At 40.4% G+C, this 133548-nt stretch overlaps 1 protein-coding gene and 1 pseudogene across 2 annotated transcripts; both read right to left on the bottom strand.

Moving 5' to 3' along the window:
- Positions 1–15587: 15587 nt before the first annotated feature.
- On the bottom strand, positions 15588–97116 carry PPP2R2A (protein phosphatase 2 regulatory subunit Balpha). Its single transcript, XM_084884836.1, has 10 exons — positions 96791–97116; positions 94894–94968; positions 46922–47019; positions 35681–35846; positions 25791–25903; positions 24554–24731; positions 22995–23159; positions 21545–21714; positions 19279–19370; positions 15588–18411 (listed from the first exon to the last, which is right to left on the bottom strand). The coding sequence occupies exons 1-10, from the start codon at positions 96795–96797 to the stop codon at positions 18132–18134; spliced, it is 1344 nt and encodes a 447-aa protein (XP_084740962.1). The 5' UTR covers positions 96798–97116; the 3' UTR covers positions 15588–18131.
- On the bottom strand, positions 75321–77799 carry LOC311623093 (D-3-phosphoglycerate dehydrogenase-like; annotated as a pseudogene). Its single transcript has one exon. The product of its transcript is annotated as a D-3-phosphoglycerate dehydrogenase-like (transcript).
- Positions 97117–133548: the final 36432 nt, after the last annotated feature.

The raw sequence follows: 133548 nt of genomic DNA, 5'->3' as shown, positions 1-133548 counted from the left end.
GAGAGACACATCGACTGGTTGCCTCCTGCAAGGGATGGAGGATAGTATTCCTAAGATAATACATAAGATAATAACCACAATCAGGGATGGAGCCTACGACCTAGGTACATGCCCTTTACTGGAATTGAACCTGGGACCCTTCAGTCCCCAGGCCAACGCTTTAGCCACTGAGCCAAACTGGCTAGGGCTAACCTCTATTTCTTTAGACAGCTTCTTTTCATGCCCAGAAAGAAGCAATAATGAAATTAGTATAAGTCCTCTTCTTTTACCTTTCCCTCAGCCACCTACCTTGTTTTAGTTGATCATACTCTCTTAATATTTACTTTTGTACTTTTAGATAGAGTTGTATATCTGTCACTTGATTCATCAACTTAATAAAAATTTGATGACTTTACATAAGATAGCATATCCTGTTGGTTTTTTGTTTTTGTTTTGTTTTGATCGATAGCATATCTTGCCCGGTCTCTTTCTTTTCTCCCTTTCCCCCACCACAAGCAACTTTTTAAAAAATATATATTTTATTGATTTTTTACAGAGAGGAAGAGAGAGGGATAGAGAATTAGAAACATCGATGAGAAAGAATCATCCATCAGCTGCCTCTCGCACACCCCCTACTGGGGATGTGCCCACAACCAAGATACATGCCCTTGACCGGAATCAAACCGGGGACCTCTCAGTCCGCCGGCTGACTCTCTATCCACTGAGCCAAACCAGCCACGGCAGCCAACTTTTGCCAATTATTATTATTTTTTTAAACCGAGAGACCTAATTTATTTATTTATTTATTTATTTATTAATATATTTTATTGCTTTTGTACAGAGAGGAAGGGAGAGAGATAGAGAGTTAGAAATATCGATGAGAGACGCTCTATCCATTGAGCCAAACCAGTTTTGGCAACTTTTGCTAATTATTAATTTCAACATTATTAGAGTTTATATATCATAATGTGTGCATCCTATTACAGTCACTACAATCATGCCACATACCAGACCACCCCAACTCATTGCCTTAAACATTAATTCTCTCTCATGTATCTGAAGGATATTAATATAAACTTTGCTCAAATCTATTTAGTTTCAAAGTGAAAGGTGGTCCAGTTCTGCTCCCGTCGGCCATCCTCTTTGGACCATGGGTTGGTCAAGGCATGTTCCTCTCACTGTGATGAAAGAAGCTCAAAAAGAACGAGTAAATGCAGTTCTGGACTATCATTTCATGCACATTCTATTGGCCAAAGCAAGTCAGATAGCCACCTGCAAAGTGAATTTGCAAAAGGAATAGATTCTGAGAGAATAAAGAATTGGGAACAGAAAACTTCCAGGGAGAATCCAAGATGGCTGCTCGGGTAGGCACCTAGCCGCAGCCGCACGCAACAATTTCAATAAAATAAACTAAAATATAAAATGGACATTACCCAGAACTACAGGAAAGTCGACTGACTGGAAATTCTACAACAAGAAGCAAGGAGATAACCTACAACAAGGAAGCGTGGAGGAGCTGTAAAAGCCTAAGGTACCGAGACACGCGTCGCGCTCGGAGAGGTCGGAGCCGGAGAGGAGGGAGGCTGAGTGCCTGGCTGGCATTCCCTCCGGGAAGGAGATAAACGCTCCGACTGTGCTGGGCCCAGCTCCAACCGCTCTGAACCCCAGTCCTAGGCCAGACCCCTGGGACTCAGGCTCATCCATAGGGAGCTGGGCTGTAAGGCAAAACCTGGGGGAGCGGGAAAGGTGGTCCCGGAGGCGCGTACATTGCGTGCAGAGAAGGGACGGCCAGCTGTACTGCTGGATTGCCCTGGTGGGAAGGAGACAGGGGCTCCAGACTGCTCTGAACGCCACCTCCAACTCCACTTCCAACTGAACTGAACCCCAGTTTCGGGCCCATTGGGGGAGAGACTAGACTGTTTGGTAGCAGGCGATCACGGGCACCTTTCTCTCAGAGGCGCTTGCAATGAGTACTGAAGGACCCGCATAGGGCGGGCCTGATGGAAGCCAAGGCTATAGGCTCCACCCTGAAGGAAAGCTGCCTGCGAAAATGCCTAAACCAAATAATAGATCACAAACGAAAGAAATGGAGGACAAAAAGCGACTGGATATAGAGTTCAAAACCACACTTATAAGGTTTTTCAAGAGTTTCCTAGAAAAGGCCGATAAAATAAATGAGACTTATGAGGATATGAAAAGGGATCAACAAGAAATAAAGAATACATTGTCTGAAATAAAAAATATTATACATAGAGGACAATGGGGGGTGGGGAAAGGGCAGAGGGTGGGTGGGAAGGGGGGGGAAGGAACATTTGTAATAATATGAATAATAAAAATACAGAGTCTTAAAAACAGAATGGAGGATCGCAAGAATCAGTCAAAGATCTGGAACATAAAGAGCCAGAAGACACTCCTCTGCAGAAGCTAGAAGGCAAGAGAATCCAGAAAATTGAAGATGATGTAAGAAACCTCTGGGACAACTTCAAACGATCCAACATCAGAATTATGGGGGTCCCAGAAGATGAGAGAGAGCAAGATATCGAAAACATACTGAAAGAAATAGTGACAGAAAACTTCCCCCACCTGGTGAAAGAATTGGACTTACAAGTCCAGGAAGCACACAGAACTCCAAATAAAAGGAATCCAAAGAGGACCACACCAAGACAAATCATAATTAAGATTCCAAGAGCAAAAGACAAAGAGAGAATATTAAAAGCAGCAAGAGCTAAGCAGGTAGTTACCTATAAAGGAGCACCTATACGATTGTCAGCTGATTTCTCAACAGAAACCATGCAGGCCAGACGGGAATGGCAAGAAATATTCAAGGTGATGAATAGTAAGAACCTACAGCCAAAGATAATCTATCCAGCAAAGCTATCACTCAGATTCAAAGGTCAGATAAAGAGCTTCACTAATAAAAAAAAAGCTAAAGGAGTTCATCACCACCAAACCAGAATTATATGAATTGCTGAAGGGGGTTCTTTCAGAAGAGAAAGTAAATAAAGATAAAAATTATGAACAACAAATACGTATCTATCAACAAGTGAATCTAAAAACCAAGGGAATTAAAAAATCTGATGAACAATATTAACTGTTGAATATAATAGAATCAGAGGTATGGAAGGGGAGTGAACTGATGATTCTTGGGGAAAAGGGGAGAGGGGGGTGTGGGAAGAGACTGAACATAAACTGTGCACCTATGGATGAGGACAATGGGGGGTGGGGAAAGGGCAGAGGGTGGGTGGGAAGGGGGGGGAAGGAACATTTGTAATAATATGAATAATAAAAATTTATTTAAGAAAAAAAAAGAATTGGGAACAATAATGTAATCTACAAGAGCACCCTCATTTTGTTTTAGTTTCAATTCTGTAGTTATATATTCACTGCTCATTATGGGTTCCATTGCCACAATTTATGCAATTACTTCTGGCTAGCTGAACTTTTCTGTGGATAGCATTCCTAAGATAATACATTTCTAAAAGGTTGGCCTGTGGGAAGGTTGGCCTGTTGGCTGTGGAATTTTTATTTGAGACATCTTCCCGCCCTCCCCCCACAATAACTGACATACCACATATTTCTAAATACACAGTTTGACAACTTTGGACTATACATGTACATTGTGAAACCACCACCACAATCAAGATAGTGAACATATCCATCACCACCAACATTTCCCTAGTGCCCTTTTTAATTTCTCCCTCCTGCCCCTACCCTGTCTTTCCCAGATGATCAATGATTTTATTTCATCGTTGTGAAATCTGGAGGAGAGAAACCAGCCAAGACCACTGGACTTCTGACCTACAGAACTGTGAAATAATAAGTTTCTGTTGTTTTAATCCTCTCTAAGTTTGTGGTGATTTGCTTGGAAGCAATAGATGAATTTATTATATATAGTATATCCTGCTTTAATATAATTTCTTTTTAAATGAAGAGATCAAAATGTTACATTGATTAGATATAAGAAATGAATGAGTTTACAACTTTTGACTTAATGCCTTTTACTAGGTATTTCTTCCTTTACATTCTGTTGTTAACATACTACAGATTTTATTGTCATTGCCCAGAATTTCCACCAAAATATGTAGTCATTTCTTGTTTGGGAATTTTTTTTTAACATCTAAATTGTTGAAAGTACTACATATACTTTTCTCCCCATCAACCTCCATAAGCCGGCCCCTGCCCTCTCCCCTAGGTCTGCCTGCCCTCTCCTCCAGGTCTTTACCACCCCATTGTCTGTGTCTATGGGTTATGAATATATGTACACACACACACACACACACACACACACACACACGTTCTTTGGTTGATCACTTCTCACCCACCCAATCTCCCCCACCTTCTGTCTGAGATTCCACACTGTGTCCCATGCTTCCATGACTCTGGATCCACTCTGTTCATCAGTTTATTTTGTTACTTAGCTTCCATATATGAGTGAGATCATGTGATACTTGTCTTTCTCTGACTGGCTTATTTTGTTCATCATAATACTCTCCAAGTCCCTCCATGCTGGCTCAAAGGGTAAGAGATTCTTCTTTTCTACTGCTGCATAGTATTCCATGGTGTAAATGTACCGTTTTTTTATCCACTCATGTATGGATGGGCACTTGGGCTGTTTCCAGATCTTAGCTATCTTATATAATAAAAGGCTAATATGCAAATGGTCATCATGCCCTCCTGCCCTCGCACAGGGGCCAGGGGACCTAAAGCTGCACCCATCACCTGGCGGGGCTTGACAAGGGACCAGAGGCTGTGCCCTCCCACCCCAGCACTGGGCTGGAGGACTTGAGGCTACGCCCCCTACCCTGTGGGCTTGGGCTCTATGGGGATGGGCCTGGCCCGGTCTGGTTCTCCCACAACTTCGAGGCGTAGGACTTGATTCTGGGTCCTGCAGCGCGCCCCAGATTCTGACAGGAGGGGGATTTTCATATACATTTATTCATCTCTAACACTTCTATTATAGAAAAAGGGCAAATATCAATATTAAAATATTCCTCTAATTAATTCCCTTTTAATGTGCATGAATTTCGTACACCAGGCCACAAGTTGTAAATAATGCTGCTATGAACATAGGGGTGCATATATTCCTAGAAGTATGATCACTGGGTCAAATGACAGTTCCATATATTGGCTGCACCAGTCTGCATTCTCATCAGCAGTGTACGAGGGTTCCCTTTTCTCCACATCCTCACCAGCACTTGTTTGTCATTTGTTGATTGGTTGATGGTAGCCATTCTGACAGGTGTGAGGTGATACCTCATTGTCATTTTAATATGCATCTCTCTGATGATCAGTGACTTTGAGCATTTTTTTCATATGCCTCTATGTCCACTTTGGAGAAGTGTCTATTTAGGTCCTTTGCTCATTTTTTGATTGGATTGTGTTCATTTTGTTAAGTCCTATGAGTTCCTTATATAGTTTGTATATTAACCTTTTATCAGATGAATCCTTCATTGCCAAAAGTATTCTCCCACACAGTGGGCTCTTGTCTGGGGAGTTTTGATTTTATTTATGAATAAGGTCTTATATTTAGGTGTCTAAATATGAAAGAAATATGCAGTAAAAACTGTGTAAATATGGAAGAAATGATGACTGTATCACTGATTTAAAAGGTATATTAATATCCTAAACAAAATTAGTCAGAACATGGATATAACTATTTAAGTAAAATATGTTGCAAAAATTACTCTACAGTGTATAATTTCATCATCTAAAATAGTGGTAGAAATATTAATTCATTAAATCTATGATATTTTGGATAAGTCACTAGAACAGGAAATAAAATGTAAAAAGAGAAACAGCCCTAGCAGTTTGTCTCAGTGGATAGAGTGTCAGTTTGTGAACTGAAAGGTCTTGGGTTCAGTTCTGATCAATGGCACATGCCCGGGAGTAGGGAGGCATGCAGGAGGCAGCCAGTCAATGATTCTCTCTCATCATTGATGTTTCTATCTCTCTCCCCCTTCTTCTCTGAAATCAATAAAAAATATATTTAAAAATAAAAAAAAAGAGAAACAAAAGCAGAGTTTGGCAGACTTGATTAGAAGAAGAGACAGAGGTTTCAGTCCAGGGATGTAAGATGACCAGAAGCTGTTGAACAGAGAAGCGACAAGTGCATGAAAAATAAATCTGTATATTGATCCATTTTATTCTTTGCTTAATACTAAGCCATGCAAGCATAGAATGAAACTTCATAAGCAAGTAATACATGAGAAATGCAAGATGAACAATTTCCAGGGATAGAAATTACTCAGAAATGGTATATGTTACGTTAAGATAAATTGGAGTGTCAATGAAAACCCCAATAAAGACCCCAGAAAAGTCATGGCTTCATGTAGGTCTAACCTATTTCTTTAGTAAAAGATATTTGAAAATAGTGATTTCCAACAGAGTTTCTGCTAGCCACCTGTAGTTGTTGAGTACTGGATAGCTGTCTAGTGTGGTTGAGGAACTGAGTGGGTATAGCAGAAGAAAAGTTTTGTGCACTTGAAGACAAAGCAATAGAATCAATTCTAAAAGAAGAAAATGGAAAAATGATGGGGGAAAATGAACAGACCCTCAGTAACCTATAGGATGTTATCAAAAAGTAAAACATACGTATAATTGGAAGTCCTTGAAGGAAAGCAAAGGAAACTGCAGAGGAAACCATTAAAGAAATAATTCCTTTGAAGAATAATCTCTCAAATGGATGAAATTTATGATCCCATGCTTACCAAATACTCAAAAAACTCCAAGTAGGAAAGACATGAATAAAACCATGCTAAGGCACATTGTACTCAAATGTAGGGGAGTGAGGAGTGGGGGAAGAGATGATGATAAAGAGAAAAATTTAAAAGCAACAACAAAAAACATATAATTTATAGACAAAGATAAGAATACAGCAGACTTCTTATTGGAAATGATGGGAGGCAGAAAATGCTGCTATCTCTTTCAATTGCTAAAAGTATAGCTCTAGCTCTAGCAGGTTTGGCTAGAGCATCAGCTATGGACTGAAGGGTCCCATGTTCAGTTCTGGTCAAGGGCACATGCCCAGGTTGTGGGCTCGATTCCCCAGAGGGAACGTGCAGGAGGCAGCCAATCAATGATTCTCTCTCATCATTTATATTTCTCTCTCTCTCTCTTCCTTCCTCTCTGAAATCAATAATATATATATATATATATATATATATATATATATATATATATATATATATATATATATATATATTTTTTAAGTCAACCTAGACTTTACATGTAGTGAAAACTTCCTTCAATGAATACATTATAAAATATCACATCATCATTAAAAATGCCAACATCAGCCTGGCCAGCGTGGCTCAGTGGTTGAGTGTTGACCTGTGAACCAGGAGATCACGGTTCAATTCCTGGTCGGGACATATGCCTGGGTTGCAGCCTCAGTACCCAGAGTGGAGTGTGCAGGAGGCAGCCAATCACTAATTCTCTCTCATCATTGACATTTCTATCTATCCCTCTTTCTTCCTCTCTAAAATCAATAAAAAATATATTTTAAATGCCAACATCATAACAGCTACTGTTTAGTGCCAGGGACTCAGTTAGGTATTTACCTCAATTGACGATCCCATTACAACCTCATAAGTTAAGTATTATTATTAGTGCCATTTTACCAATAGGGAATTGTATCTTGGACAAGGTTACTGAGGACTGATAAAAAATCCAGGATGTATTTATTCAGTCAGTCAATAAAATATTCTTTGTGCATTTATTAAGTGCCAGCATGTTTTGGAATCCAGACCACTGCAGTTAAGAAAGTTAAGAAGTCAGACAAGGCCTCTTTCTTGTTTCATTCATGATACAGATAATTTTGAAATGAATGATTGACATAATGTCAGCTAGTAACAAGTGCCATGAAGAAAATATAAGGCCTGGGGGTTGGAGATTGAGATTTAGGGGGAGTGGACTAGGTTTAGTCTCAGAAAGCCTCTGAGGAGCAGACATTTGAGCTAAGACTTAAAGGAGACAGCCTACGGGAATCAGGAATTTGGCATGCTCAGAGTTCAGAGCGCACTTACACAAACCCGGTGGTATAGCCTAGGCTAGGTGGTACAGCCTATTGCTTCTGGGCACCACACCTGCACAGCATGTTACTTAGTGGATAGTGTAGGCAGCTATAACAATGAGTAGTATTTGTGTGTCTAAACATAGAAATAGTAGTGCAATTATGGTATAAAAGATAAAAAATGGTACACCTATTAGGGCACTTATCATGAACGAAACCTGCAGGACGGAAAGCTCTGGGTGCTTGGTGAGTGAGGGGAGAGGTGGGTGAATGTGTCAGCCTAGAACGTTACTGTACACTACTGTAGACTTTATATACCATCCACAAGTCTTTCCCCTGCTTCCTTCCAACAGAGTCACAAGTAGAGTATCAAAGCTGTCGATGCCACTCCATGAATAGGGATGTGGGTTGAATTGGAAATATTGAGAAATGAGGGGGGGGGAGGAATAAGGTGTAGATCACCATAATAACTGACTGTCAGGAAGGAGTGAAAGGTGGCCAGAGGATCAGTAGGAGTAGAAATCAAGGTGAAGAGAAAAAGGAACATGGGTAATAGTCATGGCAATGTGACTTGAGATATTGGATATTGGAATAGTGGTCAGATTAAAAAACTTTGTGGTATTCACCCAAAAACATGGGAGGGTGGAAAACTGAAGCTTCAAAATTGTAACTTTGGGAATTTATTTTTGGGTCCAATGACACTGTCTGGCATAAAGTGCTCTCTCTAGCATTGAATTGATAGAAATAAAACTTATCTATGTTTTTACATCATTACAACCTGTAAGTATTTTCAAACTACAGGGCCAGGCTGGCTCCACCCTACCTCAGGCAGCTTTTGGTGAAGCAGCAATGGCACCTCATACTTAAGGTCGCTCCTGTGGACCTGTGTTCTTGCACTGGATTTGGAGGCTGTCCAGAAAATGACAGCAGTGTGCTCTGGAGACCTCAGGCTGGAATGGAAGGGCTGCAGCGCCCTCTGAATGTGTGGTGCTGGGGGACAGGCTTTTATGGGCTGACCCAGGCAGTGGTGACTGCTGGGATGCAGTCTGCACTCAAAATTGACCTGCTGTGAGGGGGACTCTACTGCCAAGCCCCACAGATACTGCTCCCATTAAAGAAAAGAAATTCTCCTGAACTACATATCCTTGCACTTCTTACAGGAAGTCCAGTTTCATTGTCTATAATAATAAAAGCATAATATGCTAATTAGACCGGACAGCTGAACGACCTTCTGGACATCCTTTCTGGATGACCTTCCAGACAAAGCAGGGGCTGCAAGGACCAAGGCAGCCAGGACTGGGAGGGCCGAGCCCCTTGAACGAATTTCGTGCATCGGGCCTCGAGTTCAAATAAAAGCATTATATGTAAAAAGTGAACATAAAGTCCCTTTTTCTCATTTTAGGTTGGAGGATTTCTTAACCATAAGTGAAATTGACTCTTTGGCTTGATCACAAAACAAACAAAAAGTCTATGGTATTTTGTTATAGCAGCCTAACCAGACTAAGACAAAAGTTTATAAAAGAATGTTCCTAAATCTGAAAACTTAGATGAAATGGATAATTTATTTGAAAGTCAAACTGGCAAACCTCATTTAGGAAGAAATGGATAATCTGCATATTCTATGTCTATTTAAAAACTGAATTAAGATAAAAATTTTCCAATAAAGGCCAAATGCCATCACTGGCGAATTCTACGCACTATTTAAGGAGGAAATGATATAAATTCTACTCACATTTTTCCAAAATAGAGAAGGGAAACTCATTTTATAAAGTCAATATTACAATGACCAGACAATGACTTTAAGAGATAAAATAGAACCATATCTGGTTTGGCTCAGTGGGTACAGCATCAGCCTGTGGACTGAAGGGTCCTGGGTTCCATTCCAGTCAAGGTCACATGCCGGAGTTGTGGGCTAGATCCCCAGTTTGGGGCATACAGGAGGCAGTCTCTCTCTTTCCCTTCCCTCTGAAATCCATAAAAATATAGTTCAGTTTGGCTCAGTGGCTAGAATGCCAGCCTGAAGACCAAAAAGTCTGGGTTCAATTCCGATCAAGGGCATGTACCTTGGTTGCAGGCTCCTCCTGGCCAGGTCATAGCCAGGGCTCATGCAGGAGGCAACCAATTGATGTGTTTCTCTCACATAGATGTTTCTGTCTTTCCCTCTCTCTTCAACTCTCCCTAAAAATCAATGGAAAAATATCCTCAGATGAGGATTAACAACAAAATAATATAATAAAAATATGGAAAATAGAACATTTCACATTAAAAAAAAAAGAGATAAACTGGAGATTAGTATCATTCATGAACACTGATGCAAAATAATAAAATACTAGTGAAAGAATCCAGTGATATTCTGGGAATGTAAGCCTGATCCCACAATTCAATGTAATTAGCCATATCCACATTATAAAAGAAAAACTACACGATCATTTCAATAGATACAGAAAAAAGCTGACAAAACCCAACATTTGTTCATGATTAATAACTCCTAAAAAGATAGGATTAAAATAATTTAAACAACCTGACAAAGACCATCTACAAAAATCCTGCAACCAACGTATTTAATGGTAAAATACTGACTGTTACCCCGTAACGTGGGTGACGAGGGAAGGCTCTGTCTCATCTTATAGCTCCTTTCACCATCATTGGGAGGTCTCACCAGTGCAGCAGGACAAGAAAAAAGAAATACATGAAAGGCACCTGAAAATGAAATTGGAAAGACTAGAAATAAAACATTATTTTAACTAGAGTCCCGGTGCATGAAATTTGTGCACCTGTGCCCCCCTCAATCCTCCCAGTATTCATGTATTTATGTTTATGTGTGTATGTATGCTTTTTTGTTGTTGTTAATCCTCACCTGAGGACATTTTTCATTGGTTTTTAGAGTAGAAAGGAAGGCGAGAGACAGAGAGAAACATGGACGTGAGAAAGACACATCAATGGGTTGCCTCCTGCACATGCCCTGACTGGATGGGCCGAAACAGCACGGCTGAGACATTGAGCATGTGGTGATTTTCTGTTTCTGCTTCCACCTCTGGTAGAGGTCCCGCTTGTAGGAGCTGCTGATGTAGCAACCACTTTCTGTCTTGATCTTCTTGTCCTCCTGTCCTGATTGTCCCACAAACCACTTCTTCTGGTCCCACTTGAGCCACTGCCGGTCCCTGGTCAGGTCTGGGTCTCGTCCCCCATCAGGTCCAGATAGCACCAGCCACCCGCTGCTCAAAGGCACCCCTGTCCCCACTGACGCTCAGGCCCCGTTCACTGTCGAACTCCTTGGGCTGGTAGGGAACATGGAAATCCTGGTCCAGCAGTCAGGCCTCCTCCTTCTGCCTATTGGCTCCTGGCTCAGGTCCTGGGTGCTGCCATTTCCAGCCCATGATCTTTGTGAACATGTCCTCTCCACTCTTTCCCTTCCTCCTCCTCCTCCTCTTCTTCCTCTTTCCCAGGCTGCTCCGCCTGTCATACTGGGCAGCTTGGCCCTGCTGAAAACTGGCGATGGCCGTGCAGGCCTTCTGCTGCTTGGCCCGCATCACCTGGCTGCTCAGGACCCGGCTGAAGGTGTTGATCTCAAAGATGGTCACCCACGAGTGGTACTGATTAATGCTGTCCACCAGCTCCTCCTCAAAGCTCGAGCTGAAAAGGGGGTGCAGGCCCAGCCCCGTGAGGTCTAGCAATGCCTCCAGGGTCCCCGTAGGCCACAGTCCTCATTGTCCACGATGCTCTGTGGCACGAGGCCCAGCACGCTGTCCACGCTGACCGCACCAGAGGGCTTTTTGGGGTAGGGGCAGATAAGGGCACAGCCCAGGGACAGGTGCAGGTTCAGCAGGTTAGGGATCTCATATGTGGTCACCAAGGAGTAGGCTGTGCCACTTCTGCCAGCCCAGGCCACACGACCCACGCGGTGCAGGAAGAGCTTGCCCTTGGCCGGGAAGCTGAAGTTGACCACATTGTCCAGCAGCGGGATGTTCAGGCCCGGCTGCCAGGCCAGTCACGATGAGGGTGCAGCACTTGCCGTGGGTGAACTTGGCCAGGTTGACCTTGCAGGCCGTCTGGTCCAGGGCGCTGTGGATGTGGGCGCAGCTCACCACCGGAACGGCCTCGCCCTGTAGAGACCAAGTGGCCCCGGGGTAGGCAGATGCTCAATGCCTGAGTCCGGGATGGGGGTGGGAGGGCAATTGGGGGCATGGCCAGCTGTGGAGAGGGGACACTGGTGGTTGGGGGTGGGCATCAGGGCAGATCGGGCTGCCGCAGTGTGAATCATAGGGACCAGTGATTTGGCTGTTCAGTCAATTTGCATATTAGCCTTTTATTATATAGGATAATAATCTGATAACATGACTAAGCAAAAAACTTTTTAAAGATCTATGTAAGTTAATTTGGCAAGGAGTCGATACAAGGTTAATAAACAAAAAAAGTTGCTGAGCGTCAGCCTATGACCCAGGAGGTCATAGATCAATTCCTAGTCAGGGCACATGCCTAGGTTGTGGGCTCAATCCCTATAGAGGGCATGCAGGAGGCAGCTGTTAGATTATTCTCATCATTGATGGTTCTATCTCTCCCTTTCTCTCTGAAATCAATAAAAATATACTTAAAAAATAAAATATTATGCATGAACTGGAAATTGAAATTTTAAAATAACACATTAATAGCAATACATAAACTTCGAGATACTAACAGTTTTGTGCAAGATCTGAATGCTAGGAAAAACAAAACACTGATAAAAGAAATCAAAGACCTGCATCAGTGCACTCGTGGATTGCAGGACAAATATTAAGATGTCCACTCTCCCTGAACTGGTTTATGGATTCAATGCAATCATCACCAAAATTGAAGTGGGTGTTTGTTTTCTTGTTAACAGGCTGATTCTAAAACGCCGATGAAAAGGCCAAGGAACTGAAATAGCAAGACAATTTTGAAGAAAAAAAGGTTGGATTACTTTTGTAAAGCTAATCGAGGCAATGCAGGATGGCTGAAAGCACAAACTCATGGAATAGTTCAGAGACTTAAGTGTCAACTGATGCTTTGACGAAGGTGCATAGGAAAATGATGCAAAATTTTATATGATATATTCAAGTGGATCCCAGACCTAAATCTAACAACTGAATACCATTAAACTTTTACTATCACTTTAAGCTAGGCAGATTTCTTAGATAAGCATAACGCATTAAAGAAGAAGTTGGTAAAGTGGACTTTAAGAATTTAGAATTTCTGCTTTTCTAAAAGCTTTTAAGAGAATGAAGGACAAACCTCAGACTGGGAGGAGATACTTACAAAGCACATGTCTGGTAAAGGTCTGTATCCAGATCATACATATTAACATCTGGTTAGAAATAGGAGAAAACAAACTAGGTTATTTTCAAATTCACAAAGACAAAACATGGGATCTTGTCCATTAGTGAGTGTGAATATATGGGTAACACCATATATAAGTGTTGGTAGGTTCTTGGTCCCACAATGAAACGACATATAACAAAACCAGTTTTATCATAGGCTAATTTCCCATGGCATCTCATCAATCTTACAATGAAAAGACATCATTCAAAACCCCATTGCACTTGTAATGGAACTTCCATATTTGTAAGGGAAACCTGACTTTGCTTCTAGGAATGTCACCTAAAAATCTAACACATCAAAACTGGCATGAATGTTTACTACTCCAATACTTAAAACTTGCAAAAATGAAAAAATCTTTCTTGACAACAGGAACTGATTAAATAACAATAATCCATAAATGTGAGGCTAGAAGACAAGAAAATCTTGCTTAAAGAAAATATTTGATATAGGAAACTGCTTACAATACAGTTGTAGAGCAACAGGACATTAAACTATATGCACAATTCCATTTTCCATTAAAAATGTATACTCAGAATAAAAAAGTATGCAATCATGAATGGGTTTCTGAATTAAATTACTGATGGATTTTTAAAAATATATTTTATTGATTTTTTTGCAGAGAGGAAGGGAGAGGGATAGCTAGAAACATAGATGAGAAACATCAACCAGCTGCGTCCTGCACATCCCCCACCGATGATGTGCCCGCAACCAAGGTACATGCCCTTGACCAGAATTGAACCTGGGACCTTTCAGTCTGCAGGCCAAAGCTCTATCCACCAATCCAAACCGGTTTCAGCAATGATTTTTTTTTTTTTTGTACTTTATGAACATATATTCAGACATTGTTTTAAATCAACACTCTTAAGTTATAAATAAGGAACATGAAATTCTTGTTCTTATAAGGAGAAAGCTAATAAGGATCTGATTTTGCAAAGGCAGACTGAGTAACCTCTGATTGAAAGGGCAGCCCCAAACTCTTCCAATTTTTTTGCTGCTTCTGCATTAAAATATGACATCATATTGACATTTGGGTTCTCCCTCCATTACTGGGCCTTCAAGTTCTCACTCTAGGGTCGTTATTGGGGCATAAATGTTTTTGATTTTTTTATTTGGCTCCCAATTTTGTTTTTAATTATTAAGTTCTTCCAGGAAACAACACGTTTTTTTTTCAGTATCTGGTAAAAGCTGTTGAAAACTTGACTGTTGCCCCCTGGTGGGCAAGTCTTCAAATAACTTGTTGCTGTTCACAATGGTAATTAACAGGTGTAAAACATAAAAACTACAAACATTAGCTTTTCCCCTTATGTCAGTTTAGCTCACCAAATTCCTTTCGGAGGAAACTAATCTTTGTAGTGCCTTTTTGTTAGGGACTCGTTAGGAGGACCTTTAATGTTACCAGTAGCCCTGCGTACGAATCCATGCGCCAGTAGCTCTCTGCAGGGTCTGGCTGCTCCATGCCCACTTCCCAGAGGCTCTCCGTGGCCCAAAGGCCCATCCCCAGCTGGGGGCAGAACGCTTGCCTTGTCTCAGCACCCCCTACGCCCCCAATTGGGGGACTCTGGGCGGGGCTGAGGACTGGGTACCACCATTTTTGCGATGGAGTGATAGCTAATTCGCATATTACCCTTTTATTAGATAGGATTACTCATTTAAGCCAGTAAAGTGGGTGTATCTTAATTTTCATAGGTCACAAAGTCTAATACCACTATGCAATGAAATGTCAAGTAGAGAAAATTCAATTGATCATTACACTTAAAATATCTCCAGCATCTGAGAACACCCCAAAACTTTGTAAATGCATCAAACATTTGAGTTATACTAAACTGAGTTTACAATGTCTTGACTTCATATGCATAATTACAGAATGAGGCAGGGTCAGTTTCCAAAGCTTTGGGGGTGGGGCGTGTAAAAAACATTTTTAACCATGGTAACATACACACAATTAAATCATCAACCTTCTGAACAGATACCTACAATAGTATGCTCCCAAATACTAAAGAAAAAGGAGTTGAATCTGGATTGCCTTACATGCATCTTTTCTTTGGGGGGAGAGGGAAAACTTGATTTTGTTCTTTCTAAAGTGCACATTACTATCTCCTCTTGAATTTATACGGTAGAATAAAGCACACTGAAGCAATGTTTCCTAAAAATATTTCACTAAAAACACCTTTATCAGTATTTTCTTTCACATTTAATTTCCTATGAAAAACATTACTTATTTCTAGTTTTCTTTAGAAATAACTGTAAACAGAAAAATCCTCACTTAATTTGAAAGGAAAAGTGTATTTCTTTTATTCCAAGACTGACAGCTTCACAAAAAAAGATTAATATCCAGTAATTATATAAAAATGTATTGATATACAGACTTATAAAGTAACTAATGCCCAGCCACTAATTAAAAGATTAAAGGAGATTAACAGAATGAGCTTTTTTCATATTATAATTTTTAAAAAAGGTTACGACAAAAGTAGAATATGTATGTTTGTAGGTATCAAGAGAATAGAATACAAGCAAGTTGACAAGACTAAGTTTATTCTATGTATATAATTTTTATTAATAAAAAGATTAACCATGACCAGGAGTGGCTGGGCTTATAGTTTGCTACACCAAAGAAATTAAAAATTGATAGTTAAGAATATTGTTACAATAATTTATAATATAGCATTCCTTTATAGAGGCATTTTAATTTTAGCAATGTTTCCCTTAAATATAAAAAAACTAACCTTTAGTGTCATGAATGAGAATCATTAGAACTACTGCTAAATTTAAAAAATTCCAAGAGCTGTTTTGACGTTTTATCTCAAGATCTACACCCAAACTTTAGGGAAACAATCTTCCAAAGAGATCTGGAAAATTGCATGCTCAGAGACAGAGTATCAGTGTTTGATACTGGTGGCAGAACAGCCCACTTCCAAGTGTGAAAAACCAGCAACACAAATTACGAATGCACCCAAGATCCCCAAATAAATTAGTAAAAGTGCCATTATTTTAAGAATGATCAGACATATAATCAATGTATTTAAATACACATTCAAATTTGTTAAGTCCAAAAGATACAGTAACTTTATTACATAAAATTCCTCCTGTGTGCTAAAAATGTTAACTTACAAGACATAATATTTAAATAAGTGTAGAGGGAGTTATGGTCAAATTGCTTAATCGTTTTTCATTGATGAGAATAGAACAATAGGTAGTGGACATATATAGAAGCACTGAGTCCTCCAAAATTCAAGGTTATATTACTGCTCAAGCAAAGCATACTACTATTCTTTAATAATATAAATGCCTACTCAATTTATCTTTTTAAAAATAAAGTCCATTTGTTCTCCATTAAAGCTTCTGCAAGATCGACAAAGGTACATTCTACCTATATAAAATAGGGGTACTCTTCATCTTTGGATAGGTATCACCACTTAGGGAAATGTAGTCATATACAGATTACTAAACTTTTGAGGCAGCTGTTGGAGACCATTAAGCACTTTTCGAACACTGTAACTTTAAAGTTTGTCTTTAATATTAATAGCTTTGGAAAACCAAAAATAGAGAAAAAAACATCTGTGACAAAGTACATTTCATTCAGATTTGATATCAGTAAGACACAAAAAAAATATTTAGTGCAATGTCAATTTTATCTACGATAATCACTTGATAGTTTTGTGTTGTTTTATGATTGAATGTCAAAAAAGGTTTTTACTTGTTAAGTCTTTGTCTTAGTATTTATATTTATAAGGCAAAAATGAAATTAAGTACTGTAAAAAGTCTTTTAAAATGAAGCTACAAATTTGGTTCCTATTTACAATTTCATTAACAGATAAGTGTAGATACAACAGATCTAATACCCTTAAAACCACAGTAAAAAAAAAAAAAAATTTCTAATAGCATTTATAGGCTGTGAAATCCTTAGTAATACCAATATATATCCAAAACATGTTCATACAGAACAAATACCTCGCCGACTCCTTGTAAAAGAACACTTGTTAAAAAAATAATTAACAAAAATACCAAAACAATGAAAAGTCATTTCATTTCGCCCAAAAGTTATGACACAAAATACTGGCTTAAAGAGGTAGATTAAAAAGAAAAAGAAAACCAGATTCACCATTCTTTGTCACTTTTATTCAGTAGTAGTTTTTTTTCCCTTATTTTCAGTGCCAGACACGGCAAGGAGTGATTACAGCCAACTGTCATTAAAACATTTGTTCGCAATATATACCCCCCTTTACCACTGACCCCAAACTGACTCATTTTGTGTGCTTGCGTTCTTTCTTTTTTTAATATACCACCACCAAGACTGGGTGGAGGGGCAAGGTAAGAGACATGAAGGGAGAGTCCAGGAGGCCAGAAGAGGAGGAATGCTACAAGCCACAGTAAGAATGAGCTGTATTTAATTTAAAAAAGGGTGGCGGGGTGTACCCCACAAATGATACAGTAATGAGGATACACAATTAAATCCCATAAGCATGACTGAGGCTTTCACTGTGTTTGAAGTCATCACAATGGAAGGCATAAAAAGTGGAGTAAATCAATGTTGACACAGTCCAATCTAGTCCATTAGGCAAGATGGTGCAAGAAGTCATTTAAATTAAAAGTGCCCTATCCTTACCTAAATGGCTAGCAGACATGGAGAACACCACAGTGATGAACCCACAGAGCTTTCTCCATGTAGCTATAAAAAAGTGTTGTCGAATGGCACATTGTCAAACACTGGAAGGGGGCGCCACAATGGACCTCTCTTTCTTAGGTACAAATGCTAGATTCAACTACCTCAACTAAGCAGGAAGTGGGCTCTTCTCTAGGAATGCCAGCCCTAATTCACTTTGTCTTGAAATATGTACAGATTGTTTGTGGTCGCCACAGCAATGATATTTTCCTTGGGGTGCCAGGCTGTGTGAAGTATTTTCTTGTTGAAGTCTAGACTGTCAACACTTATTTCATCCTTCTTTCTCTTGCCACTTGCACAGACCTTGCGTGGCTTCAGAACCGTGCGAGGTTTATTGTTTTCTCGTGATGCTTCGAGGGTTATGTCTCGCTTTGTGTTCCTATCAAACATTCTGAAGAAATTATTGTAAGATCCAGTCATGACAACACTGTAAAAGGAGACGGAATATTCAGTCAAATATTCAGTGCGTAAGAGTTGGTTTTCGGGGGTAGAGGGGGTGTTAATTGAGGAATGAGGACACGTATGTAATACCTTATCAATAAAGAAAAGAAAAAAAGTTTGCCATATTTTTAGTAAACCTGGCAACCATGCTAGGAGGAGTGATGAAATAGCACATCTCTTTCCTCTAATACAGCAATTTTCAACCTATGTGCCACAAGAGTTTTTAAAATATACAATACCTGACTAAATAGTCAGGGTCACTGCCCTCTTTTTCCTTAGACTATCAAATAAAAAAATGATAGCAGCCAGCTGGTGTGAATAAGTATTTTTTTAAAAATCAGATTGGCAATATATATATATATATATTTTTGGTGTGCCACAGAATTTTGGTAATTAGTTTGTGTGCCAGGAGATGAAAAAGGCTGAAAATTGCTGCTCTTATCAAATTACACTTGGCCCAGCCGACATGGCTCAGTGGTTGAGTGCCGACCCATCAATCAGAGGTCATGGTTCCTCGTGGTCAGGGCACATGCCAGGGTTGCTGTATCAATCCCCAGTGGGAGGCGTGGAGGAGGCAGCCAATTAATGATTCTCATCATTGATGTTTCTCTCTCTTCCTCTCTGAAATAAATAAAAAATACATATTTAAAAAAAGAAAAGAAAAGGCATTTGGAACATTTCCCAAAGTATTAAAAAAATAATTAAACAAAACTTTCACGTAAATAGCCAAAAGTTAAAAATGACCCAAATGTCCTTCAACTGATGAATGAATAAACAAAACTATATTCATATAGTGAATTATTTTTTAAAAAATAAAACCACATTTGAATAAATTCAAATAAAAATCAATTACCTATCAGAACCATTCCAACAACATTCAAATTTGTCAAATATGCAGTCATTTTCATACAAAGAACAAAGTTTACTTCTGAGGTATTCATGCACCTGGGGAAAAACATAAATATATTTATTCTTAGTTTACACCTCAAGATTTACTGGTTAAATTTAGAAAACTGATTTAATAAGTCAGTATTATTAAAAAAAAAAAAAAAGGCATATTGCAGACATATAACATACCTGTCAATCTTATTAAAATTTGATCCCCTTAGTAACAATAAAAGCATTTATTTAATACATTTACAAACATACCAGTCCCCTTCAATGAACATACATTTTCTTTTGAACAATAGAGAAACTATTCTCCCTGGGCATGGCACATGCAATCTATAAGCTCAACTAAAATATTTAGACCAGAAAACATTTGAAAATGGCACAGATAAGAGATTAAAGAATATTACAGCAATATTTGAGTATGCTAACACTTGTCTTTCAGTCTACTAATTGCTGTTTTGATAACACTCAATGCTGTGCTTTACTTCCTTTTTAAATACAATTTTCTGGGCATAAATAACTAAAGCCTACATTATAATTAAGTGTGTATGCTATGCACAGCATGATCATCCGTCAGTTTGGTGATAAATTATATGGATATTGTACGTATGCATCATTGAAAAATTTGGTTCTACTTGACATTACTTATGTGATATTAACAGCTAGTGAAAATATACTTTTAAAAAATATATAATTCTAAATAAATGGATCTAGTATTTAAAATATATCCTGATAAATCATACATTTAATTAACATTGTTAAATTACAAAGGAAAATTTCAAATAATTCTTTCGATCAGAAAGAAAAAAAGAACCTTAAACACTAGTGATGATAGAAAGGAGTCATCACTAAATATTTAGAAGTCATCACCTTCTAAATATTAGAATTCTCTACAATTTATGAAGTAACATAAAGTCATCTTAACTTTAAGTACAGTGAAATGATTGAGGCCACATCAGTAAGTAAAATTTGTTAACCTGGAGGAACTGCAATTCATGTAGGGTAGGATTAAAAGTGAAAAATGAACAAAAATCACAATTGCCCTTCAATAACACACAGCTCAGCAAGATGCCAAATTTACCACTCACCAACAGCTTGCTCTGCATATGCTATGTTTGAGTATGATGTGACACTATTCTCAATCACTAATCTAACTCACAATAGGCAGGAAAACTGACATTCAGGTAAAATTAGGTAAATCATAACAATTCAGCAAAGTTTTAGAATGCACACACAGAGTTTCTCAAAAACAATGTATGAGTATGAAGTTAAGGTTCAAATCAATTATCCTCAAAGGGATTGGGGAGTAGTAGATGGATCACTAGGAGACAAATCAGAATCTTGACAGTTATACAGATGTAATTTGAAACTGTGACAAAATTGTATCCCTTTGCTTTTGCTTAAAAGGTAACATGTATTTGGAAATTTCAAATACCATGAAGGATACCTAAGTGGCTTAGGTTTGTTAAACAGATTAAAAAGTTTGAGAAATACCATTCCAATTTTACTGGTCATATACAACGTAAGGCAAATTTATCAAGACTGCATTCCTAAAACAGCGTTAAGTGTTTTCTACAATCTAGAGACCTAGGACCTAACATTGGCACCTGATGCCGGCCCTGTTCCCGGCTCTTCCCGGCTCTACACATCTTCCTTCTCTTTTCTAGAAGAGCAGCAGGCCAGGATCAATGCTAGTGGCCCGCTGACAATAAGTGAACCCAGAACGAACACCCCACAAGAGACAGAAACTCCTAAAGCTGCCTGCTGGGCTTTCACGCCTTTTCTTCTATTCTAAAGACAATAGTTACCAAGCCAAAGGTCAAATGTCATGTCAGTCCCTTTTACCTGGTATGCCAGCTCTAGTTCAGCTATTCCTGCACATACTTCACCCGGGACAACTCTACTAAGACTGACCACTCTTCCCAATCCTCCCTCCTCCCACCTTAACAGAGTGCTCTTCCCTCCTCATTTTAAACAGACAAAAGCAGGGAAAACTATTATCACCACTGAACCAAAACAATAACATAATCACACTTTAACTGCAGAACTACTATAATGCCTATAAAAGCATATATAAATTTAACATAAGAAAAAGCATAATACTTGTGGATCAAAAGCCTCACTGTGAACAAGCACTGTTAGGCTTAACACAAAGTAAAAAATCCTTCTCTATAAAAACTTCAAAGTAAATAGGGTGTATGATCATTGAAAGAAAAAACTGCAAATACCTGATATGTTTCCACAGGCCTGTTTTCCATATTTAAGTCCCAAATTTTGACTGACAAGTAGTCTCTAGTCATCATATATCGACCACTATGGCTGAATTTTACATCAGAAATAGAGGAGATGATTTCAGAAAAGAAAGACCTATTACTGGGATCTTCAGGTTCTTCAAACACTAAAAACAAGAACACAAAAAAAGGGCAATTTGTATAATCATCTGGCTTACACAAAACACTTGAAACAATTCACAAATTTCCTAAGAGGCAGCTAAAAATGGCAGCCTAGTAAAAAACTGACAACTCTCTGGCTATAAGATAATTTCCCTGAAAATTTCTTAGGAGATAAACACTACAACAAAACACGTGAGAGATTTACACTTCCAGGGTCCCCCGCTAACTTAGCAAACCAGACGTACCCAGGACTTCAGACCGCAGTGCCCAGGTTTGTAGGCTCTGCATATACCTCACTGACTTTGACTGTGATGTCAGCACAAAAACACACCCTCCTCACCATTCAAATTCATACCAGCCTTTTATTTTTTTACTGGCCAGGTAAAATTACTGCAACCTATTATTTAAAACGAAGTTTGTGGGTTTTTTTTTTTTTTGTGTGTGTGTGTGTGTTTTTAAAGCAAAGGAAACCTCTTCTTAGAATAGGAAGCTCAAAATAGGAAGAAAAGGGAGGTGTGGGGAAGGAAGGAATTGCTCTATCTGAATACAGGGTTGGAGAACATCACCCCAAGTTCTCAAATATTAACAGTCCACTAAAAATATATTCACTGGGCCCTGGCTGGTTTGGCTCAGTGAACAGAGGTTCAGCCAGTGGACTGAAGGGTCCCGGGTTTGATCCCCAGTGGGGAGGGGCATGCAGGAGGCAGCTCTCACCATTGATGTTTCTCTCTCTCTCTCCCTCTATGAAATCAATTACACACACACACACAGGCTCAGTGCATGAATTTGTGCACAAAGTGGGGTCCCTTGGCCTGGCTGGCAGGCCATACAGAGGGACTGTGGGAGGTTGGCTGGCCAGTGGAGTGGGAGAGGGGGGAGGGAGGAAGGAGGAAGGAGAAAGTTGGGGGATCAGCTAGAGGGAGGGGCTATGGGAGATCAGCTGTGGGATCACACTGAACCAGGGGGCAGCTCCTGCTTTAAGTGTCTGCCCCCTTTTGATCAGTGCATGTCATAGCAACTGGTCCACCAGTTGTTTGGTCATTTAGGCATATATCTCCACTGAAATATCAACAGACATGCCCTGATAAAGCCTTCTTTGTTTTTCTAGTAGAATAACCTATGATGCCTCATGTAGAATCAATTTTCCAAAGGGTACAGGCAGCCCTGGGCATACAGGTTTAACTAAGACTTGTAAACATATGTACATGTGATCACCATGTCTGAGGCTAAAGATTTTAGACAAACAGAAAATGATATATTTTTTAAAAAGACACAAATAACTTACGTTTAGAATGCCTATCACAGAGGGCAGACGCCCTCATGTCACATAACCGAATAGTGCCTTTACTGCTGCTGTACACAAACGTGTTACAGCTGTTTGGATGGAACTCTGCTGCTGTAATCACCTCTGTTAGCTCTTCCATGTTGGCAGGCTTGATATCCACAATATCTAGACAGCATTTTATTAAGGAATTTCCACTTAGAAAAAGGGGCAAACATAATTTTACATTTTTCAAAGCACAAATATTCTGAATTGCATTCTAGACCTTATCTGATCCCTTTAATACCCACAAAAAAATTCTTAGAAGAAAACCCGGGCAAATCTTAAATCATTTTAGAATGCAGAGGTCTGTTTTTCTGAATGTGATACGAATCCCAGAAGCCATAAAGAATAGACTGATGTAAGTTTATCTTCCTAAATATTAAGAAATTTAGTGTATATTCCAAACACAACATAACAAAACTCTTCAAGGGGAGCAAAAAAGGGAAAACTATTTGCACCACAAAGGATGGAGCTGATTTACTTAACATAAAAGTGCTTTAAAAACAGCCCGAAGATGGTTCAGTGGTCAAGGTTCAATTTCTGGTCAGGGTACATGCCTGGGTTTTGGGCTCGATCCCACTGTGAGGTGTGTAGGAGGCAGCTGATCAATGATTCTCTCTTATCATTGATGTTTCTATCTCTCTCTCCCTCTCCCTTCCTCTCTGAAATAAATAAAAATTATATTAATAACAAAACAAAGAAAAACAACAAAAGATACAAATCTAATGAAAAAAATTAGAAAAGAAAAATAAAAAGTAAAAAAAATGTTCATGCTAAAACTGGTTTGGCTCAGTGAATAGAGTATTGGCCTGTGGACTGAAAGGTCCCAGGTTCGCTTCCGGTCAAGGGCATGTACCTTTGTTGCGGGCACATCCCCAGTAGGGGGTGTGCAGGAGGCAGCTGGTCGATGTCTCTCATCCATGTTTCTAACTTTTTATCTCTCTCCCTTCCTCTCTGTAAAAAAATCAATAATAAAAAAAATGTTCATTTACTCATGATGAAAGAAATGCTAATCAAAACAACAAAAGAAGACTTTCACTAGCTAGACTGGTAAAGGTATAAGTACACTGGTTGTTTCATACACTATTAACAGATTATGAATTCTAATTAAAGTGTCAATTTTTTCAAATGATATGTACTTGGAAATATATAAGTAGTAGTAAAAGTTGCTAGCATTTTACCTTAAAAAAGAAAAACAAAAAATCAGCTTTATGGAAATCTAATTCACATACATACAATTCACCCATTTCAAATGCGTAATTCCATATAGCTAACATTTTATTTTTAAAACATACTTAAAAATGAGTATATTTATATATACCTCTTTCTCATTCTCTCTCTATATACCTATAGTATATGTGTATGCCAGGCATATATATTTATATATCACATACTTGTATGTGCACAGAAAATATTCAGGATAATATAAACAATAAAAGTGGGATTTGAAGAAACATTTATATTGATTTAATACCACCCCCCCCCAAAAAAAAACCAGAAGAGAGAAACCAAATGGATACTAAAACTCCTATCTGTAATTTCCAGATGCCAAAGATTAATCCTCAAATCATCTGCAGATAAATACGTTTCATAATCACTATTAATGGAAATTGAGTTGATGTGATATGTATGAGCATTGGCAAATATTCTTCGTGGACTGGCCTCAACCATTAGATCCATGGGCCTAAAGACTGGCACCTGTTAATAAGACACATGAAAAAGTCATTACAAATGTTCATTGTATACAATAGCACCTAAGATTCAGAGCACTTCATTTCTACAGTTTCTGAGGAACTATAAAACAGTACAACATTACACAAATTTAGTTTTAAAAAGTAACTGATATTCATCTTATAAAGTATTGAAATGGGAAAAAAACTGAACAATCTGAATAACTTATCTTCTTTTACAGGTAGCAATACTATAAAGATTTGCCATTCTTCCTAGTTCCAATCTTTGCTTAAAAGACTTGCAGCCCAGTGGGTTTGGCTCAGTGGATAGAGCTTGCAGATCAAAGGGTTCCAGTCAAGGGCACATACCTTGGTTGCAGGCTACCTGGCCCAGGGCCTTGTGCAGGAGGCAACCAATCTATGTGTGTTTCTCTCTTTTTTCTATTCTCCCTAAAAAAATCAATGGAAAAATATCCTCGGGTGAAGATTAACAAAAAAAAGACTTGCAAAGCTAATAAAATGTTTATGGATTAAATTAAAGTGGTTAAAAAAGAAATTAGCCCAGTGTGTCTAATTCTTGGTGTGTTTTTTTGTTTTTGTTTGTTTTTAAGTTGCAACGAGATTTGGTCCATTTCTACTTTTTTCATCTCCAAGAAAAAGTAATCTTGAAATTTAAGTTTGTAATAGTTGATATTCAAACCATAAGAGCGATGGAGAATATGGTATAGAACCTATCAGTCTTGTCTAGAATCCTGGTTCTGCCCTTGGCCACAGTGCAACCTCTATGTTTGAAATGAGAGTTTTTAGTGTCTTATCTAGTTATGGAATTGCTGGGACGGGGCAAATTGCAATTATTCCTATTTAAGTTCTGCTCAGGATCTAAAATATATAATATGAGTACAAAACGCCGGTTTGGCTCAGTTGGCTGGGTGTTGTCCCATGCACCAAAGGGCACATGCCCGGGTTGCAGGCTTGATCCCCTCGATCAATGGTCCCCTTTCATTTTGATGTTTCTCTCTCTCTCTACCCCTCTCTTTAAAAATCAATAAAAATATTTAAAACTCACCCACATACATTATGTACTTACTCGTAGTGTAGTGACTGTAGTAGGATCTCTATACCTTCCATCTTCCTCTTTCAAGTTATACCCTTCTGGTCTTTTGTCCCTTTCACTGATTTTCCAAAGTTTTATAGTTTTATCTGGGGAGACAAAGAATAAAGTCCTCAAAAAAGGAGTAATACTTATAAGAAAAAAACAACACCACCACTTTTAAGGTATATTTAAACATGCCCTTTCATATTTCATCTAAAAGATCCCAAGAATTCCCCGGCCAGGTGGCTCAGTTGGCTGGAGCATCACCCTGTACACCAAAAGGCTGTGGATTCCACCCCAAGGTGGCATATACAGGAGGCAACCAATTGAGATCGCTGTCTGTCTCTTCCTTCCTTGCTCTCTAAAATTAATAAAAGCATAACCTCAGGTAAGGATTTTTTTTTTTAAAAAAAGGAAAGAAAATATCCCAAGAATAAAATCCCCTATCTTATCACCTGGGAAAAACAGTATAGATATCGCACTTTTATGTTAATCAAATTCATAAAATTGCATTTGCTATTAGAATCAAGTCATAGCCAGGTCCTTACTGTTTAAAACTAAATAAAGCCAGAGGGGGAAAAGTTATATGGGTATATAAATACATATATGTCTATACATACATGAAAAAATATATCTTTATATGCTCAATACTTAATTTTCCAACAGAGAACAAACAACAAAAATGGTTAATATAGCCTAACTATTACCGCAGTAGCAGATCCCGCAATTCCTTTACAGGCCTGGCCGCCTGTTTAAATCTGTATTTCCCCATTGGATTAGCAATCCATAAGGAGTCAGATTTGACTGATTCAAGTCCTTCAAGTCAAGATTCTTATGTATCAAGAATATATAAAATAATCTTCTATTCTGGAATTAAGTTGATTTCCAGAGAAGTTACAAAGACAGCACATGTTTCCATACACTATTCACACAGTTTCTTCAGTTAACATTTTAGGCAACCTGGTGCATTCCTTAAAACTAAGAAATTAACGTTGTACTGGTACATTCCCACTAACCAAACTCCAGACTTCACTCAGATTCCACCAGGTTTCCTATTAACTTCCCTTCTGTTTCAGGATCTCACCCAGGATCCAAACAACACTTTAGTCATCAAGTCTCAGACTCTGTGACTTAACAATTCCTCAGACTTTATTTTTATACAGTTCTGAGCAGTGGTGAGACATTTTGTAGGATGTCCCTCAAAAAGGTAGGTTAGCTGTTGTTTTATGATCAAAATAATCATGGATTTTTAGGAAGAGCACTAAAGTGAAGGCATACATACTGTCAACAGGACATTTCTGCTTTAATTACTTGGTTAAGGCAGATGTGCCAAGTTTCTCCACTGCAGTTACAATTCTTCATTCACCTTCCCATACTCTATTTTTTGGAAGTGAGTCACTAAGTCCAGTCCACACTTAAAGGGAGAACTAAGTTACACTTCTTGTAGGAAGAAGTATCCACCCACATACTATTTCTAATCCCATCTAATCTAATAATAGAGAAATATGCAAATTTGTTCATTACAGTGTCACGGGTCACGACTGGATCACCAGGCTGCATCCCTGCCCTCTGCTCAGGCAGCTGCAAGGACCAGGGTGGGATAGAATACAATAGGAGGGGAAGAAAACTGCGCGGAAGGGGTGGCAACCAGGGGTGGGGGTGTGCCAGAGCAGGTGCACCCTGCAAGGGGTGGGTGCAGATGTGGGAGGAGGGCAGTGGCGGCCATAGGCTGGGAGGTGCCCATGGGTCCAGGACAGAGTGGAGGACGATCCGAGGCCTTCTGGGTAGAGGCGCTCCTGTTTCACAGCAGCACTGCCCGGGCCTTGTGGGCCTCGGCCACCCTTGCTGGACCTGGCATCCCGGGCAGAGAATGGGAGCAGGATAGTGGCAGGAGGGCTGGAGGAGGGGGTTGGGGTTGACAAATACCTGGCCGCGGCTGAGCCCTGGGCTGGGGGGTTAACGCCCCCTCTCGCAATGGAAGCTTTAAGAAGGAAAGGAGGGAGGGAAGAACTTTATAAAGGAGTCAGTAGAGAGCAGAGTTAAAGAAGAGGATGTGTGAGTGAATTGTAGGTGCTATAATGAAAATCAAGTATAGTATGTACTGGGGACTGATTTTAAAAATAGGAGTCAGAAAAAAAAAATGATAGTGATTAGGCAAGTAGATATATATTAAAACAGTGGAAGTAAGTAGAGAGGAATGTGAATGAGAGAAAGATAGATGGAAGAAAAATTTAAAAGGGAGCTGGTAGAGCTTAAAGGAGAATATGAAGGAGGAAGAAATGGGGAAGGGGGCAAAGCAGATCTGAGGGAAGAAGTGAAGAAAAAAATCAAGGAGGGAAGGAAGGAAAAGGGGAGGGAAAATAGGAGTAAAGATAGAAGAAAAAAGGAATGTGGAGAGGGAGGGAGGGTAGAATAAAGATGGGAAGAAGAATGATGGAAAAGAAGTAGGAAATAAAGAGGAAAGAAAAGTTTATAAATGATGAGTCAGTAGGAAAAAGTGTTACATAAAGGAGAGAGAAAATTTGTGTGACAGGGAGAAACCAATAAGAAAATCAAATACAATGTGTGTGAAGGGGATAAGTTTGAAAAAAAAAAAAAAAATAGGGGTGACCAGGCCAGCAGGGGAAGGCAGTTAGGGGTGACCAGGCTGTCAGGGGAGGGGAGTTAGAGGAATCAGGCCAACAGGCAGAGTGGTTAGGGCAGGCAGGCAGGTGAGCGGTTAGAAGCCAGAGGTCCCGAATTGCGAGAGGAATGTCCAACTGAAAGTTTAGGCCTATCCTGCTTGGACACCCTCCAAGGGCTCCCAGATTGGAGAGGGTGCAGGTCAGGCTGAGGGACCCGCCCCTGCGCACAAATTTTGTACAACAGGCCTCTAGTCCTATATAATAAAAGGAAAATATGCAAATTGACCCCAACGGCGGAATGACCAGAACCTGGAACGACTGCTCAACCAGTCACTATGAGGCACACTGACCATCTCTTGGTTTTTTTCTCTGGCTGGCAGACTCTGATTGCTTGATGGCTAATGGAGAACCGGGGATGGGTGTGGGGGGATGTGAGTGGCACCAGGCCAAGGCCCCTGCCCCACCAGTTGCCTCACACACAGAAGGCAACCTGTGGGAGGGGCGGGAATGACCAACCTCTCAGTTCCTCCCCCTGGCCAGCAGGCTCCAATAACCCGATGGCAAAAGGGATGGGTGGCAGCTGGGGGTGGGGCTGGCTTTGGCAGCCAGGGAAGATGGCCCTGAACCCAGGCCAGGCCTAGGGACCATAACCATGCACGCATTTCATGTGCCAGGCCTCTACTCCTCCTATAAGAAGCGACCCTTTTCTCCCACTTATTTAATATTTTTTCTAAAATTGCATTCATATAACACTATCACATTCTTAATGGTCTTTCAAAAGCAAATGAGCATAATATAATTTTTAAAAATAATGTATAAAGACACTTTATAAAACTCTGTCATACAGAGGGGTAGCAGGGACTCCTCTAGCCTGGCCACCTCTCTGCCCGGTGGAGAAAAGCATGCCAGCTGCCTCCTGTGGATGCCCTCTGCAAAGATGAAGTCTAAATAGGAAAACAACAACAACAAAAAACCCACCCAGCTAACTCTAATTTGTAATCTAGTTTCATCTAAACCCTATGTTAGGGGTGTCGAACTCAATCAGAGAAGGGGCCAAAATCTAAAATCCAGCCTAAATCGCGGGCCGAATGGTTTACTGAACAGTCATAAACTGACAATGTCATAAACTGACAGCGGAGTGCAGTGATGACAGCGCGGTGCGGGCCACATTGCAAGGCCTGGCGGGCTGGATTTGGCCCGCGGGCCTTGTGTTTGACACATGTGCCCTATGTAATCCTGTTTCTAGTTATTTGCAATTCAGTTATGTGTTTTCTATGTGCTATTTATGTAATTTATATACATTATTATATTCTCTAGAATACTTAATTTCCAAATATGTAATATAAATGAATCAAGCCTAAATTCTATTATTTTGGGAGAAATTATCATCTGAAGATGATGAGGATGGCCCAACTGGCATGGCTCAGTGGCTGAGCATCAAACTCTGAATTAGGAGATCGTGATTCAATTCCTGGTCAAGACACATGCCTAGGTTGTGGGCTCAATCCCCAGTGTGAGGCATGCAGGGGGCAGCAGACCAATGATTCTCTCTCATCATTAATATGTCTATCTCTACCCCTCTTCTTCAGCTCTGAAATAAATTAAAAAAAAAAAAATTTAAAAAATGATGAGGATGCCTGCCATGACTGTCTTATGGCCTGTTGAAATTCATCTACCTTAGAGGTCCAGATAAAGAAATTACAATATACTTATTAAACTTTCAAATGAGATGAAATTCATCTGTGGTTCCCAATATGCTATCAGAAGAAAATACTAAAAATTATAAAAAATCAGGTATCTTGAAAAACAAATTAAACTTCAAAAATTTTAAAGTGATAAAATTTGTGATATGAGGATAAAACATTTTTTTAAATAGCATAAACAAGGACAGGATACAGAAGTACTATAAAATTTTAGTGCAGTGCTTGGGAATAAGGCAGGCTGGATATAAAATAATATTTTAACAAGTATGATTTAAAATTAAAAATATTTTTTCATTTATATATTCTTTGGAAGTGACTTAATCTGGAGTCCTTGGCTTATAGATGGAGATACTGATCAACTTCATAAAAGTGCATGCAAGATTACATTTTTTAAAAAAATATATATTTTATTGATTTTTTACAGAGAGGAAGAGAGAGGGATAGTGAGTTAGAAACATCAATGAGAGAGAATCATCGATCAGCCGCCTCTTGCACACCCCCTACTGGGGATGTGCCAGCAACCAAGGTATATGCCCTTGACCAGAATCGAACCCAGGACCCTTCAGTCCACAGGCCGACGCTCTATCCACTGAGCCAAACTGGTTTCGGCAAGATTATGTTCTTTTATACACAACTGTTTTGTGAAGGGACTGGAGATTCTCAAAGATATGTTACTTTCAAAAATTTAAGAGCTACTGCTCTATGGTGAGTCCCTAATTGTCAACCCTAAGAGCACAAAAAGTCCAAAGGTCTTCAAAGTCAAGGAGTCCAAAGGTCCATGTGTATCTCTTGATAAACAGAGGGTCGGGGCAGGTAAAACCAGGCTACTAAGCTTCCTCTTGTGGGAATGCAGCTTTAAACAAGATAAAAAATCTTATTAACAACCTGTTAAGAGGCAACTCATTTATGAGTGAACTATCACTCTTATATTCAAGACCCATCCATCCATGGTCAACAGATTACAAGTGGACCTTTTTGTAATGTGGAGGAATCTAGGAAAATTCTAAGAAAGGGGAAAAAAGGTAAAAAAAGAAAAGAATAAAATAACTTGAGGAAACATCAAGTGAATTAAAGTTATGAGATGACTATAAAGTAAAAATGATCTGGGAAAAAACAGTTTATGATCATAGAAAGTCAATGCAAGAATGGAAGTAAGATTAATTATGGTGAATCAAAACGAAAATGTTGGGTCATATTTTCTATCATTCTCCCACAGGAATTCCTAATCTATAATAACAAAGCATAATATGCTAATTAGACCAGATGCCCTCTGGACAACCTTCCGGATAAACCCGGGGCTTCAAAGGAAGCCCGGTGTCCTGGGAAAGCAACTGGGAAAAGGAAGGCCTATTCTTGCTCGAATTTTGTGCATCGGGCCTCTAGTCTATAATAATAAAAACATAATATGCTAATTAGACCAGACGAATCTGGGCTGCGAGGGAAACCCAGGTCCTGGGTGCCAGACGGGAAGCCGGTGCTGGCACCAGAGGAAGGAAGGCCTGCTCTTGTATGGATTTTGTGCGTTGGGCCTCTAGTTTTTATGAGTATCAAGACCCTTTTATTGCACATTTGGTGGAAGAGGTATTATTATTCTATATTTCAGAGAAAACTAAACAAAACCTTGTAAAGATTTAATAGATAGACATTTACCCTTAATAGCTTTCTTTCTTTTTAAATAACAACACTTCAGATATAGCTCACGTCCTACTCCTCCCATCCTTCCTTTTATCTCACCATTCCCAGACAAAGCAATTTGTAAAATTCCCATTCCTGTTCAATCCTTCCACTTGGACTCTACTTTTATAGCATACAAAAATAAAAAATAAAGGCAGCCCTAAAATACCTGTATTTTATTTAATATTCATTACCACCACCACTTACAACAAACAGATAAAAACCCATGATTCACTGTGTAGTGCCCTTTAAAATAATTCACTAGGTGTACAGGTTAATAATAGTGGATTTTGTAATAAAAGAGAACACAATAATTTCAAGAGAAACATCAAAAGTACTTTATTCAAAGTAATGTCCATTGCTAGCTACATATTTCTCTTATCTTTCAGGTAATTTGTGGATACCACCCCAATAGAACTTTTCTCGTTTTGAGGCAGACCATTCAGAGACCCAATTTTCCACTTCTTTGTATGTTTTGAAGTGCTCTTCAGAAAGTGTATGTGCCATCAATCAGAACAAGTGGTAATCCGAAGGAGCAAGGTCTAGTGAATACAGTGGGTGGGTTAATACTTCCCAGGCAACATCTTTTAACGTGTGTGATGGTGCGCCATCATGAAGCAAAATTACTTTGCCGTGTTTTCTGGAACATTCTGGTCATTTCACAATCAAAGCATGGTTCAAACTAATTATTTGTTCTCGGTAGCGATCAGTATTAATGGTTTCACCTTGTTTTAGAAGCTCATAATACACACCTTCCTGATCCCACCAAACATTATTGTCTTCTTCCTGTAGCAATTTGGCATTGCAGTTGATATTGAGGGTTGACCTGGATCAACCAATGATTTTGTGCATTTGGGATTCTCAAAATAAATCCACTTTTCACCGCCAGACACAATTTGATGCAAAAAAGACTTTCTTTTGTGCCATTAAAGCAACATTTTCTTATGACTTTTCAATTTTTCATTTGTGTTTTGTTCATTTGATATGGCACTCATTTTCCTTCCCTAAAAATCTTTCCCATTGTTTGTAAATGATCAGAAATTGTTTGCTTAGCAACATTTAATCTTTTTGCAAGTTGTTTTTGAGTTTGACACACATCTTCATCCAATAATGCTTGTAATTGTTGGTCTTTAAACTTTCTCAGTTGACCTGGACATTGTCTTTCACATTGAAATCACCGCTTTTTTTTTTTTTTTTTTTTTAATATATATTTTATTGATTTTGTACAGAGAGGAAGGGAGAGAGAGAGTTAGAAACATCAATGAGAGAGAGTCATCGATCAGCTGCCTCTTGCACACCCCCTACTGGGGATATGCCCGCAACCAAGGTACATGCCCTTGACCGGAATCGAACCCGGGTCCCTTCAGTCCCCAAGCCGACGCTCTATCTATTGAGCCAAACCGGTTTCGGCTGAAATCACCACTTTTAAAGTGTTTAAACAGTGTTCACAAGTATCTTGAGATGGAGCATGTTTACCATAAGCTTCCCGAAGTACTCAGCAGCACTTTTCTTCAAATTAATGAATTATAACTTCCCGCAAAAAAAAATTTTTTTGGCACAGAATTTCAACATGTTTAAGTGTAAAAATATTTATGATGCTAACACCTTCAGCAAATTTGACATATGATGTTTTAAAGCTTGTCAATACAACAAAAGAGCATACATATCAAATTGCATATATATCGACATATGTGTAACTCCATCTATTGAAAAAAATCCTCATTATTATCAGTACACCTAGTATCAATCAATCATTTTTCAAATTTACATAAGTAAACCTATTTGGGAGACACTTTGATTTATCTACAGGGAAGTACTACATAGATTCACATACCCTGACCTAACCATTGGAATTCCCAGTCTCTTTTCTTGTATTGAGCCTTTGTAAAGTTTAGTATCTAGAAAGGCTCATCTGGTTATACACTGCCTTGTTATTTCAAGCCACAGGAGTACAAGAAAGCCTGCAAGGAAGACACACGAGCATAAGCTGGGAATTGAAAGCTATTTAAGATTTAATTCATAAATAAATAAATCAAAATGGAATCTGCTTTCAAATAACACTGAAAGGGGAAGAAAGATCTGAAAAACAGAATTAGCTATGAACTAAGAATTACTGAAGCTGGGTGGGGGGTATGTAGGTCTTCATTACACTATTCTACCTCAGCTTATATGTCAAAAATTCCCCTTTAAAAATAAAAACAAACTATATAGCTACTAAGAAGTGAACTGGTAAATTATTAAGAATAAATATTCTAGCCTGGTCAGTGTTGCTCAGTGGCTGACCATCGACCTATGAACCAGGAGTTTCTTTCTCTCTCCTTCTCTGAAATCAATAAAAATATATTTAAAAACACCCCCCACCCCCTCCACACATGAAATGTTTAACAATACACTTCCCTGGAACATTTACTTCCAAAAGTAGAAACTATATAATGGTAAAATTATGCACTACTTGATGTCAAAAGAAAAAAGCAGTATCTGAAAGCTATTTGAAATAATTTAGTTTACCACATAAATTAAAACGGAACCAAATTAGAAACCAATATATGACACGAGTATACACAGTACCTCAATCTATGATGCTGTAAGTTATAAGCTTTAGATCATTATTTCTATTTATTTTTCTTTTAATAATCAGAGAGAGGAATGCAGTTTATGTAAAAAGAGAGGGGGAGAGGGTACAAACGTTAAGGGCTGCTTAGGGAACAGCTTGATGATTTAAAAAAAAATTGGGCTATAGGAAGCACACATCTATTGTGTCAGAGTGGCAAATGCATTTCAAAGAACTAGATACAGAGGGTGATGAGACCTAAACTGGATGAAGGGGGAACTCAGTATTTCCCACTGTGTCACCCTAGAAATCATCTGAGTATACATTCTGTGAATGGCAAAGAATGATAAGGTCTAGCTGCTAAATATCTGCTTTTATTCAATAGTGAAGATATGAGAAAATATGAGGTTTTCCCCAATCCTTGTGCCTCAAATAAGATGTAATCTAAATTTTTACAGACTATGGCCACCCAGACTATTTTTACAGACTATGGCCACTCTTAGTCACTTTAATGTCTTTTCAGACCCCGATCCCAAAAGCTAAACAAAGTATATGAGAAAAAAAAAAAAAAAAATTAGAACAACAACAAAAAGACCCAATTCTTAACTTGTCATAAAGGAGTTTAAATTCTGGTAGAGTCACCACACAATTCTAACCATGACTTAAAAAAAGCAGATCAATGAGATTAAGAAAACAACTTCTTCAAGCCATCAGGATTGTGCGGAAGAAGACAGTGTGTCAATTCCAGTTTGTGTCCTTCCTGGACTAGATCGATTATGAAGAATGCCCTCCTAGAGAGTATCCTTGAATGAGACCATTCTTTGACAGGGCATTTTGAATTTACTGTTTGAAATCCTCTTTGGAGAGTTTGAGCACACTTAAAAAGGAGGAAGGGAAGAAAGGAAATTAACATTTACTGAGCATGTATTATGTATATTAGGGGTTCACATTTACTATTCATAACAATACGATAATATAGATATTATCATCTCCACTTTGCAGGTTAGAAAAATTTGACTCGGCATTAATAACTTGCTCAAGTCTAAGCCACAAAGTGGCATAAAGAAAATCAGTCCATTCTTTTCATGACAAAGTGTGCGCGCGTGTAAAAAGAAACTTGACACCTAAAAATTTATTTCATAGAATTTAAAAACTAAATGCCAATAAAAAAAGGAAAGACATAAAAGAAGAGTTTAAATTCTAAGTGGGGAAAAAATATTTCCAAAGGTCTATTTGTAAATATCTCTAAACACCTACCCCTCTTTGAAAAGGGGAACATATCCTACAGAGTATGTGTACATACAAAGCACATGAAATAAAATTTACACTTACCATTGGTAGACAACAAAAACTGAGCAGCATTTTTCTGGGGTAACCACCTAATTTTGTTGATCTTTTCTTCTATTTCTAAACTTTTCAAGTAGTCAAACTCTGGTTCATGGCTCTGAAAGGTGCTGTAAACATTATATTCTCCTCTGCTATGAGACTGGATTTTGTTCTAAAATGGAAACAAAAATATTCGGACCACTGTTGAGAAAGATTTCAAACTAGTAAAATGTTATCAGTTCCAACAGATCTTGCAGGTTCTGGTTAATTCATTACCTGTATCTCATATACAATTATGTTGCTAAAAAAAAAAATTTAAAGGCTTTCAAGGAAAAGAAAAAAAAATAAAATGAAAAGCTAAATAAAGTATAATGATTAAGCTGAATTTACAAGGAAAAGTGACTCTGAATTATGGATCAATTTGATTATTAATTTATTATTATATTTTAAACTAGAGGCCCGGTGCACAAAGGGGGGTGTCCCTCAGCCCAGCCTGCACCCTCTCCAATCTGGGACCCCTTGAGAGATGTTCAACTGCCTAAACGGGCAGTCTGACATCCCTTTCACAATCCAGGACTGCTGGCTCCCAACTGCTCGCCTGCCTGCCTTCCTGATTGCCCCTAATCACTTCTGCCTGCCTGATCACCCCCTAACCACTCCTATGCTAGCCTGATCGATGTCTAACTGCTCCCCTGCCAGCCTGTTTGCCCCCAACTTCCCTTCTCTGCTGGCTTGGTCACCCCTAACTGCCCTCCCTTGCAGACCTGGTCCCCCAAGTGCCCGCCCCTGCTGACCATCTTGTGGTGACCATCTTGTGTCCACATAGGGGCAGGATGTTTGACCACATGGGGGCAGCCATCTTGTGTGCTGGAGTGATGGTCAATCTGTATATTACTCTTTTAATAAATAGGATAGAGGCCTGGTGCATGGGTGGGGCCCAGCTGGTTTGCCCTGAAGGGTGTCCCGGATCAGGGTGGGGTGTAAGGTGACCTGGGCGAGGGGCCTTTGGTGGTTGGCAGGCCAGCGATGGCCCCTGGCGACCCAAACAGAGCCCCAGGTATCTGGAATTTATTTACCATCAACAATTGAAACTTTGTAGCCTGGAGCGGAGCCAAGCCTCCTGCCCGCTCGGAGGTGGGCAGCCATTTTTGTTGGGGTTTATGTATCTTATATAATTGAAACTTTGTATCCTTGAGTGGAGGCCTAGGCCAGCCAGGGCAGGTGGAAAGCTTGGCTTCCTCTGTTGCAGGGAAACCCTAGCCGGCTTTCTCCAGCTCTGTGGCTGCTGCCATTTTTCTTGGGATTTATCTTCTATAATTGAAACCTTGTATCCTTGAGTGGAGGCCTAGCCCGCCAGGGTGTGTGCAAAGCTTGGCTTTCTCTATTGCCGGGGAAACCCAAGCCTCTCAACTGCTCTTTGTGGCTGCAGCCATTCGGGATTAATTTGCATACGCACTCTGGCTGGTGTGCGTGGCTTGAGCGGAATGATGGTTAATTTGCATATCACTCTTTTATTAGGTAGGATAGTACCAACTCAAACTGATAAAAAACACCTGAGCATCCTTAATAAGGGGGCTCATCTAAAAAGTAAAGATTAGCCGAAACCGGTTTGGCTCAATGGATAGAGCATCGGCTTGGGGACTGAAAGGTCCCGGGTTCGATTCCGGTCAAGGGCATGTACCTTGGTTGCGGGCATATCCCTAGTAGGGGGTGTGCAAGAGGCAGCTGATCGATGACTCTCTCATCGTCATCGATGTTTTTAACTATCTCTCTCCCTTCCTCTCTGTACAAAATCAATAAAATATATTTTAAAAAAATTAAAAATAAAAAGTGAAGATTAAATGAGAAAAGTTTGCCAGAAACAGCCTGAACAAAGACAGTCCAATCAGGTACAGATTGCCTTCAAGAAGGTGAAGGCAAAGACAATTACTGTCCTTGGGCAAGACTGAGTTCTTTACTCCACCATACCCAAATTCTGTAAACATTTTCTGCATTAATGTTTTACTGCACTTTGTTTATACATGGCTTTCATCTTTCTCCTCCCTTCCTCCTTTCCCCATTTCTCTCCCTAATTATCCGCCCCCCCCTTTCTCCATCACACCTGCTTTCTTGTTCTCACCCTTCTCCCTTCCCATTTCCTTTTTCTTGTTTCCTTCTCTCCCATCTGCCCTTTATATTCTCTCTCTAAAAACAAAGTCATTCTCTATTCTCTTGTAGTACAATCCAGTTAACAAATTCTCAGGTTTTTCCAATGGTCCCCATGTCTTTTTACAGAAGAAAAGCCAGCATCATACCTTACATTCAGTTGTCATATCTCTTTTGGTAATAGTTTCTGGGTCTGTCTTAGTATTTTATGACGCTGACATTTTTCAGAAGCCCAGAACAGTTTATTTTGCACTGTCCCTTTATTTGGGTTTGTCCGATGTCCCCATTATTAAATACAAGTTAGGCACTTTGGGGAGGAATATCACAAAAAGGATGTATTTATCCCAGTGCATGTTAGGAGGCAGGTGATGGTGTTGATGTGATCTAGCATGGGTGATGTTAACTTTTCTTGTTTCAGGTAGTGTCTATGAGGTGTATCTACTGGGAAATTAGTATTTTTTCTCTTTGTAATGAATAATTATCTTGAGGGAGATGCTTTGACACTACAGACTATTTTAAAACTTTCACTGACTAGTTCTACCATTCATAATTCTTACTGAAACAATTATTGCTAGAGTAATTGTAAATGGTAATTTAAAAAAACGTTTCTTCTTGTTTCTACAATTAGCTGGCTTTTTATATTAGAAAGAACTCCTTTCTTTACTATTCAGTTTTTAATTTTATTGTGATCTCATGGATACCTTTTCTTTCTATTTTGTCTTTTTATTTGGTCTTTATATAATTTTTTATTATTTTGTTGTGTTTAATATTGGCTTATAAGTTTTAAAATATACATCTTTATCACAGCCTGACTAATCTACAGTATAACTTTTAAAAAAAAATTGATTTCAGAGAGAGGAAGGGAGAGGGAGACAGAAACATCAATGATGATGCCCTGGTTGTTTTGGCTCAGTGGATAAGTGTCGGCCTGCAGAATGAAGGGTCCCAGGTTTGATTCTGGTCAAGGGAACATGCCTGGGTTGCTGACTCTGTAACCAGTGTGGGCATGCAGGAGGCAGCTGATCAATGATTCTCATTATTGATGTTTCTATCTCTCTCTCTCCCTCTCCCTTCCTCTCTGAAATCAATAAAAAAATATATTTTAAAAAATGATGAGAGAGAATTGTTAATCAGCTGCCTCCTGCATACCCCCTACTGGGGATCGAGCCTGAAACCAGGAATCAAACCATGACCTCATGGTTCATTGGTCGATGCTCAACCAATGAGCCACACTGGCAGTGCAGTACACTTTAATTTCCTTCCTCCCAGCATTTGTTCTATAATTTACATACATTTTGCTTCTAAATGCAACCCTAAAATATAGTTTTTGTTTTTGCTGTAATAGACCATTCGTTGTTGTAGAAAGAAAGAAAGGGTTGACTGAGGCACACTTCCTTTCACTGTCCACTTTAGAGTTAAGTCTCAATCAGTTATAAAATACTTGAGGCTCGGTGCACGAATGGGGTCCCTCGGATCGCAGGTTTCAGCCTGATCCCCACAGGCCCCATCCAGACAGGAGGGAGCCTGATCCTGTGCATTGAACATCTGTCATTTGGTCTTTCAGTCACTTAGGCTTTTATATGTGTGTGTGTGTGTGTGTGTGTGTGTGTGTGTGTATTTTAGAGGCCCGGTGCACAAAATTCGTGCAGGGGGGGCAGGGAGGGGAGTTCCGGCTTGCACCCTTTCGCAATCTGGGACCCCTCAGGGGGTGTCTGACTGCTGGTTTAGGCCCAATCCTGTGACATCCCTCTTGCAATCCGGGACCGCTGGCTCCTAACTGCTTGCCTGCGTGATTGCCCCCAACCACTCACCTGCCTACTTAATTGTCCCTATAGCCTCTGCCTCGACCCCCATACCTAGGACCCAGGCTTTCCTTTCTCTGGCCAGCCACAGGCACCTGGGACCCAGGACAGCATCACCCAGGACCTGGCTTTGTCAAGAAGAGCGTCCAGTCTATCCGGTCTAATTAGTATATTACCCTTTTATTAGTATAGATGATATATTGTCCTCTTCCTTTCTCTCTCTTTTTAAAAAATATATTTTATTGATTTTTCATAGAGAGGAAGGTAGAGGGACAGAGTTAGAAACATCGAAGGGAGAGAAACATCAATCAGCTGTCTCCTGCACATCCCCCACTGGGGATGTGCCCGCAACCAAAGTACATGCCCTTGACCAGAATTGAACCCAGGACCTTTGAGTCTGCAGGCCGACGCTCTATTTACTGAGCCAAACCGGTTTTGGCTCTTCCTTTCTCTTTCTCCTGCCTGTCTTTAGGTAGTTTCACTGCACCATTTGACCCCACCTCCCATCCAAGACGGCAGTTATAGAGGTCTGATACGCATTAAGTCCACATTGAGAGTTATTCAGCAAACCTCATCCCACAGCCCCATCAACAACTGCTTACAGTCCTGAAATTATCCTCTTTATATTACGAGCCTAGAACACACCAGTAATTTATTTCATTTACTATCAGTGAGTATGAACATAGTTTTAAGTTATTAGATAAAGAGACTACTTGTGAACTTCTTTAGTTAACACTAATACCTTAGCAAAAGTGAGAATTCTAACTGTTCAGAATTTTATCTTTAACCTATCATCACGATTCAAAATCTTTCCATTAAAAAAATAAAAAAAAACACAAAACATTCAAAGTCTAGTTCAAAAAAGAACCTATGGAAAAATCATTGAAAAGATATTGTTAGTGATTTTAAATAAAAGTGAATTATCAGATAAAATATTTAACACTACTTGTTAATAAGAATAGCTCATTAGTTATTAGTCTCCATACAAAAAGAAAACTTTATTTATCATCACACGTTGAAAATATAATGTTTTGGGTTGTTTTTTTCCAGCAGCTTGATTATCTGGATTGATCATTCATGGTTACAATTCTGTCTGGACTCTCTGATAGCAGTACCGATTGTTATAGAGTGGATTTGCCAATATTAGGAATGCAGAGCAGCCCTGGCCAGATAGCTCAGTTGGTTGGAGTGTTATGATGTGCCAAGGTTGTAGGTTTGATCCCCAGTCAGGGCACATCCAAGAAGCAACCAATACATGCAGGCATGAGTGGAACAGCAAATTGATGTCTCTCTCTCCCTCTAAAATCAATCAATTAAACAAAAATTTCTGTAAAAGAATGCAGTGTGTGTGAAAGGTGTAAAATTTTTAAAAAGAACCTTAATCTCATTACCATAACCTCATACCAAATTAGATAACCCAAATTCATTATATACGCATACAGTAATACCACTTTAAAAGAAATTCCAGAAATCTCCCCTCTAATTACTCACTCAGTCTCAAAACGTTTGTCATTTACTCTCTAAGAAACTGTAATAATAGCGATTCAATTTTTAATATGAATATTGTGCTTTATATTTAGCAAGAAACTAGTCTATATACATTAGGTCTTTCCTAGAGCTACAGATTTAATGACATAGAATCTCTACCTTCAAGTAACTTATGTAAGTGAAACTTTAGCCCAAAGCAGAAATTACGGTCCATATAAAAATGGTAGGCAATATAAGGAACCAAGAGCAAGCGCATACCATTCTATATTTAAAAACTGGGTCTACAGAGTTTTTTTTTTTTTTTTTGGTAAGTGAAGAAAAGCACAAACTTATGAAAATATTTCCTAAAACAGAAAAAGAATCCTAAAGAATCAGGAATAACAACATGGATCTAAACAAAATTATGGAGGTGTTTGTGAATTTCACAGTGGGGTGCAAGAAGCAGTTTCTTTGTAGGGGGGGGGGGGGGGGACTATCACACAAGGAAGAAATTATGCCTAAAGGTTAAAACTTCTACAGTGGGCTCATGTATTAACACCTATGCTCTCCTGACACTTTGCTAAACATTACAGTAAAAAGGATTTCTAAAGACAAATTGACAAGAAAAAAGACTTAACAGCAGAGATGACAGCAGCAGCCATAAATGGAAGAGGCCAAAAGGGATGCATGAATGGGAACTGACTGAGTGGATTACAGAGAGCTGGACCTACATCCAGCAGTAGGATCTCTCCTAAAGCGTGGGGAGGGGTGTTCACATTATAATGATCATGACATTGCTGCTATCAGTATGAACTAAGCACAGTGAGCATACTCTCATGTCCTTACTGTGTCATTCAAATAAGAATGCAGCAAAGTCAAAGAAGGCTTTTTTGTTTTTATTCTAAAAATTCTCCTACAACTAGAGACTTGATACATTCTAAAATGCCTCATATTTGGGTTTTCTTGCACAGTTCTTTGCCTTTTTTTCTTAGCTTGGCATTATAATCACTAAGTAGGGGTCTATTTTTTTACCCCTAACATGTGATAGTGTCTGGGATATAACAGACTTCCAATAAAGATTTTATACATGCATAAAAATTATAGCAAAAAGAACAAATAAATGGTGGTGCTGGTATGGTAAAGAGAGGCTGGGATTAACATGGTAAATGGAGTATGGTGCAGCAAAGAGAAGGAATGGGTTAGATGCACACATAGCAAGACAGGAGGATCTTGAACACAGTTCTTATTGAAAAAAAGTAGGGCACAATGAGATGAGCACAGACTCCTTCACGTACACAAAAACAAAATTACACATTTCAACACAGATGCAAAAAGAATCCATAAATATATAAAGAAATACTATGTCACTTTAAAAGCAAAGTAATGAAGACAGTGTGGTACTCACACATGGATCGGCAAATATACCATGGAACAGAAAACCCAAAACAGGCCTGAATTACGGTAAAGGTGGCATTGGTGAGCCCGGATGGTCATTTCACTGAATGGCTTTCAGTGAACTGGCTATCATATGTAAGAAAATAAATCTTGACACCCCCCCCCCCCCTTACTATCTCAAACTATTCATGTAAACTGACGCCAAGTAAATAAAATATAAATGTGAAATGTTCAATAATTAGGTTTTAGGACACTGTCAAAGACAGCTTTCTGCAGTGATGACAAGAGCCTATATCTGTACTGTCTAAAATGATAGCCACTAGCCACATGTGGTTGCTTGAGCACCTAAAAGGTGGCTTCTGTGACTAAGAAAGTAAACTTTAATTTCAATTTATACTAGTGGAGCTAGTGACTACTAGAAAAGCACAGCTCTAAAAGATAATGGGATATATACTGCGTGGCCAGATTAGACCTTGGGATAAAAAATATTTCCTATACAGGACAGAAAAGGCAGTAAACCTAAGGAAAGCACTCATATATTGGATTATATTAATATTAATAACATCGACTTGTCAAATTATATACCATTCAGAAAAATGAAAGGCCAAGTCATAAAATGGAAGATACTTCAAATAAATATAACTGACAAAGAGTTCATATTCAAAACTCTGAGAAAAAATACAAATTAAAACCACAATAAGATGCACTTATAACCTCCAAAATGTTTGAAATTTTAAAATAAGTGACAATATAAAACATTGGCAAAGATGTGAAACAGCTGGAAATTTCACTTATTGTGCATGAGAGTAAAATAGACAGAACCACTGTTTACTGTGCTGTCTCCTAAAAATGAATACCTATCCCATGACACAGTAATTTCATAAATGTCTATCAAAAACACATCATCAAGAATGTTCACAGCAGCTTCTTAACAGTCATAAATGAAACAACACAATAGGTAAATTGTGGTATAGTACTAATACAAAAGAACATTTCTAGCAATGAAAGTGAGCAACTTATATCTACACAAACATAATACTGATCAAAAGGGCCAGACACAAAATACTATATGACTCCAAATTTATAAGAGGCTCTAAATCTTTAGGCCAAATTAAGTGTCAGAAGATAGGCTTAAAGGAGAGGAAGGAGAAATTATGGATTGAGAAGCGAAAAGAGAAGGATTTTGTTATAGGGTAATAATAAGCTAGGAAAATTTCAGGGCAGGAGGAATAGGAAACTGAGAAAGGAAAATAAAGCCAAAAGCTTTGCAGGGGCTTTTAGCAGGATATTATCTTGAGATCAAAGGGTTAAAACCCCTCTTTCTCACAAAAGAATGAAGAGAGGAACAGGAAAGGGGGAGAGAGGAATCCTAATTCAACTTTCCACTAACTAGAGACTACTTAGTGCAAATCATCCTGAAGTTGTTAAAGCAGCAGGGGGGTGAGATGGAAAAGAGTGCAGTGAATCCCATCCCACTGTTTAACCCAGTGGTTCTCAACTTTTCTAATGCCGCGACCCTTTAATACCGTTCCTCATGTTGTGGTGACCCCCAACCATAAAATTATTTTCGTTGCTACTTCATAACTGTAATTTTGCTACTGTTATGGATCGTAATGTAAACATCTGTGTTTTCTGATGGTCTTAGGTGGAGGCTTTAGGTTTGGGTAGGGGCTGAGCCAGGGATCGGAGGGAAGGGGGGGAAAAAATCAATGGAAACATATCCTTAAGTGAGGATAAAAAGAAAAGAAAGAAATGTCATATCTTGAAAATGCCTAAAGAAAGTTGTCATTTTTTCATGGTGAAGGGACTGGAGTCCGTATTGATGAAAATATCTTGGCGGCTGCAGCAGAGGGTGATGGGGCTGGCACCTTCCCCTGATCACCCCAGTCACCTCATGCAAAGCGAGGCCAGACTGTGGCTTAGGTCCGCTCCCAACGTGGAGCAGCCTAAGCCATCAGTAGGACATCCCCCGAGGGCTCCCAGTATGTAAGAGGGAGCAGGCTGGGCTGAGGGACCCCTCCCCAGTGCACAGATTTCCCTAGTATAATATAAATATGTTAGGTACTGAAATAAAGGTGCTTCCAGAGGTGTAAAAGTTACCCATATTTATACTCAACGATGTGGCTTTTATTTTGCTGAAGACAATGCTATTTATTAGAAACTCCAGTATACGAGAGGGCTTAAAAATGTAGAAAATAAATTAGGCAAAATGCACCAAATTAATACTAATAAGATCAAGTTCCAGGGGTGGGGAATTCAACTATTATCATCATCATTATTTAAGCTATCACTTAAGACATACAATTATATTTAAGATAAGTAATTCTCAAAAGACACACTACTAATTCAAGATTCTAGAAAATGAATCTTATCTTGAATTCTTAAGTGCAGTTAAGGATGTTAGATATATGAAAAAGGAAGTCCCTTTTTCCTACCAGTGTCTTTTTAAAAATGTCAGTCACTTTGCTAATGCCTTCTTACATATTCTAAATATAAATATGAGTTCTTTAGAATCTTCAGTGAAACTTCAGGAAAGAATCACAGGAAATGTTGGCCTTATTATCCAATACAAGTAAGATGTGTAGCAGTTTCAATAATTCCATGTTAGATTTTTAAATCCAATTCAATATATTACTGACAGCCTTTAGGAAAATATTGAGCATTGCTTTGACTACATTTACTGAATCCCTATTAAAGTAAACCTCCTCCATTAAATGAGTCATTGTTTTCACATTTAATTTTTACTTTAATAACAAACCACCTTCTATTGGTGAAAATAACCTCTTTCTCAAGCAAAATATTTCTAAATTAGTTTTTAATTAACAACTTTGATTTTAAAGTAACATAAAGCCCTCATTAAAAATGTAGACTCTCTCAGAAGCCCTCAACGTAAGCAAGATGGAACTGTTTAAGAAGCAAAATTAATTTTAAATGTTTTTCTCAAAACACCTTTCTTTAATACAAAGAAAAGCCACTGAATTTCAGTAAAAAATTTAATTAAATTAAAAGGCAGAGAATGCCTACGGGAAAGGCAGCTGTAAATTCTGAACAGGAAAATTAACATTCATATTTTTGTTCTCAAAGAGCATTGAAAAGATGACACATCAGAAATTCTGTGTTCTATTTGCTAGTTCTGCCACTAAGTAATCAAATCATCTTTTAATATCTTGATTCTCATTTGTAAACACACTGAAATTGTAATAATCTGTAAGGTTGCATTTCAACCAAGTATTTCAAGATTTTTATGGTCTAATTTTTAGCTGCTTGAAAATAGGAACAGAAAACTGATTTTGCATCCCCATTCCCACAAGAATATTCTTTGTCAAGAAAACCTTGAGTCTTATTTTCTTCCAACCAAAAATAATAAATAAAAGGAGACATATTTAGTGTATGTGCATCTTCTAATCAGACACTCTTAATCATTTCTTTTAAAATTAAATTACCTACCTCACTGGGGTGTTGTGAGGATTAATTCATTAGTATTTGTAAAGCACTTTGAGATCCTCAGGTCAAAGGCGCTATAGAAGTGCAAAGTAGTAGTATTATTACTAGATTCTTTGCTTATTTAAGGAATTTCACAATCCTTTAAAACCTAACTCTGTGTTATAATTTAGACATCTATTTGTAAAACCTTGTACATAATCCACATTATTCTTAACTATTTTTAAATATAGGTAGAGAAGGTCAGGATGTACAAGTAATAATTTTAAAGGTTTAACCTTTGATCTACAAATGGAGGGAGAGAGTAAGGAAAATGTAGTGTGACAAATTTTGTTTAGGTAAAATTTTAGTGAGAAATCTTGTCAATCAGATTTAGAAATGTGCCTAACTTTTGTATCCACAACTGAAACAAAAACTCCACTTTAACTGCGGATTCTACAATGAGAAATTCCTTTCTTCAAAGAAAAAAGGAAAATAATTTTCGAGTCAATTCCATTTTAAAAGGGGTACTAAGCTTATATACATGCAACTGTCATGTAAACCTTTATATTTAAATCAGAATAACAGTATCAATATGGACTGACCTAAAATTAATAGAGCGATCTTTTCTTTAAGCTGGCCTCCCACCCACAACTACACAAAGCAAACTAAGCAGTAAGAGGAGGTCAAAGCAATTTTGCTTTATGGAGTTTTAAGAGAAAAATAAAGAGGGCCAAAGCTTCAAAACCAGTTAATATCTTGGATCATTCCACCACTCCCCGCGCCTTTCTCCCAACAAATCTTTTTACAATTAAAGCATTGTTTAAAAATTAAAGCAACAACACACATGTACACACCAAAGCTAAGAGAAACAGTATATACATTGGATAATCTTCTCAATAAACAGACGTTTCTTTTAAAAAATGCCAACATCCTCTGATGAAATTCTTCAGTGCAAATGAAGCTCCAGTCCCAGGAGCAAACTGAACTTTATATGTTACAACTTTAAAACACTTACCTCCTGCTCCTGTTGAAAGATGACAACTCTACCACCTTTATCTCCTGTTGCTAGTAATTCTCCAGAATGATTAAATTCTACTGTAGAAATTATATCTGCTGTATAATTAAAACAAACAAAAAATAGGTATTAGTTTTTCTCTCCCAACTCCCTAGAATTTTAAACTTTGCATGCGTTCCCTAACACATTCCAAGTCTATACATACATCCTGCCATCAGAAATAAAGTAAATCTAAAGTTTTCATAAATGTTTTGGTTCATCAAAAAAATTCTCACTAGAATAAACCAATATGACACACTATTTTAACAAACAGGAACACAACAAGTAATGAATATCAGTGGTTTATTAATATTTCATTAAATTCATGAGTGTACGAAATCAACAACTTGTGAAACATTCTATTGATAGCACCATTAAACATTAATAATCATCTTGCTAATTTTCTTTCTTATATATTTTTGATAAGCTCTTTTATGCAAACCCAAAGATAAGACTCTAAAATTAAGGCAGATATAATTAAAATGGAGAACATATTTAAATGTAAAAATAGATTCAGATGAAATATTAAGTACATACAAATTCATAAACTCAAATTATGGCCTCTCAAACAAAAATCTGCAAACATCACACTTATATCAGATATGCTTTGTGCTATGCACCTTCAGTATGCACAGCTCTTCCTGTGGCTCCCAAACACTGCAGAGGCACTAGAATCAGTCACATTGCACCCAAAGTTGGTGCTAACTTCACAGTCAAGTTCAAATAAAATTATCAGGGTTTTTTCCTTGCTTTTTGACACCAGAGCCATTTTCCTAAGGAAAAAAATCCAAGTTACAGAATTGGGCGTTAAGATAAAGCAATACATTTTGCTATTCTAGAAAGCATTATGCCTCATTGGGGATGACTCCATCATATGCATTTTAAACAAATAAGTCAACTTTTTCTACAAGAAAGGGGTTATTTTCTGATCTACATTAGCTCACTCTAAGAATTTAACAGCCCTAGCCTGTTTGGCTCAGTGGACAGAGCACCAGCCCAGCCTATGAACTGAGGAATCCCAGGTTCCATTACAGTCAAAGGCATGCTGGATCCTGGCCCTGCGCCGATGCTCATTCTGGAAACAACCAATCCATGTGTGTTTCTCTCTTCCCACCTTTCACTCTCTAAAAATCAATGGGAAAATAACCTCAGGTGAGGATTAACAAAAAAAAGAATTTAACAATGTAACTTTATAAAGAACACCATGTCCCTAAAAATGTACTGACCAATATATCTTATCAATAATCTGTCCAGCATTGCATCTTACAATTATTTTATTTTATTTTTTAGTGATTTTTCCAAGCCCATTTTGATTTTTGAAAGCTTTCTTTGCTTTTTCCATTGTCTAGGACCAAGGCATTTTCCTTTCTGAAACTCTTTAGAACCTAATGCAAGTTACACATGCTCTCCTAAGAGATGGTACAAATTTAAATGCACATAAAAATATGCATACAATTCCATAGGGTCTGGACAGCATCTCACTTCCGGGTTAAAAATGTTAGCCCAGACAACCCACCAGTGTCAGTGGTATTAGGAGTAAAGAATGTTTACTGTTTACACTGCATTCATATGTAACATAAAGGTGTAAAACAATGTACTGAACTACTCTGGAAAGCCAAATATCAATTAGTACTTTTAAATATCAATTAAAAGTACTAGTAGGTGCTCCGTACTGTACTGACTTATATAGTGACTATAACAAAGCATTACAAGCATACCTAGTTCCTACACTTAAAGCACAATAGAGTACAGCTGGAGAGAGAAAATAAGTAGGAATTAACAATATTAGGAGGCTAGGTTCTAAAATCAGGGAATGAGCCGAAACTGGTTTGGCTCAGTGGATAGAGCGTCGGCCTGTGGACTGAAAGGTCCCAGGTTCGATTCCGGTCAAGGGCATGTACCTTGGTTGCGGGCACATCCCCAGTGGGGGGTGTGCAAGAGGCAGCTGATTGATGATTCTCTTTCATCGATGTTTCTAACTCTCTCTCCCTCTCTCTAAAAAATCAATAAAATATATTAAAAAAATAAAGTCAGGGAATGAGGTAAATATCGTACATGGTAAAAAATACCTTTAAATTCAAATTCCTTAGACACCAGTACTTAGGAGAATTCTTTCCCTTCTAAGTCCAAGTAGGCTAATTTCTTTACAACGCTGGTGTTTCTTTGGCTAACTCATCAAAGGAGCTAATGTGAACATAAAACTATGCTTTGAAAGTTTTTTCTGAGTTGTAAAATGTCCAAGATCTCAGAAGGCCTCACTTAGAATCCTATTTAATAAAGAGGGAATATGCTAATTGATCCTCATGCCATTGAAAAGATGGCAGCACCTAGTCCCTTCAACCCCACTAAGGTGGCAGGCGTGCCCGGATGCTCCATGCACCTACCTCCAGAGTATCCCTAATCCCCTGAGCCCCCCAGGTGCCCAGGGCTGGCCCGAGGCACAGGCAAGCCTCAGACGGCAGCTGTCCAGCCACACAAGGCCACCCAAGGCTCAGGGAACCAGGACTGGCCAAGATTTGCACTGTTGGCAGTGGCAGCAGTAAAGGTGTGATGGGGTGTCACCTTCCCCTGAGTGCCAGGTCGCCTTCCACCACTGGCTGAGGGGACCTCCCAACCCTAGTGCATGTATTTTCATGCACCACGCCTCTAGTAAGACATAAAAAGGATGAATAAAAGGGAGAACAAAATCAAATAATATTTATCCTACATAATAAAAGGCTAATATACAAATGACTGACTGATGGAATGACTGCTCACTATGATGTGCGCTGACCACCAGGGGGCAGACATTCAACGCAGGAGCTACGCCCTGGTGGGAGCCTCTCCCACTTCCGTGGCAATGCTAAGAATGTCCAACTGATGGCTTAGGCCCACTAAGCCGTCAGTTAGACATCCCCCCAGAGCTCCCAGACTGTGAGAGAGTGCAGGCCAGGCTGAGGGATGCCCCCCCAAGTGCACAGGTTTCATGCACGGGCCTCTAGTAGTTGATAAAAAACATCCAGGAATGAATTACAGAGACCACTATGACACTGAGCTTTCAACTGTATGTGCTACTGCATACTGGTGTGCTAAATTTGCCTGGATTCTGCAGAGCACCAAAACCTGTGATCTCCTGCTTATCTCAGTGTGCCATACAAACATTACTGTTTTCAAGGTTTGCCATGATGTGCAAAACGTAAGGGAGCATTACTCTGAGACTTGTGCCTCCACATTATGGCACACCCAGACAAGGTTAAAGTGTTGAAAACAGCAATAAACCGATTACTAGAAATATTCTTCTAGTGCTCTGATTCCTACATCATTAAAAACATTTCGAGTAATGATTGCAGAAAGTCTGCAACAGTGCTGTTCAACAGAACTTTCTGTTACAATGGGAGAATCCTGAATCTGCACTGTAATTACTAGCCACATGTGGCTCCTGAATGTTTTAGTCAAACTGTATCTAGGGCCACCCACATTGGACAGCCTAAGTCTAAAACATTTCAGGTGAACAATTACTTAAAAAATTTTTTTTTGATTTTTTTACAGAGAGGAAGGGAAAGGGATAGAGAGCTAGAAACATTGATGAGAAACATTGATCAGCTGCCACCTGCACACTCCCCACTGGGTATGTGCCCACAACCAAGGTACATGACCTTGATTGGAATTGAACCTGGGACCCTTGAGTCCGCAGGCCGACGCTCTATCCACTGAGCCAAACTGGTTAGGGCTGAACAATTACTTTTATTGAAAAGCCCAGATTACTAAAACTAGGAGAATTTTGTACCTTTCGCAATGTACTCTGGGTAAAATCAATCTCTCTTTCTCTCTGTGTGTGTCTCTCTCTCTCCTCTCTCCCCCACCCCCCGGAGGAGAAACAGGCCGAAATATAAATGTATTTCATGAAAATTTAGAATCCTGTATATTAGAGTTTTACAACTAACTACTAATGAAAATTAGAAGTACTGAAAATCATTTTACTCTTGAGATTAAAGTAACTATAATATACTTTTAAAAGGCAAAGACATCAACCTCTCTGTTAAAGCCTTAATACCAAACTTTAGGCATGGTCCAGTATAATACAACAACTGGGTCATGTTCTCACACATATCTTAGAGATTACTTTTTAAAAATATATATTTTTATTGATTTCAGAGAGGAAGGGAGAGAGGGAGAGACTGAAACAATGATGAGAATCACTGATTGGCTACCTCCTGCAACCCGAGCATGTGCCCTTGACTGAAATCGAACCCAGGACCCTTCAGTCTACAGGCCGACACTATTCATTGAGCCAAACCAACCAGGGCTTAGAGGTTACTTTTGTATTTCCTAAATATTAAATGTTTAAAATGTGTTCAACAACAAACAACAATAACAACAACAACAAAACAAAGAAGACACTTCTTTTAAACACAGCCCTAGCTGGTTTGACTCCATGGATAGAGCATCAATCAACCTGTGGACTAAAGGGTCCCAGGTTTGATTCCAGTCAAGGGCACGTGCCCAGATTGCAGGCTCAATGCACAGTAGGGGGTATGTAGGAGGCAGCCAATCAATGATTCATCATTGATGTTTCTCTCTCTCACCAATAAAATAATCTTTTTCAAAAATTAAAAAAAAAAGAACACAATGCTTCTGACCTTTGTTGTTAAATTCTATATACTATTAGTAAAAACCAAGGAGCTTATCATCCTATATAATAGAGGTAATATGCAAATTAACCCTCATGCCCTCACAAAATGGCTGCCTATGACCAGCCCCCAGGGGGGTTAGTGAGGGATGACCAATTGATTGAACAACGGCTGTGTGGGGCAACCAATCTGGTTGGGGGGAGGGGGGCCATGAGGGGCGACCAGGTCAGCTGGGGCAGGGGGGTAGTTAGGAGCAACCAGGCAGGCAGGCAGGCGAGCAATTAGAAGCCAGTGGTCCAGGATTGTGTTTAAACAAACAGGACATCCCCCAAGGGGTCCCGGATTGGAGAGGGTACAGGCTGGGCTGAGACACCCCCACCCTGTTCACAAATTTCGTGCATGGGGCCTCGAGTGTGTTATATAAAAATGGAATTCTTATTTCTTTCTATCCCTTCTTTCTAAACTGTCAGCACCCGATTTTCATCCTAAGGTGAAATAATTGCTTGCTTTTGGAGGTGGAATGGCAGTTGGTGGTGAGAATGATGTCAGCACTACATGTTGCTGGTCTGTTTTCACTTCATAGGGCACATCACACCATTGCCTTCTGGTTACTTTCTCTATTTCTTATGTTCTATAACATTATAAACAGAATAGGACATAATTAGATAGCTAAAGGTTCAAAAATATAATACACTCAGCATAAAAATCAGATGAGAAAAAATTAAATAGTATATATAAATGGCAATAATAAACAAGTCACCAAATTAGTATTAGCTATGACATTCTCTAAATACTTCAATGCTTGCATTGTGAGAAACTTTATAGGGCTATTGACTGACTTTATAATTCCATTTTGGGACTATGGCCCAAATAAATACTTTGACTGAAACCAATTAAAATTACAACAGAAATGCTTATGACTATATTATCCCTATAATAAAAACTGAACACATTTCAAACATTCAATAATTAGGAAATGTAAAAGTAACCTCTAAAATGGATGTGAGATTTATCAGGATGATCACTATATAATAATGTGTCAACTGTAATTGAAAATAAAAATTATTTGAAAAATTAAAAAGTAACCCCTAAGTACATAGATGGAAAAACTATGGACCACCAGTTGTTTTTATAAATGATGTTTTATTGGGACCCAACTATGCCCGTTTACTTTGTTGAATATCTGGGACAGATTGAAAATTTTTACTATCTGGCCCTTTAAGAAAATGCTTATCAACCCCTGCTCTTATATATTAATTGTATATTAATGCTAAAATCACAAATATGGTTTTTGTGGCTACAAAGACATAACCAACTAATGTCAAAGCACACACTGTACAAGCTGATATGTACAACTACAATGTGTCAAGCACTGTGCTAAGTGAGCATTTACATATATTATCATCTAATCCTTACAATAACACAGATATTTTAAATATATACAAGAATATAGTGAAGCACTGAGAGTTTAAGTTAACTTGGCTATCACACCTCTACCAAGTGTCAGAGCCAGGATTCAAAGTTAGCAGGTTTGAACAATCATATGAATAAGGCGGCAGCACAGAATTCTCTGAATGATGAATAGAGCAATAATGTGTAAGTGCTCAGACTACTGCCTCTTTTTCGTTGCCAAAATGGCTGTGTTCAATAGAAGGGTCAAACTACAACGATTTCACACATTTACTAATGACCACTGCCTGTTCCTACATTCTTCCAGCGCGCACTACATTCAAATAACTTGGTGATCCACATTATGAAGTCTGTCCCTAAAAAAGGCTTATAAGTGGAATATAATCACAACAGATGGATAGTTAACCAAGAAAGAATTTAGTGTTTAAGAAAACCGAAGGAATATTGTAAAGCAAATTAAACAATTACAAAATGAATTATAACATATACAGACTGAGTAAATACAATATATAAAAATGCTCACTCCTTTTTTAAATAAGAGAGGGAGAAATCAACTGGGAGTAATTCCTTACACATTTTTAACCATCTGAATTATAGATACCCGAAAGTTCCACTTATAAGTTAATAAGCATCCACTGGATGCTAACAAACCTGATTCGTTTCTTTGCCTTAATATGACTAGGCTTTAAAGCTAAATAACATGAAGAAAAATTTAAAGGTTGAAACTCATAAAATACTATAAACATTACTGCAGCAAATAACTCTAAAAATTCAGACATTACCTCTCTTGTGTGACACAAGACAGCATGAATCTTAATTTATGAGGTTCACATAAATTCACATAAATTCTTACTTAAAATTCTGCATTCTGATTATTATCTCAAAAGGGGCTGCTCTGGCCTGCCTGTGTTGTTGAGTAGTTAAAGCACAGGCCCACGCACAGAAGGGTCACAGGCTTCATTCCTGGCCCCAGTCAGGGTGCATGCAGGAGGCAACCAATCAATGTGTCTCTCAAAAAAATCAACAGGAAAAATATCCTCAGGTAAGGATTAACAACAAAAAGCCTGCTCTAAAAGCAATTACCAGTGTGGTATACTGAATATTATCTTTTTATAATTAATATTTGATTTCCACAAAACTCTAACAGGTAACTAGTTTCCTCTCCTTTTAGTTCCATTTCAGTAAAAACAAAGATTAACGAAGAACACTAAAATTAATTGTACAAAGATATACATGAAAGAATCCGATAAAAATGTGCAGTAACTTAGCACTTCCTCTTTTAAAAGACTGAAGTGAAATAAACAAGTAAAAATTAAAAACCTATAATTGGCCTTCTGCTTCCTGCCATTGGGGAATAAGACAATCTGGATTCATCCTCTTACTGTGCACGACTAGAAAACAAAATACTATATGAAAGAACCGTTTTAAACAATGGGCAATGTGGAGTATTAGGGCTATGAAGCCCTGGAGGAAAGAAATAAAGTGAGCACTGTGTTTGCCCCAGCTACTGCCTGGACAGTGTATGAGTCGGGAAGAATCCAAGCACCAAGTAGCAATCTCAATGACTTGTGGTAGTCAGAAGCAGGGGGTTAGGAAAAGCCAAAATGGCTAGAATGTGTAGAAGGAGTACAGAGAGAAAGCTCAAGGGATTTAAATAGAGTTCACTTAAGTATCTTTGGTTGAGAGATCTGAGGATATATGGCTGACACTCCACCAAGCCTAGGAAAAGAACCACCAGAAAGCTTATGAGGGCTCAGAATAGTAGAGGGTCCCATCAGCCGGAATCAAGAAACCTCATTTAATGAGGCATCAGGTACAGTCCTCCTAAGAGTATCATCTTAGTAGTGGGGCTATTTAGCACTGAAGACTCAATCTGTCCTAACAACACTTAAAAGCAAACTTTAAAAGGATCAAAATAATCTCAAGTAAGTTAACTATGTGCTAGAACAAAATCCAACACTCAACAATGTAAATTCACAATGTCTGAATGTAATAGAAAATCACTAGGAATGTAAAGCAGAAAAATATGACCTATAACCATAAGAAAACTAAATCAATAGAAACAGAGCCAGAAAACAAAAATGAGAGAACTAAGGTCTGAGCAGACAAGGGCCAATAGCTGTTGTAAATATGTTCCATATGCTTAAGAACATAGAATAAACCATGAACATCTAAAAATATAGGACCCAGAGCAGTGCACCCAGTGGACATCTTCAGACCACTCTGAAGCACCACCACCCAACCAGCTCTACAAGTGACATACTTTAGCAGTGGACTCGGCAGGCACCAGAGCCCCACTGAAGTCAGTCTTGCTCTGTGGAGTTAGCCCCTGCACAGCAGATCCTCTGCAGTGATCAGTGCTTGGTGGTAGGTGGTCAATCCTTGCAGCTGTTCAAACTGGGGGTACATCTTCCCCCCATCCCCCCACGCCCCCTCTGATGTATTGATTTCAATCAAGGCTCAACTATAAGAGGAGGAAGGTGTGCTCAGCCCACACCTCAAGTGCCCAGCTTGGGTGATCAGAGAGGCTGGGCTACTAGACCCCATATAACACCTACTACATTAGGACACTCTACCAAGCTTAGGTGACGTAGCAGCTCTACCTAATACATAGAAACTGACACAGGGAGGCTGCCAAAATGAGGAGACAAAGAAATATGTCCCAAATGAAAGAAGAGAACAAAACTCCAGAAAAAGAACTAAACTAAAAGGAGACAATTAATCTACTAGATGAAAGTTCAAAACATTGGTTATAAGGATGCTCAATTACTTAGTGAGAAACATCAAGGATAAATAAAGGACCAGTAAGAAATGAATGATACACTAACTAAAATAAAGAGTAATTTACAGGAAATTCAACAGTAGATTAAGCCAAGAATCAAATCAGCAATGTGTAATATATAAAGAATTTTTTTGTTGTTTTAATTGCGTGTAATGTATTACACGCAATCACAACAGCAAAAATAAATAAATAAAAATGAAAAAAAAATTTTTTTTAATCCAAAGATAAACACAAAGAGGCCCACACCAAGACATGTTGGAAGCTCCCACTGCCCTCACTAGCAGAGGTGTGGACAGGGAACCTGGAAGGCTGGCCAACCTTGAGGTTCAGGCAAGGGTCAGAGCTATGCACCCAATGTCTAGTTGAGACAAGGGGAGCTGAAGCAACTTCCACCTTTTAGTCTTATGTAAATCCTTGCTGATGGGCTATCTACTGGAAATTGCCTGCCTGCAGGCTATGGGTGGATCCCAGACCTGAATAAAAAGGATGGCAAGGCCAGAGCAAAGCATAATCCTCTTGGGCTTCCGCCTGGCCCCCAATTCCCAAATTAATGTTTTCTTGTTTAGTCTCTCTCATTTGTGTGAGGCCTCCTCCAGAGCAGGGACCCTGAACCTGAACCCTGAACCCCACGCAGGACGTGGGGGGGTACACCCCCAAAGACACATCCTAATTAAAATGTCAAAGGTTAAAGACAGAGAGAACCTAAAAGTAGCAAGAGAAAAACAGTTAGTTACATACAATACAAGGGAGTTACCATTAGACTGTCAACTTATTTCTCAACAGAAATTTTGCAGGAGGAATTGGCAAGAAATATTCAAAGTGATGAAAAGCAAGGACCTACAGCTAAGACTAGTACTCTACCCAGCAAAGCTATTATTTAGTACCTAATGGCAGAGAGCTTCCCAGAGAAGGAAAAGTTAAAGGAGTTCGTTATCACCAAATCTGTATTATATGAAATATTAGTGTCGTCTTCTTTATGAAAAATAAAAAAAAATATGAACAAGAAAATGGCAATAAATACGTATCTATTAACAAACTGAATCTAAAAAAACAAAGGGCCGAAACCGGTTTGGCTCAGTGGTAGAGCGTCGGTTTGGGGACTGAAGGGTCCCGGGTTCGATTCCAGTCAAGGGCATGTACCTTGGTTGCGGGTACATCTCCAGTAGGTAGTGTGCAAGACTCTCTCTCATCGATGTTTCCTAACTCTCTCTCTTCCTTCCTCTCTGTACAAAATCAATAAAATATATTTTAAAAAAAATAAGAAAATAAAGAATAATAAAAAAAAAAAACAAAGGAAGAAGCAGAACATAAAGAGACTCAGATATAGAGAACATTTTGATGGTTGGGGGAGGGGAGGAGGTGTTGAAGGAATGGGTATAAAAGGTAAAGGGATTAAGTACAAATTGGGTGTTAAAGAATAGTCATAGGTATGTAAAATACAGCATATGGAGTACAGTCAATAATCCTATATAATAAAAGGATAATATGCAAATTGACCCTACCAGTAGAACAACCAGTTGCTATGACACACACTGACCACCAGTGGGCAGACGCTCAATGCAGGAGCTCCCCCCTGGTGACCAGTGCACTCTCACAGGGGGAGCTCCGCTTAGCCACAAGCTCCCTAGCCTCTCCCGCCTCCTTGGCAGCGCTAAGGATGTCCAATTGAGAGCTTAGGCCCACAACCCACGGGAACAGCCCTAAGCCATCAATCGGACACCTCCGGAGAGCTCCCGGGCTGCTTAGGCCCAACCTCCCAGGAATCTGGCCTAAGCCAGCAGGTGGACATCCCCCAAGGTGTCCTGGACTATGAGAGGGAGCAGGCCGGGCTGAGGGACCCCCAAGTGCACAAATTTCTGTGTCCTTGGCCTCTAGTATTCTAATAACTATGTATGGTGTTAGATGGTTATGAGATTAATTGGGATGATCACTTAGTAAATTATGTGATGTCTAATTTCTGGGCTGTACACCTGAAACTATATTATAATGCATGTCAATTGTAATTGAAAAATAAATAAAATTTTTAAAAAAGGTACAATGGATGGGATTAATAGACTAGGCAGTTCAGTAGATAAGATCAGTAACTGTGAAGGCCTAGTAATGGAATAATTTTTTAAAAAGAAGCAAAGGGGTGTAAAAAGAAAAAAAAAAAACTTGACTTGCAGGATAGTACCAACTGTTTTAACATAGGTATCACTGCAGTACCATGAAAAAAAGCAGGAAATATTTTTAAAAATAATCAGTACCTAAGTACTCAAGCATGATGGCACTGTAAGTACAATAATCAAACCAAGTGGCAACTCAAAAACATCAATAAGCCTTGCACTGGTGATGTGACTGCAAAATAATGAAAACTTCTTTGTGAAATTTCAGCATTTCACAACACAATCTTCTCTTGGTTTACACATAGTAAACGTAAGTTTGCACGTTAAACCCATGCAAAACAAAACAAACCTGATTTTAAAAAGTTGAGTGTTAGTCTTTTTCTTTTGCTCAAGATTGTCCTGAAAACTGCCAAACAGCGAGCATACCCGATCCATTACTAGTAAATGGCAAATCATTGGCAAAATTAAGTAAAACCGAACTTAACAGGACAAGAGTTTATTTTATATATAATAAACCATCCTTCATATATAAAAGTCAGAAACTACTTAATTGCAAGTGATAATGTATATACATCTAAGAAAAACTCCCCATTTTTCAAACATCACAGAACAAAACTTATTAAAAGAGCTGGGAAGAATCTCTGTTTTCTGTGAATTTATTTTAGCATTTTAGACTTACAGAAAAGTTCAAAGATATTACCGTATACTTCCCTAATTTTTTCTATTGTTTACCTATTACATTACTATGGTACATTTATCATGATCAAGGAACAAACAATAGAATGTTATTACTAACTAAACTCCACACTTTATTCAGATTCCACTAGTTTTCCCCCGTGTCCTTTTTCAGTTTCAGGATCCACCCAGGATCCCACAGTACATGTAGCGTTCATGTCTCTTTAGCTTCCTCTAGTCTGTGAGTTTCTCAGACTTTTCTTGTTTTTGATGACATTAACAGTTTTGAAGAGTACTTGGTCAGGTACTTGTGATGTCTCTCAATTTGGAATAGTCTGGTGTTTTTCTCATGACCACACTATAATTATGGCTTAATAGCAGGAAGATCAAGGTGAAATCTCATTCTTATCACATCATATCAAGGCTACAATCTATCAATATGACTTAGTGACGATAGTCTAGATCATCTGGCCAAGGTACAGTTTGCCAGGATGTGAAAAACTGTAACGTTACCTGCTCCCACAGAAGGTATCCTGGAAGGAAGCACTAAGTACAGCCCACATTCAAGGGATGGGGGTAGGGAGAGTATTAAGCTTCCCCGAGTATCTACATAAATTTGGATTCTTCTTTATGGGAAATTTATCCCTTTCCTCTTATTTGTCCAATCATTTATCAGTATAAATGTATAGATATTTATTTCAAACACAATGTAACTGAATGTGTTGCTCAAATTGTTCCACATTTGGCCATTGAGAGCTCTTTCAGGTTGATTCTTGGGTTCCTTTGATTGTTCCTATCTTTCTGTCTCTTGAGACTTCTGGGACTTTTTAAAAATGTGTACCTTTCATATATTCGCAATATTACCACATATTAAATGGTTTCTTTCATTTTATAGTTATATATTAAATTTTTAAGAATTGAACTCTCTTAGTGAGTTCTGAAGAGAAGCATCTGACTGTGACTAAGATTTCTGTCCTGAAATAATTTCTCATTTAGTAAACTAGGGTACCTAAAAGTTAAGAAACTTCATGTGTTAGGTTTCTTAGAAGTTTTGCCATATCCCTGCACGTTGATTTCATATGAATCTTCTGGCACTCACTGTGCTTTTCTTTCAGATGTTGGGGAAGTGAGGGTGAGAACATTGCAGGTATACTGATCACCTTTATCTCCGTTAAAGACGAGGACTGCTACCAAAACGTTCTGGCACACCACAGCACAGAAATTCTCATTTTAATCTAGTTTGTTTCAGATTCAGTGCTCCCATTAAGAAGCATGCTATTTTTGTTTGGGCATGATCAATTTTCATGATCTTTTCTCCTTTATTAGTTCAATATATATCCTATATGGCAAACTTCAAGATTGGCTCAAGATAACTAATTAGAATATGATCAAGCCAAATTTCTTCTCCAAAGTAACTATGTACTCCCCAATATAAGAAAAACACTTTACTGAAAAAAGCATCTATAAAATTTCAGTTTCTTGTGAAAGGGGTAGGGTAGTTATTTCCCTATAGATCAACTATAATGCTCTTTTATTATTGCTGACCTCTAGAGGGAGCTCAAAGTTCTTGTTACTTTTCCCAAAGATCAGGACTCCCCCTACAAAGGTGATATGTTTAAAATTTAAGAACATTTTATTATGGTACTCTGAAGGAAAGTTAAATGTGTGCCATCCCTTTAGGAATCTATTGCCCCCAACAGTGAAGACGGCCCCAACCATTTCTTCTCTCCCTTCCAGACTCCTGTAACTCTTCAACATTCCTTCTCTTTCCCACTTGGCATTGATGAGGCATATTACTGTAGCCTGAAAAAAGGGTAGCTGTAGGCAATGGAGACAAATGCTCCCTCTTGCTGACTCTTGGTACTTTCAGGGTAGCAGGCCAATGAATCTCTATCTTCCCCATATCAGGGCGCACATGGGGAAGGTAGAGATTTGTATGGCTCACTAGTATAATGCTAAGATGAGACTGGCTCAGAACTCTAGTCAGTTAAACTCCCACTCAGGAACCCACCCCAAGGACAGAGGGATCATTACCGTAACAGACCTGTAGCACATTCTTGGGGCCACACCTGTAGGGAAGTTGTACAGGAAATGATGCTAAATCAGACTGCCAAATTTCCATTTCACCTATCTGTATATGTCTCTAAGGAAATAACTTAGTTCCTTAAAGATGATTTTCCTCATCTTTAAATACCTCATGGAGTTGCTAAAAATCTTATCTAATAAAAGAGTAATATGCAAAATTGACCATACCTCCACCACACCCACCAGCCAATCAGAGCGAGTATGCAAATTAACCTCAACCAAGATGACTGCAGCCACAGAGAGTAGGAGGGAAGCTTGGGTTTCTCTGGCAATGGAAGAAGCGAAGCTTTCTGCCAGCCCTAGCTGGCCTAAGCCTCCACTCAAGGCTACAAACTTTCAATGATAGAAGGTAAACAAATCCAAACAGAAATGGCGGTAGCCAGGAGCAAGCAGAAGGCTTGGCTCTGTTCCAGGCTACAAAGTTTCAATTGTAGAAGGTAAATAAGTTCCAGATACCAGGGCCTCTGCTTGGGTCGAGGTGTGTGTGTGGCAGGCCTGCAAACCACCACAGGCCCCTCGCCCAGGTTGCCCCACACCCCAAGGAAACCCCCACCCTGATCGGGGACACCCTTCAGGGCAAACCAGCCAGCCCCCACCCATGCACCAGGCCAATATCATATCTAATAAAAGAGTAATATGCAGATTGACCATCATTCCAACACACAAGATGGCTGCCCCCATGTGGACACAAGATGGCCACCACAAGATGGCCAGCAGAGGAGGGCAGTTGGGAGGGACCAGGCCTACAAGGGAGGACAGTTGTGGGTGATCAACCCTGCAGGGGAGGGCAGTTAGGGGTAACCAGGCCTGCAGAGGAGGGAAATTGGGGCAAACAGGTTGGCAGGGGAGCAGTTAGACATCAATCAGGTTGCCATGGGAGTGGTTAGGGGGTGACCAGGCTGGCAGGCAGAAGTGGTTGGGGCAATCAGGAAGGCAGTTGGGAGCCAGCAGTCCTAGACTGTGAGAGGGATGTCCGACTTCCCTAAATGGGCAGTGGGACATCCCTCGAGGGGTCCCAGATTGGAGAGGGTGCAGGCTGGGCTGAGGGACACCACTGCCCCCTCCTCCACACACAAATTTCATGCACCGGGCCTTTAGTGAATAAATACAAAGATATGAGCCTTGTATGAAGCACATGGTAGATGCACTGATAAGCAGAAGACACTGCCTGGAGTTTGCGCCTTGTTGCAAAGTAAAAATAAGCATTTAACTTCACTTGTTTCTAGGCTATTCAAGTCAATCCAGGCTAGATAGCAAGTTCTCCATGCGCTCTAGCTTAGATCACTGCAACTTAAGGCTAAAACCCCAACTGGTAACAGAGTGTTACAGATTACTCCACCTCCCCTCCCACCACGCTTCTTTGCACAGACACCAAAAAGGCCTCAGGTTGAAGCCAGATTGGTCAGGATAGGATTCTGTACCCCTATGTCTATTAGTAAAATATCACCTCGATTATACCATAATTTCCCACAATGAAGTAATTGCTGATGGCCCTTTTAACCTTTTCTAAACCTCTGACTCAGAATGGGAACATGTTATGTGATAAGCTCAACAAAGACCACTCACTGGCTATAGATGCTCATACAGAACCTACATTGTAATGTTGCCATGAGAGTCAGGGTCCATAGGGTAATTTCCAGAGATGTGTTCTGGAACCAGTCTCCCTTCTTTTTAACTTGTTCCCGGATAATCTGATATCATGTATGGATAAAATGGAATGGAACCATACCCTCCTGCAACAAAGAACAGAAAGATAAATAGTTGCTAATACATTTAGTCTAAAGGTTGTGATATTAACAAACAACCCTTGGTGTATTAATGTTACATATAATGCTAAAAAGAGGAGATTTAAGTGAATCATTCTAAAACTAAAGTTACCATCTTTGTTAGATGTTTATCAATTTTTAATTGGCTCATAATTTCACAAAGCAAATCACCTCATTAAGTTGCCTTATATTGCAATTTCTCATGGAGATTATACAAAGAAATAGTACTGCATATGCCCCTGCCCAACTATGCATGCATTATTAAGCAATTTTTATACCAAAGAATGGCTCTCTGGTTATTAACAATATCTACCTAAAATCTTTATAAACTAGGACTGTTTGGGCCATGCTCAAGGAACCAGAAAGCACTTCACTGTCTGTTTGTCTTGATAGATTCACACCCAATTTAAGTTTGTTTTCTAAAAGGATTCCTCCAGCTCACCTATTAACTGGATAAAAAGGGGCTGAATATTAAGAGAAAGATGCTAGAGATCTCTAAGGTATGTTATAGAAAAGTTCATCAACTTGATCCCAATAACAAAATGGATTCCATTAGGGAGTTTTAAATATGAGCAATCCAATTAAATATGCCCTTAGATTACTCAGTGTCAAGTGAAGAGGACTGGGAACTAGAAGATGGGTTAAGTCAGTGTTTCCCAAACTTCTCTCATGATGAGAATCACCTGGTGGAGTTGTTAAAATACAGATTCCTGAATCCCAACTAAGAAGTGCTAAACTATGTTCCCAAAAATTCTAGTTTAGCACTTCTTAGTTGGGATTCAGGAATCTGTAGCTTAACAACTCCACCAGGTGATTCTCATCATGAGAGAAGTTTGGGAAACACTGGGTTAAGTAGAAGGAAGTATGGAGACCAATATGAGTACTCTGAAAATCCTGGTATACAATGGTAGTGATCTAATCCAATATAGTACAGTAACAATATTATCATAATTAGCCAACATTTAAAATGTATTTACAGTATGGTAGGTATGCAATCCTCACAAGAAACCTATAAAATTTGTTGTATTAATATATCCATTTAACAGAGGAAGAAACTAAAGCATAAAGACAAGAGGGAACAAAGTGTAGATTTGAAAATACATTTATAAAGTATATAAAGATGATAACTGATATGGTGTGGAGCTCTAAAGATGAAAGTAATAATAACATCCAGGTCCTCATGCTGGTACTTGGTACTATTAATAAATTTACCTTACATTAAGTATTATTTAGCATCATCTAAATGGCAGGTATAATTTCAGGCTGCAAAAACAAAACAAAACAAAACAAAACAAAAAAACAATATCCAACCCTAGCCAGTTTGGCTCAGTGACTAGAGCGATGGCCTGTAGACCCAAGGGTCTCGGGTTCAATTCCAGTTAGGGGCACATGCCTGGATTATGGGCTGGATCCCCAGTAGGAGGTGTGCAGGAGGCAGCCAATTAATGATTCTCTCTCATCATTATTTAAAAATCCATTGGCTAAATATAAAAGATTATATCATGATTGCTTTCACCAAAACTCTAACCATAGAAATACATGATATAGTTAATACAAAACAAGAAATTTAAAGAAAATTCCTTTTGTTCATCTTTTCCAATTTTTATTTTTTTCTTGGCTCTTGTAGCCTAGTTTGCTCAAGATGATAAGTTCCTTATCTTGTGTTCAATTGTATTTACACTGCAATTCATGTTTCTATTTTAAATTATTATAATCATGTTTTTTCAAATGATTTAAAATTATTTTCATGATCCCCTTTTGAAAGATGCATTTTATTTCATGAATCTCACTGAAAAAGAGAATTAAATTCATTTAAGGTTTTGTTTTCTCCACTTACTTGAACAGTTTATTTCTCTAATTCTAAAAACTGGTCTAATTTTTTATAAACTTGTACATTTTTGTTGAGTGAGTGATTCCTTCAACAAATCCATTTTTTACATCCCTGACACTCTAGTTCATGCTAGTATTTCTAAGTTTTAGGGATACAAGATTAAATAAGATAGGGGAAAAAAAAAAAAAAAAAAAAGGTCCCTGCCCTCATGGATCTTATATTCTAGTGATGGGGCATATTCCAACAATGAGTCACAGATATAAAATGTATTAGGTAGTGCTAAGCACTATTCTATATAATAAAGTGCAATACTAGTATGCAAATTGACCAAATGGTGGAAATGGGAGACAGCAGGGGGTGGGGTTGTGAGCAGGCAGCGCTAGAGGCATGCCAGCAGGCAGAGGGAGGAGCTGGCGATGGGGGGAGAGGGGGCTAGGAGGAGGGATTTAGGGCCAGCTGCTCACCAACCACTGTTCCCTGACCGCCAGCCACCATCCCCTGGTGGGCCGGCGTGGTTGCCTCCTGCAGAGGGAGGCCAGACTGCGGCTTAAGCAATCAGTTGGACATTATCCCCTAAGGGGTCCCGGACTGCTAGAGGGTGCAGGCTGGGCTGAGGGACCACCCCCTCCCCACACACCTGAATGCACCAATTTTCACGCACCTGACCTCCAGTGAAAATATAAAGACCAGTAAGAAAATAGGAAGTAATGGTGGTGGTGGGGGTGGTACTTCAGGTATGGTGTCAGAGACAGCCTCTCTTAAATGACTTGGGCAAGAACCAAAATAAGTCATCCAAACTTATAAAAGAAAAGTGTTCCTAGGAGAAGACCTAAGTTAAGTCTGTCTGCTAAACTTGATAAGACTAGTGCAGAACAAGGTAGTAGAGGAGATAGAACATTCAGCAGAGGCCAGACCATATACAGCCTTGTAGGCCATCGCAGAAGAACTGTGGATTTGTTATATAAATGTAAGAAGTCACTGGAGAGTTTCTAATTTATGTGTTAAAGTGATTATCGTTGTATGAATACAGTGCAAAAATGGGAAAATTGTTTCTAATTTATTGCAGTAGCCTAAGCAAAAGATAATGATGCTCTGAATTCAGGAGGCAGCCATAGAGGAATGGGTGAATACAAAATACATTCTGAAGATAGCACTGCTACAACTTGCTGATGATCAGAAGATGATTCTAAGGTTTTTTAGAACCAAGCCCTATCTATGGAGGAAAGGTGGTGCCATTTACTGGGGAAAGATACACCAGCAAAGAGGAGGGTTGGGGTAAGAAAGGAGACAAAAGTTCCATTTCCACATCTTTGGTGTTGATTTCAAGCAGACATACAAGTACAAAGGTCATATAGGCAGCAAGATAGATTCCATAGCAGTTTAGAGAAGAAGGGATAGAACTAGAGTATCATCAGCTAATAGAAGGCATTTAAAGACTAAATGTGATTTCCTAGTGTGTGATTACAGATTAAAAAAAGAAGAAGAAGAGTGACTGAGGCTGTCCCACATTTAACACTAAACAGGAGGAACCAGCTAAGAAAGGAGATTGTGCAAGAACTACTGGTGAGGTAGAACTTTTCTGGAAGCCAGGCAAAGACAAGTGTTTCTAAAAGGAGTGAGGAACTGTGTCAAAAAGTGCATTTAAAAAAAAAAGTGTATAAAGATCAAGTAAAGTGAGGGCTAAGAATTAAACTTGGATTTGGCAACAACAAAGTGGTTTCAGTATCCTTAAAATAAAAGGTGTTTTCTGTGGCTTTATTTTATAGTTGTGAGAAGCAGCAGAGTTGTGAAGAGTTATGTTGCCTAGGTTGAAATAAAATGTTCTTCTAACAGTCTGCAGTTAGGGTTATAAAGAGCATCCTCTTTATATGTGCCATCCATAAAGATTTTCCTTTATTTATGCCTTTGGTTATGCTGGAAAACAGACAGTTAAACAAAATAGGACTGTGAAGCTGACTCATCATGCTTCTGAGTTGCTGACTTGTTAATGGGCTAAGTGTACAGAGTAGGGTTTTTTTTTCTTCCCAAGAAAAGTACTTTGAGTCATTACAAGCCTGAAAAATGCCCATTTTGTTGCTCTGCCTACGTGAAGGATAATTTCAATCAATTTAAGAGTCTTAGGTTCAAACAGTTTCCCCCTCAGTTTTCTAGGTGCTACTCTATCTTTTTATCACACCACCATCCAACAAAACATTGTGATAATTGTAACATTTTATTCTGCATTGCCCAAACATAACAGCCTCTAGCCACATGTAGCTTTTTACTGAATATTAAGCTTTGCACAGTGAAACTGAGAAAGTGAATGAATGAATTTAATAACTACACATGACCAGTGGCTACCATTAGCTGGACAGTACAGAGGCAGTGCTTACCTGATACGCCTTCCTATCTAAGTAACCTGTTTCTTATCTGGATATTTACACTATTTCTATATCCTAAAATTTAAAATTCCACTAAGCAATTTGATATTTAGCTCACTTATTTTGCTCCGTATGCACATTAGTTACCTGCAAGAGAATATTAACAGGTCCTACCACATGGGAGTTAAATGAGCTTCAACTTGCTAAATAATTGGCACATGATAAGTGTTCGATATATGTTAACTATAATCCATGAGCCCTTCTGATCTGTTCTCTAGCTCTAGAAATTTTTTACTGTTTCTCCGACTTTATCTTTTATCTGTTTCATCTGACCTCTTACTCTAAACTTTTATTACATACCGAATCTACTCTCTGTGTTTCTTGTATTTTTGTCTTTAATTTTCATCTATTTCCTCTGAATTGTGGGAATATTTCTAGAGCTCCCAAAGAGTCAGTAGTTAAGAATTACAAATTACACTTAAGAACTCCTTCCTGCCCTCTGACTTTTTCTTCAAACACTCATGAGTCTCGTTGAGAATACTAATTAGTTCTTTAAATTTCAATTTTCTAGTTCGTTGCAATAAGTATTGCATAGGAAATCACTTGCTCACACTGATCATCTTTCAGATTACTAAGCCTATATGTGCCTATCTTTTAAGAAGACTGTTTAAAGAAGTCCATATTTATGAAATACTAGAGGCTTGATGCATGAAAATTCGTGCAAGAGTAGGCCTTCCTTCCCCAGGCTGCCAGCACTGGCTTCTCTCCTCCCTCCTCCCTCCTCCCGCTGCCAGCAGGCACACGGACCCAGGCTGGCTGGCTTCCCTTGGGCTTGGCTTCATCAGGAATACACCAGTCTAATTTGCATATTACCCTTTTATTATTATAGATTGAATTGTATTGGGTTCAATCAGGAAAAAAAAAATTAAGAACCAAATTCAAATCTTTTTTCAGAAGGGGAGATGATTACATTTTTTACTTCTGTATTAGTTCTCAATTGCTGCCTAACAAATAACCCCAAATTTGGCAGCTGAAACAACAAACATGTACTATCTCAGTTTCTGTGGATCAGGAACTTGAGTATGGCCTAGCTGGGTGAATTTAGCTCAGGGACTCTCACAAGGTTGTGTCAATGTATCAGCCAAGGTCTCTGTCATCTCAAAACTTGATGGTGGAAGAATCTGCTTGAAATTCAAGCTCACGCACACAGCTGTTGGCAGGCACCACGTCTCCACTGGCTGTTGGCCAAAAACACTAGCTCCTTGCCACATGAGAGCCTCAGGCAAGCTCATAAAATGGAAGATGGTTTCCCTCAGAGCAAATGAGTGGGCAGCCCAACACAGAAGCCAAAAGCATTTTTTGTAACCTAACCTCAAAAGTGACATTTCATCACTTTACCGTACTTGCAGAAGCAAGTCACTAGGTCCAGCTACACTCAAAGGGGAGGGAATTACACTAAAAAACATGAATATTAAGAGGCAAAGTACTGGGAACACCATAGAGGATATCTGCACACTTCCTCGGTCAGCTTACACTGCAGATTCAGCAATACGGAATCAGGCAGCAGAATTGCAGGCCAAAGAAGGCAGCTTTAGAGAAGAGAGTTTCAACTTTGTGCTTCATTAGTCTCTCTCCTGCAACCATGAGTAGCCAGCCTCTCTTCACTGGTCATATTTCCCTTGGCAAGACCATTCTGAATCATTTAGTTTTTAAAATCATTCAGTTTTTAATCTCTGCTTCAAAGTACAAAATATGGATCACCCTTCAATTCTAGCTCTAGTTGCTCAAGGTAGGTCCCTTTACTCACATCCCAGGAGGGCTTTTCAATCGCATAAATGAACACCAAGTCAGCCAGTAAGGACTTACCTCACTATGTTTCTCATTTGTACTGTTTCCTGCAAATTCTTTTTAGTTTAGTTATGGCACCCTTCCAGGTTTCCAAGGAGACTGAACTCTCCCCATTATGCTTGTTGGTTATTTCAGTGTGTCTATTTGTTTTAACACATGGGCTTAGATTATCACCCTACACCATAAGTCAACATAGCTATTTTTTTTTTTTTTTAAGGAAAGCACTTTATACGTTTTTTAAAAGCCTCTATTTTAATAAATATGACAGAAAATCCTTGTTGGTTTTCCTAGCCATATAATTCAATTTTATTGTTAGATAAAACAAAGGTGTTTTAATCTACATCATCCATTCCCGGAATAAGTAATTTAAGTAACTAAATTTTATAAATTAAGAAAAATGCAATGTCTTCAAACTTACATCAGTTTGAAATGTGACTACAAAACTTAGTAAGCATAGAAACACTTAACAAGTACATACAATCTTAAAAAGTATTAGACACACAGCTGCTTAGAAGGATGAACTAATCCTTACAATACATGGTTGTAAAGATGCCCCTACAACTATGTGCCCAGCAGAGCAGTGGGCACCTAGCACTGCAAAATGAACATAATACTTAATTGAAGACAAAACTTTTAGTCACAATACCAACAGTATTCTAACTCACAAACCAAAATATACACTTTTTATTTAATAATGAAAAAAATGTTCCTATACTATATTACTCTCTACCCCATCCTCAATTCCAAGAAGTAATTCCTGTTTCTTTAGGACACTAATAAAGAGCGCAAGGGAGAATCGACAAAAACTAAATTAGACGCTAACAAATTTTCTGATCTGATACTCTAATAGAGAGTAAGTATATAGACTACCAGATAACCAGAATTCAGTCATTTTGTACTCTGTGGATGAATATGAAAGAAACTGATTGCCCCTAATGGCTTATGCCTGCCAGCCTGATTGACACCTAACTGCTCCCATTGGCCCGATTGCCCCTAACTGCCCTCCCCTGCCAGCGTGGTCGCCCCCAACTGCCCTCCCCTGCCAGCCTGGTTGCCCCCAACTGCCCTCCTTTGCCGGCCCGGTCACATCTAACTTCCCACCCCTGCAGGCCTGATCGCCCTTAACTGTCTTCCTTTGCAGGCCTGGGTTCCCCACAACTGGCCTCCCCTGCGGGCCTGGTTGCCCCCAACTGCCCTTCTCTGCTGGCCCAGTCACCCCTAACTGCCTTCCTCTGCTGGCCATCTTGTGGTGGCCATCTTTTGCGTTGGAGTGATAGTCAATTTGCATATTAATCTTTTATTATATAGGATTATGGTTGTACAAGAGAATATTCTTGTTCAAAGAGATAAAGGCTGAGTGGGTTATTTAGGGGTAAAGAATCATCTGCTGTTTCCATCTTACCTTCCAAAAAATCTGGGGGCAGGAGGGCAGATGTGTATGTAAGAGAAGAGATAAGGAAAATGTGGCAAATGTTTATAATTGGTGAATATAAAAAAATAGTCCTATTTATTTTTCAACTTCTTTACGGGCTTAAAAATTTTCAAAATGAGTCAGAAAATAGAGGAACAGAAGAAGGGAATACCGCAGCTCCATATATTCTCATACACTGTAACAAAAAAAGAGACCTTCTTCTTGGGGTTTCTTTTTAAAGAGCTGCAATGCCTTTCACAAAACCCCCTAGCTCCTGCCTCCAGCAGACACAGCTCTTCATATTTCATTGTATAGATCTAATATTATCTGCCTGACCTCATTTCATATTTAGCCTAGTCCTAAAACTACAAATCCACCTATAATGAAAAAATGCCAGACTTGCCTTTTCTCACCTATCCAGCTTAATAATATCCCCTATTCTAACCAGCACATAAATACTTAGTGGCCAGATTATTATGACCACCTGACGTTTATAGGCAAATTAGCCGTATACTACATCGTATGGAATATGGAAGCCGAAAGCCTGTTCGAACACCTCTGCTGTCTGCAGTGACCAAGATAAAATGTCTCCAATTTGCACAGGAACACACAGATTGGATAGTTGAGCACTGGAAAGAAGTCATGTGGTCTAATAAATCACATTCCCAGTTGCATCATGCAGATGGCAGAGTGAGAAATTCGTGAAAACAGCATAAAAGCATGCACCTTACATGCATGAGTACAACCCTTCAAGATGGTGCGGGCGGTGTTATGATTTGGGGCATGTTTTCCTGGCACGATTTGGGCCCTTTAATTCGTGTGGAACAACATCTAAATAGCCAACATATCTAAGTATCATTGCTGATCAAGTTCATCCTACCATGTTGATGGTGTATCCCAATGGAGATGGCTTCTTCCAACAAGACAACGCGCCATGCCACGGTGCTTGTATTGTGCAAATGGTTTCAAGAACAAGGGGGAGACTTGACCTTGTTTAGGTGGCCCCCACAATCACCAGATCTCAATCTAATTGAGCATTTGTGGGACGAAGTTAAAAGAGCCACCAGGCAGCTGGTTCCACAACCATCAAATCTCACAGAACTGGACAGTGCTATTCATCAGGAATGGTGTCAGATTCCTCGCATCACCTTTCCAACATCTCGTGGAGTCAATGCCAAGAAGAATCGCCACAGTATTGAAGGCAAAAGGTGGCCCAACAAAGTACTGATGGGGTGACCATAACAATCTTGGGGGAGGAGCATTCATGCCTCTTAAAAGGGAGATGGAAGCCTTTTCCATTCCCAAACAAGACATGATTACACCCAAGTTGAAGATTTTTCATTGTTACTATTCTGTGACAAGTTTTGAACAAGGGGATCTGAAATTTCCATGCCACTTTCTTAAAAAGAGCCTACTTGCCCTCCTGTCTCTCTCTCCCATAAGCTGGACACAGATGAGCCACATCTGACCACGCAGAAAACAGCAATATTCTACGGAAAGGTTAACAACACGAGAGAAGAAACCTGGGACAAAAGCAGATTATCCACTTCAGATTCCTCTCTACCGCTGGGGGGTTACATGAGAAAAATAAGCTTTTAATTTTGGAATTCACTGCATATTTGGGACTTTTACAGTAGTTTGGTCTTTATCAATAGCTTGTGTTGCTGGGCCTTACTGACTCACAAAACTGGGAAGAATGATTTGGTTATTAAACTTCTTTAGCTTACTCTGTTTCCTTTTAAAAATGTACATTTAGTAAAATAAAAATTGGAACTTTCAAATATTTTTAAATGAGATATGTGAAAACACCTTATATGATTTATCTACCCATTCAACAAATAATTACAAATAGCTAAGTGTCAGATACTAATAACCCTTTGCACTCCGAACCATTCTGGATATTGGCTACCAGCTACTCTCAACGCTACTTTGCGGCGGAAACGTACATTTACAGACCCTCGTAATCACTAATAAACTGCAATGTCCCCTGAGAGGGGACATCCGAGTGATATGCTAGAATTCCGATGTCCCCTGAGAGGGGACAGCGGAGTGCAAAGGGTTAAGTATCTGAAACTATTCAAAATGTTAAGAATAAAGTGGTAGAACAGAATGAATAGTTTATTCCTTCACGAGTGAAAACTTTGGGAGGAAGCCTGAAAGAAGCAAGTAATAAACAAGATTATTTTAAGTAATAATAAGGGTACTGAAAAAGAAAAAAAAAGCAGATACTTTAATTAAATGTAGCACAGTTTGGGATTGGAAGGGGAATTGTTTAATTTACACAGGGTAGCCAAGACCATGCAAAATCCTGGGTAAAATATATTCCAGGTTAAGAAGAATAAGTTCAAAGTCCTCAGAAAGAACAAGGCAGTGTATGTTCCAGGACAATCAAGAAAGCCCCTGTAGCTTGAGCTACTACTGAACAAGGGAGAGAATGAATGAAAATATCTAAGAGGTAGAAGAGGCAGCATGGTATGAAGTACCCTAATGCTTTGTTATTTATTTATATTTAAAAAGAAATATATTTTATTGAATTTTCACAGGGAGGAAGAGAGAAGGATAGAGAGCTAGAAACATCGATAAGAGAGAAACTTGGATCAGCTGCCTCTTGCACACCCATCACTGGGATGTGCCCGAAACCAAGGTACATGCCCTTGACGGGAATCGAACCCGGGACCTTTCAGTCCACAGGCCGACACTCTATCCACTGAACCAAACCGGTTTCGGCCCTAATGCTTTGTTGTTAACATCAGGAGATGAGTGCTCCTATTACTACTCCCTTCATTCTATGTCTTGGTTTCAGTAATAAATGATATTCCCAATAGAATATTATGATTTTAGCTGCCCTGCAATCAGTAACCGACTGTAAGCTTACATGTCTTTGCTATTGGACAAACATTTTAATTAATGAAAAGTGATTTTAAGAGTAGAGGAAACTAAAACTCCTTCATTTCTAATAAAGTTAATACATTTTTTTTAAACCTCACTGCTTTTGGCTGACTCCTTAATGCCTAAAATTTAGATTTGAAAAAGCAAGTTTGTGGCTTTAAATTTTTCTCATTTTTTGCTGTAATTGAGGAAAAGAACTACACAATTTAACAAGGTTTGGTGTATTAAAAATTATAGCATAGAAAGACAAATACTACATGATCTCAATTATATGTGGAATCTTATGAACAAAGTAAATTGACAAATAAAATAGGTCCAGATGCAGGGAATAGACTGACAGATCTCAGAAGGGAGGGGGGACAGGAAAAGATTAACCAAAGAACATATAGGCATATATGCGTAGCCCCTAGATATAGACAATAGTGTGGGAAGGCATGGGATTCAAAAAAGGGATACTGGTTGAAACATCTACCAAAGATGTAAAGGAGCTCCACTCTGCGGAAAAAAACTACTTTACTTTCTGAAGAAATTGAACCAGAGAAGATATCAGGGAAGTACCTGACTGAGGGCAATATTAAGTAGAAGATACACACTGCACAGTGATTGTTCACCTATCTTCCCGACTCCCAGAACGTGGGCAGGGCACCCAGGCTTGAGGCTGACTGCTCCCACACACCTCCTCTGAGACAGGACACTGGAAGTTTCTTCTCACATTGAGACATGCAATCCCTGGCTCGTAAGCTTCCAGTAAAGCCCAACAGATAATTAGCTCAGCCAGATACTGTTTTTCAGCATTTCATTCCTAGACAACCAGGGATGGCTAGATATTGCAATATACTAACACAAGAAAAGAATTCAAAGGAAATGGAATGCCAAAGTTTTTAATAAAATTAACCTTCTCAAAGATACTCCATTTATAAAACAAGGGTTGCGAAAGAAAGAAAGAAAGAAAGAAAGAAAGAAAGAAAGAAAGAAAGAAAGAAAAGAAAAGAAAAGAAAAGAAAAGAAAAGAAAAGAAAAGAAAAGAAAAGAAAAGAAAAGAAAAGAAAACAAAACTCCAAAGGGGGTGGGATAAGCTTTTAAAGATATAGCAATTGAAAGCAAAAAAACAGTGACATAGTTAAAACAAAATGAGAAACTATCTCAGAAAGCAGGACAAAATATAAGGTGTATCATTTTAGACAGAAAAAAGTAAGTGACCAAAATGGCATCAGGCTTCTCCAATGCCACAATGAACATGTCTTAAAAATTCTGAGGAAAAATGATTTCCAATAACTAGCCAAACTTGTTACAGTACCCTTGATTTTGCGGGCTTTGATTTAATGGACTTTCAATTTAACAAACAAATTTTCTGGTCTATATATCACATGTGAAAATTAACTTCCTGTTAATTTTAAAGTGTTTTTAGCTAAGATTTGCTTATAATTAAATTAATATTTTTTTTGTTATTAACTCAGTTATTTTTGAGAATTTTAGCAACAGGCCATATGTTTGAAAAAACTAGTAATTTTGCTCACATAAATATATATTACCTATCTACAACTATATCCTAAATCTAAGTCACCACTAAAACAGCGAATGACAGGTATGTGATCACACCTTTCACATTAAACAATCACTTAATAAACAACCCACATACCTTAATTGGTTCTGTGACTTTCTGTAGCAGTTTTAATGCACTAAGCTAGGCCCCTACTGTGTACATTTGTTTACTGGAGGTGACTAATGAATTCAAGCATGTTTTAGACCAGTGGTCGGCAAACTCATTAATCAACAGAGCCAAATATCAACAGTACAATGATTTAAATTTCTTTTGAGAGCCCAATTTTTTAAATTTAAACTTCTTCAAAATAGACTCGCCCAGGCAGTGGTATTTTGTGAAAGAGCCACACTGAAGAGGCCAAGGAGCCGCATGTGGCTCGAGAGCCGCAGTTTGCCAACCTCGGTACTAGACCAATTCAGTATAAATTTAAAATTACTGTAATACATATAGAAAACTTTTCTGTGAAATTAAACTTTTCATACACACTTAATTAAACCTACCATTACTAGTGGCCCGGTGATGAAATTCGTGCATTGGGGGGAGGGGGTGTTCTCTCAGCCCAGCCTGCATCCTTTCCAATGGGACATCCCTCTCACAATCTGGAACCACTGGGACCACTCACCTGCCTGCCTGCCTAATCGCCCCTAACTGCCTCTACCTGCCTGCCTGATCTTACCCCCAACTGCCCACCCATACCGATCTGGTTGGCTCCAACTGCCCTCCCGTGCTGACCTAATTTTGTCCTTCCCTTGCCGGCCTGGTTGCTCCCAAGTGCTCTCCCATGCGGGTCTTGCCCCCAACTACCCTCCTCTGTCAGCCAATTTGGTTCTGATAGGTCGGTTTCTATGCCAGTCAAAGTCAAAAGCTCCACCTCCTAGGCAGCCACTGGTTCCTCACAGTTGACCCAGATTTGGTTCTCGTTCTCTCTCTCTCTCTCTCTCTCTCTCTCTCTCTCTCTCTCTCTCTCTGGGGGGGGGGGTTGTGGGGTGGGGGGGGGTTGTTTATTAAGTGGTTATTACAGGGGTCAGACCACATACGTGGTGTCAGCCCCAGGAATGTGACCTGTCAATGTTTATCACAAAGCCCTCAAGGCTAGTCCTAGTGAACCCCAAGGTCAGAAATGAAACTGAAAGGCCTTGGTCACATGCTGCTTCCAAGTATCTAGGCTGGGCAGCAGGGAGCAGATGCCCATGACGTGCCAGGTCTCCCCATTGGACACCATCAAGATCTGGCAGGACAGCAGCTGCACACCTGCCTCTGCCAGGAGCCAAATCATGGAAGGCAACATGGCAGGGTTGGAGGGCCGAGCCCAGAACAGGAACAGGGGCAGACCCCTGCAGGGAGGCACCCTGGACAAAGCCCACAGCCTGAGGGGGCACCTGCCAGGGCCACGCACAAGAGGCCTTCCCCAAATCCTTGCTCTCCTGGCACAGTGGGTTATGGGAGGTGGTTACATTGAGGCCGGCCTCCTTCACCAGCAGCTTGGCGTTAGCCAAGTTCACGTCCACATGATTAGAAGCGTCTCTGAGGAGGCCGACAATGACTGTGGGGCTCGGGCAGTTCCTGGCATTCTTCAGGGATAAACCCTCTGTTACCACCTGGATGGTCCCTTTGGGGATCCTGCCCAGGCTCACATCAGAGTCCCCAGATTTTCTGCCAGACCGACCCAAGGTTTGGTGTGTGGAGAGAAGGCGCTGGTAAGGGCATTCGCGACTCTCGCAAGGGTTTTCCCCTTCACCATGTCCACGAACTAGAGAGCGATCTCCTCCCTGCAGTGGCTCTGGGCCTCCTTGGTGCTGGCGCCCAGGTGGGGGCAGCTGATGATGTTCTCGGGGTCCACCAAGGTGCAGTCCCGAGGCAGCTACTCTGTGAACACATCAAGGGCTGCGCCCGTGCATTGCCCCAACTGCAGGGCCCGGACAGGGCACCCTAGTCCATGATCCCTCCACAGGCACAGTTCACCACATGCACGCCCTTCTTACACAGGGCGAAGGTGCTGCTGTTCAGCAGGCCTGTCATGGAGGGCTGGAGAGGGGTGTGCACAGTGATGAAGTCACAGAGGGGCCAGATCTCCTCTAGGGGCAACTGCAGAATGCCAAAGGTGGCCAAGACCTCTGATGAGATGATGGGGTCGTACACTACAGTCTTTATCCCGAAGGTCTACATCCAGACGGCCACCTCTCCTGATCCTCCCCGGGCCAAGAATTCCCAGGGTCTTTCCATTCAACTCAGTTCCCATGAACTTCTTTCGGTCTCATTTGCCATCCTTCATCAAAGCTGTCACCTGGGGAATCTGCCTGGCCAGACACATGATCACCCCACAGGTGAGCTCCGCAGCACTAAGACTGTTCCCATTGGGAGTGTTCATGACCATGATGCCCTTCCTCGTGGTGGATCCACGTTGTCCACTCCGGTGCCGGCCCTGCCCACCACTTTTCTCTGCTGCATTGATGACATCCATGGTCATCTTGGTGGCAAGTGGATGATAAAGCCTTCGCAGTCCTGCAGCTCGGCTATCAGCTCCCCTTTGCTCAGGTTCTGCTTCTCTCCCACCTGCAACACTCCATCTTGAAGAATCTTCCGGCAGCAAGGGTCTCACTGATGAGCATTTTCTGTAGATTTGCGAAGGCCATTGCTGGAGCCAGCCTTGGGATAGACTGCTCTCCCTGGACAGTAACAACTCTAAGCCCCCAGATTTGGTTCTAATTGGTCAGGTTCTATGCCAGTCAGAGTCAAAAGCTCCTAGGCAGCCATTGGTTCCTCACACTTCACCCAGATTTGGTTCTAATTGGTCAGTTTCTATGCCAGTCAGGGTCTCTGGGCCTATCAACAGGGCCTGATTAGAAAGGTGGGGCTGGTTAGCAGCCTCAGTGAAGTCCAAGAGAAAAATGGAGGTGCAGCTGCTGGCCAGACCAGGAGATAAAGAGAGGCAAGTGCTGGTCAAAAGCTGCCACAGAGGCAACGGATCAGTCCCTGCTTCTCTCTTCAGGCCTCTCTCTGGTCCTGATTCGCAGCCCCCTCTACATTGACTTCCAGTCTGGTTGAGCTTCGGTCCTAACATGTTGCACCCTGGCTCTTTATTATAGAAGATAACTTTCAGCTTTAATGGACACCTCCCTCACCTGAATTGGTCAGTTATATTGAGGTTTTACTGTAGTGTGAAAACAGAATAATAAACATTTCTTTTCCAAATAGGCATGGTCTCAAAAGCTGTACCACCCTTGTATTCACTTTCTCACGAAATACTGGATACTGTGCAGCAGTAAATGAGGGAATAAACAAAAAAAGGAAAACACATGGATGGGATTGACAAGGCCAGAGTTTGCACTTCTCCCAAACTACCACGCTCTAAAATTCATCGGGACTCATGTTGTGAAATTTTTCCTTCATGAAGCCAGGAACCCACACACTACTGGTCGGCCCTAGGCAGACCTGCTCAGGGCCAGGTCCCCCTTCTGGTAACAGGATCCCAGACAAGGAGATCCAGCAAAGCAGAGGCAAAAAGAATTCCCATGATGGTGACATGAAAATGTTAACAACAAAGGAAAATTCAAGAATGACAGCTACACAATAAAATTAGAAAACATACAGGCCAGGCTGAAGGAATCTGGAAGGGATAGAACTCAAGGAAAAAGTAAAACTAATAGAATATCTAATGTGCTTCAATATAACAGATTTGAGGATGATTTAGTGATAGATTCACAGAAAATGAAGAAAATCTTCTAGACTGAAATATCACGATGGAGAACTTGGGTATAGGAGAAGGGAGACGAGGAACTAATAGATTATCTGATTCTTTTGAACATGAAGAAAATTACGTTGAAAAGTACAGAAGTGTTTGGTAGAGTGAACAAAAAAAGTAAAAAAAACAAGGTAAAATTATTAACGCTAGAGGAAACAATTTATAGCAGTGAATATGATTTATGGACATAATAAACGCCTACTCTTATACAATCAAATCTCAGTTCTCGAACATTTCTCAACTTGAATAGGGTTCTCGACCAAGTTATACACAAAAAGTCTGTTTTAATGTCGGTTCTCCACCTGACAACCCTTTCATGCTGATACATCACAAAAAAAGTCAGTGGACCAGTAAAGTCAGTTTACAGCTAAACACTGCCTTGCTAACATCTCAGGAAATTGAGCTTGTGAATATATTTTTTTGTATATGTGTGTGTTCTGCTTTTGTTGCTAGAGAAATGGATAATTAGGACAATTTTAAAACATAAAGAGACTATCAAGAGTGCTAATGTTGCTAAGGGTGTGAAAGAAACAATGATCACAGGCAATTGAAGAGGTAGAAAAACTGATGAATTGGACAAATATAAAGCAGTTAGCTGGTGACAGCATTTCGGAGGCCGCCATAAGTGAAAAAGCATGCCGACTTCCTAAGCCACCCCTGGACCTGAAGCTAAATTAAGGCTAGTAGGGGGTGGTTCGATAAGTTTAAGAAAAAAAGTGTTTGTTTACAGATTAAACAGTGCATTAGACATGTACTGTATATAAAAAAGGCTAAAAACAGGGAATCATTGTGGGATGGTGGGGAGTCTGGAACATTATTTCTAATGGGAAAAACGGATTCGGTTTTCGAACAAATTGTTTCTCAAACAGCCTTCCAGAACAAATTCAGTTGGAGAACCAAGGTTCTACTGCATTAGTTTCCTACGGCTACTGTAACAAATTACCACAATTTTGGTGTTTAACACAACACAAAATCTCTCCCAGCAGAAACCCGTTTGGCTCAGTGGATAGAATGTCTGCCTGTGGATTGAAAGGTCCCGGGTTCTATTCCTGTCAAGGGCATGTACCTTGATTGCAGGCACATCCCCAGTGGGGGGTGTGCAAGAAGCAGCTGATCGATGTTTCTCTCTTGTCAATGTTTCTAACTCTCTATCCCTCTCTCTTCTTCTCTGTAAAAAAAAATCAATAATATCTATCTATCTATCTATCTTCCAGTTCTGGAAGCCAGAAGTTCAAAGTCAGGTTTACAGGATTAAAGGTGTCAGCTCAGCAAGCTACTTCAAGAAACTCTAGGAGAAAATCTCCCTTGATTTTCCTTTCTTTTTCTTTTTTTTTTTTAAGCTTCTGGCCTCCTGCATTCCTTGGCTTGTGCAACCCTGTCCTTTCATCATTCCAGCCTCTTGCTTCTGGTGTCACATCTACTACTTCCCATTTAGATTTTTATATCTCCCATTTTTTTCTTTATAAGGACTCTTGTGATTACACTTAGGCCTAAGAAGATAATCCTAAATAAATCCATCTCAAAAGCCTTTAATTATACCTCCAGTCCCTTTGCCATAGTAGGTAATGTCCACTAGTTCTCAGGATTGGATGTGGTTATCTTTTGAGAGAGGAAGCATTATTCAGATTGCTACAACTCTGAACATTAGTTCAAATAATATTAATGGTATAAACAGATTGAGAAAACGGGAGGAGGTGTAGAAGGGGGAGGTCAGAGCTCAATTGTTAGCTACTATTTATATTTAAGGATGTAAACTGATAAAGAAACAGCTATATGAGCATAATGTTTGGAAGTAGAAAATAAATGCCAGAAGAGCAAAAAAGACACAAGTTGAGGATATGTAAGAGGACATAAAACTTAAATTTTTCTCACAAGCATTCTGAAACGATTAACTTGTGCATGAGCTATGCAGATAAAATCAAAATCAACCTAAAACAAAACTAAGATTAGGTAACTGGGGAGGGAGAGAAATTTTGATTGGAGCATGAAAAGGTACTTCAAGGCTAATGAAGCAAACAAAATCACAAACATAAAAATTAAAAGGTTACTCATTTATACTTATTAAAAACCTGTGTTAGATGTTATGAAACAACCAATTATGAAGTTAAGATTTCATTCCCTAAATTCATCCTGTTTACAGCACTGAGGACAATCTGTATTAAAAGGGCAAATTACTGCCCTATCAGGTTTGGCTGAGTGGATACAGCATCGGCCTTTGGACTGAAAGGTCCCAGGTTCGATTCCGGTAAAGGGCATGTACCTTGGTTGCGGGCACATTCCCAGTAGGTGTGCAGGAGGCAGCTGATCAATGTTTCTCTCTCATTGATATTTCTAATTCTCCCTCTCCCTTCCTCTCTGTAAAAAAAAAAAAAAAAAAAAAAAAAAAAAAAAAAAAAAAAAATCAATAAAATATATATTTTTTAAAAAAAGGCAAATTACTAGCAAAAGAAAACCATTTAGTAAGATCTGAGCTAAACTTGAAATGCAAACACAAATTTAATCTTAACAATTAGAGATAGTTAACATTTAATGCTATGATGGAAGCTATTCCCCTTTAACAGCTAGGACAAAGCTTCCTAGGAGGTGTTTATTCATTTATTGAAATGTTAACTGATGTGAGAATAGCACAATGGATATTGAGTAAAGAAATTAAGATATTACCTTACCTGTTGCCCCTTTCTCTAAAAAAAAAAAAAAAAAGACTAAAGCTACCTTGTCTGACCTTCGAAGTACAGACTGCAGACCACCAGAGCAGCAGCAGCTACATGGACATCATGCAAATGGTTAAAAATGCAAAAATCACAGGCTCTATCTACTCCAGACCAACATGACTGCAAGAAGAATCATAATCTGCATTTTAAAAGATTCCTAGGAAATTCAAAAGCTTCAGAAGTACTGGTATTGGCCTAATAAAATTCTTTTGACAAAACAAAACTACAGTCTGACCAGTATGGTTCAGTAGTTGAGCATAGACCCATGACCCAGGAGGTCACAATTCTATTCCCAATCAAGGCACATTCTCTGGTTGTGGGCTTCATCCCCATTAGGGAGCATGCAGGAGGCAGCTGATCAATGATTCTCTTTCATCATTGATATTTATCTCTCTCTCTCTGAAATCAATAAAAACCATCTTATATAAAAAGGTAATATGCAAATTGTCCACCATGCCATCACAAAGATGGCTGCATACGACCAGGCCAGCAGGGAGGTTAGTGAGGGACGACCAAATGACTGAATAAGCAGGCTGCATGGGGTGACCAGTCCTGGGGGGGAGGGGGGGGGGTGGTGGCTGTGAGGAGCAACCAGGCTGTCAGGGGGGCAGTTGGGACAACCAGGCTGGCAAAGGGGGCAGTTGGGGGCAACAAGGTCAGCAGTTGGGGGTGACCAGGCCAGCAAGGGGAGAGGGGAGTTAGGGGTGATTCGGCTGGCAGGGTGGGGCAGTGAGGAGCGACTAGGCCAGTGGCAAGGGCAATTGGAGGTAAACAGACTGGCAGAGTGGGGCAGTAAGGGGTGACCAGGCCAGTGGGGACAGTTAGGAGCAACCAGACCGGCAGGAAGGGGGCAGTTAGGGGCAACCAGGCAGGTAGGGGAGACAGTAAGGGGATGACCAGGCTGGCGGGGGCAGTTAGGGATGATCAGGCAGTCAGGCAGGTGAGTGATTAGGAGCCAACGGTCTAGGATTGTGAGAGGAACGTCCAACTGCCAGTTTCGGTCCAATCCCCGGGATCGGGCCTAAACTGGCAGTCGGACATCAACAACAACATCAACAACAACAACAACATTGCACACTTCTGAATAAGTTATCAAGAGAAAAGGGGGTCCTCATTACTGCAGTAAAATTTGCTTTCTCTTCAAACTCTTATAGAATTTTTTATGGGTTTTACATATATTCTTCATCCTACTCAAGATCTGGTAAAGAATTCAGATAATCAGCTAAGCTGTGGAGAAAAGTGTAATAAGAAAATACTAATAATGTAAAAGAATACTGCATTCACAATGTTGCCTTAGGCAACAAAGGGGAGGGAGGGCAGGGTTCTTTAGAGCCTTACCATTATGGATCAATATCTTTATGGGATTTTCCTGAGATCAGACCTTCAAATGCTCCCAATCTCCACTCCTACCTTCTAAGGGAAAATGAAACTAACAGCAAAGGATGCTTTGAGCACTAATGCATGTTCAAAGTCCCCTTTCATTTTCCAATTATATTATTCTGGAGTAGAGGCCTGATGCACGAGGATTCGTGCAAGAATGGGCCTTCCTTCTCCTGGCTGCCGGCCCTGCCTTTGCTCTGGCTGGAGCCGCCTTTCTGCCTTCCCCTGTTGCCCAGAGGCCCGGAGAAGCTGGGGTGATGCAGAATGCCCCACCCCTGGCCACTTGGCGCCTGCATATGCAAATTAACCCTCCATCTTTGTTGGGCTAATTTGCATACTCACTCCTGATGGGCTGGTGGGTGTCACAAAGGTACAGTCAATTAGCATATTACTTTTATTGGTGTAGATGGTAGATATAGAGCAAGCATGTCAAATTCACAACCCATAATGAATATTTTTGCAGTCCAGCCTATATAACAGTATGTAAGAAACATTTTAATAAAAATTTTGGAACTTAATTAATTTTTACAATATCCTGTTATACATATTAATAACGAAATACAATATTTGATAATGACTGATTACTATAATCATGTTGCATTCATTTTCTTTATGTTCCCAAACACAGGTGCACCATTTCTCTCCACTAATACTAGCACAAATATTTTAGCAGCCGACTACCACATCATTAGTTTTGGACTGACCTGTTTGGTGCATGCAACAGGAAATATTTTGCTTTCAGAGAACAAGAAAAATAGTTTTGCATTACGCTTATTTGTGCAGTTATTTAGTGTCTGGTAAGTTAATGGAATCATATAAATGTAGTCTTTTGTGACTGCCTTCTCCACTTTGCATGTTTCAAAGTTCATTCATGCTGCAGTATGTATCAGTCAGTGCTTCATTCCTTTCTATGACTGCATAATATTCCATTATATAAACACATAATCTTTTTGTTGTTATTGTTCTTGTTGTTAACCCTCACTCCAGGATATTTTTCCCATTGATTTTTGGAGAGTGGAAGGGAGATGTAGAGAAAGAGAAACATCAATGTGAAAGAGACACACATAGACTAGTTGCCTCCCACACGAATACCAACCAGGGACAGGGCCTGAACCTGCAACCCAGGAGCATGCCCTTAACAACTGAGCCACACCAGCAGGGCTTCTTAATAATTCTTTATTGTGATGTAATATTAGAGGGATGAATCTTCTCTAAGATATTGGACTTAATGGCTTTAGTGTATTCCCTTGGTAAATTTTTTTTTTTAATTACAAACTACTGTCACTTTAACCATAGGCAAAAATATTAGAGGAATATATTAGATTTTGAACCAATTGCCCCTTTTAAATTTCATTTAGAAGGGATCTAAATTCTTTTTCAGTAGTGTGTATTAAGAGAGAAACCAAAGTAGGAAATAGGGATTGGTAGGCAATTTTTAAACATTTTCTAAAGATCTGGAATTTGCCATTGTAGAGGTTCAGATCTGCTTCATTTGAAAGGAGAAATAGAACCTTTTTAGTGTTACCCTTTTCCCCAGCTTCCCGTAGGTAATAGTTTTATGAGTCTGGAGTAGATATGTTTCTAAGATTGCATAAGAGGAATTTTTAATATTTTCTACTGGCTGATAGGGAAGGCTCTGTTGCATCACACACAGGCTGTTGTAGGCAATAAATAGCTATTGTCAAATTCTTTATTTAGGGATGGGATGCAACATGGGAAAATAGTTATTATAGAAACTGGTAGTAGAGCTGGGATTGCCCCTAGGTTTTATTTTCCTTTGACATTAAAGAGAGATTAAACAAACAAACAAACAAACCAACCTAAGAGGATTCCTAAGAAACAATACATTCTTAATGGACTAAAAATTATTTATTATTAACTTTTTATAGGGGGGAAGAGAGAGAAACAATGATGCAAGAGTGGGGAAATCAACAGGGATGGAGCCAAAATCCGGTCTTAGCAGCAGAACTAATTCTTCCAGGGAAATACTTTAGTTTCCTAATATTTCAATGCATTTTTATTGTAAAATACACTTGATATAAAGTTTACCATCTTAGCCATTTTAAGGTACAGTTCAGTAGTGTGTTAGCTATGTTCATACTGTTTTAAAACAGATCTGTAGAACTTTCTCATCTTGTAAAACTGGAACTGGACCCATTAAAAGCCTCTTTCTGTCCTCCCCTGAGTCCTTGGTTTCCACCACTCTGCTTTTTGTTTCTATGAATTTGACTAATTTAGATACCTCATACAAGTGGAATCTTACAGCATTTGTTTTGTTTGTGATTGGATTTCATGTCCTTAAGACTTATATATGTTGTAACACGTGAAAGGGCTTCCTTGACTCCTCTAAATTTCAGTAGGCATAAAACCATAGGCAAAATATTACATTAAAGCTGAGGTTCTTAAACAGGGTCATTGTTTGGTCCACGATTCCCCTTGAAGTGGACAAAGATCACACAGAGACTCCAGTTGACATCTGAACGTTCAAGGAAGCCAACCAGTAGAAAATACAATTAAGGGAGTAGTAGTATATCATGGTATACAGAAGCATTCAGTAATGATTCGCTAAGGATTCCACATATGCCACTGGCAAGGATCTAGATGGCACTTTCATCAACTACTAATATTAATTAAAAGTAGTTCATATTAATAAAAGATTAGCTTACTTTAAAAAAATATGTTTTACTGATTTTTTACAGAGAGGAAGGGAGAGGAAGGAGTGTTAGAAACATCGATGAGAGAGAAACATCAATCAACTACCTCCTGCACACTCCCTAATGGGGACGTGCCCACAACCAAGGTGCATACCCTTGACCGGAATTGAACCTGGGACCTTTGAGTCTGCAGGCTGATGCTCTATCCACTGAGCCAAACCGGTTAGGATAAGATTAGCTTTCTTTTAAAATAAACCCAATGACAAAATGGAGTTCCCTCAAAAAAAACCTGAAAATGGAACTCCCATTTGACCCAGTAATCCCACTCCTAGGAATATATCCTAAGAAACTAGAAATATCAATCAGAAAGAATATATGCACCCCTATGTTCATAACAGCACAATTTACAATAGCTAAGATTTGGAAACAGCCTAGGTGCCCGTCAGCAGATGACTGGATCAGAAAACAATGGTGCATCTACACAATGAAATTCTATGCTGCCATAAAAAAGAAGGAATTCTTACCACTTGCATCAACCTGGATGGAATTGGAGAACATCATGCTGAGTGAAATAAGCCAGTCAATGAAAGAAAAACACCACATGACCTCACTCATTTATGGATACTAAAGAACATTATAAACTGATGAACAAAAAGATACAGAGACAGTAAAGCAACAGACTGACAAATTACAGCAGGAAGGTTAGGGAGATGTGGGGGAGATAAGAGATCAACCGCAGGACTTGAATGCATGCATATAAACATAACCAATGGACGCAAAACTCTGCGGGGTGAAGGCATGTACGGGAGTGGGGGGGGGCAATGGTAAGATATGTACACATATAATACCTTAATAAAAATTAATTAATTAAATAAACCCAATGTTTGAACATGGAAAGAAAATTGGTACAGCAAGTTTTAAAAGTCCTAAATACTTTGACAAAAATTTTAAGGACAGAAATTGCCACAAAAAATACTGAAAATACCAAGCAACAAATAGTTGATACTGCATTCTAAGAATGGGAAATTCAGCAACTACTTTAAAATAGAATTATGTTGTACTTTAAAGTAGAACTTAAAGAAAAATACTGTTTCTTCTTCTTTTCTCTTTTTAGCAGTTAAAGGAGTTGGGAAATAGAAAGTTATTATGCATATTTTATGCCTTTCTTTCAGGAATAAAACAACACACCAAACTTCAACATGTCTGGCTCAAGACACAATGCAAAGGGTATTGATTATTTTCTAATGACCTCGCGGCCAACCCAAAATTGCACTTGACTAGGCTCTGAGGAGTTCAGCAATCCTACCTTTACTACTAATGATTGCTGGACCTGAGCAGAGTGGAAAATGCCCTGGAAAACTTTTAGAGCTAAAGTATTTTGGCAAATATGTACTGGTATTTAATCTAAGGGACAGTTATATTTGAAAACACATATTTTAAAGTCCTGAAAGTATCCATCCTTTCTTCACCAAGATCACCAGATAAATGAGTTTAAGGCCGATCTGATTTGGTATCTAAAGAATGGCAAGATGAAACAATCTCAAGCCAGAGGAAAGCTTTCATGTACGAAAGTAGCACACTATTCTGATCACTTATCTTGAGGTTCATGAGTCTTTTAAACTTTAAAATATTTACTCATCTAAAAAATAGTAATGCTAAGCCTTATACAGAAACAAATTTATGAAAAATAACTATTTTCTCCCAAAATAAATTAGTAAGAAAAATGGCATTTTACATTGCTGCAAGTCTCTCTAATGCCTGATTTAACAGAAGATGCCCAGATTATCTTAATTGCTTCTGCATTCAACATACTACTCTTGTTGTGCTGGTTAAATTTATGAAGAAAATCCAGCCTCACATAGGTATATAGTTGGAAAGGGAGAAGTATTTTAATAGGCTTTGCAGGCAGTTATGAATATCTCTCTTTGATATTATACCAAAACTCAACATGTGGTAGTTTCTTAAAGGCTTGTGGTATCTGGAACCCTATTAGCTGTTTGTTACATTAAAATCCAATGTTCCAAATTGCACTTTTACTTATGCATGATGTTTTTTAAAATATATATTTTTATTGATTCCAGAGAGGAAGGGAGGAGAGATAGAAACACCGGTGACAACTGTTGATCAGTTGCCTCCTGCACACCCTACACTGGAAATGGAACCCATATGTGCCCTGACTGGGAATAGAACCATGACCTCCTGGTTTATAGGTTGACGCTCAACCACTGAGCCACACCAGTCGGGCTTAGGCATGATGTTTAAACATCACAGGTAAAATACTGATTCAGTTACACAGTTCTCCCAAAGGCTGGCACATTTCATTGCACAATATCAAAAATCGCAGTCATTAACATCATTACTGATCTCATCTGGAAAATCTTTAGGTACTTAGAAGTTATCAAGCTCAGGATGGCAGATACCAATTTCTAAAATTCTAATTTTTGCTTGAAAACTGAGGCAGAAGATTCATTGTTCATTTGAGAAAAATATCTGCCAAAACATCCAAGTCCCAATAACCACAACTTATCAGTAGTAAAAATACTAGTAAAAATAATGGTCAGTGAAAAGAGCAGATAATTCAACTTGAAACTCTTATGCCAATGCTTTTTCTCCAGAGAAACCACTGGAGTCTGGCCGGTGGAAGAAGTACTTTAGGTATACTTCTCATTTTGTCACACAAAAACAGACATGTATTCCAGAGTCGAGATTTAATAAAATAAATAATTTTTACTGTTTCATCAAGAACATTCTTAATTGGAATTTTTAAACTGCTGGTACATGGTGAAGGAAGATGACCATGAATACTTACTAGTATTGTTTGGTGCCAAAATCTTGACTCATGTAAAGGCGCCAGCAGATTTACCCACATTGCTTTTGTACCATTGGTGCACATTTATTTTTGTTATTATGAAAATACTTTCTGACTTGATAAGCTTTTGAAAGAATTAAAGGGTCGCTCAGACCACACTTTAAAAATGCAATAAACGATGCTGTTTTAACAGTGGTTACGGACCCTCTCTGACCAGAAAAGTGCACATACGAACAAGCACACACAATATAATTTTACATACAACTTCAGAAGGTTCACAAAGCCATTACTGCCCATTTATAGCATGTTGTAGCTAAAGAATTCCATCAGCAGAAAATCCAGGCCTGCAAATTTACTTCAAAACAATAATAATCTACTAAGCACTATAACCAAACTTTATTATAAGCAAGTCACATTCTAACAACCTCAACTTCCTGAACTAAAAGAAGTAGCTCAAGTTTTGAAAAAATAGAATTACATTAAGGAAAATAAAAGGTTTCAGGTTAAGAATCCCAGGCCCACCACCTGCTCAAGAACACACAGTTACTAAATTAACCTTCCTAGACCAGTTTCCTCATCAGTTTTCCGGCGTATAAGACGACCCCCCTAATTTTACAGTTAAAACATAGGTTTAGGCCTATATTCGCTGTGTAAGACTACCCCCCCTTTTCAAAGAAAAGACTTACTTTGCTGTCAAAATCTGCAGGTAATTTTTGTGCAATTTTAGTTTTTTTGCCCCCGATTTTCGGTTGACTTTTTTTCGTTTCAAAAGTCGTCTTATACGCCGGAAAATACTGTAATATGGAAACACAACAGTGTTGCCCTGATCGGGTGGCTTAGTTGATTGGATGTTGTCCTAGTACACCGAAAGGTTACAGGTTTGATTCCCAGTCGGGCTCATACAGGAGCAACTGATGGAAATTTCTCTCTCACATCAATGTTTCTCTCTCCCTATACACACTTTAAATCTTATTCCAATGGGTTAAGTCTCAAAAGAAAGAAACATCAGCCCAGTCACTGTGACTCAGTGGTTGAGCGTTGACCTATGAATCTGGAGGTCATGGGTCAATTTCTGGTCAGGACACATGCCTGGGTTGCAGGCTCGATCCCCTAGTCTGGGGTGTACAGGAAGCAGCCAAACAATGATTCTCTCTCATCACTGATGTTCCTAACTCTCTCCCTTCTCCCTTCCTCTCTGAAATAAAAAAAGAATAAGAAACAAAAAAGAGCCGAAACCGGTTTGGCTCAGTGGATAGAGCGTCGGCTTGGGGACTGAAAGGTCCCGGGTTCGATTCCGGTCAAGGGCACGTACCTTGGTTGCGGGCATATCCCCAGTAGGGGGTGTGCAAGAGGCAGCTGATCGATGACTCTCTCTCATCGATGTTTCTAACTTGCTACTATCTCTCTCCCTTCCTCTCTGTACAAAATCAATAAAATAAAATAAAATAAAAAGAAACAAAAAAGAAACATCAATTGGTCTACCAGCTCTTGGTAGTATATACATTTTGGGGGAAGGGAGGGGAAAGGTAGACACCCTGTATATAAGACACCTGAAACAATACCCAGTTAAGCACTGAATAAATGCTGGCTGCGGTAATTAAGATGGCCATGCCATTCTTTCCTGATACGGACTATATTATATAGTGATATTAAATTCAATTATTTATAAGAAATATGTTTTACATGTTATCAGGCCTTTCCTTCTCTTTCCTTCTATTAAGAAAGAAAGTTGCTGACCCTTGATAACTCAATTATAATTTCCATTACCACCTAAGATAAGAGAGATTATTGAGGATATTAACTAAAACATCTATCTCCAGCCCTTCAATTTTCCAACTTATTAGCATGAGAAACCTAAAATATAGTTTACCTTTCTTCCTGCAACTCAACTAAACGAGGCAATATATGTGTGCAAATACATAATATGAGGATCTTTTTACTAATAAAATTCTTTGCTTCAAACAACTTTTTATCATTCTGCTTACTCCATATGTTTTAAGAAGCTTAAATTTTAGTTAACTAGAAGAGAGTATTAAGAAATAACTAAGTTTAATTGTTGGTTTTTGTTTATTTTAATTACCTGAGACAAAATGTCAGCTAAGCCCTGACTGGTTTGGCTCAGTGGATAGAGTGTTGGCTGCAGACTGAAGGGTCCTAGGTTTGATTTCAGTCAAGGACATGTACCTTAGATTTGGACACATCACAAGTCCATCATTGGAGGGCAGTTAGGGGCAATCGGGCCAGCAAGAGAATGCAGTTAGGGGCAACCAGTCTGGCAAGGGAGGGCAGTTAGGGCTCATTGGGCCAGCAGGAAATGGCAGTTGGGAGCAACTAGGCCTGCAGAGGAGGACAGTTAAGGGCGACCAGGCCAGCAGGAGAGGGCAGTTAGGGGTGATCAGGCCAGCAGGGGAGGGCAGGTAGGGGCACTTGGGCTGCCAGGGGAACAGTTAGGTGTCGATCAGGATGGCAGGCAGAAGCGGTTAGGAGCAATCAGGCAGGCAAGTGGTTGGGAGCCAGCAGTACTGGATTGTGAGAGGGGACCCAGACTGAAGAGGGTGCAGGCTAGGCGGAGGGACACATCCCACCCTCATGCACAAATTTCGTGCACTCTGTATATAAGAATTGTTATCAATGAAGGAATAAGAAAATTAGTACCTTAAAAAGAAGACACAGATACTGCCTAATACCAGATAAATATGGTCATTCCTGTTATTTATGGGCAATTTTACATTACTCTAAGTGATTGTACTGCATTAAGTACTAGACTTCTATCAGTAATGGTAGTTAAGAGAGACGAGAAGTACCTCATGGGATATAAGGTAAAAATTTTAAATACGAACATTGCTATGGGTCATTAGGTTTTAAATATAGCTAATCCTATAAATAAAAGCCTAATATGCTAAGTGTCTGACCATCCATTCGACTGGTCAGCCAGTCACTATGACGTGCACTGACCACCAGGGGGCAGATGCTCTGACAGGTAGAGACTGGGCAAGACGGGCTGGACAGGCCCTGGTCAAATCCATGCACCGGGCCGCTTGTGTGCCCATATTTGAAATCTGCAAACAACAAGGTTCTACCATTTCCCCCCCCTACTAATTGACACTAATGCCCAAATCTAGGATGCATTCTACTCAAAAAAATATGAAACATTACATATAGAATGGATTTAAAACTATTAAATATTATGTGAAACCTCAAAAATTAGTTGTTTCTTATAATTTTATTTATGACCTTATTTGGGGAGTATTTCCACTCTACAATTGAAAATTATTTTCCTGAGAACCATCCATAAATGTCTAAATCCTACCAAAAATAAACAGGAAGCCAAGTGCTAAAAAAATGCACTGCATTTGGATCAAAGGCTCATAAAAACAGGCTTCATGTAATAAAATCACATTCTAAAATAATTTCCTATGAAAGGAAGTTTAAGAATATCAAATATGAAGCTAAAAAAATTTATACTTACATTAAAATGAAAACCATAAAAAGTATTTAATATTTAATAATATTAATATTAATGAAAATTCTAAGCCTTGAATAAGTCCAGTAGACTAATTTTTAAATTAAGGCTCCAGAGAGTCCAGTATCTCAATCAATTTAACTGTTTCTTTCTAGGACACCTTTGAGAATTAACAAGATTAGAAGGAACAATAGAAATCACCTAGTCCAGTCTAGTAATCTTAAAATTAAATAAACTGGAACCCAAAGGAGAGCTTATCTAAAGTGATATACTATGATACTGTATGTCATCAATCCAGTTATAAAGCCTACCAAATACCTAAGTCCATAATGGCCAGAAAGATCTCATCAGCCTACATTTCACCTATCTTCCCCCTTCATAACATCATACTAATACCCCTTCACTCAACAAATACTGAACGCCTACTGTGTGCCAGGCGTTGTTCTAAGCACAGCAGTTTTTATATAGGCCAGTGTAGAGTACAAAGATCTATTAGTCCTGCACTAAGCTTTCAGTAAGTATCACAGTAGGTTTGAGGTACTAAATATACTGTATATACAAAATGTTATGAAGGAAGTTTGTGGGAAGAGTGACAGGCATTCCAAGGGAGGGAACAGAAAAACACTAAGACTCAAAAGGGTATAGGAGTGTCTGAAGAACAGTATCCAGTTAGCTGTACTGTAAACCATATTAGCTAATCAACTTGGAGAAGTAGAGGCATAGTGATGAAGGGTGTCATAATCCAGACTGAAATATCTGAAAGTAGTTTATAATCCTGTGGATACAGTGCCCACTTAAGATTTCTAAAGAAAATAACACTGGGACTGCATTTAAGGTTAACTTAGAAGAAAACAGCACAAGAAGCAGGGAGTCATATGGGAAATTAATCCAACCCTGCTGAGAGATATTGAGAACCTGTACTAAGGGGAAAGTGAGTATGGAAAGATTATAACATTACAGAAGTAAAAATGGTGTGCCATGATAGCCAACTACAAGTAGGAGGGGAAAGAGACAATTTGGAGTCTTTGATGGGAAAGAACTTGGGCTATATCATTAACCGAAAATAGGCAAACAAAGCTAAAGACTGAGCTAGATAGAACCTGTTTAGAGATTAATACAAACCAAGGGGGACAATGTATTAATCTTATTTTATTTCAGTAAAGCAAATTATTCCCTTAGTAAACACAATAGACTATGATATGTAGAGTATGCAAAAATACCCAAAATTAAGAGTGTAAGTTGAAAATCAGTACATTTGTAATAGACATAGGTACTAGGACAAGTCATATTTTTATTAAATATACATATTAAGCCTCAGCATGTTAATGCTAGGAATATACTGTATGCTAAAGTAATGTTTAACAATCTCAGAAAAATATGCAATAAATCAGTAGCAAAATGAAGCTAAGTATCAGCAGAAGAGAACAACTGATCTATCATACGTACATATCACAATCATTTAGTTCAGTTAGGTAGGTCTGCAATGATCAATTTCTCTTGATTAAATAAAACCCATGTGCCTAATTTGGGAGCTCATCTGCACCAATGCCTCATCAAAGGAGACACAAAAGTTTAACTGAACTGTTGGTAAAATTAAAAAGAAGTAACCTACCAACTTAGCTTCTGGAATATGAAACTTTTCATTCAAAGTTTCAAAGGCAGGGCTAGAGGGCACCAAAGTTTGCCACCCCAAAATATGCCTTTTAGATATTGATTTTGGGTTGGTTGTTAGGAAACAAAAGATTCAGAAAGAACTTGTGACCCTCCCTCTACCTGTCTAAAGGAATTCAGATAGAAAACCCTGCTTAAAGGAAGGACCGCCTTAGCATCATACTGTGAAGTAAATGTGGCATAGAGAGAGATATCTAGTAAAGCCTGTTTATTGCACTTCCCTCTGGGTAATGCTGTTTTTGAGTGGCTCAGAAAGAATTTTACATGTCCACTCTCCCATCTACTTGTAAACTACCTATTTTCCCTTGGAAATCCCAGCCCCCTCCTAACCCCACCACTCCATTCTCCTTTGTCGGAAAATAGCATATAAACCTCAACTGAATTTTCTTATGGCACCCCCCTAAGGAAGTCCTGGAATTTTGGACATTTTCAATTTTAAAAAACAAATGAATAAACAAAAAACAATCATGTAGTCTTTCTGCCTACCACTTAACAAGTAAAAAAGTATGAGCTCCTTCAGGGCAGGGTTTATGTTTAGACACCCCGTGGCCCCAGTGCTCAGATTTCAGGAGGCCCCCAACAGATCTCTGATAAAAGGAATAAATGGAAAGAAATCAACCAAGGAATGTTTTTCAAGTATACAGCACTTTCATAACTTGGTGCGTATTACACAACAGCACAGAGCTATGATCCAGTATCTGAGTGCCTACTATTCAACAGGTAATGAAGTTACAAAATGAGTAACACATGACTCCTCCCTGCAACTTAGAATTTATTTCTCTTAACAAGTCTAACACCGAAAGGTTTCACCAGAAAACCTTGATTTGCCTTATTTGTGCGACCATATGAGTCTCTCTGTTTTCTCATGTGAAAAACAGATGGAGTCAAAAGAGGAAATGTGAGAGTGCCCTGTAAAGTATCACAAGTATAATGAATGCCAGTTGGCTCCCCACACGACTCGCCAAACTCTGATCAGACTCTGCGTTAAAAATGACACTGATATATCCAAGTATCCTCCTGGCTTAACACAAAGCCATTATCCTACCATAACATGAAAAAAATCCTCAAAACAGTGTCTTAATATGAGGACAATATAATCTTGAGAAAGTTGATTTATAAACTTTCACTAGACATTTTTAAAATTTAAGTAAATTTTAAGATTTATTATTAGAGAAAGAGAAAAGGAAGGGAGGGAGCGAGTGGGAGAGAGAAAGGAAGCATCAACTTGCTGCCTCAGTGGCTGCTTCTTGCATGTGCCCTGACCAGGGATGAAGCCTGCATCTTCCGTGAGTCAGAACAATGCTCCAACCAACTGAGCTCCCAGCCAGGGCTTAAACATCCATGTTTCAATTTATCCGAGTTTCGTTGGAAAATTCCTACCGTCATTCAAGACAGAACACTATTAAAATCTGAACTTTAAAAATTTTATTGCTGAATAAAACAATGCAACTACTTTTGGGAAATGTCTCCTCCACATCTCAAATGAGAACAGAATCCTAAAGTTTCAAAACTTTGAACTTTTGAAATACACTAATAAACAAATTTGGAGGAAAAACTAATACTATTCTATTACATCAACTGATCAAATCCAGCTTTTAACTGCACAATATGCTCCCTGGAAGACATGTGATATAACCATAGCACTGTTATTTTTATCCACCTAAATTAATCCTTCTAAGACAATAAAATGAATCATTTGAGCAAACATTTCTTCACTGAATACGCTAATCAACACCACACCTTCAAAGTAGGCAAGTTAAAAAACACACAAAAAACTAAAAAGCTTCCCTCTAAAATACAAGGTTCTGTCAAGATGCTTTCTGAGCTGAATGTTGATGGCACCTATTTCAACTTAATTACCTAAAAATGATGTACAGCATGAAAAGGCATCACATTTACTTGTATGTGGAATTTACGTAGTAAGGAAACCTTTATCGTATAGACCTTGGATTTCTCTTTTGATGGTCTTACATATATCATCTACTGCTCCTTTCATTTAATTCATGGAAAATTAATAAGGAGGCCTAAAGAATGAAAGGTTTGAAACTATTTTCCAGAAACTGTCCTTCTGTTGCTTGGATAACACAAGATGTTCCTATATAACAGACTCATCCACAAAGAAATCCTTTAGCAATCAAGATTTTGAAGATTCTGTATTCAAAATTTGCATTCGTAAATGCTTTCTTACCTTCTGCTACATCATCATCTACTGCTCCTTTCACCTGAGAAAAACACCACTGAATATCATTCCCTCCTCCAGCTCCTGGAAAAAAGAACACATACCGATTAAAACTGAGTTCCGTCCGTGTTTACGCTACTAAACACTGAGATGGTATCCACGGCTGGCATGACACTAATAGCCCAGTACTGCCCACATACACAACCACCACCCAGAGAGCACTGATTGGGAAAAGGTTAGTCCCTGACAGTTGGTACTGCTTTAGGAAAAAGAGAGACTTGGGTATGAAAAATTAAAAGGCCATGTACTGTCACTAACATTGTACAATGTGTTCAAAAGTTCCCTTCCCCTCCAATACTGACTGGTAGATCTTGCTTAAATGTAAGGGAAAAAAGCAAATAGCCAAGTTAGTTTTTCTCTAAGTGTACAAGAAGTCTGCAGAAGAATGAGTAAGGTTAAAACTACCATAAAACATGGAACGAGTGGAAAACTTCAAGGAACATCACTGCCTGGGTGAGGAGTAATGAACGGTGGAGTAGGAGCCCTATCTCCATACAGAGCAAACGCAACACTCGCCACCCACTTCTTGCACTGGATTGCCAGGAAATCACTGGCTCCAGAGGGAAAAAGCTGGTGGAAAGATTCTCAAAGGAAGCCTGTTTGGCCTCTCTCCACCATGCCCCTCAGATTCCAAAGGATCTTGCAAAGAATTAATTTTGCTCATTTGTCATCATCTTGAGCAAAACAACTTTAATTTTACTTAATTACCCAAAGAGCAACTTGTTTATAGCAAACCAGAAGTCAATCCAACCTGTTAACTCTTTCAAGGGTTTAATTATCTATCTATTAAAATAATCCAAGAAAACTGGTTTGGTCCCTGAATGTTTCTATTTCAGGTCTAAATAAATACTCGAAGAGGAAATGTCTATGGAGAAACTGAACCTAGCTGTAGAATGAAGTCTACTGGATGAAGATATTCAGCCACACCAACATGTACAAAAGGAATCCTCGAAGCAAAATTACCTTTCTCTTCCTTCACTTCGATTCTTTGCTAAATATTCAAACCTGTTTTTCCTCTATGCATCATTCCCTCCCCCCCTTCCCAAGCTTTTTACCTAAAAATCTCTTCCCTCTTGGCTATTTATATCACTGAACTCCACAACTATTTTAACTCAATTGAAAGCCTTTTGGGAAAAGGACATCTGCACAAAAGCTAACGTGCAAAACGGAAAGTTGAAATCACATTTTTTCATGCAACTTGCCGTCTTAAAGGCCTTGCACTCTTTGGACGTCAAGGGTAAGAAACGAAAAGGAGATGGTTGGAGACACACACACACACACACACACACACACACACACAAAAAAAAAACAACTCAGGTTAATGGTCTCAAAAATATACGTGCCTACCGGGGAAGGGGAGGGGGGCACATTGCATTTTAACTTGTAAAAGCACTTTTCCTTCCCAGTGCAAAATATATTTGTACAAAACACCCAAGAAGCCTTGCATGCAGGGGGAGCACAGTCATTAAATGAAGGAAGATCCGCCAAAAAGTGCGGGGAGAGGGCAGCACGGGGTTCCACCCGGCGCCGGAGCAGGAGGGGCGGGTCGGCCCGCGCCCCCACCGCGCCCCACCCACGCCGCTCCCCGCAGCTCGCCGGCGCGCACCCCACCCCCACCCACGCCGGGGCTCAGCCCTCGGTTTTTAAAAGCCAATTCGACACATCGCAGCGCCCGCCGGCCGCGCGGGGCCCTGCCCGCCCCGCCGCGCCGCACCCCGCCCGGCCGGCCCCCCGAAACCCGCGGCGCCCGCGGCTCTCCCAGAGGCTCGGCGGTCGCTAGGGGGGGACGGAGGGAGGAGGAAGGAAGCGGAGCCTTGTCAGCGGCCGAGGGTGATTTCTCCTTTACCTGCCATGTTGCGCTGCAAATGGTGACCCTGCCGGGTGCCTCGGGGTCTCCGCTTCCTGAACTCACCCCCCTCACCTGGGGATGGGGGGGTAGAGAGGGCGGATGGCGGCGGATGGCACCTGTGGGGGCCGGGGGCGGGGGGCCGGGGTGCAGGAAGGCGGGGCGGGCCGACGAGCCGGCAGGATGGTGGGTTTCACTCCGGGGCTTCCCCGTCCTTGCTCTTCCTCCTGCAGTGGCGGCGGCGGCTACGACAAGCGACGGCGGGCGGCAGCGGCAGGAGCAGGCGACTCCACTTTCAAAATGGCGCCGGCTGGCCTGGGCAGTGACGTCATCGGGGGCGTGGTCTCCGGGCGGGGCCGGGGGCGGGGCGAGGCGGGGAGCGGCCCGGCGGCCTCCTGGCCCCGCCCCTTCCTCTCCGCGGGGCCGCCTGGTCCCACCGTCCGGTCCTGCGCCGCGCCCGGGCCCGCGCTGGGGACCGTGCACCGGGGATCGGGGACCGGGGATCTGCCCTCTTTCGGCGCCCGGTGCGCGCTCCTCTCGGCCCAGCTCCCCGGCCCCGGGCCCCCAGCCCTCGCGCCGGTGCCGGACCCTGGGGCGGCGCCGCTCTCCCGAAAAAGTCCCCGCTCGCAGGGGTTCGTGCGGGCCTGGGTCTTTTTAGCGAATACTCGTTTTGCTCCTTAAAATAGTGCCCCTGTGGGTTGGTCCTGAGGCGGGTGGGGGGGGGGGGGGGGAGGGATTGGGGTGCAAACTCTGCGCGGCCAAGGTGAAAGTTCGCAGAGCTGGGAGGGCGTCGCTGAGCCGGTTCCATGGGGGTGACCCGGAAACTGCGGCGACGGCCCTTGGCGACGGGACGCGGTTCAGTATGGTTTCCGAACAGCAAGCTGAGTTTGCTGGTCGCCGAAGATGGCCGGGAAAGAGGCCCAGTTTCTAACACTAAAAGCGTGGAAACAGTGGTTAAGAGTCAGGCTGCCAAACGCTGGCTCCACACATGATGAGATGATGGCCATTCTTTCTACCTTATAGGACCGTTTCCAAGATGAAATGACTTAATTGGAGTGCATGGTAAATGCTAACTGCTAAGTTATGATCAGATGTGTTCGGAAAGCATCTTCTATGGAGTGAAGAGGTGTAAGGAAAAAGTAAACAGGAAACCAGTCACCAGCCAAGAAGGGATGTGCACTTCATTGAAAGATGTATTCGTGGTGCAGTCATGAAAGATGGTTGTACATGTCAGTCTCCACAATACTCTTATGAGATAGGGGTCCACATGTTCCCCATGAAAAACACCTGCAAAAAATACCTAGACTTTGACCTTAACCTCCTGTCCATCATTTCCACTCTCTATCTTAATCTTCATCTCCAGAAAGTTGAATTGTACAAATTTCAGAATTCCTCCGCGATGGAACAGCTGCACCGTTATGTTTACTGTGCCTCCATTTCTACATTAAAAATGTTCACTTTACCAATGGACACACCAAAATTAAAAATCCACCCTGTATCTCATCTTTCAGCTGCGTGTACAAACAGGTATAAACCTTCAATGTACACTGCTGTATTTTTGTTTTGATTGCTTTCATAGATGTGCTTCTCTGCATATGTCTTTACTATTTCTTTTCCTTTTCACCGGGAGGGCTCTCCACCTTAACCAGAACTCAGAAAAGAATGAGAGAAGAGAGAGAGAGAACAGACCATTAAACTGGGGACTGGCACCCCAATATGCAAATCATTTTTCTTAGGCTTCGGTTTTTGCCATATGCAAGATTTGAATCGTCACACATCCTGAAAAATGATTTGGTCTACATAAATTATTTGTTCTTAGAAGCCATTAAAGCTGTCTAACACGGTGATAATTATAACAAAAGAGTTCCTAGAGCACAGACAATGTCCTGAGCCCTTTTCTAAGAACATCGCACAGAGTCATGAGCTGAGCTGAGCTGAAATGGGCCTAATTATCAAAGGTCTGGGACCCAGCTACAAGTGACCCTGCACCTTTGGCCCGGAGCGGTCATTTCAGTGGACCATAAACTGCCTTTCTTTCTTCTGGATGGCTCTTAGGAAGAGAGGTCAGCACACCACTAGCCCAGAGGCAAGGGTTGCTCTTGTTTATCTCCTCTTCCTTATCTTACATTCTGTCTGCTATTCTCTGCACTAAGGCTTCTGTCCCTGTCACTTGACTGAAAGGGCTTCTGTCACGGTCATTAACAATCTCCAGGTTACCAAATTAATGGTTGCAGGTACTTCTTTGGTTTTTATCTTTCTCTGTTTCCCAAAGGCATTTGAAATGGCTGATCACCACATCCCCATGGAGACCTTTTTTCCCTTGACCCATGATTGGTTTCCTTCCAACCTTTTTAAGCCATTCCTCTCAGCTTCCTTTGTTGGCTTCTCCTCCCCGACCACCCCCTTCATACTAGTATGATCTGTCTTCTTGGCCTCTGTGCTGGGTCCCCTCTCACTCTTCCAGATAACCTCACATACCATTTCCAGATATTTACAATGCAAATGCCATGGACTTCCCAGTGGGTGCCAAATCTAGATCTCCAGCTCTGTCCTCTCCCCTGACACACACACCTGTACCTGTCTACTTGACATTTTTACAGCGTACAGTAAGCATTTCAACAAGCACTGCCAGAATACAAGTCTTTTAATATATATATATATATATATATATATATATATATACATACATATATATATATATATACATATATATGTATATATATATAATTATATTTTATTGATTTTTCACAGAGAGGAAGAGAGAGGGATAGAGAGTTAGAAACATCGATGAGAGAGAATCATCCATCAGCTGCCTCTTGCACACCCCCTACTGGGGATGTGCCCGCAACCAAGGTACTCTCTATCCACTGAGCCAAACCGGTCCCGGCCAGAATACAAGTCTTGATACCACATCCTCTCCACCTTGGTTGATGCTGTTTCTCTGCCAGGAACATCACCATCCACTCACCCTGCCTCAACATTCCCCCAATCCCATTCTTCTTTCCTCAGCCAGTAAATAGTTCTTTCAAAACCAATTTAGATGTAACTGCCTCCAGGAAGGCTTCGCCGATTCAAAAATAAATAAATAAATTATATATATATATATATATATATATATATATATATATATATATATATATTTTATTTTTATTTTTTTTTACTCTGCCCTAGTTGGTTTGGTTCAGTGAATAGAGCATCAGCCCATGGACTGAAGGGTCCCGGGTTCAATTCAGATCATGGGCACATACCTGGGCTGCAGGCTCGATCCCCAGCCCTGGCTGGGCATGTATATGAGGCAACCAATGGATGTGTCTCTCACACGTTGATGTTTCTCTCTGACTCTCCCCCTCCTTTCCACTCTCTCTAAAAATCAATAGAAAAATATCCTCAGGGGAGAATTAACAACAAAAAATTTGCTCTTTATTTAAAAATATATTTTTATTGATTTCAGAGAGAAAGGGAGAGGGAGAAGGAGAGAGAAATATAAATGATGAGAGAAAATCATTGATCGGCTGCCTCCTGAATACCTCCTACTGGCAATCAAGTCCAAAATCCAGGCATGTGCACTGACAGAATTGAACTGGGACCTCCTGGTTTATAGGTCAATGCTCAACCACTGAGCTACACCAGCTAGGCCACTGATATATATTTTTTTCCATTCTCTACCCATCTTACCCTGAGTTGGGTGCCCTTCCTGAAGTCTCAATAAATTTAGTGTACTTCTCTGTTCCTAGATTATGTTTCAATTATCTAAATATGTGTCTGTTATTAGACTGAGTTCTTTGATGGTAGGAAATATGTCCCCATATATTCAGTCACATAATTTGTTGAATTCATGGATGAATGAATAAATCTCTCTGGTTTGGGAAGAAAACCAGTGGAATGTTGGCTCCTTAAAGCTTGCCATATCATAAATGTTTTTACTCACCCTTCTTATCTCTGGAAGAAAGAGGCATTTTACAAATTATTTTGGTCATTCCGATTTACATTTGTTAGGCCATAGTTGGTTAAATATGTAAGTTGCTTAGAGATAGATTCATCTCAACTATTTCTAACTGGTCCTTTGTCCCTGAATACATATTATATAAGAGAATTCTATAGGGCACCGTTCTCTCATCCACATGATCCACCTGCTATCATGAAAGCGTTTTCTCATGTGAGCTGCTAGTCAGAACTTCAACACCTGGCCACATGTAAGATGCTCCCTGCAGAACTGAGTTCAACTTAGGCACACAGGAGGAAAACCGGCTGTGGATTTTCCTGGTGAGGTCCTGAAGAATCTATAAGTCCTGGAGATGTTCTACTTCCAGCCTGAGCCGAGAGACACCAATGGCACCTACAATCTTGCCAGCAAAATGGAAGCTAATGGCACTCACCTGTGGGTTTTTGTAAGCCAGCTTTTAAAAGTGTATTATACTAGAGGTCTGGTGCACAAAATTTGGGGAAGGGGGTCCCTCAGCCTGGCCTGTACCCTCTCACAGTCCGGGACTCCTTGGGGAATATCTGGGGAGGATCGGGCCCAAGCCAGTAGTCAGACATCCCTCTTGCAGTCTGGGGCTCTTGCAGGCTGGGACCCCTGGCTCCTTACTGCCCGCCTGCAGCAGGGGCAGAAGAGGCTCCCACCACCACCGCTGCACTCACCAGCCATGAGCCTGTCTTCTGGCCGAGCAGCACTTCCCCTGTGGGAGCCCACTCACCACCAGGAGACAGCTCCTGTGTTGAGCATCTGTCCCCCAGTGGCCATGCATGTCATAGCAACCGGTCGTTCTGCCGTTCAGTCGATTTGCATATTAGGGTTTTATTATATAGGGTGATGAGAGAAGAATTACTTGAAAGTCGTTCTTTATCCTTGAAGTTATATAAACACGGTCTTTCTCTACACTGAATAAGAAGTGACACTGTTTAGAAGCTTCTTTTCTCTCTAGGCAGATAGAACTGGAGAGTGGGAGGAGTGGGGGTGGGGGTGGGGAAGTGATTTGTCTAGGAAAGATCATGAACTCAAGGGTAAAAGGAGTCCCTGAGTAGAACAACACAGTTTAAAAATATTGGCAAACCATACCCGTGCTTTCTGACATGGAGCAGGTTCAAGAGCTTCACAGAGGAAAAATTACAAGAATATTTTTATGTACTTTCTTCAAATCTGCAGGCTTGGCCAGGCAGGCCGTTTCCCAAAACTCTGTAAAATCTAGATTATAATGACAATTCACACCACAATGTTCAAAGCGCAGAACTCACTATCAAATCCTACACCAGCAGGTGTTTAAGAAAAACTACAGTGAATCCACCAGGTGGATTATTATGTTGTCGGATGATTGTAAAAACAGAAGAAATTGCTTGTGCTTTAGGAGCAGGATATGAAAAACGAAGATACAATATGATCACAGTATGTACAACAAGTAAACAAAACGTATGGGGCCAAAAAAAGACAGGAAGGAAATGTACCAAGGTGTTCCCAGAAATGTTCCTGGCAGTGACACAATAGACAATTTTTTTCTCCTTTTGACATTGGTGTTTCTTCAAATATTGTATAATTGACATATATTCAGGGAAAAGAATAAACTTATTTTATAAAGTTAATTCTAATGCTGATATTAGAACATGATAATAAAAAAAAATCTACGTTATCGATTTTCCACATTAAGGTAAAAGTTTGTAGTCCATTATAATTGTAATTTAATCCCTGGTTTGACCATAAAACAGGAACATTTTGTTTTGGTCATTTAACAGTGTGCATATGTAAAGATGGAGGAGAGACTGGTAAATTCATACCAATACCTTCTGTTTGTAAATTGCAATCAAAATCGTGCTTGATCTTTCATGGGAGGTTAAAGCCTATAAATATATAAGCTGAATATCTCTTTGGTATAAAATGCAAACTTTGTGAAATTAAACATTATCTCTGAAATCTATCTTCAGTATTCTTATTATTTGGTCATAAATAACCTACAGTGTAGACAAACTGTTATCCAAATAGATAATTTTTGGAAGTATGAGTCTCCTTCCACATTGTAGTTTTTTAGCTGGCATTTGAGTTTAGCTATGACACTGGTATGTGTCTTATGCCTAACCACAGAAATGTATAGGTTCAAGGTTGGAAGGAACTTTAGGTACTAACTAACCCAGTTCTCACAGGAAATACTTAAATTCCCTATTCAACATGCCCTTTGGTATTCATATAGCTGTAGCTTCAAAACTTCCATCCTAGCCCAACCAGTTTTGCTCAGTGGTTGAGCATAGACCTTTGAACCAGGAGGTCATGGTTAGATTCCCGTGGGAGTTTAGGGCTCCATCCCCAGGAGGGGGCGTGCAAGAGGTAGCCAATTGATGATTCTCTCTCATCATTGATATTTCTGTCTCTCTCTCTCCCTCTCTTCCTCTCTGAAATCAATAAAAATATATTTAAAAAAAATATCTTCCATTCTATATTGAAGTATTAAATGAAAAAGAGTCTAAACTCACATTTATCCATATTTTCTTCACAAATTAAAACATATTTCACTGTTATTGCTTTCTCTTAAAAAAAAAAAGTATTTTTAGCCGAAACCGGTTTGGCTCAGTGGATAGAGCGTCGGCCTGTGGACTGCAAGGTCCTGGGTTCAATTCCGGTCAAGGGCATGTGCCTTGGTTGTGGGCACATCCCCAGTGGGAGGTGTGCAGGAGGCAGCTGATCGATGGTTCTCTCTCATCGATGTTTGTAGCTCTCTATCCCTCTCTATTCCTCTCTGTAAAAAATCAATAAAATATATATTAAAAATATTTTTATTGATTTCAGACAGGAAGGGAGAGGGAGAGATCAAAACATCAATGATGAGAGAGAATCATTGATTGGTTGCCTCCTGCATATCCTGCATTGGGGACTCAAACCATGACCTCCAGGTTCATAGGTCAACCATCACCATTGAGACAAACAGCAGGGCCTTTCTCCTCTTAACTTTTCCTAAAGGTGCTCTGCTTTCACTCACAGGCAGCGAGCGATGTGATGGAGCCAGCTCCTATTGCTCTCAGAGCTGGTTGTTAAATTTTTAGGAATTTTGCAAGCTGTTTGTTGAAAAACAGCCATTTTTAAAAAATAAATTTTAAAAACATAATTGCTTATATTATAAGCAAAGGTAATAATTACTGAAATCTCATCACTTCCTAATTATTTTCACTACATTTTACTATTTTCTATGCTCTTGAGGTTCTTTACATGTGTTGTATCTGTGTGATCGAAATTGGCCACGATGGGAATATTTATACCTCAGAAATTAGCAAATACTAGAAGCCAGTGCTCCCTCCCTAAAGTCTGAATGCCCCTCCTTACCTCCCCTCTGCAAAACAACTGGTTGTTAAACATTTGCCAGCACGTCACTGCCCGTGAATTTATGGCCTTCCACACAAGCAAATCTCTGCCCTACAGTTATGCTCTGCTTCCCTTCCTCATCAGCTTATTTTTATCCTCAAACATGTCTTCCCATTGACATGGTCCAGTTATGATGACCCTCATCTCCATGATGAGTCTGAACGTTTTATTTTACATTTTCAGTTTTAGGATGTTTACTAAAATATGCCTGTACACTGAATGTGAACCTTCTTTTCTATTGAGTGGCAAAATGGTCATGTTAGAAGGAATGAAGCCTGACCAATCAATATCAAATGGAATCTACACTTACAAATCAAGGTTGCTTTTGAGTGAGGATTGGCTGGCCATGCTCGATGTTGTTATTCATTTCTAACCCCACTGCCAGTCGTATAACTCCCATAGTTCCCCCACCAAAAGTCAGTCCACAACTCTGCTCCAATGTTTGATAATGCATTTTAGGACTTACATAAGCATTCCCCCCCCCCCCCCCACCCCACCCCCCGTGCTTACTGTGGACATCCATTACATTAGGTTCATTGTATCTTGCCATTATCCTCTCCCCTCTCTAGCTCAGGGCATTCTGTAGCAAGCCATGAGAAACTCTTTTGTGCTAATGGTTCCTCCAAGCCTCACGGCTGGAGATTCTACCCTGCCCCTGATTATCCCACTGGACTAATTGACAATACTGATGACACAGTGTTTCCGAGAGCCCTTACTTTCACACATTTCCTTCCTTGCACACATTTTTTAGCCAGGGAACCCTCAACCCTGAATACTAGATCCTTTGATGTGCCTCCGCCAGTCTTTGTATTCATCAGCTTCACACTAATTATTTGGATAAACTTTTGGTTCTGATACATTAAAGAATCCAGGGGTCCATTCATATATTACTGAATCCTATCCTATTATATCCAAGTCCAATTCATGTTGCTTCTAAGCTCCCAATGCAACAGTTTGCCACTTCACTATACAGAAAATGGCCTTTGATAATGACACACCCTTCACAATGCCCTGTCTCCACAATAGCACTTGTAAATTCGAATCATGGTTTAGTATTCAGTCTGCTTTAAGCACTGAGAACCCTGGAAGTATATGGGGGGATGGGGCACCAATGCAGTTCTTCCTGTTCTTACCCTCTAAATTTTTGAGTGAGCCAAGGCCCTATCCACTTCAGTTTTTACCACAATTAAGTTTTCAAATCTTCAATTGCAAAATATTATTAGGACAAGAAAATCAACAATAATATTTTTAAAAAGTATATTTTATTGATTTTTTTACAGAGAGGAAGGGAGATAGAGAGCCAGAAACATTGATGAAAGAGAAACATCAATCAGCCGCCTCCTGCATACCTCCCACTGGGGATGTGCCCACAACCAAGGTACATGCCTTTGACCAGAATCGAACCTGGGACCCTTCAGTCCACAGGCTGATGCTTTATCCACTGAGCCAAACCAGTTTTGGCAACAATAACATTTTACATCGGGTCAGTATACTAGCCTTGTTTGTCATGTATATTGTCTCAAAGATGTTCGTAAGACAAATGAAAACACCAGAGTTCTAAGAGGTTAAGGCATTTGTTATTAAACACTGGTTGATTTTTGAGGTCACCCTGCTAGTTAGATAATGCTCTTTTCATTGTCTCACCAAGCTGATTATTTCCCTACTGTTTATCTTGGCACTGTACTGTGATCCACAGCACTTACAGAAGATAAGTCCTTCAACACAGACATTGTAAAACCAATCAAACTGTAACTGGCCAAGGAAAATTTCCTTGTGGGTAAAACATGTAAACTCTCCTTGAGGCCTTAAAATATGGCTTGGTATGATTGTACCCCCATCTTTAGAACACACTACCCCCCAATAAGGTTATGAATGCTTCCACAAACACTTGAAGATGGCTTTAGAGGAAATTGAAAGCTCAGTGAATCAAACCAGGCTTATGCTTGATAGATCTGAAAAAAAACCTCTCTGACATGGTATGTTGGTAGTTTTGCAATAAACATTGAGTAATTTCTTAATTTTGAAGGTCATAAAGCTACAACAAAAGTGAACTTCAAAATTGCTTTCAGCACGCGAAATTAGATGAGACATCACTCTGCAAATGGTATTTGAAGTCTAACCTTATCCACCCAGCAACGTTCGCAATTCCTACGAAAATGCTGCTATTGAGTGTCCCACTACATTCTCTGTCAGAACCTTTCCAACCTAAGGATTTCCACCCAGCACAGGAACCCACCTTCACAAGTTAACCTCTTTAGTCACCAGTGAGCTTCATGGCCCCAGGCAACTCTCCAGGAGAAAACACCACTTTGTGTAGGGAAGCTAAGAAAATCAAGACAACACGATAAGGCAGTAAAAGCACCAACAAAGTTGGGAGACAGTGCTACAGCAAAAGTCCTGACACATCTGAGAATAAATGGCCTTAAGTTTGTTCTATATAGCAAAAGTCTACAGTAACAGCAAACTGAAGAATAGCAATTGCTGGCAGGCTATTATATTAAGATAAATGAATTAACCAGCTGCTGTGTTAGGAAATCTCAAGATGAAGCAGCAACAGTTGGGTGAACGCTGCAGTATTGATAACTGGAATCTATATATTTTATACAGATTGTGTAACCTTGACTGAGTCCTGCTCCTGATCGGTCCCAATCTTGATTAGAAAGGAGTTCCAAAAGCCAAGCTCAAGAGTTTTTAATAGGAATTCACTGACTATCAGTACAGAGAGATACTGAAGGGGCTTACTGAGTATCTGTGAGCCTGTAACCTGTGTGGTGCAGGAGAGAGACAAGGTTAGCCCAATTGGAGACAACATTCCTTTTCTGTAAGGAAATGGCACTCTGTTCTTGGTGGGTCCCCCCCAAAATACATTTTTAATACAGGAAGGTAAGAGCACCACCTACAGAAAACTGACTAACAGCCATCATTGTCGCTGACCAATATTTGGTGCATATTTAAAAATCCAGCCCTAACCAAACAGGGCCTCATCTGCCAAGAGGGCAGATCTGTCTTTTTTTAATCTTTTTTTATTTTATTGATTTTTTTTACAGAGAGGAAGGGAGAGAGAGTTAGAAACATCGATGAGAGAGAAACATTGATCAGCTGCCTCCTGCACATCCCCCACTGGGGGGTACATGCCCTTAATCCAGGGACTCTTCAGTCTGCAGGTTGACGCTCTATTACTGAGCCAAACTGGTTTTGGCAAGATCTGTCTTTTAACAAGCAAAACAGTTGCAGAAATCAAAGCACTGCCTTCTCAGAAAGGAAACCTAATGAAGGAAGGAGAAATAGTGTGTTCACTGGGGAAGCACCACTTTGTCCCGGGGAAACGGAAGTTCTCTCAGAGAGCCTCCCTGCAGAAACTCCACACAAAGCAAGTGGGTAGCAAGGTGCAGGATGCACGTGTGAGACCTCACTCCCACCACAGATGTGTTTGACACTGCTCTCCCAAGAGTCCCTGAGTTGCCCAACGGGAATGCGAGGATCTGGACAACAGACAGGAAAAAGAAAATTAACGGGAGTTAGAACCAGGCAACTTTTCTTTTGATTGACAAGTTGGCATTCTCACCTGGAAGGGCTGACAGATGAGTTGAAGGTCATTGAAAAGCTTATAAAAGCCACTGTCCACACGGAAGTATTACTGATGGCAGAACTTTCAAGAAAGATGGCAAATGGGATTTAAAGAGAAATAAGGTCATGTTTGACTAATGTCCCCCTTTTACTCTCAGGGATGTCTCAGTTTAGATGAGGAAATGGACGGTCACCTTAATAATTAGTTACATTAGCTTCCTCGGCTCACCTGGTCTCTTGGCGATGGGAGCCCCTGTTAGCCTGGCATAGTGGAGGGTGAGAGAACACTCTGAATTCAGGGGACCCGGGCCCAGGCTTGACCTTGCCACTACCAGCCGAAACCTCAGGCTGGGACATCACGAACCTGGGCTGCTTTCTTATCTATAAAATGAAAGAAATACCTTTGCTAAAGGGCAAAATCTGCAGCTAAATACTGCTTGAGTATCTCAGTGTTCTCTTGTAGCTCTAAAATTATGACTCTATAGAAAACTCTTTTTTTTTGGCCTACTTAATCCCACCTACTCAGCCTTCACCTTACCCTTCATTTCCTACAATAAAAGGAACATCACTCCTTAGATGTCTCTGCCTCATCCCCGGACTTCTTCATGCGCGCGCAGATTTAATGGAGTCATCTACCTCTTTAAAACCAGCTTAAAAATAAATTTTGGCCGCCACCTCCTCTTTGTTTTCAGCTCTTATAAAGCACACTCGGGCGATTGGATGGAGTTGAATAATCCAGAGCCGCTTTTGTTTTTACTTCTGCTTCTTTTTCTCCCCACCAGAGCCTCTGATTAAAACGAAGCTTTTCTTATGTGACAGTTGAACAATACATTTCTTAGTGACATTACTAAATGATGTGAGGAGAAAGCCAATCATTAACTTAAAGAGGAAAATGTTAATACTCCACATAGAAAAGATGCAGAAAACACAGGGTTGCTAAGGGCCTCGAGTGTCCAGATTACCTGGATTATTCATTCTCCTCATTATGCAGAGCCAGTCAAACAGTATTTCTCAACCTTGCTTGAGCACCCACATCATCTGCAAGCTTCAAACGCCACTAATGCCTTGCTCTCACCCTCCTGAGATCCTGATTTAATTGATCTGGGGTATGGCTTGGGCACACATTGGAATTTTTGAAAGCTTCACATATGATTCTAACATATGGCCAAAGCTGAGAACCATCGCAAGAGGAGGAATTAAAAGCATAATGGCAAAAATAATTAGATTCCAAGGTTTGTCTTATGAAGGTGTGGCCCTGTAACTTGGCATTTGAAACAATCACCATGGAGATGAGCCTCAAATAATTTTGGAAAGAAGATTCAGTCCATAATTTTCTTTTTCTAATCCTCCCATGTCTATAACAGGGGAGCCTTGGTGGAGATCAATAAACCCCATGGCATTGCTTGCAAACTATTCTACCCACATGTGAATGTTCCAAGCAGAGTCCACAGTTTTCATGAGATTTTAAAGGAGTCTGTGACCCAAAATATTAACAACCACTAAAATATTGGAAAGAAAAAGATCATATGAGATGACTTATTTGGGATGGTAAATATTCTTATGTTGGTAGAAAACTGGCCCTTTAAGTCAGCCCCTGGGAAGCAGAGTCCCTGTTTAAAGAAAGTATCACTCACAAAGAGCATTGTATTTTTATTAGCCTGATGAAATGGGATTAGTACTATCTGTTCTGTCCAACAGATGTGTCATGTGAAGCATCTGCATGGCCAGTTTTTGCTCTTGGTACTAAGTGAACTTCCAGAAGGGAATGACAATTGTAACAGAAGCAGCAAATATTTACCTTGAACTTGTTAGCAGCTCCAGACACTGATCTAAGTCAGACCTGGACATTTATTAACTCTTTTGTTACATATATTAACTCACAACAACCAAGGAGGTAGGTACTATCATCTTCATTTTACATGCAAAAAAATGGGAGCACAGAGAATGTGAGTAACTCAACAAGATCTTACAACTAGTAAGTGGCAGAACTGAGATTCAAACCCAGGCAATCTGAGTCCAGGGTCCAGTCACTGAGTCAAAGAAATGAGAGGACTAACTGGACATCTATATATATAAAGAGCCAGGGTCCGGAACGACCAAGGCTCCACCGAACATCAGAAGTTAGTGCTGAGTTGCTGTAACAACCCAAGGGGACTGAGGATCAGGTCCAGAGAGAGGCCTACAGAGAGAGAGGCAGGGTCTGATCCCCAGCCTCCATGGCAGCTGTTGATCAGCTGTTGCCTCTCTCTTTCTCTCCTGGCTTTGCCAGCAGCCAGCCTCTGTTTCTCTCCAGGCCTCTCTGGGGGCTGCTGATCAGCCTTGCCTCTTTGATCAGGCCCAGAGGTAGGTCTGGAGATGCTGACTGGCATAAAAACTAACCAATCAGAACCAAAACTGGGTGAAGTGCCAGGAGCCAATGGCTGCCAAGGAAGTGGAGTTTTTTTTGACACTGACTGGCATAGAAACTGACCAATCAGAACCAAGTCTGGGTGAAGTGCGAAGAGCAAATGGCTGCCTAGAAGGTGGAGCTTTTGATGCTGACTGGCATAGAAACTGACCAATCAGAATCTAATCTGGGTGAACTGTGAAGGCAGAACATAAAGTGGGGGCTGAGGAGGGCTTTTAAGGGTAACATCTGTTTGGTGTAAAGTGTAAGAAAGCAGTTCAACTCTTTTATGACTGGTTTGGCAGTGTAGTGCATATGGTTGGCTATCAGTCCATATATAGGGATTATATGTTTTTGTCTGCCAAGAGCATCTCCTCCTACTGAAAAAGGCTTCCACCACCTCCATTTAAGCAATCCTATCATATAATCCTATATAATCTATCTATACTACTAAAAGGGTAATATGCTAATTAGACTGGGTTGACCAGCCATCTTCTGGATGTCTGACTTTATTCCAGACAATGCCATGGACTGAGGCAGAGGCAGTTAGGGGTGGTCAGGCCAGCAGAGGAGGGAAGTTGGGAGTGATGAGGCAGGCAGAAGCAGTTAGGGGTGATCAGGCAGGCAGAGGAAGTTGGGGGTGAGATCAGGTCAGCAGGGGAGGGCAGTAGGGGGTGAGATCAGGCTGGCAGGGGAAGGCAGTTAGGGGCTATCAGGCAGGCAGAGGCAGTTGGAGGTGATCAGGCAGGCAGGCAGGCAGACAGGCAAGTGAGCAGTTAGAAGCCAGCAGTCCCAGATTGCAAGAGGGATGTTGTACCACTGGTTGGACATCCTCCAAGGGGTCCCTGATTGGAGAGGGTGCAGGCTGGGCTGAGGGAACTTCTCCCTGCCCCCCTCCCCCCATGCACAAATTTCGTGCACCGAACCCCTAGTCATAAATGTTTGGAAAACCTTTCACTGCAAAGTAAGTGTTCCTTTTTATCCTCCTTACTGTTACTAGTGGGCTAGAAATTTAGGGTGACTATAATACAATTGGGTGAATTCTGGTGACAATACTACAGTTGTGAGAGTTGGAGTATGGTACCATGGAATGTGTTCTATTTCTGGTTGTTTACCAAGAGTTTCCACTCACTTAAAAGTTGCCACTGAAAATGTTTGACCTCTTTCCTAAGTGCTCATGGGAGACAAGAGTTTGAAGAAAGGCCAATGGTTACTACAAACCTTGAAGATGGCAAGCAGGCTGCTTTGGTTTTACACGAAGAGTCATACCCAGGCTTCTCAGTCATTGGATTGAACCCCTCTGCAGGAAGTCTAAATGTAAAGTCATGAAATACATGCCATTCTTTTTTACCACCCCCAACAGCTGACATTCGAGTGATTCCATGCGAAACACAAGTCCTACTGGTTACCATAGGAGCCACTTTCCCCTGGATATGCTTTGAGAGGTGGTTTGCAGCTTTGGCTTTCAAAGGAGGAAGAAATTGGATGTCCTTCAAGATGACTTCTGGCCCTTGCAAAAAATCTCTATGGCCAAATCTAAAATGTCTCTGGCCTCCATCATAAAAATGGATGGAAAGTGCTGTGGTATTTGTGCATGTCTCTTTCATTTTCCTTGATCAGGAAAGCTTTGCACTTTGGGATATCATTGACAGTTTCTGAACTGTCTCCTGCAACTCAAAGGCATGCTTTGCTAGTGACACACCAGGAGACCTCTACCCAGAACCTCTACAGGTAGCAGCGTTGAAGGTTATGCTCTCCTCTGTCATCAAACAAAGCATCTTAGGGGACCATGCAACCGGATTGCTGATCTTGTCTGCTGTGTTGGTGCCAGAAGTTACATAGGGACATAAACAAAGCCTAGGGGAATGGGAAGGCAGACATGTGACGTCCTCACATGTGACACCATCATCCCAGAGGAGTTGAAAGTTTCTGTGTCAGAGACATGACAGAACTGTCAAAAGTAAAAGTTAACTTGAGCCCTGGCTGAGTGGCTCAGTTTGTTGGAGTTTTCACTCAAAAAGGTTGAGTGTTTGATACCTGGTCAAAGTGGGTGTGGGAGGCAACGGAACAATGTCTCTCTCTCTCTCTTTCTTTCTTTCTTTCTTTCTTTCTTTCTTTCTTTCTTTCTTTCTTTCTTTCTTTCTTTCTCTTTCTCCCCTCCCCCTCTCTCAAAAACCAATAAACATTTCCTGGGGTGATATTTAAAAAAAAAGTTTACTTGAATGATCTTTATGCTGTGCAATGGCATGTGTTTTGTTGTTGTTGTTGAGTAACAATGTAAAAACAGCAACATTTTTTCATCAAAATAGAAAAGAAAAACAAAGAATAACTATAAGCACACTGGTATCATTCAGTCGGTGACCACAGCACCTTCATTGTCCCATCGCCACTTGACTGTCACTACTGTGTTTATGCACCTGCTCACAGGTTGGCATCTCTTTATGCACACCTTTCTGACTCTCCCTCATGACCTCCCTCCTCAGAGATGCTGGATCTCTAGAAGGTCTTTCTTAGACTCTTCCCTCAATTACGTGGCTTCTTAACAATTATAATGTACTTACAATGTATTTTGTTAAGCTAAGTTCTAGAAATACAAAGATAAAAGAAGCATTGTCCCTGTCTTCCAGGAGCTTATAGCCTAGGGCAGGTGTTGGCAACCTACCCGCATGCAGCTCTTTTGAAACTTTACCGCGGCTCCGGCTCCGACAACTTGCAAGCCTGTGTGAAAATGAAGGTAACGTCTTACAGCCCTGATGTGCTGACACTGTGCACTGAGGTTCAGGAGCAAAAATCCCATTAACCAGGTAAATTAAATATTTTAATTAGCTATTAATTTGCAAAAATATATTTTACATTGTTAAGTGAAAAAGTCCTTTTTTTCTTCAGATTGACAGCTAATTGCATGATCCGGTATATAGCATTAAGGTAAGAAACAATATATGCAGTGTTATATTTGTTTTAAATGTCGCAATGGTTTTGCGGCTCCCAGGTTTTTTTTCCTTCGGAAACGGGTCCAAGTGGCTCTTTATGTCTTAAAGGTTGTAGACCCCTGGCCTAGGGAGAGACAAGTATTGAAACCACACTATAAGATAAATCCTATATAGTATAAATATACACAAGGTAGGACAAAATCAGCAGTGGGAACAGAAAGGTCTATTTTGACTCATGATGTTTTTAGCTTCACTGTCCATTTTTAGATAATTTTATTATTCTGCTAGTACAGCATTTAGTAACTTGAGAGCTACTAATGAGATGTTAGACTGGAATGCTTTTTTTCATTTTCGGTGTCACTAAGGGAATGAAGCTTATAGGACTAAACTACAATACAATCGAATAAAATTAATTCTGGTGAGGTGCTGATATAAGCTGCCAGTTTAGGGGTAGGCAAGTAATAGTGTAGGTTGGACACCATGGTGGGGATGGGGTGGTCTGAGATGGGAGGGGCTTCTTATCTGCAATATTCCAGGCACTTCACACCTGCTACCTTATTAAATTCACATTGGAGCCTTCAAAGCATTTTTATTTTTTATTAACAATCTCCCCACTGTGGCTGGTATGGCTCAGTTGGTTGGGCATCATCCCATGTACCGAAGATTGTTGGTTGAAGTTGTGAGCTCAATCCCCACATTGATGTTTCTCTCTCTCTCCTTCTCCCTTCCTCTGTGTCTAAAAAACAATTTAAAAAATCTTCCAAAAAACAAACCAAAAATCCCATCCACCCCCTCCTTTAAAAAAAAAAATATTGATTTTTTTACAGAGAGGAAGGGAGAGGGATAGAGAGAAACATCAGTCAGCTGCCTCCTGCACACCCACTTCTGGGGATATGCCCAGTTTGTTGGAGTTTTCACTCAAAAAGGTACATGCCCTTGACTGGAATCAAACCCGGGACCCTTTAGTCTGCAGACAGGTGCTCTATCTACTGAGCCAAACCAGTCAGGGCTACCCCCTCCTTTTATAGAGGCAGATACAGAGGTTCAGAGAGATTGGGTAACTTGCAAAGATCACACAGCTAGAAAGGAAGAGAGCTGGCATGCACACTGAGGTCTCGAGGCCTGCTAACCTTGAGATTCTCCTACTTCCGCTCCCGGAGCTCCTGCTCTTCACAAAGTGCAGCGGCTGGACTCGGCCCCTGCGCTGGCGCTGGCCTGACAGAGCTCCAAGCACGACCCTCTGCATTTTTCTACTGACTGGAAGTTGCATTCGTAAGGACCTTGAACAATGCACGGTGCCGTGACCCTCTGAGCATGGAGCTTTCCTAGGCATTCAAGCCGTTGCCCAGGGTTCAGCCAGAGGAAAGCATTGTTTGAGGAACAGGCCCCTGGCGATGGCCAGCGTGAGATAAGACTGCTGACAAATGCCAAGAGGCTGCTGCAGGGGCCGCTCCATTTGGGAAGGAAAATGTGTCACTTCCTCCCGGCTCCTATATCGTTTCTCTGCGTGGGAGGAGGGGAAGGGATCCGAGCCTTGAAAGAATTTAGAATGGGTCTGGGTGGGGTGAGGGAGGAGGCTAGTCACAGTGGAAGAGTAGGATTGAACCGGCTCCGGCTACACCCTATTTAAAAGCCCGGCATATTTTTATTTCTTGGCTCATTCTCAGCTTACCCTTCTAACTGCTTCCTCATCCTTATTTCAATTCAGTGCTGGCATCTCAGCACTTTTACCCCTTCCCCCCCTCCTTCTCATATGCAAAATTTCACTCCTCAATCTTTTCTGCATCTGTTTTTCTACAAAGCTGGAACATTAAGAGCTGGCCCAGAGCTTTCCAACCTCTGCATGGCCCCACCCAATAGAAATGTATGTGTGCAGACACACACACACACACACACACACACACACACACACACACACACTCTGCCTGATTCCCACAGAAGAGTTATTTTTCAAAGTGTCCTGGTTTCCCTCCCAGCCATGCCCGGCTATTTCCCCCTCATTGTCTCCTTGAGAAAGTCAAGGAAGGAAAAGAAAAAATGGAATGCATGCTAAACCCATTTGAGTTTGTCATGGGGCTATGGTATGAAGAACTGGAAGGGCTATCTTTCTGCAGATGAGAAAACTAGGACCCATGGAACCTTGTTACAAGTCCCCCAGCTGGTTAGGAACAGAACCCAGACAGAGCTCAAGTCCCCTCAGTGTCCTCAGAGATTGGGCCAGAGGTGGTTTCTTCAGGCTGAGCAGTCCAAAGCCCACAGCTCTTATTCTGTAATTCACTCCCTGTGCATGATTGCACCACTAGGGCTTTGGTGGCATTTAAGGGCCCTCCACGAACCCCGTCTTAAATCACTTCTTTCCCCAAACAGCCCTGAGAGGTGGGCTTGCCACTCAGGTGCCTGTTTTACAGGCAGTCACTCCTCTAACCTCTGGCATGCTAAAGCCACCTAGATTTTGGCAACAATGAGTTCCTTTATTTGCCCTGTTCTTTATTTGGAAGCAGCTGAGCTTTCCCCAAAACATGCCGGGACAATTCTAATTGGCAAGGTGTGTGTCAACACTTCTCAGCTCACCGGCCAACTTGCATTGTTCACCTTTCAAAGTGGTTCCAGGAGAGAAGCCGGTTCCCTTCCCAGGCCTCGCTCGATACCACACACACCCAACCCACGCGGTCCGAAGGGCTTGTGCAAGGAGAATTTCCTGTTCTGCTGACTCATCTGCAATGAGATGGAAGACACATTTATATTTTCTTTTCCAGCTTTTAAAGGGAAATGGGAGTCTTACGAGTTTGGATCTCTTTGAGATGAAATCAAGTACAGCCAGTGCCTGGCACGTCGCAGGACTGAATCAATGAACATTGACTGCATTTATGATGGCCCAGAGAGCTAATTCAGAGTGGGGAGCATTCAGATGGGCTGCAAGGCCTGCTGGGGATGGAGCACCCAGGGGCTCTGCGTTTCCATTTTGGAAGGAGACTTTTGACTGTTGGCCAAGAGAGTTTGCAGGGGCGCTCTGTGGATTTCCCTTGTGAGTAGGTCACAGTGCTGCAAGCAGACTTCATGTCCCCGATGATTTCTGACTGAGAACAAAAGGCATTCCTCTCCTTATATCTGAACCTAAATCAAGGAAAGGATGATTCAACTCAGTGTAGGAAACAAAAGGAAATCCGTCAATAGCATTTGGGAGGCAATAGAGCAGTCTTTTGCCAAACAAGATAGGAATTGAGGGGGGACCTTCCCTGATAAATTAGTGCATTTCATTGTATGTAAATGTTATATATAATATATAATATAATATAATATAATATAATATAATATAATATAAAATAATGGAGCAGGGGGTGGGGAGTGGTGGGTATACATTGAGTGGCCAGATTATTATGATCTCTGAACACATAATAACCTGGCCATTCAGAGTGTGTGTGTGTGTGTGTGTGTGTGTATGTGTGTGTGTGTGTGTGTGTGTATGAGGCCCGGTGCATGAATTCATGCATGGGTGGGGGCCAGCCAGCCTGGTCAGGGGGAGGGGACATGGGCAGTTGGCTTGCCTGCCTGCTGATCTAATTCCTGGCTGAGGGGGCAATTTGCATATTAGCCTTTTATTATATAGGATATAAAATGAGTGGTCAGATTGTTATGTGTTCAGAGATCTTAATAATCTGGCCACTCAGTGTATAAGGGTCTATTATAATATTGTGTTTACCTTGTAAATGTTTGAAATTTTTCATAATAAAATATTTTAAACACTTGGATCCTATTTTTGGTTTTAGTTTTCTCTCTCTCCTTTCTTTCTTTCTTTCTTTCCTTCTTTCTTTCTTTCTTTTGTTAGTCCTCATCTGAGAATATTTCTCCATTGATTTTTTAAAAATTTAACTCATTTCTTTTTTTAAAAAAAAATATATTTTTATTTATTTCAGAGAGAGGAAGGGAGAAGGAGAGAGAGATAGAAACATCAATGATGAGAGGGAATCATTGATTGGCTGCCTATCTTCAAGTCCCACATTGGGGATTGAGTTCACAACCTGGGCATGTGCCCTGACCCATAATCGAACTGTGTGTGACCTTCTGGCTTATAGGTTGACATTCAATCACTGAGCCATGCTAGTTGGGCTCCATTGATTTTTAGAGAGAGTGGAAAAGAGGGGAAAGATAGAGAGACAGAGAGAATCATTGATGTGAGAGAGACACATTGATTGGTTGCTTCCTGAATGCGCCCTGGCCAGGGCCCGGGATTGAATATGCAACCGAGATATGTGCCCCTGACTGGAATTGAACCTGAAACCCTCTATCCACTGAGCCAAATTGGCTAGGGCTGGTCCTAATTTTCAATGTTTGTTTACAATCTTTCTTTCTTTTTTTTCTTTTTTTTTTTTTTTAATATATTTTATTGATTTTTCACAGAGAGGAAGAGAGAGGGATAGAGAGTTAGAAACATTGATGAGAGAGAATCATCGATCAGCTGCCTCTTGCACACCCCCTACTGAGGATGTGCCCGCAACCAAGGTACATGCCCTTGACCGGAATTGAACCCGGGACCTTTCAGTCCGCAGGCCGACGCTCTATCCAAACCGGTGCCGGCTACAATCTTTATTTCTATACTTCAGCATTGACTATCTGAATGTATTGCTTCTTGGTAAGGATGGTCAGAGTATTTGTGATGTCATGTATATGAAAGTACTTTGCAAATTATAATGTTCTTTTGAAATGTGGTATTTAGAAAAGACTCATGATTACAATACCATGGTAAAGATCTGGGCACATTATCAGAAAGAATTCAAGCCATACAGAGGGCATGACATGACAGTTTCTCTCTCCCAGAGTCTCCTCCAGAGGCAATCCCTGTTACCATAGGAAGTATATGGAGTTGATATTTCATATTTTCATATGAAGTTTTAAAACTTTCACATGAAGTTTTCTACCACCTCTCTCTTGAAACTTCTAGGCCTGAGGGATCTCAGACTATAGAAAAGATTCACAGAACACTCCACATTTCTAACTAGCCTTTCAGGAATTCCCTGGGGATTTTCTTAAAATTCAGGGTTGGGGCCCGGGATTCTGTATTTTTAAGCAACTGGTCCAGGACCACGTTGAGTAGCAAGGCTTTGAGGATTTCTAACTCTGCCTGGGAAATTCCTTCAGCTTATTCCAAATACTTGCATTGAGTCTGTAGAGCACATAGAGTTCTAAGAATCAATTCATTTCTTCTGAGCTTTAAAATGTAGAATAAAATAAAAATCTCAGTGCCACCCAGCTGGTGCCTCCCAGGCATAAAATCACATTTTTGTACCAATATACAACCCCCAGTTTTTCACTTCACTGCCACTCACCAATGACAATTGATCTCAAAAGGTGGTCTAAAATTGAACCAACAGGTAAGTTTCCCACAAATTACCTATCTATCTATCTATCCATCTATCTATCTATCTATCTAATAAAAGAGTAATATGCAAATTGACCATCACTCCAACACACAATATGGCTGCCCCATGTGGTCAAAGATGGTGCCCCATGTGGACACAGGATGGCCACCACAAGATGGCCAGCAGGGGAGGGCAGTTGGGAGGGACCAGTCCTTTAAGGGAGGGTACTTGTAGGTGATCAGGCCAACAGAGGAGGGCAGGTAGGGGTTACCAGGCCAGCAGAGGCGGGAAGTTGGGGGAGATGGGGCCTGCAGGGAAGGGCAGTTGGGAGGGACCCAGCCTTTAAGGGAAGGTAGTTGTGGGTGACCAGGCCTGAAAGGGAGGGCAGTTAGGGGTAAATAGGCTGGCAGGGGAGCAGTTAGGCATCAATCAGGCTGGCAGGGGAGTGTTAGTTAGGGCATGATCAGGCTGGTAGGCAGAAGTGGCTAGGGGGAATCAGGAAGGCAGGCAGGCAAACAGTTGGGAGCCAGCAGTCCTAGATTGTGAGAGGGATGTCCAACTACCTGTTTAAACGGGCAGTCAGACATCCCTCGAGGGGTTCCAGATTGGAGAGGGTGCAGGCTGGGCGGAGGGACACAACCCCCACGTGCACAATTTCGTGTACCAGGCCTCTAGTTACATATAATGTACTAGTACATATGAAATTTTGGGCCCCTTGCAGGAGGGAAGAGATTCGTTTGGCATTAATAATTAAAGTTTTGAGAAACATTAACAGCATCTCCTTTAATAGTTGGAAGAACACCTACTAAGAAACACCAATTATATCATAGGGACATAAAATTACTTTGAGCTGAAACATTTGGTAGGTCAAACAGATGTCTGACCACCACCACCCCCCCCCCCCCCCCCCCCCCCCCCCCGACACACACACACACACCTTCGCTGATGAAAAGCAGAAACTGCCGGGAGTAAGGCTATCAGAATTGCCACTCTTCTGGGCAGTTTCACGCCCAAGAAGAAGACCTGGAAAGAACCTACCAAAAATCGCCTCTTCAGGGGAGTCTCATGCCCCAGGATGAGGAAGAAGACCACTCACCAGCGTAATCAAACATTGTCACAAACTCTCATACCTCCCATTTTGTTCTCCTAGAACCCCATTTGTTTTTCCTAAAGAAACTCATTTGTTCCTCCCGCAGGAGCCTTCCCCCTTCCCCTTCTCTATTAAGTTAGGTGTATGAACCCCTAATTTTAGTTATTAAGCAGAGCCCCTTTCTTTGTGATCTTTCCAGGATGTGAATAAACACTGGCTTATCTCTTGTTAATTTGGCTTTTATCAGTTTAGTTCACAGGCCCCCAAGAACTGGACATAAAAGGAAAGGTGTTCCCTCCCTGACACTTATTAGCAATACCTCATACTACTTTTAGCTCTGCGGAAACCCCAGCTACCTTTCTTTTATGACTGGACGAAGGAAAATGGGACTTTGGAAACCTAGGGGTGTAATTCCATGGAAATAAAGTTTTTGACCATATTGCATCATCTCTTGCAAGTCTCAGAAAATTTAATTTCTTGGGGTATTACAAGAGCTCCACCATGAGCAGCATCTGGGGAAGACAAGCTCCTCTCCCATCCTGGAACACATCTATCAATATTTGGAATTAAAAAAAAAATGTTTCTTATTGATTTTACAGAGAGTAAGAGAGATATAAACATCAATGATGAAAGAGAATAATGGATTGGCTGCCTCCTGCACACACACTACTGGAGATCAAGCCCGCAACCATGACCACCTGGTTCATAGGCCGACACCACCACTGAGCCGCATCGGCCAGGCTATTTGAATTTTTGGAACAAAAATTCTCATTCATAGAGATGTTCTAGAATCAATGTTCCATGAAGTTTCCTATTGTCATATTTTATTTCTGTAAGAAGTTTTGGCTTCAGTGCTTGTGTGTGTGTGAGTGTGTGTGTGTGTGTGTGTGTGTGTGTCTGTGTGGATATGCATGTGTGCATGCTCATGCCTTGTGCCTGTCTGTATGCTTTGTTTTATTTATCTTGTCAAGGCTGGCACTTCACCATCTGAAAGGCTTTTAGTGATTCATGTAATCTTACCTCACACTATTCCTGTTAAGTCATGAAGCTAAAATAAATAGACATTTCAGAAGCAAGTAAGTGGTTGGTTGAAAGTCAGATTGCCGGGCTGTTCTGTTTGTAGCTGAACTGGCTCCAGCACTGCCGTAGGGAAGGTAAAGTCTTGGTTGCAATCCTGAGTGGGTCGGCTGTCTCATGCACGCCCTATGGGCACCATGTTCATGTCTAGCCCCCCTCCCTCGACTCAGAAGGGGAACACGACTGCGGGAGGGCTATCTATAAAATCACGTGCGGCCCATGATGGCTCTGGGACAGTGGCATCATTGCTATGAATAAGAACATATTCATGTTCCTGGCTTTCTCCCAAATGTTCTTCGATTCTTGCCAGAAGGAACTGAAAAAAATGAAGCTCTATCTTCCTGGAAATTGTCTTATTTTTATCTCTCTGAATGCTGATCCTCTGAGGCAAGGCCAGAAGTCCCCTCGAGGGGACTGCGACAGAGGGCTGTGGGAGAGGGCAGAACTCTCCCTGACACGGTCACTCATGTCCCCAGTGAGAACCCATGTGCTGCTAGGCCCCAGTTCTTGTGACATGCAGCACACATGGTGGATACCCAATACCTATTGATTGAGAAAAATGAGTGCATTTCCCCACATGACCTTGGACAAGCCGGTTAACTGCCCTAGTCTTCAATTCTCCCGTAAGAATGAAATAATGAGCTACAGCTCTGCTTTTGCCCTCAGCTGGATGGAGTATTCCTTGATTTGAGAAAGAACTTTCTAAATTTAACTGTTATCACTTTTATGTCAGCATGTTCTGGGTAAGAATAAATACCAAGAGAACAGTTTTAAAACTTTATCTTCCCCTTCCCCGCCTTGGGGCAACCCAGAATGGGGGTTGGGCAGAGGAGAGGAGCAGGATTTTGGAGATTAGTCATCGGTCTAGAATAAGAGTCCATAGATGATTGCCCATCACTGGTTCAGGTCACTTTGGGACATCAGGAATACCTTGGTAAGGAGACAGAAAGATGCTCTACTAAAACATTTCATTACAAAAGAGAGAAATCAATAATCAAGCTACGCAAATTATCCAACATATTGTAGATACTAGTAATATGTGCATTTAAAAGGCCACCATGCCTTTTACAGTTTACCAAATATATCAGTTTTACAGAATTTTTATCAATTTTTGCTTAAAACAATCTGCTTTTAAAGCTAAAAGTTTTTTAAAGGAAATCTGTGATAAGCCGTTTTCCTTCTCTGATAAGCTGATTGTTCTGTGAAGTGCTAGGTAACTTAACCATACTGCTGCCTTATAGCAGAACAATGAGGCAGCCTGATGTGGTCCTATTTTATAGTTGGGGCATTTCCGGTATTGGCAGGTTGGGTATAAAATGAAAGTATAATCGCAGTGTTGTTCAAAATGACGTTATTTTCACTCCTGAAGAAGGGTGGGGTGTACTTGTTACCAAACCTTAAGAAAGAGACAATGGAGCTAGAAGTAAAAACACATAGCAGCCCTGATTTGAGCACTATCCTTTTTTGCTTAATTATCAAACACCTTCATTATTTAAAAGCGATAGAAAGAGGCACAGAGTTTTGTTGGGTGGGTATTCAGGCACTTGGCACAGAGCCTGTGTCTGGGGAAAGGAGATTGGTGACTGGGAGACTGGAGTCAGGGTTGAGAATTAGAAACTTAGTTTTCATAATGCACTTCTTATATTTGAATTTTGCAAAACCATGTGCATATAGTACATTTTCAACTTTTACTCAAGCCATCAGGATAAAGATTGGTTTTAAAACATGCACTCAATTGCATAATAAAGCATAATAAAATTGTAGAACAAAAGTTGAAAAAGACATCATGGTATAGTGAAAACACGTTGGAATAGCAGTCATCTTGACAGACTATTTCTCTTTTTCAGTACGCAATTGCCCCAATAAATAACTGGTTGGTGTAGCTCAATATTGGATGTATGGTAAAAGGAGTGTTTCTCCTCATAGATTCTGATTTAATTGGTCTGAAGATACTGGCTTATCAATTTCTCAACTTCTTTTTTTATTATGTCTCTTCTAAGGAACCATTTTAAAGAATATTTTCTCTTAATCACTCTCTCCCATATAGCATTTTAATATAACCAGATATACTGTCCATCTGTTTATGTATTGATTGTATGTACATCTGTGCTTTTTACATAAAAAGAGTAAGTTTATTTTTATCTATGTTGAGAATTCATGGCCTAGATTAATTTTTAAGTCCCCATAAGTTTAATAACTATACAACTCTCTAAAATTAACTTTACTGAAATAAAAGGAGAAAGAAATGAAAAAGAGGATAACCCACAGTGCGAATTCCAACATAGTTTCCACTGGGTTTTGATAGACAGTGATATAACCCCCACATGTGTGTTTTGTGCCTTGTTGGGTGGGACCCGCCTTGGCCGTGTAAGATGCCGAAACTGATTTGGCTCAGTGGATAGAGCATCGGCCTGGGGACTGAAAGGTCCTGGGTTTGATTCCGGTCAAGGGCATGTACCTTGGTTGCGGGCAAATCCCCAGTGGGGGGTGTGCAGGAGGCAGCTGATCGGTGATTCTCTCTCATTGATTCCTCTTTCTTTCTCTCTGTGAAAAATCAATAAAAAATATATTAAAAAAAAAAAAAAAAGATGCTACCCTCAATGAAGGGAACAGATGGAAGGGGGAGAAGATTCACACCCCCCACGGGGAGTGTCCTCGCCCCAGAGCTGTGCCGCAATGGACGGGACAGCCTCCAGCACTGATCAAACAACACTGGATTGGCCAAACGGGGGCCAAACGTAAGAGAATCCCAGAATTTGTTGGGATTTTGGACTCAATAACATCTAATGCCCCTTTCAACAGTTCTATGCCCAAAGCAAGAATACCATGCAGAACAATCTTCCCTCGCTAGGACTTCTATGGCAGATGTCTGTGTACTAGGTGGTATTAACAACTCCCAATTGTGCTGGGTTATTTGTGAACATGCCTGTGGCCCTCCTACTAATAAAAGGGATGTAGGAAAAGTTCAGCTGCTGCCCATTCAATGGGCACGACATGTAACAGTTACAGCATTCACAGAGTATGGAGTGACTTCCAGGAAAATGTTTTTAATTAAGTCCTCTCATTATGAAGGAACCTTTTATAGATAGGCTGGACTCCTTCCAATAGCAGTTGTTTGCCTTAAGAACAAAAACAGAAACCTCAGAAAAGCCTACAAGTTCTAGACATGCGTTTGAATATGTTCTTATTGATTTCAAGAGAAGAAAGGAGAGAGAGATAGAAACATCAATGACGAGAGATAAACACCAATCAGCTGTCTCCTACATTCCCCCAATGGGGAATGAGCCCACAACCCAGGCATGTGCCTGGACTGAGAATCAAGCCATGATCTCCTGGTTCATAGGTGCTCAAGCACTGAGCCATACTGGCTGGGATATATATATATATATATATATATATATATATATATATATATATACAGAATCCAAATTTTAAAAGTCAGGTTTGAGATACTTATCTGAGATTCCATCATTTGTGGACCTTGATCCTAAATACTGAGGATTCTTTTCCTTCTGGCTGAGGATTCTTTTCCTTCTGAGTGAATAATAATTTTATGCTCCTCTCTTTGTTTTCATATGAATACACCCCTGAAAACTTTTTGCTCTAAACTTGAGATTCAGAATCAAATGAGAGAGTGGGTAGTGAAATGGAGATGCCAGCCTATCTACATTAATAAAAGAGAAAGATGCAAATTGACTGTACGTTCGCAATGCCCACCAACCAATCAGGAGTTAGTATTCAAATTAACCCAACAAAGATGGTCAGTTAATTTGAATACACAGGTTCTGAGCAGCCGGGGTGGGGCAGGATGCTGTGTTGTCACCATGGTAACATTGCAGGCTTTCTGCACCACCCTAGAGGCTCTGGATCTCTGGGTAGTGTGGTAAGGCGGAAAGGTGACTCTGGCCAGAGCTAAGGTGGTGCCCACAGCCAGGGGAAGGAAGGCCCATTCTTGCACAAATATTTGTGCATCAGGCCTCTAGTAAAATAAATAAAAGAGCAAATAAACAACAATAATGATAATAAATCTGGAAACTCAAGTTGGCCTGTGTGCCCTCCAAGGTCTTACAATACAGTTGGTAAGTCAGTTTATTTTTATGAAAAGTTAAGTAGTGATAGAAGGTATCATTAAATAGGAGGTACAGGTAATAAGAAATTTAGAGGTGTGGGTGCTCCGTGAGAGCTGGTGTGAAAGACATGCAGGAATGCAGGGGTGGAAATACCTGCATATACATAAGGCAGGAATAAAAGTCAGCTGGAGACTGAACAGGTACAAAGTAAATTGGGTTAAATGATTCAAGAGAAGTTGGGAATGAGGTTTCTTTTCCTCATTTTGGTCCTTCAGGCTGCTGCTCTGGAGCAGTTCCTGTGCGTGACAGTGCGAGTCCAGAAGAAACGGATATGGTGTTGCACGAAGGCATTGCGGCCTGTGGACGGAAAGAACTCTAGGTCTCAAAATGAGACTCATCAGTGACTTTGTGGTGGGAAAAACCAGGAAATGCAGCAGTTCTTGGGGCTAGATGTGAGGAGACAGTTGGATGCATCTCCTCTGACAATGGCACCTGGATGAGGAGTGCCCGATGTTCACCATTCAGCACAATGATGGGGAAGCCAGACTGGACGAAACATCATGTCACCAACAGAACCCAGAATTACACTCCTGACATGGTGTATGGACTGATGTGACCTCCTAGAACTCAGACACATTAACCCCAGGGAGGCTGACATTAGGATATGGTTCACACAAGTTGCTCACAGGGACTCCAGTCCTTTTGATAGCAGAGTGGAACCATTGCTCATGGACCTGTAGCTGGCATTGGAGGAGACTTGCATTTTGATGAGGCTGAAATCTGGATTAAACACATCTAAGGCATGTTTCTTGTTCCTATCATTCCAAACATACAAGGGCTATTTATTATGTTCCCCTCTACCATTATGATGAGCCCAACAGATTTTACTCCCTACTCATGACACGTGACATTCAGTCTCTCTGTGGAGATTCATAAAAGTACCATCTTATGTCACCTCCTTACATTATGGAACCTAGCCATCTGTGGTCTCAATTTGAGTGTTAATGCTATCACTACAATTGGAGGGGAAATCTTTTTCTTTAAAGATGGGATCCTCTGGTGGAAGCTTCTTATCAAGCTATTTATATAACTGGATTCAGGAGTCAATTTTTTCCTTTTAAAGATGACAAGTAGCCTGACTGACGTGGTTAAGTGGTTGAGCATCGACCTATGAACCAGGAGGTCATTGTTTGATTCCCAGTCAGGGCACATGCCTGGGTTCCAGGCTCTATCTCCAGTGTGGGGCATGCAGGAGGCAGCCAATCAATGATTCTCTCTCATCCATGATTCTCTCCCTTCTCCTTTCTCTCTGAAATCAATAAAAATATATTTTTAAAGAAGATGCAGAATGGAAAATGTGAAAGGTGTTTGAGGGCTACAAGTTGGCCAGTTTGTCTGGAACAGATGGTTTGCGAGGGGGAACATTGAAATAAAACTTGAAGAGGAGTTCAGAGTTCTATTGATGAAGCTTCTGTTTGCCAAGCCATGGATAGAACTTAAGTCCTTTAAGGCTCAAAGATAGAACAGAACTGAGCCTCAACCTCTAAGTACTGTAAATAAATAAAACACTGGGGAAAGAAAGATAGCATTAACTGCTGGCATCCAGTTCCTCCTTCTGGTTGCTAAATTTTGTGGGAAGAAAGGGGGCAAAAGTCTGGTGTGTTATCTCAGTTCTTATAATGTATGGGGCAAGCCACATTTTTACTAAATTTATCTATATATATAAAAGGCTAATATGCTAAGTGTCCAATCATCCGACTGGTCACTATGATGTGCACTGAACACCAGGCAGACACTTTGACCGCCCCCACCTCAGGCCTGAAGTGGCAGGAGGGCGAGGCTGCTGCCATGGTTTCAGGTTAATTTGCATACTAACTCTGATTGGCTGGTAGTGGAGTGGAGTGATGGTAATTTGCATGTTTCTCTTTTATTAGTGTAGATTTTTTTTCCCTATAAACCATGTAAGAGCCGGTGGGAACAGTTTTGTATTATAGAACATTTCTGTAAGATGGTCTGTTCTTAGGATTTTTGCCTATAGATGCAGACAGGGTTAAAAATTCATGAATGATTGTTCCATAGTGGGCTATTGTATGATTTCTTTTTCTAATTGCTAGAGAATCATCCAAATACCATCACCAAAGGCTTTCCCAAAATACCCCCTGGAGCTGCTGTCCCCATATGGAGCTGGATGGGTTACTGATCCAGATCAGGTGCTTCTGATGATTTTGATGCCTTGCCTGGGATCATGGAATAAGGACAAGAGATTGTGCATGGTCTCTATGCTCTCCTCCATCCTCCCCCAGGCCCTCCAAGCTCAATCCTCCTTTGTCTACATCCCTTCCCTGTAAGGAAGGCCTTTCCTCCTCTCCCCTCCCCTGAATCCAACCCACCCTTTAAGCTCCAGCCCTCGTCTCTGATGCCTTCACTGACCACACACTGGAAACACTCTCTAGGTTCAAACATCACAATTCCACAACACCAGGTTCAAAAGCCACATGTTTTATGACACTGTATAAATGGCTTGAGAGTGGGGACCTTGTCATTAAACGTTCTTCTGAGCTCCTACAGTTTGAGACGAATGGGCTGTCTTGACCTCAGATCTCTCCCTCCCTTTGAGCCCCTCTAGATCATTGATTTTATTTTCTGCCTCTCCTCATAGTCCTTTGAGTGCTGTTATGTTGTGGGTGTCCTGTGGGCAGCAGTTTACTTGCCATTAAGTCTTCCTTTGGGGCCTGGCATAGTGACTTGTACATCATAATAACAATAAAATAATGACCACCATCATTTGCATATCACTTTGCAGTTTCCGAAGTCCTTTCATACCCGTTCTGCTAGTGACCCCAGGGCAATCCTGTGACAAAGGTATGATTATTATACCCCTTTACAGACAAAAATCAGTGCCCAGGATCCTCGCTTCTTGGATATTCCGGTGCAAAGTGCCGGCACTCTGCTACACCACCTCACAGCTCAAGAAAACTTTGTTGAATTGATTTAATGCTAGTTGATTGGTAGCATTGATTTGGATAAGAGGACAAGTCTCAATATAAAGGACTAATTCCGGCGAGGAGGTGTCCTTTAAAGCTGAAAGTCCGTTATATAATAAAGTAGGTTTTCTGAATGTGCATGTTAAAACATGGACAAACCAGTTAGTTGACCTGTTTTTGCTTGTGTGGACACCTTTGTGTGATTAAAACTGAGTATGTGCAAAAAGTGTAATTTCACAGAAGTTTTCTATATGTATTACAGTAGCTTGAAATTTGTACTGAATTAGTCTAGTAAATAGGTGCATTCACTAGTCACTGAGAGGAAACAAATGCCCATGCCAGGGGCCAGGCTTAGCACAGGTGGGAACACCAGCCAGCAGGTGTTAAAACTGCTGTGAAAGTCAGGCCACACAACACGGTGTGATCACGTGCTAATAATTCTCTGTTGTAGTGGTGATTCCTGGATTTAAATATGTAGATAGTTGCAGATATATAATATTTACTTATGTTAGGAAAATTAGTACAATTTCCCCCCAATATATAGCCTATGTGCTAAAATTTGTTAAAAATAACAATGATATTTCAGTTCTGGATGGTGGGCAAATGGTGGTAATGCAGGCTCAACCCTTTCTGGTTTGGTCCTGGGCAACATGCAGTGATACACAACTGCTGACTGCTATTATGGCAAAGCGTCATCAGCGACTTCCATCTCTGGACTGCTTCTCTTCTGTCTTCATGGTAGCCAGGGTTTTCCTGAGATAGAAAAAGGTGTTTCAGGTGGGTGGACGACAGCCCTGGGTACTGGGGTCTGATTTGCTCCAGGACATGTAAATGTTTCAGCAGGACAGGAAGCAGAGCAGCCCAGTGGCTTACCGGCTTCCATGTCGCATGCACCTGTTTGAATCCCACCTGTCGTTAATTAGCCTGTGACTTTGAACAACTCCCATAAGTTCTTCTTATGATAAAAAATCTTCTCTCCAAGACTGTTGGGAGGATTTAAGCAAGACTGAAGGCGAAGGACTTAGCACAGTGTCTCACCCACTGGGATGCTCAATAAATGAGAGAAGACAAGGTTTCCTAAAAAACGTCAGTGTCCTCTCTGGTTTCATTAAGAGATGGAATTAGCAAGAGAGGCTGATGGACCCGCCACTGCCTTCCCCTCCTGCTCCCTCTGAAAAGGAGGTTCCCCATCTCGCAGGCAGGAGAAAAATGCCCACCTGGGGCCTGGAGAAGCCCAGAGTGGCAAAGAGGAGAGGAGGAAGGGTGGGGAAATGATTATAACCCAGAAGCTCAGGCTGAAGTACTGAATCCACATAGAAGGAGAAAAAATTGAGTTTAAGAACAAAAAGAATGAGAGGTATTGGGGAGAGAAATCTGTGAAGTTCAAAACCAGAATATTCCTTTTCCTCTGAGTTTTGGGAAAGTTTTCATGATGTCTTTCTTTAAGACAAGAAAATTGATCCTGCAGTTCCAGTGTTTGGGACCACAGGTCTCCTCTTGTGTGTTTTCTTCCGATGGCTTACTGTTTCCAGTTTGCAAAGCACTTTCCATACAGTGTCTCATTTAAGCCAGTAGGCTGCTTCATTTCAGGGGAAGAAACAGACTTAGGAAGCAAAATCTCTGATTTGAAATGGACAAACATTGTCTCGTTTTAGAGCTTCCTACAGTAATACCCACAGCTACCAAACAGGGCATGCAGATCCGATGCCCATACGGGGAAAGTTCTTTGAATCAGAAGAACAAAGGCCAGAAAAGAGTAGCCAATTCCACTCCACCACGGCTGCGTTCATGGCTCTTTAAACACATCTGCTACCGAAGGCTTCAGTGGAGTAAGCCCAGTTGTCCAGGCAGCACCAGCTCACCGAGGCCAGCACTTGACCTGTGGGTTTGAAAAGCCTGTCTTGGTCAGAAAGATTTAAAACAGCCGAAACCGGTTTGGCTCAGTGGATAGAGGAGCGTTGGAGTGCGGACTGAAAGGTCTCAGGTTCATTTCTGGTCAAGGGCATGTACATTGGTTGTGGGCACATCCCTGGTGGGGGGTGTGCAGGAGGCAGCTGGTCGATGTTTCTCTTCCATCAATGTTTCTAGCTCTCTATTCCTCTCTGTAAAATATCAATAAAATATATATATTTTTAAAAAGATTAACAACAGGTCCACACTTTGGCTGATTTTCAATGTGCCTCATGGCTTTATTTCTGTTAAAAAATATTTTAAAAATATATTTTGTTGATTTTTTTACAGAGAGGAAGAGAGAGGGATAGAGAGTTAGAAACATCGATTAGAGAGAGACGTTGATCAGCTGCCTCTTGCACACCCCCTACTGGGGATGTGCCTGCAATCAAGGTACATGCCCTTGACAGGAATTGAATCCAGGACCTTTCAGTCCACAGGCCAATGCTGAGCCAAACCGGTTTTGGCAATTTCTGTTAAAATATTTTCCCCAGCTTTATTGAAAGATAATGTTCAAATATCATTGTGTAAGATTCAAGTGTACCACGTGACAGCATGGTGTACATATATATTGCAAAATGTTTATCACAATAAGGTGAGTTAACACATCCTTTACCATTTTGTTATGGTGAGACCATTAAAGCTCCATATTTATAGCAATTTTCAAATGTATAATGCAAATATTATATATACATACATATATATGTATAAATGCATATATATTTGTGCATACATATATATACATTTATACATACACACACAAACACATATATGTTATTGATTTCAGAGAGGAAGTGAAAGGGAGAGAGAGATAGAAACATCAATGATGAGAAAGAATCATTGATCAGTTGCCTACTACACGCCCGCCACTGGGCATGGAGCCTAAAACCCAGGCATGTGCCCTGAGCAGGAATCGAACCAGGGAACTTTCAGTACACAGGCTGATGCTCTATCCACTGTGCCAAACCAGCTAGGACCAATACAAATATTCTTAAAAGAACAATTTATAGCCAAACAGTTCAGGAGGTCCCCCTGATGTGGGCCTATTGATGCCCAATGGAACAATCTGTCAGAAGCAGGCAAACTAGGAGTTTTGAAGGCATGCATGGTGTTTTATTTCTGTGACTCACACTGTATGTAAGATTCAGTGCCTTCTAAAGCGCTTTACATGTTCCTCGTGGTAAATCTAGGAGGTGAGAATTATTATCACCATTTACAGGTAAGGAAACTGAGGCGCACAGAGGCTATTTGGGGTCTTTTTTATTCCATACAAATTTTTTGGAATATTTGTTCTAGATCTGTTGTCCTAGTAATCCCTTAAACTATCATCATGATTTTTAAAAATATGTTTTTTATTTATTTTAGAGAGAGGAAGGGAGAGGGAGAGAAAGATAGAATGAATCATCACTGATGAAAGAGAATCATCGTTGGGGATCAAGCTTGCAACCTGGGATTGCAACCAGGCCAATTGTCCTGACTGGGAAGGAAACCATGACCTCCTCGTTCATGGGCTGATGCTCAACCATTGAGCCACACCAGCTGGGCTATCATCATAATTTATTATTATTATTATTATTATTATTATTATTATTATCATTATCATTATTATTATTATTATTTTGCTGCTCTGATTCAGTGATTTTTTTTTCTTCCTTGTCTTCTAATTTGATAATTCAACATCTCTGCCTCCACTCACCTACTGTGTATTCCTTTGAGTACATTCTTTATTTCAGCTATATCATTCTTCATTTGTGACTGTTTTTCATGGTTTCTATGTCCCTTTTTATGATGTTGAGCATTCTTAAAACCATTATTTTATACACTGCTTCTGATAACTTGCTTGCTTCCATTTTATTTAGCTCTTTTTCTGGACATACCTCCTTCTCTTTAATTTGGAGCTTACTTATTTGTTTCCCACATTTGCTGTTTCTTTGTGTTTGTTCCTATATATTGTATAGGACTGCGATATCTCCCAGTCTTGGTAGGGTGGCCTTTTGTAGTGGGTGTCTTGTGGGACCCAGTGGGGTAGTCTCCTTGATCTTTTGAGCTGTGTGCCCTATTAATGTCCTTTGTGTGGCTTATGTGGGCCCTCCTACTGTAATTGAGTCTTGATTGCTATTGTCCCCTTTGTGGGGACAAGACTCAATTATACCCTGAGGCTCAACCCCAACCACGTCTTGCTAACTGTTATACAGGTGCTGACAGAACAAAACAAATCAAAATGAGACCAAACTGAAAACAACATGAAAAAAACCACAACAAAATACCAAACCACCACCACCACCAAAAAGAATTAAAAAAAAAAAAAAAAAAAAAAAAAAGGATAAAAGGGTCAAAAGGTTTTGCAGGATCTGGGCCAACCTACCTCGCTGACCTTCTGCTCACTATCTCCAATACAAGATCTGTTTTTCAAAGCCAGGGCCAATGCTCTTTTTTTCTCCATTCATTATCTCCCAAGGAATTTAGCTTCTGACTAGAAACTTCGTGTCATTCTCTTATTGTTGTTTGCTTTTCTACCTTACAGTTCACCTCTTTTTCACCCCAGGGCATAATAACTAATTTTTAATATGAAATTAACTTTTATTGAAAAGGTGGGATTTGGCAATCACTGTGCTAGGCACTTTTTCCATGATGACTTATGAGATTGCTATCATCTTTATCTTTTCCATGTTTGTCTCGGTTGTTGTAACAGGCTCCAAATGAAACAGAAGTAGATAGAAACTGTCCAGTTCCACTTCCCCGCCTCAAAAGTAACCACTTTTAGTGGATTTGTGGGTATTCTCTAAATATTTTTCTTTGCATTTAAAAATTTGTGTTGAAGACAGATACAAATATGTCATGTTCTTTCCATCTTGTGGATGAGGAAACTGAGGTTCCAAGAGGTTGAACTATTGCCCAAGATTACACTGTAGGCGAGTAACAGAGCTGAAAGCAGAATGTGAGTCTTAGCATGCTGGCCCCGTTTCAAGTCACCACCTCTCTAGGAGCCTTCAGTCTCAACACAAGAGCCGGAGAGATCTTGGGTCAATTGTTGGCTTGACCCTAACACATATACTTGGTATTTGATGAACTGTTTAGGATAGCCTGTGGACTTTAGTTTGTCTATTTAAGGGGGAAAAAATGTAAACATTTTATCCTGCTTTGGCCACAGTGGTGCTGAGAGAACTAATTAAATAATGTGTGAGGGCATGCTGAGCTCCCAGGAAAAAGACGCTGCGTGAATGCAGAGGGTATTGGTGGGAACACACTGTCCCTTCACGCAGACAGGCCCGTGCAGCTTCCTTTGGAGCGGCGTGCGGCATTGCTCTAGGGTTTCTTTCCAGCTGACTCATCCTGTGACCTTGAGAAAGTTCCAGTCTCTCTGCACCTTTGTATTACACTCAGCTGTAAGGCTGGGCTAATATTACTTTCTCCCTCGTGCATAAAGGAGGAAATGAACAGACCAGTCCTTACAGTATGTTAGTACACAGCTAGGGCTGCAGAGATGAGATGACGGAAGCACCATCTATTTCACTTCAGACAGAGATTGGAAAAAGTGACTGTGGAGAAAGAGAACACCTTTTAGCAGAAATGTATTTCTCTAAGGAAGCGAAGTATTTTTTAGATCCTCGCTTTTGTGAAAGTTTGTACCTCGTGCCTTTGTTAAAATGTCTCGCTCCTCCTGAAATGTCCTCCCCCATCTCTTCTTGTGAAATTATACCTGTCATTCAAGGCCCTGCTGAAATACCACATTTCCATACAGTTTGCCTCTACTCTTTCAACTAAGCATTATTTCTCTTTCCTTTGGTCTCTCTGAACATTGTTTATCTTCTCTTAATTTCATACTCTGCCAGGAACTAGAGTAATTTTTTACATAAACATCATTCTCATAGTAGATATAAGTTTACTAAAGGCAAGAATATCATCCTATATAATAAAAGGCTAATATGCAAATCAACCAAACAATGGAATGACCAGTCATTATGACATGCACTGGCCACCAGGGGGCAGATGCTCAACACATGA

The sequence above is a fragment of the Pipistrellus hanaki genome (genome assembly GCF_964339955.1).
Source record: "Pipistrellus hanaki genome assembly, chromosome: 5".
Classification (NCBI taxonomy): domain Eukaryota; kingdom Metazoa; phylum Chordata; class Mammalia; order Chiroptera; family Vespertilionidae; genus Pipistrellus; species Pipistrellus hanaki.
The sequence above is the reverse complement of the archived record's forward strand: the minus strand, read 5'-3'. Positions and strand labels throughout refer to the sequence as shown.

Excerpts from the sequence above, each read along its gene's own strand:
- PPP2R2A (XM_084884836.1), bottom strand. Across the intron at positions 24,732-25,790 it reads CTACAGTCACTACACTACGA|GTGCCAGTCTTTAGGCCCAT; the intron begins GTAAGTACATAA and ends TCTTATTAACAG. Across the intron at positions 21,715-22,994 it reads CTGTGATAGGCATTCTAAAC|TGTTTGAAGAACCTGAAGAT; the intron begins GTAAGTTATTTG and ends TCTTGTTTTTAG.